The 143,552-nt window shown below is 44.3% G+C and overlaps 2 protein-coding genes across 5 annotated transcripts; one reads left to right on the forward strand and one right to left on the reverse strand.

The window, feature by feature from the left end:
* Positions 1 to 6,250: 6,250 nt before the first annotated feature.
* On the reverse strand, positions 6,251 to 10,721 carry RPL6 (ribosomal protein L6). 3 transcript variants are annotated; one of them, XM_037995869.2, is made up of 7 exons: positions 10,658 to 10,721; positions 9,509 to 9,745; positions 9,327 to 9,425; positions 7,821 to 7,964; positions 7,366 to 7,414; positions 6,922 to 7,106; positions 6,251 to 6,442 (listed from the first exon to the last, which is right to left on the reverse strand). In XM_037995869.2, exons 2-7 carry the CDS (start codon positions 9,743 to 9,745, stop codon positions 6,290 to 6,292), a joined length of 867 nt encoding a protein of 288 aa, XP_037851797.1. In that variant the 5' UTR covers positions 10,658 to 10,721; the 3' UTR covers positions 6,251 to 6,289. The 3 variants fall into 3 exon arrangements, with proteins under 3 accessions (XP_037851797.1, XP_037851802.1, XP_037851799.1); XM_037995874.2 differs by having other exon boundaries at positions 10,483 to 10,685; XM_037995871.2 differs by having other exon boundaries at positions 10,478 to 10,685.
* An 8,928-nt stretch (positions 10,722 to 19,649) lies between these two features.
* On the forward strand, positions 19,650 to 115,993 carry PTPN11 (protein tyrosine phosphatase non-receptor type 11). 2 transcript variants are annotated; one of them, XM_008004784.3, is made up of 16 exons: positions 19,650 to 19,834; positions 48,515 to 48,637; positions 52,455 to 52,649; positions 55,301 to 55,493; positions 57,001 to 57,117; positions 58,997 to 59,110; positions 81,119 to 81,215; positions 85,690 to 85,769; positions 85,896 to 86,054; positions 90,448 to 90,579; positions 95,157 to 95,311; positions 97,097 to 97,164; positions 97,679 to 97,830; positions 111,414 to 111,526; positions 114,263 to 114,364; positions 115,393 to 115,993. In XM_008004784.3, the coding sequence occupies exons 1-15, from the start codon at positions 19,821 to 19,823 to the stop codon at positions 114,330 to 114,332; spliced, it is 1,782 nt and encodes a 593-aa protein (XP_008002975.1). In that variant the 5' UTR covers positions 19,650 to 19,820; the 3' UTR covers positions 114,333 to 114,364; positions 115,393 to 115,993. The 2 variants fall into 2 exon arrangements, with proteins under 2 accessions (XP_008002975.1, XP_008002974.1); XM_008004783.3 differs by having other exon boundaries at positions 95,145 to 95,311; positions 115,393 to 115,511.
* Positions 115,994 to 143,552: the final 27,559 nt, after the last annotated feature.

A 143,552-nucleotide genomic window follows, 5' to 3' on the forward strand; every position in this document is an offset into this window, starting at 1 on the left:
GCATGGTGGCAAGCACCTGTAGTCCCAGCTACTCAGGAGGCTAAAGCTGAAGGATCACATGAGCCAGGGCAGTCAAGGATGCAGCGAGCAGCAGTGATGATGCCACTGCACTCCAGCCTGGGCAACAGAGCCGAGATCCTGCCTGAAAAATTAAAAAATAAATAAAAACTGAAAAATTCACTATTTCTGGCACGTCTTGAATTTAACAGACTGAAACTCATAGTTGCTACTACTCTTCATCTTTTTTTTTTTTTTTTTTTTTTGAGACAGAGTCTTGCTCTGTTGCCCAGGCTGGAGTGCAGTGGCACGATCAGGCCTCACTGCAACCTCTGCCTCCTGGGCTCAAGCGGTTCTCCAACCTCAGCCTCTTGAGTAGCTGGGACCACAGGCGCCCAGCTAATTTCTTTTTTTTTTTTTTTGTATAGACAGGATCTCACCATGTTTCCTGGGCTGGTCTTGAACTCCTGGGTTCAAGTGATCTTCCCGTCTTTGCCTCCCAAAGGTCTGGGATTACAGGCATGAGCCACTGTACCCAGTCAATATTAGCTAATATTATTTGATCCTTTAAGACACCATAACAGGCTGGGCACTGCACTTTGGCCTGGGCAACAGAGTGAGACTCCATCTCAAAAAACAAACAAACAAACAAACAAAAAAACCAGGCCCGGTAGCTCACGCCTGTAATTCCAGCACTTTGGGAGGCCAAGGTGGGTGGATCATGAGGTCAGGAGTTCAAGACCAGCCTTACCAAAATGGTGAAATCCCATCTCTACTAAAAAAACAAAAATTAGCCAGACGCGATGGCAGGTGCCTGTAATCCCACCTACTCAGGAGGCTGAGGCAGGAGAATCACTTGAACCCGGGAGACAGAGGTTTCAGTGACATGGGATCGCACCACTGCACTCCAGTCTGGGTGACAGGTTGAGACTCCGTCTCAAAAAAGGCCGGGCACGGTGGCTCAAGCCTGTAATCCCAGCACTTTGGGAGGCCAAGACGGGCGGATCACAAGGTCAGGAGATTGAGACCATCCTGGCTAATCCGGTGAAACTCCGTCTCTACTAAAAAACACAAAAAACTAGCCGGGTGAGGTGGCGGGCGCCGGTAGTCCCAGCTACTCCGGAGGAGAATGGCATGAACCCGGGAGGCGGAGCTTGCAGTGAGCTGAGATCCAGCCACTGCACTCCAGCCTGGGCGACAGAGCGAGACTCCATCTCAAAAAAAAAAAAAAAGTCAAGTGTGGTGGCTCGTGCCTATAATCCTAGCACTTTGGGAGGCCAAGGCAGGTGGATCACTTGAGGTCAGGAGTTAGAGACCAGCCTAGCCAACATGGTGAAACCCCGTCTCTACTAAAAATACAAAAAAAAAACCCTCCAAAAAAATTAGCCCAGCATGGTGGCGGGCGCCTATAATCCCAGTTACTTGGGAGGCTGACGCAGGAGAATCGCTTGAACCCAGGAGGCAGATGTGGCAATGAGCTGAGATCATGCCACTGCACTCCAGGCTAGTAACAAGAGCAAAACTCCGTTTGGAAAAAAAAAAAAAAAGTATTAAAGTAGGCTGGGCGCAGTGGCTCACACCTGTAATCCCTGCACTTTGGGAGGCTCAGGCAAGAGGATCGCTTGAGCTCAGGAGTTCAAGACCAGCCTAGGCAACCTAGTGAGACTCTGTCTACTGTAAAAAGTAGAAACAATTAGCCAGCTATGGTGGATTGTGCCGATAGTCTTAGCTACATGGGAGGCTGAGGCAGGAGGACTGCTTGAGTTTAGGAAGTTGAAGCTGCAGTGAGCTATGATATCATCACTGTACTCCAACCTGGGCAACAGAGCAAGACCCTGCCTCAAAAAAAAAAAAAAAAAAAAAATTCAAACAGTATATAAGGGTATAGCCTGAAAGTAAAAGTTCTTATTGCTGAGTGTGGTGGTACGCACTTACAGTCCCAGCTACGGGAGAGCTTGATGCAGGCAGATTGCTTAAGCCCAGGAGTTTGAGCCTTTAGTGCAGAATGATTGTCCCTATGAATAGCCCCTGCACTCCAGCCTGGCAACACAGTGAGACCTCTTCTCTTAAAAAAAAAAAAGTTTCTAATTCTCAGTTCAATTTTCCATATGTAATTTCTGTAAAAGTTTTTTTGTGTGTGTGTTCTTCTGGAAATTAGTGCACATATAAGTCTCTACATACACTTAAAAAATAGGCTTTAAATTTTGAGCAGTTTCACGTTTATAGAAAAATCGAGTGAAAAGTACAGACTTCCTATATACCTCTTTCATAATCCCCCATTTTCCCCTATTGTTAATATATTGCGGGCCGGGTGCAGTGGCTCACGCCTGTAATCGTAGTTAGTACTTTGGGAGGCCAAGGCGGGTGGATCATGAGGTCAAGAGATTGAGACTATCCTGGATAACACAGTGAAATCCCGTCTCTACTAAAAATACAAAATATTAGCCAGGAGTGGTGGCGGGCGCCTGTAGTCCCAGCTACTCGGGAGGCTGAGGGAGGAGAATGGCATGAACCCGGGAGGTGGAGCTTGCAGTGAGCAGAGATCACACCACTGCACTCCAGCCTGGGTGACAGAGTGAGACTGTCTCAAAAAATAAAATAAGATAAAATAAAATAAAATAAAATAAAATCTTGCATGAGTATGGTATATTTGTTGTAAGTGATGAGCCAATATTGACATATTATTAACCAAAGTCTATAGTTTACATTCAGGTTCACTTTTTTTTGGTCGTCGTTTTTGTCATGAGCCACTACACCCGGTCAGGGTTCACTCTTTGTGTTGTACACTCTATGGGTTTTGACAAATGGATAATGACAAATATCCACCATTCTAGCACCACACAGAATAGGTTCCTGGTCCTAGAAATCCCCTGTGGTCCACTCATCCATCTCTCCCTCTCCACCCACCACTCACGTGCAACCTTTGATCTCTTTGCTGTCTCCTTAGTCTTGCCTTTTCCACAATGTCATATAGCTGGAATCATAGAGTATATAATATGACACAGTATATGAAAGAAGCCCTTTTCAGATGGGCTTCTTTCCCTTAGCAATATGTATTTAAAGTTCCTCCATGTATGTTGTTGCTTGATAGCTCATTTATTTTTATCACTAAATTATGTCCCATTGTATGGATGTACCACAAGGTTATCCATTCACTCCTTGAAGGACATCTTAATTGCTTCCAGGTTTTGGTAATTATGAATAAAGCTGCTATAAACAATTATGTACAGGTTTTGTGTAGACATGTTTTCAATTCATGTGTAAATCGTATTCCTTTTTAACTTTTTTTTTTTTTTTTTTTTTTGAGACAGAGTCTCGCTCTGTCGCCCGGGCTGGAGTGCAGTGGCCGGATCTCAGCTCACTGCAAGCTCCGCCTCCCGGGTTTACGCCATTCTCCTGCCTCAGCCTCCCGAATAGCTGGGACTACAGGCGCCCGCCACCTCGCCTGGCTAGTTTTTTTTTGTATTTTTTTTTTAGTAGAGACGGGGTTTCACCGTGTTAGCCAGGATGGTCTCGATCTCCTGACCTCGTGATCCGCCCGCCTCGGCCTCCCAGAGTGCTGGGATTACAGGCTTGAGCCACCGCACCCGGCCTCCTTTTTAACTTTTGTATTTATGCACACATTTACATAGTTGTAAAACTAAGCTTATATATTTTCTTCTTTTCTTTATTCCCCCTGGGAGCATAGATTCAAGTTGCCACGAATATACCCTCCCACATATACTTTTTAAAAAGTGGTATTTTACATAATTTTCTGCAATTTGCTTTTTAAAATAACAATAACAATAGTCTTTTGTTATAAAAGCAGTACATGTGCTAACTTTTAGAAAGTTAGCTCATCTGGATAAGCAAAAGAAAATAAAGACACTTGCCAGGCATGGTGGCTCACACCTGTAATCCTAGCACTTTGGGAGGCCGAGGCAGGAGGAACACTTGAGGTCAGGCGTTCCAGACCAGCCTGGCCAGCATGGTGAAACCCTGTCTCTACTGCTGGGCCCAGTGACAGGTGCCTGTAGTCCCAACTATGCAGGAGGCTGAGGCAGAAGAATCACTTGAACCTGGGAGGCAGAGGTTGAGGTTGCAGTGAGCTGAGATGGCACCACTGCCTGGGCAACAGAGCAAGACTCCGTCTCAAAAAAAAAACAAAACAAAAAGCAAAAAACACTGGCTTAAAACAACTATTTTATGTGCTTATAATTCTGTGGGTCAGCATTTTGGGTTGGGCTCTGCAGGGTAGTTCTGCTGGTCCTGCCTGGGGTCATTCATGTGACTGCAGGCATCTGGAGGTTTGACTGTGGCTGGCTGGCCTCACTTGCATAGCTGGTGGTTGGACCCCGCTCTTGGCTGGCTTTCTCTCCATATGGTCTCATCTACCCTCAGGGAGGCTAGCCCTGGCTTCTATGCATGGCTGCAGCAGTATCCCAGGAGGGAAAGAAGGGCAGCTGCACAAGGCCTAGGCCTGGATGATCCACATCACTTATGCCACATTCTATTGGTCAAAACAAAAGGGGTGGAATCTGATTCCAAACCTCTGAAACAATGCAGAGGCTAATGCAATGATTCTCAAAGTAGGATCTAGGGATTCTTAGGTGTTCCTGAGATCCTCAAAAAGGGACCTGTGAAGTTAAAACGATTTGTCATACTACTATTAAGACACTGTCCTTTCAACTCCAGTGTAGAACGGAGTTTTCCCGAGGTGTAATATATAATGTGATACTGCAATAGATTGAATGAAGAAGCAGATATGAAAATCTGCCTCCTATGAAGCCAAACATGAAAAACATTTGCAGAAATGTAAAACCATTGTCCTCATACTTTTTTGCTTTGGAGAATTTTTTATTTTTAGACAGGGTCTTGCTCTGTTGCCCAGGCTGGAGTGCAGTGGTGCGATCATAGCTCACCGAAGACTCGAACTCCCAGGCTCAAGCCATCCTCCCACCTCAGCCTCCCAAGTAGCCAGAACCACAGGTACATGCCACCAGGCTGGGCTTTTTTGTGTTTTTGAGATGGAGTTTTGCTCTTGTTGCCCAGGGTGGAGTGCACACATTACAGGAGTGAGCCACTGTGCCTGGCCCAAGTTGTTAATAAAAATGTTTATATAAACATGACATGTCATTTTAAAATATTCTAGTAACATTAACAGCTTTTTTTTGAGAGTCTTGCTCTGTCACCCAGGCTGGCGTGCAGTGGTGTGATGTCAGCTTACTGCAACCTCTGCCTCCCAAGTAGCTGGGATTATAGACACCTGCCCCCACGTCCTGCTATATTTTTTTTTTTTTTGTATTTTTAGTAGAGACGGGGTTTCACCATGTTGGCCAGGCTGGTCTCAAAATCCTGACCTGTTGATCAGCCCGCTTCAGCTTCCCAAAGTGCTGAGATTACAGGTTAAGCCATGGCACCTGGCCTTTTTTCACTTTTTCTGGACAGTGTCACTGTTGCCCGGGACGCTGCGCAGTGGTGAAATCACAGGTCACCACAGCCTGGACCTCCTAGGCTCAAGTGATCCTCCTGCTCCCACCTCCCAAAATGTGGGGGTTACAGGTGGAAGCCAGCACACCCAGCCCATTTTTCACTTTCCCATGGGCAGAAATCCAAGTTTGATAACCCACCTATGAGAAGACGGGTACTCTTGTACATTATCAGAACAAATAAACTGGTGTAACACTTGGGAGAGTGGAAGAAACTGCCAAAATTAAAATGCACAAACCTGGCAGGGTGCGGTGGCTTACGCCTATAATCCCAATACCTTGAGAGGTCTAGACAGGTGCATAGCTAAAGACCAGGAGTTGAACTAGCCCAGGCAATAGGAATTGGGGCCGTAATATGTGATAAATGTGCCCATGAACTTCCACTGCGCTGGCCTGGGAAACAGAACACGGCCTCATAATTATTGGGGAGGGGTTGTGAATTGAACACACGAGGGAGAAATGGGAGTTTGTTGTCTGAGTAGTCAGCAGTTATTCTCTTCTCTCATCCATGTAGTTTAGCACTGACTTCTTCGGGGCCGAGTGGGAAAATGCCACCACCTTACCTTGGTAGAAGGTGGATGACAAAGTTATTAGCCAGGCACCAAGAATGAATCTGATGCCAAGAACACCAATGCAAAGCCAACAAGCAAGCTCTCCTGTAGACACCACTCCCTTCCAATCCCATTCTCTACAAAGGAAATCCCCAGGTGACCTGGCATGGTCAAACTACACCTTTAGGCAGTAAGAATTTTTTTAAAAAACCAAAAATTTACAAGAGACACAAACAAAATGTACTTAGCTATTTAATGAGGTTCTTAAGACATTTAGAACACCAATTTGTGAGGATAAATTCCATTCGTCAGGGCAAACACAGATCGCAGGTAGCCCTGGAGCTGAGGAACAGCTTTGATTTTTGGTAGAATTTGTGAGTCCACAGCTTTCTGATCAACCTTGCGCTGCTCTGTAATCTCGTATTTCTAAATAAAGAGAAAGTTAAACATTTTAAAACAGGCACATATCAAATTACTTGTAGAGGTCAACTGAGGAGTCCTGTCTCACAAGTACTAATCTCCAAGAATACTTAGAAAACATTAAAGACAATTTTGACAATCCTTTCCTTGGAATGCTGTGAAATACAACCCATTTTTTATGTAATAAAAACAGCTCTTAAGCTTTTGTATATTTTAGTACACATCAAAGATAAGTAAGGGTACATTCCCAACAGCAGTTAATTCCCACACAATTCCACCAGACTTCAGAATTCTAAGTTGAGCTCCCAGACTGCTAAAAGAACTACTCAATTTAGAAGAATCTGGAATACTAAGTATCTCCCGGTATTCCTCATTATTTAACCTTTTGTTTTTCTTCTTTTTGTGCAACAATGCTGAGGCCTGTTTCTTTTCACTCCCAGGAAGAAGGGCCAGTGTTAACACAGGAGAGAGAAGTAGAAACTTACCTCTTTTTCTGTGTCGAAGATCTCACCTTCCTGGTGTCTGGGCTTCCGCAGCTTCTTCTTTTTGAAGTAAGCATCAGTAAGATGTTTTGGGATTTTGACATTGCTGATATCGATTTTGGTTGAGGTGGCAATGACAAATTTCTGGTGTGTTCTTCGTAGAGGAACTCGATTGAGGACCAGAGGTCCTAAGGGGGAAAAATTAATTTAGTAAGGAAAAGGGGGAACAATCATCATCCCGCAATTTAGGTGACCATTACTTGTTATGCTGCTACACAAAAAAGACCACCTGTCTAACCCACATGCACACAAGGCAATGAAATGGGCCTCAGACACTTGTGGCATTAAAAAGTGTCTACGATGTAGGCAGTAGCAAACAAATGTGTACACTGCAAGTATTTAAAAATGGAAGTTTCACAGAACATCACAATCCAAGGATTTTCTTACCAGTCACAAGTAACAAGCCACTGGCCAGCTGCTTCAGGAAAACCACCCTCTGTTAAGTTAAAAAAGAAAATAATTAGTTTTCTGCAATTAAAAACTGACTTCTGAATTCATAAAGTCGCAAGCACCTAAATTTGGGTAAAGGAAATTTCTACATGTATATGTATATAGCTCAGCAGTTCTGGAAGCAACCACAGCAAGCTACTAAGGTAGTACTCCAGGCATAAATACATTTTTGAGCAAATGAACATGTGTAACATAATCAAGAGCAGGAAATGGCTAGTAAATCACCATGGATTAAACTTGTTATCTGCCACAAATAAGTTGTATCTTGCAGATCATTTCCCCTTGCCCCAAACACAGGTAAATAAAGGAAAACTACACCTAGCATGCAAATGCATTGCCACCAGGAACCCCAGGCAGCTGCAGTGAAGCTCCTCAAGCACAGAAACTCTCACCTTGCCCCTGTGGCGTCCAGTGAGGATGATCAGAATGGTCCCAGGGGTAATGCTGGCTCGCAGTTTTCTCACGTGCTGACTGAAGGGTTTTTTGCCGTGGCTCAACAGCTTTCGAGGCACATCTTCAGTAGGATAATATCTAGGCTGGGGAGAGTCCATAGATCTAACTTATTTAAATAAGCCATTCAGATTGGTAGAAGTGAGCTATGTCAGCCAAACTTTTGCTATAGTCTTTTTATTAACATTTACACGATTCCATTTTCATTTCTGCTAAGTAGATTTTAAACTTGGAAAAGGTCAATTATGGTTCTGCATCCTGTGTGCAAAACAGGATAGAAATCATTTAATGAATGAGCTGTGTGTTCAAGCAAATAAAGCATCAAGCAAGTCACCTTTGAATCTTGAGCAAAAACTAAACCCCAGAGATTACACATGTGACATGCCACATTTTGCAGATTAGGGATACACGGCTTGTTTTCCAGTTCAAGTAAAGTGTGTTAATATCCTAGCCACTTCATCTGATCCTCACAGCAACAAGTCTTACTCCCACTTCATGCACAAAGGAAAACAAATTGCATAAAACCAGACAGTAGGACTGGCAGATCATTTGTTGCAAAAATTAAGACACCATCCAAGGGCCATTAAAGACATAACTACAAATAACTCACAATAACCTATTTCTAACTATACCATATCATTAGTGCAGTCTCACTTTCACCACAAACATGATCACCTAATAGGAAAACGAGTTCACAAGACAACTGTCAACTTCCCTCTCATGCGGTAACCTTCAACTGTGAAACTGTATGGTGTAACTTACTTGGGAATGTTCTCATAACGAAAATCACAGAGCAAATCCTGAGACTACATTGGGTCTTGTGTGTGGTAAAGGGGGCCAAGAAACACTGCTCTAGTGGGAAATGTTCTATATAACAGGCTATGTATTATTTCATTTCATCTCCATAATAGCTCTTTGAGGTAAACCCTCATTCCCATCTTTTTTTTTGAGATGGAGTCTCCCTCTGTTGCCCAGGTTGGAGTGCAGTAGTGCAAGTTCTGCCTCCCGGCTCCAGAATAGCTGCCTCCCAGCTACTCTGGAGGCTCCTGCCTCCGCCTCCAGAGTAGCTGGGACTACAGGCATGCAACCAGCTAATTTGTGTATTTTTAGTAGACATGTGGTTTCACCATGTTGGCCATGCTGGTCTTGAACTCCTGACCTCAGGTGATCTGCTGACCTCAGCCTCCCAAAGTGCTCGGATTACAGGCATGAGCCACCATGCCCAGCCTCATTCCCATTTTATATGCGAAGGAACAAAGCACAGAAGACTAACTTAAATTATTTAAGATTAACAGTAAACGTTGAAGCCAAATTGCAAACCCAGAGCCCTTTATTTTCTACCAGAAATTCTCTGGTATGCAGAAACTTATAGTATCAAAGTATTCAAAAACACCTTCAGCATTCAAGCATAGACCGAAAATCCAATTTACAGTGTCCCCATATCTTACCATTTTGCGAAGTTTAACCACCCGGGTACCGCCGTTCTTGTCACCACCAACTGGTTTTGTAAGAGTTGCAAGAACCTTCTCCTTCTTTTTCTTTTCAACCTGCAAGGACACAAATGCATCAACAATAACAGAATGCCAATAAAGGGTAAGACATAATGGTCAGTGGTTCCCTCTTCCCTTACCTTGGATTTAGCGGCTGAGTACTTCCTCTTGTACATGGCCTTTCTGGAATACATGGCAGATCGGGAATACCTGCCAATTCCTCTGACAAGGACAGGGTTGCGGCTGCAATGGGGCTTCCCCTTCTTGGGCTTCTTAGCCTTGAGGTTACCCTTTTTCACCTTGCCACCAGCATCAGCCTTCTTGGTTTCGGGTTTCTTTTCTTTAGTATCTGGCTTCTCAACTTTTTCACCCGCCATCTACAAATATTTTTTGTAGACAAAAAAGGCATTTCATCTCTTAACAAGACAATGACGAACCTGTACATAAATGGGCTGAGCTCCCCAGACGACAATCCCTTCCCCGGTAAGATACAGGCCTTCAACTCTACCCATTCTACTCCAACCTTCACTATGTCTCATTTGGGGGTTGTCTCCCCAACACACTATAAACTATTCTCTTGAGGATTTGAAACTATCTCACACCTATTAGGTTTTTGCCAAATACTGAGCAGTCAGAAGTCCGTACAACCATTATTTTTTTATCACTGTTTTGCGAATTAGAAAACTTAGATGTAAAATGTGCCCACAGGTTGGAAGCACCAGGACCAGAACTTGAAATTCCTTTTAGTACCTTTCGTCTTAACCCTTAAAACCAGTGTCTTTTTTCAAGAAACTCGATTTAGGAATTGCGAACACAAACAGAATCAGTCCAAACTGAGCCCAAACAGAAAAAGATCGCAAAGACCAAGAGGCGACTTCCGGTCGCGGACGCTGAGAGACGCGAAACGTTTTGGCTTCAGTGTGGAACCCCAACGTGGCTGCGACAGGCTCATTGTCATCCTCTAGAACCCAGGACCGGGAACTCAATGCACGCGCCGTCGCCCCGCTTCCTCTAACACCCACCAGTACGCTACAGGTCCCCGAAAGGGCCTCGTTCCCCTAGTCCAAGAGAGTGGCGAACAGCCGGAGGAAGCCACTACGGCATTCTACCTCACCCTCTTCGTGCCCCGCCGCAAACCCAAACGGCAAAAATGAAGCGTCTGGAAGGCCTCTCAGTTAGCCTTGGGCATGTCCGACCCCTGTAGGTGTCGACTGGATGCCCTCCAGGTTCGGATGGCGAAGGATTGAAGTCCTGAACTCGAGTCTTGCAGAGAACCCCACCATTCTTACCTTGCAAGATGGGAAAGAGAACTAAGGTCTCGGCTTCCGGTCTATAAGCAATCATGGGAAGTGCGAGTCTCACTTCCTTCCGGATCTGGGGCATCATGGGGAATGTAGTATTTCGCTAATGAGAAAAAACTAGTAATTCCTACACCGGGTGGGGTGGCTCACGGCTGTAATCCCAGCGCTTTGGGAGGCCTAGGCAGGTGGATCACGTGAGGTTGGCAGTTCGAGACCAGTCTGGCCAATATGGCGAAATCCCGTCTCTACTAAAAATACAAAAGTTAGCCGGGCGTGGTGGTGAGTGCCTGTAATGTCAGCTACTCGAGGCGCGGAGGCAGGAGAATCACTTGAATCTGAAGGTGGAGGTTGTAGTAAGCCGAGATCGCAACACTGCTCTGGGCAACAGAGCAAGATTCCGTCTCAAAAAAGGCGGGGGGGGGGGGGGGGGATGGCGGGGCGCGGTGGCTTACGCCCGTAATCCCAGCACTTTGGGAGGCCGAGGCGGGTAGATCGCTTGAGGTCAGGGGTTTGAGACCAGCCTGGCCAACATGGTGAAACTCCATCTCTACTGAAAATACAAAAATTAGCCGGTCGTGGTGGTGGGCGCCTGTAATCCCAGCTACTCGGGAGGCTGAGGCAGGAGAATCGCTTAAACCCAGGCGGCGGAGGATGCAGTGAGCTGAGATCCTGCCACTGCGTGCCACCGCACTCCAGTCTCAAAGACTCAGTCTCAAAACAATAACAGACTCGGTCTCAAAACAATATCCAGACTCAGTCTCAAAACAATAACAACAACAACAACAAAATTAGCTGAGTGTGGTGGTTAGTGCCTGTAGTCCCAGCTACTTGGGAGGCTAAGGTGGGAGGATCACTTGAGTCCTAGAGGTCTGGGCTGCAGTGCAGTGAGCCCTAATCTTGTCACTTGAGATAAAGTCAGTGGTCCCCTCTCCCTTACCTTGGATTTAGCAGCTGAGTACTTCCTCTTGTACATGGCCTTTCTCATTCCTGTCTGGTGTACAGAATGAGACTCTGTCTCAAAAAAAGTAAAAAAATATAAAGTGAGGATAACAATAGTAACTTACTTCATAAGGTTGTTGGGAACATTAAATAATATACACAACAGTACTGAGAAGCATATTTGATGGATGGTAAATGCTACATAAGTGTTAGCTCTTTTTTTTTTTCTTTTTTTTTTGTTGAGACAGAGTCTCGCTTTGTCACCCAGGCTGGAGTGCAGTGGCCGGATCTCAGCTCACTGCAAGCTCCGCCTCCCGGGTTCACGCCATTCTCCTGCCTCAGCCTCCTGAGTAGCTGGGACTACAGACGCCCGCCACCTCGCCTGGCTAGGTTTTTGTATTTTTTAGTAGAGACGGGGTTTCACCGTGTTAGCTAGGATGGTCTCGATCTCCTGACCTTGTGATCCGCCCGTCTCGGCCTCCCAAAGTGCTGGGATTACAGGCTTGAGCCACCGCGCCCGGCCTCTTTTTTTTTTTTTTCTTTTGAGATGGAGTCTCGCTCTGTCATCCAGGCTGGAGTGCCGTGGCATGATCTTGGCTCACGGCAACCTCTGTCTCCCGGGTTCAAGTGATTCTCCTGCCTCAGCCTCCCGAGTAGCAGGGAGTACAGGCGCACACCACCATGCCCAGCTAATTTTTTGTATTTTTAGTAGAGACAGGGTTTCACCATGATGGCCAAGCTAGTTTTGAACTCCTGACCTCAAGTGATCCACCCACCTCAGCCTCCCAAAGTGCTAGGATTACAGGCGTGAGCCACCATGCCTGGCCAACTGTTAGGTCTTGTTATTGTCACCATCATCACCACTATCATCTGATCATCAGCATCCTAGTTGTTGTTAAGTATTCTGCTAAAGTTTACGCGCCGGATATAACAAGCAATATTGCATGCAATGTGCCTTGCTTTATCTCATTTAATTTTCCCAACAACCTGTGAACGATACTATTATGAGGAAACTAAGGTAAGTCCAGGACATTAAGTAACTTGCTCACAGCATAGATCTGATTCCAAAGATTGCACTCTTGACCATTAGGCTGCAAGATTAAAGAGATGATTAATGAAGATGCATGAGAGTTTTGCTCATGTTAGAATTAAAAATAAGAATACTTGTTATCTTTTACAAAATAACACAGTATATGTGATAGTTCTTTACTGCTTCAAAGCCCTTGAGCCAACATGTACACATTTGTAATACCTTCTATCTTGCGTTTTCCATTTTCCTCCATTTGTTTTTTTCTGGTTGCTAGAGCTTTTCACCTTGATTTTTTTCAGATCGAAACCACCTGCTTCATGGCTGTGTCTCTGGGAATCATTTAGCCTTTTTCTGATTCTGATTGACTGAAGATACAAATACAATGATCAGATGAACACTGCCCTTTTTTTTTGAGAATGGGAATGTCAGCCGCTTTATTTGTTCAGCTTCCTCAGCAAAGCACCTCTTAGAAACTTCAACTGCAGTAAATATACTACAATGAATGAATGAAATGCACAGTTGCTTACATGGGCCCCTCAAAATTTCTGGCAATCTCAGAGAATTTCACCTAGTAAACACCCCAAAATAGTTGTTGAATGACCTGTCAATAAAATAAAAACATAGATGAACCCCCTCTTGTGTTTTGTTGCGGTATTGCAAAATTTACAATTCATTAGTTGGACAAAATAACATGTTAGTTATAAAGTAAATATTTTTATTAAGCTTAGTTTTGCATGTATAAAATTCTCTGAAATTTGTGCAGCACTTTAATCACAAAGCAGACATTTTTGCAGACACTTAATCTTTTTTTTTTTTTTTTTTTTTTCTGAGATGGAGTCTTGTTCTGTTGCCCAGGCTGGAGTGCAGTGGCGTGATCTTGGCTCACCGCAACTTCTGCCTCCTGGGTTCAAGCCATTTTCCTGTCTCAGCCTCCCGAGTAGTTGGGACTACAGGCGCCCACCACCACGCCCGGCTAATTTTTTGTGTTTTTAGTAGAGCCCGGGTTTCACCGTGTTAGCCAAGATGGTCTTGATCTCCTGACCTTGTGATCCACCTGCCTCGGCCTCCCAAAGTGCTGGGATTACAGGCGTGAGCCTGGCAATTTTTTTGCGTTTTTATTAGAGACAGGATTTCACCATGTTGGCCAGGCTGGTTTCAAACTCCTAACCTCAGGTGATCTGTCCACCTCGGCCTCCTAAAGTGCTGGGATTACAGGCCTGAGCCACCTCGCCCAGCCTAATTTTTTTTTTTTTTTTTTTTTTTTTGAGACGAAGTCTCACTCTGTCGCCCAGGCTGGAATGCAAGGTGAGATCATGGCTCACTGCAGCCTTGACCTCTTGGGTTCAAGCAATCCTCCCACCTCAGCCCCCTGAGTAGCTGGGAGTACAGTGCACACCACCATACCTGGCTAATTTTTTTACATTTTTTGTAGACACGGGGTCTCACAATGTTGCCTCAGCTGTATTTTTTGTTTTTTGTTAGACAGTAAATCTTTTAAAACCTGGCAACATGGTGAAACCCTGTCTCTGCTAAAAATACAAAAATTAGCCAGGCTTGGTGGCAGGCGCCTGTAGTCCCAGCTACTCGGGAGGCTGAAGCAGGAGAATGGTGTGAACCCAGGAGATGGAGCTTGCAGTGAGCCGAGATCGTGCCACTGCACTCCTGCCTGGGCGACCAGAGCAAAGACTCCGTCTCAAAAAATAAAATAAAATAAAGTAAAATAAAATTCAGATGGAGTTTTTTTGTTTTTGTTTTTGTTTTTTTTTTTGCTATGTTGCCCAGGTTGGTCTCAAACTCCTGGTCTCAAGAGATCCTCCTGTTAGCTACCATGCCCGGCCATATAAATATGCCAGGCACTACTCCAGGCATATAAAGATGGGAAGACCAGCTGGTGGCTCATGCCTGTAATCCTAGCACTTTGGGAGGCGGAGGCAGGATGATTGTTTGAGCCCAGGGGTTTTAGACCACTCTAGGTAACATGGCAAAACCCTGCCTGTATTTAAAAAAAAAAAAAAAAAAAAAAAAAAAAAGGGAAGACAATGACTTTGTCTTAAAAGGAGCTCATAATCTAGAGGAAGACACAGAACAATGATGACAGAACCCACAATGATTTTGAAATGTGTTAGGTGCTGATAGAGGCATGAAGAGGCAACCTCAGGAGAATAGGAAGGGAGTCTCTCTTTTATTCTCAAAAAGTGAAAGAATGTTTTCTGGAGGAGCTGCTTAAGTTGGAGCTGAACCTTGCATGACTGTTTTCCAGATGGAGAAGGGTTTGAAGAGTATTCCAGGCAGTAGGAACTAAATTTTGGAAGGCAGGGATGCAAGAAACAGCTAGAAGCCTTTAGAAACTGCCAGATTATGTGAGGGTGTTGGCACAGGCCATATCTAGAAGGGACTGATGTACTAAGGGAAGGAGTTCAACTTAATGCTGGAGGGTTTGAACCTCCTTCATACAACAGGGGAGTGACGTGATTAAATTTGTATTTTAGAAAGATCATTCATTCTAGTTGCAGAGTATGCGGAATATAGGAAACACTAGGGAGGTAGTAGTTCCTGCACTCAAAGAGCTAATAGTTTACTTTGGAAAAGAGACAAATGATAGCCAGCTTTTATCGAGTGCTGACTTTGCCAGACACTGTTCTAAGGACTTCACAAACCTACCCTATGGTAGGATTTTGATTCCTATTTTACAGAGAAGGAAACAGACACAGAGGAGTCAAATGACTTGCTTACAGACACCCAGGCTGCCAGATCAAGTGGCTGGGTGCAGTGGCTCACACCTGTAATCCTAGCACTTTGGGAGGCCGAGGCAGGCGAATTATGAGGTCAGGAGATCAAGACCATCCTGGCTAATGCGGTGAAACCCCATCTCTACTAAAAAAATTACAAAACATTAGCCGAGCGTGGTGGCAAGCACCTGTAGTCCCAGCTACTTGGGAGACTGAGGCAGGAGAATGGCGTGAACCCGGGAGGGGGAGCTTGCAGTGAGCCGAGATGGCGCCACTGCACTCCAGCCTGGGAGACAAAGTGAGACTCCGTCTCAAAAAAAAAAAAAAAAAAAAAGAAAGAAAGAACTTAATTGGATGCTTCTTATATGATACAGGCTCTTAGATTTATAGTGTAGTGTGTTAGGTTCTAAGGATAGGTGTCTTGGTGACCAGCTGACCTGGACTAGAGAATCAGGTGAGGCTTGTATTCCAGAGGAAGTGGCTCCTAGTCTGAGATCAGAGGCATAGAGTTGATGTGGAGGAGAGTCAGGAAGAACCCTCTGGGGAAAGAAAGCAGACTGTTAAAAGGCTCTAAGTTGGGAAAGAATATGGCATATTGAGGGGAGCTGAAAGTCATTCAGCATGGCTGGATCATAGAAAATGAAGTGAGTAGTGGGGAGACGGGCTGGTGAAGTGATTGGGGATCAGAGTTAAAAAACTCTGGTGCATTGGCTCACACCTGTAAATCCAAGGCCTTAGGAGGTCAAAGTGGGAGGACTACTTGAGGCCAGGAGTTCAAGGCCAGCCTGGGCAACATAGCAAGACCTTGTGTCTGAAAAATTTTTTTTTTTTTTTTTTTTTTTTTTTGAGACAGAGTCTGGCTCTGTCGCCCAGGCTGGAGTGCAGTGGCCGGATCTCAGCTCACTGCAAGCTCCGCCTCCCGGGTTTACGCCATTCTCCTGCCTCAGCCTCCGGAGTAGCTGGGACTACAGGCGCCCGCCACCTCGCCCGGCTAGTTTTTTGTATTTTTAGTAGAGACGGGGTTTCACCGTGTTCGCCAGGATGGTCTCGATCTCCTGACCTCGTGATCCGCCCGTCTCGGCCTCCCAAAGTGCTGGGATTACAGGCTTGAGCCACCGCGCCCGGCCTGAAAAAATTTTTTTAAACTTTTTTTTGGGCCGGGCATGCTGGCTCACGCCTGTAATCCAGCATTTTGGGAGGCTGAGGTAGGTGGATCACTTCAGGTCAGGAGTTGGAAAGCAGCCTGGGCAGCATGATGAAACCCTGTCTCTACTAAAGATACAAAAAAAAAAAAAAAAAAAATTAGCTGGTAACGGTTGTGCGTGCCTGTAATCCCAGCTACTTGGGAGGCTGAAGCAGGAGAATCACTTGAATCCGGGAGGTAGAGGATGCAGTGAGCCGGGATTGCGCCACTGCACTCCAGCCTGGGTGAAAGAGTGAGAGTCCGCCTCAAACAAAACAAAAAACTTTTTTTTTTGTAGGGACAGGGGTCTTAATCTGTTGCCCAGGCTGTTCTTGAACTCTTCGGGCTCAAGCAATCCTCCTACCTAGGAGTCCCAAAACACTGGGATTACAGACGTGAGCCACCACACCCGGGGGGATAAACCTTTTTTTTTTTTTTGGATTTCATCCTAAAAACAAGGAGAAGCCATTGACGAATTCAATGTAGGGAGTGACTAGTTTTGCAGTTGTTGTTTTTTTTTTGAGATGGAGTCTCGCTCTGTCGCCCAGGCTGGAGTGCAGTGGTGCAATCTTGGCTCACTGTAACCTCCACTTCCTGGGTTCAAGCAATTCTCTCGCTTCAGTCTCCCAAGTAGCTGGGACTACAGGTGCCCACCACTACACCCAGCTAAATTTTGTATTTTTAGTAGAGATTGGGTTTCACCATGCTGGCCAGGCTGGTCTCAAACTCCTGACCTCAGGTGATCCACCTGCCTCGGCCTCCCAAAGTGCTGGGATTACAGGTGTGAGCCACTGTGCCTGGCCACAATTAATTATATTTTTAGTAAAGACGAGGTTTCACCATGTTGGCCAGACTGGCCTCGAACTCCTGACCTCAGGTGAGCCACCTGCCTTGGCCTCTCAAAGTGCTGGGATTACAGGCATGAGCTACGGTGCCCCACCAATTTTGTAGCTTAGATTACTCTGGCTACTATATGGAGATTGGATTAGGAAGTTTAGGCCTGCAGGCCTGAGATCAGTTAAAATGTTGCTTGTCATCTAGGTGGCCAGGTTTAGGGAGAGGGACAAATGCTTGTTGAATGGCTATTATGTGAATTAAATTGACATATATTAAAGGTGATCTCTGTAAGGAGCACATGAGTGCTGAAGCAGTTAGCACACAGTATGAGAGTCATTTGTATATTAATGAAATGGGCAAGCATTAAAACAATGAGGATGCTGGAGCTATACAGATATGGGTTAAACTTATGGCTCTGCCATTCACTAGATCTGTAGCCTTTATTTATTTATTTTGAGAAAGAGTCTTGTCCTGTTGCCCAGGCTGGAGTGCAGTGGTGCAATCTGGGCTCACTGCAACCTCTGCCTGTCTGGTTCAAGCAATTCTCTCACCTCAGCCTCCGGAGTAGCTGGGACTACAGGTATGCGCCACCAACCCCGACTAATCTTTGTATTTTTCACCATATTGGCCAGGCTGGTCTTGAACTCCTGACCTCAAGTGATCTGCTCTCCTTGGCCTCCCAAAGTGCTGGGATTACAGGTGTGAGCCACCACACCCAGCTAGATCTGTAGCCTTCAATGAGTCATATGGGCATCAATCAAGTAAAAAACTCTACTCTTCTCAATCTGGTCTGAGTCACCGTTATTCCCAGACCAGAATACTACAGTATTCCCGTATTTTGACTGGCTTCTCTGTTTCTGGCCTTGCCCTCTTGCTCGAGCTTCACAGTGTCCAAAATAATACTTCCCCACCACCCAGCTTTTTTGTTTATTTGTTTTTTGTTTTAGAGACAGGGTCGTGCCATGTTGCCCAGGCTGATCTTGAACTCCTAGGCTCAAGCAATCCTCCTGCCTCGGCCTCCCAAAGTGCTGGGATGAAGGTGTGAGCCACCATACCTGGCCTGAGTGCAGTGGCCTGATCTCGGCTCACAGCAGCCTCGACCCTTCAGGCTCAAGCAATTCTCTCACCTCATCCTCCGGAGTAGCTGGGACTACAGGCGCGCGCCACCACGCCTGGCTAATTTTTGTATTTTTTGTAGAGATGGGATTTCACTATTTTGCCGGGGCTGGTTCCCAACTCCTGGACTCAAGCGATTCGCCCGCCTCAGCCTCCCAAAGGGAAGTGCTGGGATTTCAGGCCTGTGCCACTGCTCCCACCCCAAAGTAGTATTTGTTATTATTATTATTATTGAGACGGAGTTTCACTCTATTGCAGGCTGGAGTGCAGTGGTGCGACCTCGGCTCACTGCAACCTCTGCCTCCCAGGTTCAAGCGATTCTTCTGCCTCAGCCTCCCAAGTAGCTGGGACTACAGGCGAACGCCACCACGTCCAGCTCATTTTTGAATTTTTAGTGGAGACCATGTTGGCCAGGATGGTCTCGATCTCTTGACCTCGTGATCCGCCCGCCTCGGGCTCCCAAAGTGCTGGGATTACGGGCGTGAGCCACCGCGCCCGGTCTATTACTAGTTTTTTTTTAGGCAGTGTCTTGCCCTATCGCCCAGGCTGGAGGGCAGTGGCGTGATCACGACTCACTGCAGCACCGACTTCCCGGGCTTAAGTTATCCTCCCGCCGCACCCTCCACGCCTGGCTAGGGTTTTGCATTTTTTGTAGAGATGAGGTCTTTTTTGCCCAGGCTGGCCTCTAGCTCCTAGGCTTAAGCGACCCTCTTGCCGCAGCCTCCTAAAGTGTTGGGGTTACGGGCGTGAGCCACCGCGCCCAGCCTAATGGAGGAAACTGAGGCTCGGAGACAGTAGGTAATTTCCCCAAGGTTCCACAGCTAATGAGTAGAGCGGCGATTTGTGGAACGAAATGAATGAAATCGATGTGGCAGTGGGCCCGGACGCGCCCGGTCGGTGGAGTGGCGTAGCCGCCGAGCGCGCAGCTCACACCCGGCAGCCGCGGTTTCCGGGAGGAAGCAAGGATGCTTTGGACGCTGCGCTTAGCGCCTCCGCGGAACCCCCGCGCTGCCATTCCCGGCCGTGGCTCGGTCCTCGGCTGACGGGAAGCAGGAAGTGGCAGCGGGCGTCGCTAGCGGTGACATCACGGGGGCGACGGCGGCGAAGGGCGGGGGCGGAGGAGGAGCGAGCCGGGCCGGGGGGCGGCTGCACAGTCTCCGGGATCCCCAGGCCTGGAGGGGGGTCTGTGCGCGGCCGGCTGGCTCTGCCCCGCGTCCGGTCCCGAGCGGGCCTCCCTCGGGCCAGCCCGATGTGACCGAGCCTAGCGGAGCTTGAGCAAGGAGCGGGTCCGTCGCGGAGCCGGAGGGCGGGAGGAACATGACATCGCGGAGGTGAGGAGCCCCGAGGGGCCCGGCCCGGGCCTCGGCCCGGCCCCCGCCGCGTTCGGTCAGCCCCGTCCGGAAGGGGGCGCCCCGGCCGGGCTTCGGGCTCCCGCCCCGGATCGGGATTGGGGGCCAGTTCCCTCCTCGTCCCCTGTCCCTCCTCGGCCCGGGGGCCGACCCCACCGCGCCCCCACCCCTTGGGTCCCCATTCATTTCCTGCCTCCCTGAGTTCCGGCTGCGGCAGCCCGGGGGATGCCCGTCAGGCCTGGGGCAGGTAGAGCCGCCTAGGGAACCACGGGCGCCAGCGGCCCGGCTCAGCGCCGCATTCCTGACCCATTGCCTCATGAGAATTGCCTCATGGTGATTCCGAAATAACCCTGCTCACTTGGGGAGGCTCCTTGGGACACGAGATGGGAGTTGCGCGGGGCCGGGCCCCCAGTGGTCTAGTCGTTCTGGGTCACTGTGCCACTTGCGTGCATTTGGGGTCTTCACGAAGGACCCCTGACCCTTTTATGTGCCCCTTTGTGTCTTCTTTTACTCCCACCCCTCACGTGCCAGAAATGGAAAAACTGACTGTATCTGCAGCCACTAGAAGTATTTCCTTCCTCTGCGATCTTCGCTTTGGGAGATGGAAAGGAAGGGAGCCGCATCTCGTTATTTAATCCACTGCAACCTTAACAGTCAGGTCACTTTACTGGTACCCGTTTTATGGATGAGGAAACCGAGGCCCAGAAGCAACATTGCGAGTAAATGACAAGATTTGAAACTAAGGAGAATTAGTGAGTTAATGAGATCCTTTGAAAGATCAGGGTAATATTACTACTAATAGCTAACATTTGCTTAGTTCTGACGACAGCCCTATCAGATGGCTACTATTATCCCCATTGTAAAGATGAGTAAACCGAGTTTCGGAGAGGTTAAGTAGATTGCTTAACCTCACAGCTAGTAGGTGGTGGAGACAGAATCCCTACTTTTAATCACTATGTTGCTTCTATTATTTTGTAACTATTGCTAACCACTTGTAAGCCTTAATTTTGTTGTCAAACAGTAGTGTGACTTGTTTTCAGATAATGATCCTGCTATTTTATATAATCACTCTATATACCACTCACACTTAAGACCCATTGTCTATTCTTTTCCATGGTTGTTCAATTATGGTCACTGTCTCAGACATTTAAAAAACGATTCAAGCTATTGAGGCTATTTGAATGAGATTTTTTTTTCTTTCTTTTTTTTTTCTCTTTTTTTGAGACGTAGTCTCACTCTGTTAACAGCCCAGGCTGGAGTGCAGTGGCACGATCTTGGCTCACCACAACCTCCGCCTCCTAGGTTCAAGCGATTCTCCTGCCTCAACCTCCCAAGTAGCTGGGACTACTGGCGTGCCACTATGCCCGGCTAATTTTTTTTTTTTGAAACAGAGTCTCACTCTCTTGCCCAGGCTGGAGTGCCGTGGGGCAATCTTGGCTCACTACAAGCTCCGCCTTCCGGGTTCAAGCCATCCTCCTGCCTCAGCCTTTCAAGTAGCTGGGACTACAGGTGCCCGCCACGACGTCTGGCGAATGTTTTGTATTTTTAGTAGAGACGGGGTTTCACCATGTTAGCCGGGATGGTCTCGATCTCCTGACCTTGTGATCCACCCGCCTCGGCCTCCCAAAGTGCTGGAATTACAAGCATGAGCCACCGTGCCGGGCCAATTTTTGTATTTTTAGTAGAGACGGGGTTTCACTGTGTTGGCCAGGTTGGTCTCAAACTCCTGACCTCGAGATCTGCCTGCCTCGGCCTCCCAAAGTGCTGGAATTACAAGCGTGAGCCACCGCACCTGGCCTGAATGAGATTTTTCAAAATATTAGGAATGTCTCCTCCAAACAGACCTGGCATGTTATTCTTACATGGATCTGGAATTTAAAAAGGGGAGAAAAAAGAAAACAGAACTCGTAGGAAGTGAGTGACTTGGACAGGTCTGTTGGCAAGTGCTTGCGGATCTGGGTAATATATAACTGCATTTCAACGGAACAGTGTATAGCCTCAAATGTTCTGATTCTTTAGGGAGCTTTTAAATAAACAGTTGTCTATTCTTTAATCTGTCTAATAGTCATTGAGCCTTTTGTTCCTGGTGTCTGCTCTTCCAGACAAGTAAGGATCTGCTGCTTTAGGGGGCTGAGGGTTGGGAAAAGATCTGTGTAGTAATAGACCCTACATTGTCCAGTTTGTTAGTTTAGAAGCATGGAAGTGTGGGCATAGTCAAAGCAGCAAGTGGTAAAGATGACAGTTTGAAATGGAGTAGTTCCTTTTCCCCTCCAGCCCTGGTATTGTGTACCACCCAAAAAGCCAGATTGTGAACATAATACACAGAATTTTGAATGATTTATCATTTTTTAGATTATAAGTCTTTTATTAACCAGCCTTAATGAGCTATAAATGACATGCAATTAAATGCATATATTTAAATGTACAATTTGATCAGTTTTGACATACATATACACTTGGGAAACCACCACCACAGTCAAGATAATGAACACATATTGCCCCTCGTAATTTTGCCTCATGTTTTTTGTAATCCCTCGTTTGTTCTTAGACAGCCACTGTTCTGCTTTCTGTCACTATATATTAGTTTATATCTCCTAAAATTTTATTATTTTTTTAAATTTTTAAATTGTTTGAATAGAGATGGGGTCTCACTGTGTTGTCCAGGGCAGTCTCAAACCCCTGGGTTCAAGCGATCCTCTCACCTTGGCCTACTGCAGTGTTGGGATTATAGGCGTGAGACACCCTGCCCAGCCCTAGAATTTTATTATTATTGTTATTATTATGTTTTTTTGAGATAGAGAGAGTCTCGCTTTGTTGCCCAGGCTGGAGTGCAGTGGTGTGATCACTGCAGCCTTGTTTTCCTAGGCTCAATCCATCCTTCCTCCTCAGCTTGCCGATTACTGGGACTACAAGTGTGTACCACCACACCCGGCTAATTTTTGTATTTTTTTGTAGAGACAGAGTTTTGCCAGGTTGGCTAGACTGGTCTCAAACTCCTGGGCTCAAGCGATCTTCCTGCCTTGGCCTCCCAAAGTGCTGGGATTACAGGCATGAGCCACTGTGTCTGGCCTTCAAATTACTTTAACCTAGTATTAATTCATTCAACAGGAAGTTAATGAGCCAGGCAGGATAAAGCAGTAAGATAGGAAAATATTGCTAGTTTCTTTCTTTCTTTCTTTCCCTTTTTTTTTTTTTTTTTTTGAGACGGAGTTTCACTCTTGTTATCCAGGCTGGAGTGCAATGGCACGATTTCGGCTCACCACAGCCTCTGCCTCCCAAATTCAAGCGACTCTCCTGCCTCAGCCTCCCGAGTAGCTGGGATTACAGGCATGCGCCACTACGTCTGGCTAATTTTGTATTTTCAGTAGAGATGGGGTTTCTCCATGTTGGCCACGCTGGTCTCGAACTCCCGACCTCAGGTGATCCACCTGCCTCAGCCTCCCAAAGTGCTGGGATTACAGGCATGAGCCATCACGCCCAGCCAATATTGCTATTTTCATGGCTGAGAGAGAGACAAACACATGACTAAATAGGACAATTTCAGGTAGTAATAAATTCTAGGAGGGAAAAAATTCCTACAGAAATGTGAGGATGGGAGAATGCAGTTAGTTTTGATAGGTAATTTAGAGAAGGTGATCGTATGAGCTGACACCTGAATGACGATTAGTGGTCTGAATTTTGTTTTGCTTAATTATCAAAATAACTCCTTTTGGGTTAGACTTTTATATGCATCCAGTAATTAAAATGTAAGTATACTCAATGTACTGATATCTCTCAGCATCATAGGTAGGGAAACTAAGGCATTGAGCAATTAAGTGACTCCTTCCTTGATCATGTAGCAGTGATAGTACTGGGTTTAGATTTTGAGGTTGCTTCTCTGCCCTTCTCTGCCTTTGTGAAACCAACAAAGCTGCCTGTATTTTCCAACTCTTCCTTCAGCATGTGGTACCTCCTTTACATCTGTTTTTGTTCCTCTGAAATCCATACGCGATGATGAGCTGAGAGGGGCAGAAAATTGAGCTTGTTCTGAGACTGGAGGCTTTTGGTTTATCTCTTGCAGGTCAAGTACATTTTGTCCTGGGCTCTCTCTGGTGGCCACGTTTGTTTATCTCCTGCAGGAGTAAATAAACTTGCCTTGCTGAAAAGTAACAGTTCTGTGTCTTTCCAGTTGAAACTGAGATGTCTTTATTAACGTTAGGTCCCGATGTAAGGCCAAGTTTTTGGTTAGAGTTGCTCAAGTGCAGGGGCCGCTGCTAAGATGACTTATCCCTCATGTCCATGGTCAATGTGGAGACTGTTATGAGTGGCACATGATGCTGGAAAAGCAGAGCCAACTCATGTTTGTAATTGTTCCTAGCAGGCCGTGGTGTACTGTGTTAGGCAGCCACAGAACAATAGAGACACTCAGTTTATTCCCCTTCCCTCTGGGAAACACAGACAGCACTTGCCATTCAACGCCAACGTTTTTAAGGAAGAAAGAGGCAAAAAGTGATGTTGGCAAGGTCTCTGGGTGTTGTGGACCCCAACCAAGGATTGGAGACCCTGAAATGGATTCAGATGCCCTAAAATGCAGCCCAGTTCTTACTGTGAATTTTGGAGGACTTTGTGCCTTGAGCAAATGTGTATATCTGATGCTCTTTGACAACACTGAAATAGGAAAAATACTATCCATGTTCGTGAGGAGCACTGAATTTAGGGAGGGAGACAGACTTTTATGCCAGCATCAAATTAATTTGATAAAGCTAGTACCAAAATGAAATTTGAATTTTTTTTTTTTTAAATAGAGTCTCACTCCATCATCCAGGCTCGAGTGCAGTGATATAATCTTGGCCCACTGCAACCTGCACCTCTTGGGTTCAAACAATTCTTGTGCCTCAGCCTCCCAAGTAGCTGGGATTACAGGTGCATGCCACCAAGTCTGGCTAATTTTTATATTTTTAGTAGAGATGGGGTTTTACCATGTTGGCCAGGCTGGCCTCGAACTCCTGGCCTCAAGTAATCTGCCCACCTTGGCCTTCCAAAGGGCTGGGATTATAGGCATAAGCTACCACACCAGCCTGAAATTGGAAATTTATTGGTATAGATTATACTGTTAAGAATGTATGTGTATATATGTATATTTGTATACTCATATAAACACAAAGACACATTGTATGTGTTTCTGTAATGTGTATATCTGTCTACACATGTATATACACATGCACGATGTCTTTTTTTTTTTTTTTTCCAGACAGGGTCTTACCCTGTTGCCCAGGCTGGAGAGTGCAGTGGCATAATCTTGGTTCACTGCAGCCTCGACCTCCTGGGCTCAAGTGATCCTCCCATCTCAGCCTCCTGAGTAGCTGGGACTGACTACAGTCACGTGGCATCAAACTTGTCCAATTTTTCTATTTCTTTTGTAGAAACAGGGTCTTGCTATGTTGCCCAGGCTGGTCTCAAACTCCTGGGCTCAAGCTATCTGCCTGCCTTGGCCTTCCAGAGTGCTAGCATTACAGATGTTAACCACTGTACCTGGCCTTTACAATGTCTATTTTAAAGATAATGGTTCAAGTTTTTATCATCTCACTGGCCCACTCTAATGGAACATCTATCCATCCATTGAAGAACTATTTATCATGGGGTAACTCTGTACCAGGTACCGTGCTAGGCACTGAGTATTCCAGGTTTTAGGAAACAGCACATGCAAAAGTGCTGAAGTGGGAGAAGATCTTGGAGTGATTGAAGACTGGGAGAGAGCACATGTGGGAACTGTGAGGCTGGGAAGATGGGAGGTAGGTGGGAGCAGACCACACAGGGATTCTTAATGTCTTTAGTGTCATGTGGACCATGGAGAGGAGTGCAGATTGTATTTTTAGAGCAATGCAAAATCATAGAAGGATGTGATCAGGGGAGTGGCATGAGCTGATCTATTTTAAAATATTTTTCTGGCTGCTGTGAAGGAAGGATTGTAGGAGGCAGGAGTAGATTCAGGGAGATGAGACAAGTGATGAGAGAGGCTTTGAACTTGGGTAGAAGTAGTTTGTGGAAAGTCTTTTTTGGAGGTAGTTTTTGTTTATCGTCTTGTCATCAAAGCAGAGATGCTGACCAATGAAACTCCATGAGAAAATAGTGATTTATAAAGACATAGCTATGCACTACCATTAAAAAGCTGCTTTAAAAAAAAAAAAAGATAAAAAGCTGCTTTAACAATTTTTTTTTTGGACGGAGTCTCACTCTGTTACCCAGGCTGGAGTGCAGTGGCCCGATCTTGGCTCACTGCAAGCTCCGCCTCCCAGGTTCATGCCATTCTCCTGTCTCAGCCTCCCAAGTAGCTGGGACTACAGGTGCCTGCCACCACGCCTGGCTAATTTTTTGTATTTTTAGTAGAGACGGGGTTTCACTGTGTTAGCCAGGATGGTCTTGATCTCCTGACCTTGTGATCTACCCACCTCGGCCTCCCAAAGTGCTGGGATTACAGGCGTGAGCCACCGCACCCGGCCTTTTTTTTTTTTTTTTTTTTTTTTGAGATGGGGTCTTACTCTGTCACCCAGGCTCACGACCTCAGCTCACTGCAACCTCTGCCTGCCAGGCTCAAGCGATTCTCCCACCTCAGTCTCCCAAGTGGCTGGGACTGCAGGCACATGCCACCATGTCTGGCTAATTTTGTGTGTGTGTGTGTAGAGGTGGGGTTTTGCCATGTTGCCCAGGCTGGTCTCAAACTCCTGAGCTCAGGCGATCCACCCGCCTCGGCCTCCAAAGTGCTGGAGATTACAGACATGAGCCACTGCGCCCTGCCTAACAACTTCAAAAACATTTTTACATTCAGTAAGATATTTATTGCATTATTGTTGGTGATGGCAAAATGTTGGAGACAGCTGAAATGTTCATCAATGGGGGGCTAGTTAAATGAAATACAGTGTAGCATGCATTAGAACACTTTTCTTTTTTTTTTTGAAACAGAGTCTCGCTCTGTTGCCCAGGCTGGAGTGCAGTGGCCGGATCTCAGCTCACTGCAAGCTCCACCTCCTGGGTTCTCGCCATTCTCCTGCCTCAGCCTCCCGAGTAGCTGGGACTACAGGCGCCCGCCACCACGCCCAGCTAGTTTTTTGTATTTTTTAGTAGAGACAGGGTTTCACCGTGTTAGCCAGGATGGTCTCGATCTCCTGACCTCGTGATCCTCCCGTCTCGGCCTCCCAAAGTGCTGGGATTACAGGCTTGAGCCACCGCGCCCGGCCTAGAACACTTTTCAAGAATTTAACTTTTTTGTAGCCTTTTACTTATACTTGTCCCTATTGACCCCTTTTTTTTTTTCTGCATAACTTACTCTCTTACTATAGGATATTAAAATTTAATTAGATTAGAAATGAGGAATATTCTTGTAATCTGTAGAAAGTAACAAACTATAAACTTACTCCCCAAGAACAAATATAATAATTTTTTTGGAGTAGCAGGTAAGAAAGATATAAATTTATATGCATATAAGAAACTGAAATTAGACTTTATACATTTAAAGGTTACAAATGCAGTTTTGTTACGTGAATCTATTGTCCAGCATTGAAGTCTGGGCTTTTAGTGTACCATCACCTGAATAATGTAAATTATACCCATTAAATAATTTCTCATCACTCAAACCGCTCCCACCCTGAAATTAGACTTTGGATCCCTAGTTTAAATTTCACCCCTCTTTTTTTTGAGACAAGGTCTCACTCTGTCACCCAGGTTAGAGGGTGATGTTGCAATCATAGCTTACTGTAGCTTAACCTCCTGGGCTCAAGGGATACACCCTCCTCAGCCTCCTGAGTAGCTGGAACTGCAGGCGTGCACCACCACATTCGGCTAATTTTTTTGTAGAGATGAGGTCTGAACTCCTGGGCTCAAGCGATTCTCCCCAAGTGCTGGGATTACAGGTGTGGGCCACCGCCCCCCGCCTAAACCTCCTTTCTCAGTATAGCAGCCTTGAGATGAAGTTCCTGAAATTACTGGCCAGCTTGACTGTTTCCCCACATCACTAGGGGAGGGGGATGCATAGATAAAATATTCAGCATCATTGTATTTTCTTTTTGTTTCATCAGCATCTTTTTTAAAAACTCACTTGACATAAGTCCCGAGCCTTTGCAGATCTGCATTCAGATTTCGGGTGTGATTTCCTGGCAAATAGTTCAGGTTTGTAAACTCTTTTTTTTTTTTTTGATACAGAGTTTCACTCTTGTAGGGCAGGCTAGAGTGCAGTGGCACCATCTTGCCTCACTGCAACCTCTGCCCCACTGATTAACGTGATTCTCCTGCTTCAGCCTCCCAAATAGCTGGGATTACAGGCATGTGCCACCACACCTGGGTAATTTTTGTATTTTTAGTAGAGACAGGGTTTCGCCATGTTGGCCAGGCTGGTCTTGAACTCCTGACTTCAGGTGATCTACCTGCCTTGGCCTCCCAAAGTGATAGGATTACAGGCGTGAGCCGCCACACCTGGCCAAAACTTTTTTTTTTTCTCTTTTTGTTGCTGAGAAATGTAAACTCTTACAGACAGGAATTATGTCTTCTATTTTTTAAAACCCACTTAACACAGGGGTTATGTGTAATAGGCCCTGGAGCTTATTTTAGACATTGATTTGAGGCTCTTTTCCCCAATTGCTGGTGTGTGTGTGTGTGTGTGTGTGTGTGTGTGTGTGTGTCTTTCTATGAGATGAGTGGTACCTACCTGGGCTGTATTATGACCTTATTATCTTTTAAAATTTATTTTATTTTATTTTTGTAGATATGAGGTCTCACAATGTTGCTCAGGCTGGGCTTGAACTCTGGGGCTCAACCAATCCTCCCTCCTTGGACTCCCAGAGTGCTGAGATTACAGGTGTGAGCCACTGCACCTGGCCAGTGATCCTTAATAAATATAGACAGTGGTCAGGCGCGGTGGCTCATACCTGTAATACCAGTACTTTGGGGGGCTGAGGCTGGCAGGTCACCTGAGATGAGGAGTTCAAGACCAGCCTGGGCAACATGGGCGAAACCCTGTCTCTACAGAAAATACAAAAATTAGCCAGGCATGGTGGTGCATGCCTGTAGTCCCAGCCACTTGGGAGGTTGAGACAGGAGAATTGCTTGAACCTGGGAGGTAGAGGCTGCAGTGAGCCGAGATCATGTCATTGAACTCCAGCCTGGGTGACAGAGTGAGACCTTGTCTCAAAAAAATATATAGATATATATATAGATAATGCTAGATGATGGCTGGTTAGAAGGGATTGTCGGGAGCTGGCAGGTTTTGCAGGTGTTAGAATGAGCAAGATGAGGAGAAGGATGCTTACTTCCCTCTCCTCGTAACTCTTTCTCTATCCCCTCCCTTCAGTGTTTTTTTATTTTTATATTTATTTATTTATTTTTTTTGAGACAAGGTCTTGCTCGGTCACCCACACTGGATTGCAATGATGCAATCATAGCTCATCAAAGTTCAGACTCCTGGGCTCAAGTGATCCTCTTGCCTCAGCCTCCCGAGTAACTGGGACCACAGGTGCATACAACTATGCCCAGCTAAGTTTTTCATTTTTTATAGAGATGGGGTCTTGCGATGTTGCCCAGGCCGGTCTTGCGCTCCTAGCTCAAGTGATTCTCATGCCTCAGTTTCCCAAAGTGTTGGCATTGTAGGCATAAGCCACTGTGCCTAGCCCATCAGTGTCTTTTCATCCTTTACTCCTATCAAAATTCATTCACTCAGCAGCCACTGATCAAGTGCCTACTATATAAATGGTGAGGACTGAACATTTATTTGTCTCTTCTCATCTTATCTGGACCCTCCGTGTCAATTGTAATTAACTGTAATCATTCTGTATTAATTGTAATAAAGTTGTTGATAAACTCAAATGAGGCCATACTGATTTGCCATTTCCCCTCCTCCCAGGTTATATGGATGTACTTACACTGCAGTTTTCATTTATTGGTTCGGTTTGTAAACTAAATCCTATTGTGTCAAATTATGCTAGGTGTGAGATGGTCAAGATATGTGTTGTCTTTTTTTTTTTTGCCTCACTTACTAATATTACAAGTGCTTATAACGTTTGAGGCTGGCCCTACATAAAGATTTTTATTAATTCCACTGTTCTTTATCTTCCCTTACTAAGTTCTCAGGGTCGAATTAACTCTAACTGCTCCTTACTAGTGATAAGCAAGTTGCAAATCACAAAATTGTCAGTGATTGAATACACGTATTAAACCTGTAACCGGGAAGCATTTTGGTAATTATGAATACTTTTTGGAAAAAAAAAAAAAGCTATGGAAGGAAGTTTAAAATCTACTAAAGCTCAAGTAGATGGTCATGGAATAGCCATTTCAATTTCTAACTATATATTTTTTATTTATTTATTTTTGAGATGGAGTTTTGCTCCTGTTGCCCAAGCTGGAGTGCAATGGTGTGATCTCAGCTCACTGCAACCTCTGCCTCCTGGGTTCAAGCTATTCTCCTGCCTCAGCCTCTCGAGTAGTTGGGATTATAGGCATGTGCCACCACACCAGGCTAATTTTGTATAGAGATGGGGTTTCTCCACGTTGGTCAGGCTGGTCTTGAACTCCTGACCACAGGTGATCTGCCCTCCTTGGCTTCCCAAAGTGCTGGGATTACAAGTGTGAGCCACCGTGTCCAGCCTCTAACTATTGCTTGAAATAATGTAGAGACAGTTCCAGAGCCATGAAGAAGTATATGAAAAAGCAGTGTTAACTTAAATGGTATACATGTCACAATTGCCTATGTGAAACTAACAAAATTATGCATGAGAAGTATCTATCCTGCATAACATCCACTAATAATAATGATAATAATAGTGAAAACTAATGTTTATTAAGTCCTTACTGTCTCCAGCTTCTGTGCTAAATACTGGTTACTAAGTTTCCCTGAAAATACTATTCTCATCTGTTTGTTCTTAATAACAGGATAGCATAATTATAAGTTGTAAATGAAATAATACAGTTTATTTAATAAAAGGGTAAAGGAGAAGACCACCTACCTTATCTTCTGTTGCTGATCTAGCTGATGGATGTAGGTGGTGTTTACCTAGTTTCACCTTTGGCAGTTGAAACTACTTTTTTTTTTTAAGAGACAGGGTGGGCCAGGTGCAGTGGCTCATGCCTCCTGTAATCCCAGCACTTTGGGAGGCCGAGGCGGGCAGATCACTTGAGGTCAGGAGTTTGAGACCATGGCCAACATGGTGAAACCCTGTCTCTACTGAAAATACAGAAAGATTAGCTGGGTGTAGTGGTACATGCCTGTAATTCCAGCTACTTGGGAGGCTGAGGCAGGAGAATCGCTTGAACCCGGGAGTGGAGGTTGCAGTGAGCTGAGATTGTGCTACTGTGCTCCAGCCTGGGTGCCAGAGCAAGACTCCGTCTCAAAAAAAAAAAAAAAAAACCAAAAAAAAAAAACAAAAAAGAAATTTTTAGAAATATGAGATAAGAGCAAGAACAAGGGTATTTAAAAAAAGAAATTTTTAGAAATAAATAGCAGAATGTAGTAGTGAAAAGTTTGATTTCTCAAGTCTGCTTTGCACACAGGCATGTGGCAAACATTCAGTAAGTATAGCTGTAATTTTAACCAGCTGTAATGTATCATAGCCAACATATTACATTTATCTTTTTTGAGACAGAGTCTTGCTGTGTTGCCCGGGCTGGAGTACAGTGGTACCATCTTAGCTCACTGAAACCTCCGTCTCCTGAGTTCAAGTGATTCTTGTGCCTCAGCCTCTCAAGTAGCTGGGATTACAGTTGCATGCCACCACACCCAGCTAATTTTTGCATTTTTAGTAGAGACGGGGTTTCACCATGTTGGTCAGGCTGGTCTTGAATTCCTGACTTCAGGTGATCTGCCTGCCTCAGCCTCCCAAAGTGCTGGGATTAAAGGTGTGAGCCACCATGTCTGGCCATATATTGCTTTTTTCTTATTATCAGAGCCAGTTCATAATTGTGGAAAAATTAGTGTTGATAACAATATAAGTATGGATAAATCATCTTTTTTATTTTGTGATTCATATAGGTTTGTTGTTGTTGTTGTTTTGTTTTTATCTTGAGACAGGGTCTTGGTCTATCACCCAGCCTGGAGTGTAATGGCACAGTCATGGCTCACTGCAGCCTCAGATGCCTGGGCTCAAGCAATCCTTCCATCTCAGCCTCTAAAGTAAATGGGACCACAGATGTGGGCCACCATGCCTGGGTAATTAAAAAACTTTTTTTTTTTTCCTAGAGACGAGGTCTCACTGTTGCCCAGGCTGGTCTCAAACCTTTGGCCTCTGCCTCAGCCTTTAGAGTAGCTATGACTATAGGCATGTGCCATCACCCAGCTAATTAAATTTTTTTCTTTTTTTTCTGGAGATGAGGTCTTACTTTGTTACCCAGACTGCAAGTTAGTTTCAGATATCAACATTTGGTGTTTCCAAATGCATGGGGAGGCTTTGGGGCAAGTTTTTGGCTCATATGCATAGGTGCCCTAGACATTCACTTTGCAAATTCTTATTAAAATGACTACAGTAGCATACAGATAGGGAAAAATATCCTTGTCATCACCACCGATTGGATGAGAAGAGACTGTGTATTAAAAACAATGACCATCTTTTTGCCACATAAAGAGCTGGTGGGACCAGTTTGAAGAGGGCTTTGTCAGCTACCTTCTGCCTCTTCCTCTTGAGTACGTGGAACTTGGAGTCATCCTTGACAGCCTCCTGTTGACACCACCCAGGTCACAGATGTGAAACTGTGTGGATGTAGGAGAGAGTAGTGATGGGGCTCACCCCAAGATTGCTCTTCCTTCCCTTCTGGCCACAAATGTTTAGTAAGGAACTGCTCTGTATTAACCATTTGCTAGGGGCTGCGGTTACGGTGGTGAAGAAATAGACATGTTCCTACTCGGGAGGCTGAGGTGCGAGGATTGCTTGAGCCCAGGAGCTGGAGCTGCAGTGAGCCATGATCACGCCACTGCGCTCCAGCCTGGGGGCAGAACGAGACCTTATCTCTAAAAAACAATAAAAGAAATAGACATGTCCTTTGCCTTCATGGAACTGCCAGCCTAGCCTTCAACCTGGAGGCTGTAGAAATGTGTGATTAGATGCTATGTTGCTATGTTGAGTATCACCCCTCAGAAGCAGGGGGTTTATTGAGAAGGTAGGATGGGGGATCTGACTGTGGGACCACCAGAGGGAAAAGCACATGTAAAAGTCACATGTGGCAATTGGAGGAAATCGGAGACGTGATCAGAGAACCAGAGTCAACCAGGGGCCATGCTGTGCAGGGTCCCATTAAGATCTGTGACTTTATTCTAAATGTTTTCTTCCGGATGACATCTAAATTTCTAGTTCCAAAGGTGAAACTCCAAGGGCGGGTTCTGTGCTAAGCATTTTGCATGTATTAATTAATTTCTACCACACAACACTGCTGTGAATTAAGATAGTTTCTAAGCATGGCAAGAAACCCAGAAATCATAATGGAAAAATCTGATAAATTTAACCATGCCAACATGAACCTCTGTAGGAAAAAAAAATACCACAGACTAAAAAGGGGGGCAAAAAACCAAAAAAAACAGAGACAAATATTTGCAACACATACAGTAAAGGGTAATATTCTAGTTATATCAAGAACTACAAATCAATAAGAAAAAAATCTAATAGGAAATGAGCAACGACAAACTGACAACTCACAGAAAAGGAAAAACAAGTGGTCTGAAAACATGAAAAAGTGCTCAGTCTTACAAAGAAATGCAAACTAACATGGCATCATTTTCCATTGATCAGATAGACAAAGATGAAAGAGTCTGGTAATATATGCAGTATTGGCACAAGTGAGGGAAAACAGCAGATTTCACACTGTATGCCCATCCAGACCAGTACCTTATTTTGAGGGTGGTCTGACAATATTTGTCAAAATAAAAAAATTATATACAGTTATGTGCCACATAATGATGGTTCAGTTGATGATGGATGGCGTACATAATGGTGGTCCCATAAGAATATAATGGGCTGGGCGCAGTGGCTCTCGCCTGTAATCCCAGCACTTTGGGAGGCCGAGGTGGGCGGATTGTCTGAAGTCAGGAGTTTGAGGCCAGTGTGGCCAACATGGTAAAACCCTATCTCAACTAAAAACATACAAAAAAATTAGCCGGGTGTGGTGGCGGGTGCCTGTAATCCCAGCTACTCAGGAGGCTGAGGCAGGAGAATTGCTTGAACCCGGGAGGCGGAGGTTGCAGTGAGGTGAGATCGGGCCACTGCACTCCAGTCTAGACGACAAGGCAAGACTCCATCTCAAAAAAAAAAAAAAAAAAAAAAGGAATATAATGGACCGGGCCATGGTGGCTCACGTCTGTAATCCCAGCACTTTGGTAGGCCAAGGCAGGAGAATCTTTTGAACTTAGGAGTTTGAGACCAGTGGGGACAACATAGCAAAACCCCATCTCAAAAAAAAAAAAGAAAAGATTATAATGGAGCTGTCCTGTATAGACATACCGTTTTTAACCTTTTTTTTTGGAGATGGAATCTTGCTCTGTCACCCAGGCTGGGGTATAGTGGCGTGATCTGGGTTCACTGAAACCTCCATTTCCTGGGTTCAAGCGATTCTCCTACCTCAGCTTCCTGGGTAGCTAGGACTGCAGGTGCATGCCACCAAGCCTGGCTAATTTTTGTATATTTAGTAGAGATGGGGTTTCACCATGTTGGCCAGGCTGGTCTTGAACTCCTGACCTCAAGTGATCCACCTGCCTCAGCCTCCCAAAGTGCTGGGATTACAGGTGTGAGCCACTGCACCTGGCCACCATTTTTAACCTTTTATATTATATTTAAACTGTACCTTTTCTATGTATGGATGTGTTCAGATACACAAATACCATTGTGTTACAGTTAACTACAGTATTCAGTACAGTAGCATGCCGTACAGGTGTGTAGCCTAGGAGCAATAGGTTATACCATATAGCCCAGGTGTGCAGTGGGCTCTGCCATCTAGGTTGTGTAAGTATGCTTCATGATGTTTGCACAATGACGAAATCACCTAATGATGCATTTATCAGAACATATTCCTGATGTTAAGCAATACATGACCGTATCTTGACAAAGGCATTTTATTTCTAAAACTTTAATGTTACAGATTTATTTGTAAAAGTATGTAAAAATGATTGTGAAGGATATGTTCTGCTGTATTATTTGTAATAACAAAAAACCAGAGGATAACATAAATGTCCTATAAGAAGGGTCAGATTATGGATGGCACATTCATACAACGGGGTATTATGTAGCCATTGGAAAAAAGGGTACTGGCTGGGCGCAGTGGCTCATGCCTATAATCTCAACACTTTGCGTGGCCAAAGAAGGAGGATTGCTTGAAGCCAGGAGCTTGGGGCCAGCCTGGGTAACATAGCAAGACCCTGTCTCTACAAAGGAAAAATAAAAAAATTAGCCAGGTTTGGTCTCAGCTACTGAGGAGGCTGAGATCGGAGGGATCGCTTGTGCCTGGCAGGTTGAGGCTATAGTGAGCCATGATTGTGCCACTGCACTCCAGGCTGGGAGATAGAGTGAGACCCTATCTCAAAAAAAAAAAACAAAAAATAACCCCCCGTAAAATGTTAAGAAGTCCTGGATGTGGGCCAGGTATGGTGGCTCACACGTGTAATCCCAACACTTTGGGAGGCATTGCCAGGAGGACTGAGGCCAGGAGTTCGAGACCAGGCAGAGCAAGATAGCAAGACTCCATTTCTACAAAAAATAAAAAAATTAGTTGGGCATAGTGGTGCATTCCTGTAGTCCCAGCTACTCAGGAGGCTGAGGTGGGAGGATTGCTTGAGGCTGGGAGGTTGAGGCAGCAGTGAGCCATGATCACACCTCTGCATTCCAACCTGTGCAACCTGTCTAAAAACAACAACAAAAAAACCCCAACCCAGTAATGATATAGAAAGATCTACAGTTGGGTGCAGTGGCTCACGCCTGTAATCCCAGTACTTTAGGAGGCTGAGGCGGGGCAGATCACAAGATCAAGAGATCAAGACCATCCTGGCCAACATGGTGAAACCTGGTCTCTACTAAAAATACAAAAATTAGCTGGGCATGGTGGCATGCACCTGTAGTGCCAGCTACTCAGGAGGCTGAGGTAGGAGAGTTGCTTGAACCTGGGAGGTAGAGGTTGCAGTGAGCCAGGATCCCACCACTGCATTCCAGCCTGGCAAGAGAGCAAGACTCCATTTCAAAAAAACGAAACAAAAAAAAAAAAAAAAAGAAAGATTTTCAAGTTGTAGTATGTGAAAAAATCAGAGTGTAAAACAAGAGAATCCCATTTCTGTGTGTGTCGAGTGTGTCTCACAGTCAGGCACAGAGGGAGTGTGTATATGCACATGCACATTTATGTCAGTGTATATATGTATACATACAAGGCTGTGGGTTTGTTTGTTTGTTTTTTTTGAGACAGTCTCTGTTGCCCAGGCTGGAGTGCAGTGGCGTGATCTTGGCTCACTGCAACCTTCACCTGCTAGGTTCAAGTGATTCTTGTGCCTCAGCCTCCCAAGTAGCTGGGACTACAGGCACGCACCACCATGCCCAGTTAATTTTTGTATTTTTGGTAGAGATGGGGTTTCATCATGTTGCCCAGGCTGATCTGGAACTCCTGGCCTCAAGTGATCTGCCCGCCTTGGCCTCCTAAAGTGCTGTTGCCCAGGCTGGAGCTCAGTGGCACAGTCACAGCTCATTGCAACCCGACATCCCAGGCTCAGGCAATTCTTCCATCTCAGCTTCCCAAGTAACTGGGACTGCAAGTGTGTGCCATCAATGCCCCACCAATTTTTTAATTTTTTGTAGAGACGGGGTCTCCTTACGTTACCCAGGCTGATCGTGAACTCCTGGCCTCAAGCAATCCTTCCACCTCAGCATCCCAAACTGCTGGGATTACAGGTGTGAGCCACCTTGCCCCGCCCTGTACAAAGATCTTCATAAAAGCAGTTAATAATAGTATGTTTGAGGCTGCCATCACAGGGGTGAGGTCAAAGACAAATATGATAAATTCTTTTAGAATCTATTTTTAAAAAAGAAGAGATGACAGTGGTGACAGTCAGGGAACAGATAATCAGGTAGATTGTGTGGGCGTAGGCTATTTAACTGGTGTTTAAAATGAAGCAACTGCTGAGCCTGCTGTATTTCATTTAATGGGGACTAGTAGAGCAACAGCCAGAAATTCTTCACTTCCCATCCAAGAGAGGCAAAAGTTATTTTCCCTTCAATAATAACCTGGGAACTGTAGGATTAAGGTGTTTTTTAAAAATGCTACAATATAGCTACCAGTATAATTTAAAATAATTGGGATCCTATTAGAATAAGAAACAGGTGTCTGCCTGAAGTAGACAGTCACTGAAGTCACTAAGTGGCAGAAGACAGAAAACAAAAAATTGAAAGTAGGAAACAATCAGCAGATATGATACCAAACATGAGCTGTCAGTGACAATGGATTAAGTCCTTCAATTAATGGCTGACCCAGATGGAATTAAAAGAAAAAATCCAGGCTGGGCATGGTGGCTTACACCCATAATCCCAGCACTTTGGGAGGCTGAGGTGGGAGGATCACTTGAGCCCAGGAGTTCGAGACCAGCCTGGACAACATAGTGGGACCCCATCTCTATTTTATAAAAATATTTTGAAAAAAGAAAAAAAATGTAATTGTGTTCTGCTTTAAAAAGACAAATTGGCCCAGAATGGCAAAGAATAAATAAAACAAACATGGGCAAAAGAGAGTCAGGTGGTACCAATAATATTGGGCTAAGTAGCATTCAAGATAAAGATTATTAAATAATAAGTTATTTAATACTAGAGTAATTGCATATTAATGAAACCTACAATCCATGGTAGAGAAATTATAGTCAATAATAGTTTTATGTATTCATTAAGGTAACAACAAGCAAACAAGCTTTAATAGTTTTATATGCTTTATAATTGTTTTATGTGCATTAATTCTCATTTCTTATGAGGCAAGCACTATTATTATCCACATTTTGTTGATGTAAAAACCGAAGCAGAGAGATTAACTAGCTTGCCCAAGAGATGTGACATTCTGGGATTTGAGACAGTGGTTTGGCTGTGTAGGTTGCTTCAATAACCAAGAGATGCTTCAAATCAAATTTTTAAAATATGTTTTCAGAAGCATTTTCCTGATACTTCTCCCCTTACATGGGTATTAGTCTTTTGGGCTGAAAAACATGAGTAAGTGCTAGAAGAGCAAAATATGCATCCAGCTTTAATAGTATGGCTGTTTTTCTGAGCCTTGGCATGTCATTGCTTTTATAATTGACATGAAGGTTTTTTGTTTTTTTTGGCTGAGAATAGCACTGAACTCAGTGGGAGGGACTGTGGGTTGTAAGTCGTCCGCCTCTGAATGGAGTTGAATTTAAGTTTCTTGGTTTCCAAAGAATGGTTTGTTTAAAGACTCTCAAATTGCAAGTTAGAACTGACTTCAGTCTTTGAGGTTTTACCATTTAGTGAATTTTTCTTAAAAAGCAATTCAATTATCGATGAAAGGTGATGTTAAAATTATCCCAGATTTATTAATCTTTTTTTTATTGCCCCTGGATTTTGAGTCGTGGAAAGCCTTTCCTTATTCTAAGGTTAACAAGAAATTCACCCATGTTTTCCTCTAGTATTGCATTGTTTCATCTTTTATGTTTATTATTTATTTTATTTTATTTTTTTGAGATAGGTTCTCACTGTGTCACTTAGCCTGGAGTGCAGTGGAATGATCTTGGCTCTCTGCAGCCTCTGCCTCCTGACTCCTGGGTTCAAGCGATTCTCCTGCCTTGGCCTCCTGAGTAACTGGTATTACACGCACCTGCTGCCACACCTGGCCAATTTTTGTATTTTTTTTAGTACAGATGGGGTTTTGCTATGTTGGCCAGGCTGGTCTTGAACTACTGATCTCAAGTGATCCACCCGCCTTTGCCTCCCAAAGTGCTGGGATTACAGGTATTAGCCACCGTGTCCAGCCTAAAATTTATTCTGATATGTGGTATGATATCTGGTTCTAACCACTTGGTTATGGTGCATTATTTTCTAAATGTGGTATTGGATTCTTTTTATATTTTGTTTAGAAGTTCTGTATCAATATTCATGAGTACCATTGGTCTCTAGTTGTTGTTTTTCTTTGTGCCGTCTTTATCTGGTATAGGTATCAGTGTTATATTTACTTTGTAAAAGGAAGTTGGAAGTTTTCCTTTCTTTTTAGTACTCAGGAATAATTTTAAGAATTGAGACTATTTGGTCTTTGAAGGTTTGGTAGAATTCTACTGGGAATCCATCTGGACCTGGTGATTTTCTGTGCGGTAGTTCCTTAATTGTTTTCTCTATTTTTTTCTTATTTTTAATCAGGTAGCCTCTGAACCAGAATAGGTTCAGAGAGGCTCCCTCTATTTTTTTTTTAATACAAATTGGTCTGCCTAAGTTTTCTTACTCTAATGGGTTAATTTTTGTAGACTGCATTTCCCCGAAAAATTACGCATTTGTTCTAGGTTTTCTGACTTACTTCCACAACTTTTTAGTCTTTCCCCCTGGAATCATGCCCCTTTCCATAAACAGGGCTCTGATGTACCAGCAGTATTTTCACACTTTGGGTGGACTTTCTGTTTCTGGGGGTGGTTTTAGAGCAATTTTAGGCCTGCCACTAGCTCCCCTGTTCTCTACACCATGCTGTTTTTCTCAGAATGCTCTTCTTTTGCACAAAGGCTTGGAGTAGGAGGATGAGCAGTCACTCACTGACGTTTGGTATATTTTCTTTTTTTGCTTACAGGTAATCTGGAAGTTTGGGCATTCTCTTAAGCTGAGGGTGTGGTTTTCATGTCATTTTATTTGTTTATTGTTTTCTTGTGTGTATTTCTTAGAGACAGGGTCCCCTGCTTGCTCTGGCTGGAGTGCAGTGGCATCTTGATCATAGCTTACTGCATCCTCAAGCTGCTGGGCTTAGGTGTCCCACCTCAGCCTCCTGAGTAGCTGGGACTACAGGAGCACACCACCATCCCTGACTAATTTTTTTTTTTTTTTTTGAGACGAAGTCTTGCTCTGTCCACCAGACTGGAGAGTAGTGGCGCAATCTCGGCTCTCTGCAACTTCTGCCTCCCAGGTTCAAGCAATTCTCTCACCTCAGCCTCCTGAGTAGCTGAGACTGCAGGTGCATGCCACCATACCCGGCTAATTTTTGTAGAAACAAGGTTTCACCATGTTGGCCCCGCTGGTCTTGAACTCTTGACCTCAAGTGATCCACCCGCCTTGGCCTCCCAAAGTGCTGGGATTACAGACTTGAGCCACTGCACCTGGCCCCTGGCTACTTTTTAAATTTTTTGTAGAGATAGGATCTTGCTATGTTGCCCAAGCTGGTCTTGAACACCTGGCCTTAAGCAATCCTCCCACCTCAGCCTCCCAAAACACTGGGATTTACAGGCATGAACCATTGTGCCTGGCTTGTTTTGTTTTTAATTCTATGTTGGTTTTGAAGGATGTGTGGGTAGAGATGGATTTAGGCAATCATCGTTGTCCTTGGCTACCTGAAAGTCCAGGCACTCTTCTAGATACTTTATAAATATTAACTCATTTTATCCTCTCAACAACACTATGACATGGGTACTATTACACCTTCCATTTTATAGGACTTAAGAGAGGACTTAACTCAGCCCAGGGTCACAGAGAGGTGGGCTTCAGACCAAGACAATCTGGCACCAGAGTCTATGTGGCTACCCCTAAGGCTTTGCCACCATGTGTTAGTGATTCTCAGCCCGTCATTTGGGGAAGGGACTGCCTTTTTTAAAAAAAATTTTTTAAATTTATGTTTATTTTATTATATTTTTGAGATGGAGTCTGCCCCTGTTGCCGAGGCTAGAGTGGAGTGGTGTGATTTCAGCTCACTGTAACCTCTGCCTCTGGGGTTCAAGTGATTCTCATGACTCAGCCTTCCAAGTAGCTGGGATTACAGGCGCCAGGCCCCAGCCACCATGCCCAGCTAATTTTTGTATTATTATTATTATTATTATTTTTGAGACGGAGTCTCGCTCTTTCGCTCAGGCTGGAGTGCAGTGCTGTGATCTCGGCTCACTGTAACTTTTGCCTCCCAGGTTCAGGTGATTCGCCTGTCTCAGCCTCCCGAGTAGCTGGGACTACAGGCGTATGCCACCATACCTGGCTGATTTTTTGTATTTTTAGTAGAGACGGGGGTTTCACTGTGTTGGCCAGGCTAGTCTCAAACTCCTGACCACAGGTGATCTACCCGCCTTGGCCTCCCAAAGTGCTGGGATTACAGGCATGAGCCACCGTGCATGGCTGGATTATCTTTTTTTTTTTTTAAACCCAAACCATAAACCCAATATTCTGAAAGATTTGGTTGCCACACCTGTATTATATAATAATTAGTTTTTCCTTTTTTTTTCCTCTTGGTAGAAGGCACATATGCCACTCAGTTTCCAGCTGCCACACCTAATTAGCATAATTGTTTTGCAGCCAAAAGCAAAAGAGAGTTGACATTTTAATTAGCTTATGTAGGTAGACAAACTGAGGCTTAATGTAAGAGTTTCATTATACCTTTTTGAAAAATTATAAATAGCTAGAAGCCAGTTGTCATTACTTTTTGATCCCTTAGAGCTCTGGGCGTCTATGTGGGAACCACATATGAAAGAAGCTGCAAGCAAGGGTTTTTTTTTTCTTAACAGAATAGTTTAACCATTCTGAATGCAAAAATATTGGGTGCTAGAATAATAGGTGTCACATAAATTGAGGTTGACATTTTCCTGGGTGAAATTCTATTCTGTCTCAGTCTTCTTTTTTTTTTTCAGACGGAGTCTCACTCTGTCACCCAGGCTGGAGTGCAGTGGTGCGATCTTGGCTCACTGCAAGCTCCACCTCCTGGGTTCATGCTATTCTCCTGCCTCAGCCTCCCAGGTAGCTAGGACTACAGGCGCCCACCACTGCACCCAACTAATTTTTTTGTATTTTTAGTAGAGATGGGGTTTCACCGTGCTAGCCAGGAGGGTCTCGATCTTCTGACCTCGTCATCTGCCCGCCTTGGCCTCCCCAAAGTGCTGGGATTACAGGCGTGAGCCACCGCGCCCCTGGCCTTTTTTTTTTTTTTTTTTTTAGACAGAGTCTTGCTCTGTCGCTTAGTCTGGAGCACAGTGGCGCGATCTCAGCTCATTGCAACCTTTGCCTCCCGGGTTCAAGTGATTCTTCTGCCTCAGCCTCCCGAGTATCTGGGATTACAGCTGCATGCCACTACTTTCGGCTAATTTTTGTATTTTTAGTACAGATGGGGTTTCACCATGTTGGCCAGGCTGGTCTCAAACTCCTGACTTCAGGTGATTCGCCTGCCTCGGCCTCCCAAAGTGCTGGGATTATAGGTATGAGTCACCGGGCCAAGACTCAATCTGACAAGCTCTCAGAGGGAGTAAAAAGCAAATGAGGGCCGGGCGCGGTGGCTCACGCCTGTAATCCCAGCACTTTGGGAGGCCGAGACGGGTGGATCACGAGGTCAGGAGATCGAGACCATCCTGGCTAACACGGTGAAACTCCGTCTCTACTAAAAATACAAAAAATTAGCCGGGCGTGGTGGCGGGCGCCTATAGTCCCAGCTACTCAGGAGGCTGAGGCAGGAGAATGGCGTGAACCCAGGAGGCGGAGCTTGCAGTGAGCCGAGATCATGCCACTGCACTCCAGCCTGGGCAATAGAGTAAGACTCTGTCTCAAAAAAAAAAAAAAGAAAAAAAAAAAAGCAAATGAGTATTTCATTATTTTGATCTGAGCTTTACGATTTTTCTTTTCTTTTTTTTTTTGAGATGGAGTTTTGTGTTGTTGCCCAGGTTGGAGTGCAGTGGTGGCAATCTCAGTTTACCGCAACCTCTGCTTCCCAGTTTCAAGCAATTCTCCTGCCTCAGCCTCCTGAGTAGCTGGGATTACAGGCATGCACCACCATGCCCGGCTAATTTTGTATTTTTAGTAGGGACAGAATTTCTCCATGTTGGTCAGGCTGGTCTCGAGCTCCCAACCTCAGGTGACCCACCCCCCTCGGCCTCCCAAAGTGCTGGGATTACAGGTGTGAGCCACCTCGCCCAGCCCTTTTTTTTTTTTTTTTTTTAAATCTGAGAGAAGGTCTCGCTCTGTTGCCCAGGCTGGAGTACAGTGGTGTGATCTCTGCTCACTGCAGTTTCTGCCTCCCAGACTCAAGTCATCCTCCCACCTTAGCCTCCTGAGTAACTGGGACTACAGGCATATGGCACCACACCTGGCTAATGTTTGTATTTTTTGTAGAGACAGGGTTTTGCCATTTTGCCCAGGCTGGTCTTGAATTCCTGACCTCAGGTGATCTGCCCACCTTGGCCTCCCAAAGTGCTGGGATTACAGGCGTGAGCCACTGTGCCTGGTCTCTTTCTCTATTGTAAAATACTTGAATTGGGTCAATATTTGTGGAGAAGTCTCTTAAAAGTTCACTTGATTGTCAATACCAGAACTCTGCATTTAGTATTGACTTATATTCCTGGGAGCATTTCAGAGCATTCTGTTAGCCTAGAAAGATCCAGGATAATTTGACTTTAGAAGTTACTGTTGCCATGAATCTCAGTGACTTTTGGAATCTGTGAGGAATATCTTTTTGCTGGAAACTAGAGAGGTCTCCTCTGAAGCAGATGCCATTCATGATGGATTTCATCATTTGTGGGTTTTAAAAAACATTTAGTTTGAAATAATTTCAAATTTAAATAAAAGTTGCAAAATAGTACAAATAATTCATGTTTACTTTTCATCCAGATTTACAAGTCAACTTTATACAGCTTGAGTATCCCTTATCCAAAATGCTTGGGACCAGAAGTGTTTTCGATTTCAGATTTTTTCAAATTTTGGAATATTTTAATTATATACTTAAGCATCTCTAATCCCCAAATCTCAAATCTGAAATACCTGAAATGCTGTGATGAGCATTTCCTTTGAGTGTCATATGGGCACTTTATTTATTTATTTAATTAATTTATTTTTTGAGATGGAGTCTTGCTCCATCACCCAGGCTGGAGTGCAGTGAGCGATCTTGGCTCATTGGAAACTCCACCTTCTGGGTTCAAGTGATTCTCCTGCCTCAGCCCCTGAGTGGTTGGGACTATAGGCGTCTGCCATCATGCCAGCTGATTTTTGTATTTTTAGTAGAGATGGGTTTCACCATGTTGGCCAGGCTGGTCTTGAACTCTTGACCTCAGGTGATCTGCCCGCCTCAGCCTCCCAAAGTGACCAGGCTGAGCCACCAAGCCTGGCCCATTTTTTTTTTTGAGACAGAGTCTCACTTTCTTGCCCAGGCTACAGTGCAAGTGGCACAATCTCGGCTCACTGCAACCTCTGCCTCCCAGGTTCAGGCAATTCTCCCTGCCTCAGCCTCCTGAGTAGCTGGGATTACAGGCACGTGACACCATGCCCAGTTAATTTTTGTATTTTTAGTAGAGACAGAGTTTCACCATGTTGGCTAGGCTGGTCTTGAACTCCTGACCTTAGGTGATCCACCTGCCTTGGCCTCCCAAAGTGCTGGGATTACAGGAGTGAACCACTGCGCCTGGCCGTGGATTTTGGAGCATTTTAGATTTGGGATACTCAACCTGTACCATGTTTGCCTTCTCTCTCTCTTTCTTTCTGTGTAATATATATATATATAAATTGTATATACACTACACATATATATGTATTGCATGTATATGTATGTATTTTATATATAAAATGCATATCTACATATAAAATACACATGTATATATACATGAGTATATATATGTGTCTCTGTATTTAAGTTTTGTTGGAACCACTTGAGGGTAAAATGCAGACATGGCGTCTCATTGCTCCGAAATACTTCAGTGTATATGTCCTAAAAATCAAGGGTACTTGGTTACATAACCACAGTATATCACCAAAATGTATATTATAACAAGACTACTATCAAATCTTTGTACCTCTTTCAAATTGTTTCAGTAATATCCTTATAGCAAAAGACAAAACAACCACAAAAACTCTTCTTCCCTTTTATTTTGTTTGTTTTGGTCCATTATATTTCCAGGTTATGCATTAATGCATTGCATTACTTGCTAAGTCTTGTTACTGGCCTTTAATTTGGATATTTCTTTGCATCCCGCCTGACTCCTCTTCATGGTTATATCTTTTTTTTTTTTTTGGGAGACAGAATTTCGCTTTTGTTGCCCAGGCTGGAGTGCAATGGCGCGATCTTGGCTCACTGCAACCTCCGTCTCCTGGATTCAAGTGATTCTTCTGCTTCGGCCTCTAGAGTAACTGGGATTACAGACCTGCGCCACCTCGCCTGCCTAATTTTGTATTTTTAGTTGAGACAGGATTTTGCCCTGTTGGTCAGACTGGTCTCAAACTCCTGACCTCATGATCTGCCCGCCTCAGCCTCCCAAACTGTTGGGATTACAGGCGTGAGCCACCGTGCCTGGCCTTTTTTTTTTTTTTTTTTTTTTGATCTTTGCTCACTGCAGCCTTGACCTCCTGGGCTCAGGTGATCCTCCCACCTCAGCCTCCTTAGTAGCTGGGACTATAGGCATACACCACCATTCCTGACTAATTTTTATATTTTTTGTAGAGACTGGGTTTCGCCATGTTGCCCAAGCTGGTCTTGAACTCCTGGGCTCGAGTGAACCACCTGCCTTGGCCTCCCAACATGCTAGGATTACAGGTGTGAGCCACTGCACCTGGCCCTAATTTTTGCATTTTTTGTAGAGATGGGGTTTCACTATGTTGCCCGGGCTGGTCTTGAACTCCTGGGCTCAAGCGATCTTCCCATCTCAGCCCCGCAAAGTGTTGGGATTATAGGCATGAACCGCTGTGCCTGGCTGAGGATTAAGTTTCAACCTGAGGGGACAGGCGTTCAAACTATAACATTGTCCTTTAGTCACTGGCTTAGTTCACTTAGAATGTTTATCTATTCTTCCATCTATATACGCTGTAGAATGTTTATCTATTCATCCATCTATATATGCTGTTTCCTTTCACCTTTTGGCTTTTGCAAATAGTGCTGCTATGAATATGAGTTATAGAAATATACCAATTTGAATCCCTGTTTTCAATTACTTTGAGTATATACCTGGAAGTGGAATTTCTGGATCATACGGCACTTCCATTTTTTTTTTTTTCTTGGATCATATGGTACTTCCACTTTTTTTTTTTTCTTTTTTGAGGCAAGGTCTTCACTCTGTCACCCAGGCTGCAGTGTAGTGGCATGATCTCAGCTTACTGCAACTTCAGCTCCCTGGGTTCAAGTGATTCTCCTGCCTCAGCTTCCCCAGTAGGTGGGATTACAGATGTGTGCCACCATGCCCGGCTAAGTTTTGTATTTTTAGTAGAGATGGGGTTTCACCATGTTGGTCAGGCTGGTCTTGAACTCCTGACCTCAAGTGATCTGCCCACCTCGGCCTCCCAAAATTCTGGGATTACAGGCGTGAGACACCGCCCCCAGCCTCCATGTTTCAATTTTTAAGCAAACAATTAGTTAAAAAAATAAGAAACCAAGAGAATGAACTATGTCCTATTTTATTCCATGGGTTATAATCTGTTACTGTCATTGCTTATTTTGAGGTACAAATTGTCCCGACTTTGGCCAGCGGAGGATCCTGCAATTTGTCTCTTGTGTCCTTTTCATAGCTCCTTGTTGGAACTCTTTCTTACTGGCCCACAATAGGATGTTCCAAGTTCATCTTCTTTCTTTTACTGCCCCAACCCTGGGATCAGCCATTTCTTCAAAGAGGCCAGTTCCTTTTATTGGAGAATGAAAAACCCAATATGTAGAAACCAAGATAGAGGTGTTAGGTGTGATTGCTACTGGAGTGTCATTACTTCCAAACCCTTTCAGAAGAGACCTAGGAAATGTGTGTGTGTGTGTGTGTAATCATAAAAACGTGTACACAGGCCGGGCGCGGTGGCTCAAGCCTGTAATCCCAGCACTTTGGGAGGCCGAGACGGGCGGATCACGAGGTCAGGAGATCGAGACCATCCTGGCTAACACGGTGAAACCCCGTCTCTACTAAAAAGTACAAAAACCTAGCCGGGCGAGGTGGCGGGCGCCTGTAGTCCCAGCTACTCCGGAGGCTGAGGCAGGAGAATGGCGTAAACCCGGGAGGCGGAGCTTGCGGTGAGCAGAGATCCGGCCACTGCACTCCAGCCTGGGTGACAGAGCCACACTCCATCTCAAAAAAAAAAAAAAAAAAAAAAAAAAAAGTGTACACATACACCAAAGCATATATTTCTGTTTTTTTTGAGATGGAATCTCTGTCGCCCAGGCTGGAGTGCAGTGGTGCAATCTCGGCTCACTGCAAGCTCCACCTCCCGGATTCACACCATTCTCCTACCTTAGCCTCCCGAGTAGCTGGGACTACAGGCGCCCGCCACCACGCCCAGCTAATTTTTTGTGTTTTTAGTAGAGATGGGGTTTCCCCGTGTTAGCCAGGATGGTCTTGATCTCCTGACCTTGTGATCCACCTGCCTCAGCCTCCCAGAGTGCTGGAATTACTGGAGTGAGCCACCGTGCCCGGACTATATTTCTTTATTATTATTATTATTTTGAGATGGAGTCTTGCTCTGTCACCCAGGCTGGAGTGCAGTGGCACAATCATGGCTCACTGCAACCTCTACCTCCTGGGTTCAAGCAATTCTCCTGTCTCAGCCTCCTGAGTAGCTGGGATTACAGGTGCCCACCACCACGCCCAGCTAATTTTTGTATTTTTAGTAGAGATGGGGTTTCACCATGTTGGCCAGGATGGTCTCCAGCTCCTGACCTCAAGTGATCTGCCCACCTTGGCTTCCCAAAGTGCTGGGATTATAGGCGTGAGCCACTGCTCCCATTCAGAATCATACATATACATATATATTTCTATATCTACATATCTGTCTTTACATATATATATTAAAAATTAGAGTTTGCACTAATACCTCCAATTGCAGTCTAACATCATGGAATTTATTCTGGCTTTCTCCCTTCTCATATATGTGTCTCCCTTCCCAACAGTGAGAAACCTGGCTTGCTATCCTCAACATGGTAACTTATTTATTAAGTAGTTTATTTATTCTTTTTTTTTGAGATGGAGTTTCGCTCTTGTTGTCCAGGCTGGAGTGCAGTGGTGCAATCTTGGCTCACTGCAACCTCCACCTCTCGGGTTCAAGCGATTCTCCTGCCTTAGCCTCTGAAGAAGCTGGGGTTACAGGCATGCACCACCACGCCCAGCTAATTTTGTATTTTTACTAGAGACAGGTTTCTCCATGTTGGTCAGGCTGCTTCCAAACTCCCAACCTCAGGTGATCCACCTGCTTCGGCCTCCCAACATGTTGAGATTACAGGCGTGAGCCACTGTGCCCTGCCTCTAGTTTATTTATATTTATTCCATGTGCTCAGTCTTGCGACCACATGGTCTGTTTTCTTGGGCCTGGCCCCATCAGTGCACAGTCTTAATACCCTAGTCCCAGTCCCTCTGATCATATCCCCAGCCCTGCCTACTGAATCCCAGGTCTCTACCAAGGGAAAGGCAGGGAGGAGGCATTGACTAAGGAGAAGAGGGGGAAGGGACATGGAAGGTCTTGATTTGTATTTTCTAAAACTACTCTGCTCATAATGCATCTTAGCTGTGTTGTTGTGGAAAGTAGTGCTGACAGTGTGTGTGTGTTTTATTATTATTATTATTACTTTCTCTCTCTTTTTAAGATGGTTTCACCCAAATATCACTGGTGTGGAGGCGGAAAACCTACTGTTGACAAGAGGAGTTGATGGCAGTTTTTTGGCAAGGCCTAGTAAAAGTAACCCTGGAGACTTCACACTTTCCGTTAGGTAAGTTGGAATGAAAAGAGAGAATCCTGAGAGTGTTTTCCAGGTAGGAAGTGGTAAAACCATGCTTGGACAGCTTGCTGCCTGCATTTCGAGCTTGAAGGCCTTCCCTGAGCCCTGGGCTGCCTTCAGGGTTTGCGGAGTGGCCTCCTGGACATTTAGCAGAAGGGGAATAAGAAGGGCCCTTCTTCTCCCCCTGAGACCTCATGGAAGATGAGTTGGAGCAGGTCATAGAAGTTCTTAAGCCCTCCAGTGCTTAAGCCTTGTTCCACGCATCTTGAACCTGGTGTCTGCATTTTTCTTTTCCTTCCTGTTGATTTATTTAAAAATTTTATTTCTTTTCAATGTTTTTTTATAGAGGTGGGATCTTCCAATGTTGGCCAGGTTGGCCTTGAACTCCTGGCCTCAAGCAATCCTTCTGCCTCAGCCTCCCAAAGTGTTAGGATTACAGGTGTGAGCCACCATGCCTGGCCTTCTTTTTTTGAGACAAGCTCTTGCTCTCTTGTCCAGGCTGGAGTGCAGTGGTGCGATCACAGCTTACAGCAGCCTTGAACTCCTGGGCTCAAGTGATCCTCCTGCCTCAGCCTCCTGGGTATCTGGGACTCTAGGCTTGTGCCACCATGCTCAGCACTTTTCAAAAATATTTTTTGTAGAGATGAGGTCTCACTGTATTACCAAGGCTGATCTTTAACTCTTAGCCTCAAGTGATCCTCCTACCTCAGCCTCCCAAATGTTGGGATTACAGACATGAGCCACCACACTCAGACTCTGTTGATTTCTTAACAAGAAAAATACTTGTTAAGAGTTTCTTCAGCTCACTTTCCTTTATCAACAAGTAAAACATGACTGAGGAAGTTGTGGTCCCCTTTGTTCCCCTGCCCAGGCTTGTTTCCCTCCCTCTTTCCCCAGAGGAAACCACTAAGAGGTTGGCATATATTCTTCCTGAACATATTTTTATAGTTGTACTGCATTTGTACTGTGTATGAACAATACAAAGTTGGTTTTTGTGTTTTAAAAATTCACATACATGGATTTATAATGTATGTATCATTTTGCAACTTAAAAATTTTTTTTGAGCTCTATGCTGATTGATAAAGATCTGATTTTTTTTTATTTTTTTTATTTTGAGAAGGAGTTTCACTCTTATTGCCCAGGCTGAAGTGCAATGGCATGATCTCAGCTCACTGCAACCTCTGCCTCCTGGGTTCAAGCCATTCTCCTGCCTCAGCCTCCAGAGTAGCTGGGATTACGGGTGTGTTCCACCATGCCCAGCTAATTTTTGTATTTTTAGTAGAGATGGCGTTTCACCGTGTTGACCAGGCTGGTCTCAAACTCCTGACCTCAGGTGATCCACCTGCCTTGGCCTCCCAAAGTGCTGGAATTACAGGCATGAGCTACCATGCCTGACTTTTTTTTTTTTTTTTTGAGACAAAGTCTCGCTCTTTCGCCTAGGCTGGAGTGCAGTGGCCACAATCTTGGGTCACTGCAACCTCAGCCTCCTGGGTTCAAGCAGTTCTCCTGCCTCAGCCTCCTGAGTAGCTGGGATTACAGGCGTGTGCCACCATGCCCGGTTAATTTTTGTATTTTTTTGTAGAGACTAGGTTTTACCATGTTGGCCAGGCTGGTCCTGACCTCCTGACTTAAAGTGATCCACCTGCCTGGCCTCCCAAAGTGCTGGGGTAACAGGCGTGAGCTATTGCGCCTGGCCTGAGAAATCTCATTCTTACTCCTACTCCCTTGTACCACACTATCTCCATCCTGTAGGTAGCCATTTCTATTAATTTCTTGTTTATTCTTATGAGTTTCTTTCATTCTTTTTCTTTCTTTTTTTTTTTTTTTGAGACAATCTTGCTCTGTTGCCCAGACCGGAGTGTAGTGGCACAATCTTAGCTCACTGCAACGTCCGCCTCCTGGCTTCAAGTGATTTTGATGACGCAGCCACCTAAGTAGTTGGGATTACACTACCGCGCCCAGCTAATTTTTGTATTTTTAGTAGTGATGGGGTTTCACCATGTTGTCCAGGCTAATCTCAAACTCTTGACCTCAAGGGATCTGCCTGCCTCGGCCTCCCAAAGTGCTGGGATTATAGGCATGAGCCACCATGCCCAGCCCTATGTTTCTTTTTACAAAAATAAGCAAATTTATATTTTTATTACTATTTTCCTTTTATTTTTACACATCAAGTAGAACATTAAATATATTTCTTTGTAATTTTTTTTCACTTACCTAAATCTTTTAGTGATCTCTCTCATCTTTTTAATCAGCTGGATAGCATTCTATCATGTGAATATTTCATAACTTCTATATACTGTCACTAGCAGGTAGCGATTTAGTTGTGTCCAGTATTTTAAAATGATATATAATGCCTCCATGAATGTAGTAACCTTTTGCATATATTGTTTTGTGCTTTGGGATAACACTACCTCATATTCAAAACTGTGTCATTACATGTGTCTTTAAAATTACATGTGTCTTTTTATTTTTATTTTTATTTTTTTTTTGAGTCAGAGTTTCACTCTTGTTGCCCAGGCTGGAGTGCAGTGGCGTGATCTCGGCTCACCGCAACCTCTGCCTCCCAGGTTAAAGCAATTCTCCTGCCTCAGCCTCCCCAGTAGGTGGGATTATAGGTGCCTGCCACCACGCCTGGATAATTTTTGTATTTTTAGTAGGGACGGGGTTTCACCGTGTTGGCCAGGCTGGTCTCGAACTCCTGACCTCAGGTGATCCTCTCACCTCAGCCTCCCAAAATGCTGGGATTACAGACGTGAGCCACTGTGCCTGGCTATCATTTTTTTTTTTTTAATTGCTGCATAGTAGCCAGGCACGGTGGCTCATGCCTGTAATCCCAGCACTTTGGGAGGCAGAGGTGGGCAGATCACGAGGTCAGGAGACGGATACCATCCTGGCTAACAGGGTGAAACCCTGTCTCTACTAAAAATGCAAAAAAAAATTAGCCTGGCATGGTGGCGGGCACCTGTAGTCCCAGCTACTTGAGAGGCTGAAGCAGGAGAATGGCGTGAACCTGGGACGTGGAGCTTGCAGTGAGCTGAGATTGTGCCACTGTATTCCAGCCTGGGTGACAGAGTGAGACTCTGTCTCAAAAACAAAAAAGCAAACAAACAAACAAACAAATTGCTGCATGGTATCTCATTGCATGAATAGTAACAGCAATTTTTGCAATGCATAGTATTCCATTGTATGAATAGTAATGTAACACAATTTGTTTATACATTTTTATGATTAAAAAGCAAAATGTTTTTTGGTAGCTATTCAGTTATTGTTACTTAATATATGCAATTCGATAGGCCAGTCATTCAAAATAGAAGATATACCAGATAGGTCGGGCGTGGTGGCTCACGCCTGTAATCCCAGCACTTTGGGAGGCTGAGGTGGGTGGATCACCTGAGGTTAGGAGTTTGAAACCAGCCTGACCAAAATGGAGAAGCCCCATCTCTACTAAAAATACAAAATTAGCTGAGTGTGGTGGCACATTCCTGTAATCCCAGCTTCTCAGGAGGCTGAGGCAGGAGAATTGCTGGAACCTGGGAGGCGAAGGTTGCGGTGAGGCAAGATCACGCCATTGCACTCCAGCCTGGGCAACAAGAGCAAATATATGCAAGGTAAACAAAAAGACCTTTGTGTTGAGTTGGTTGACTATGTGGTTATTTCACCCATCATATTTCTTACAGGGAATGGGTAAATTCGTTTCTTGGGTTTCTTTCAACATTTAGATGAAATCTGACGTGGAACATGAGATCTGATTTTACTGGTGTAACTCGTTATTTGTCCCCTTGCCTCCCTTTCCAATGGACTATTTTAGAAGAAATGGAGCTGTCACCCACATCAAGATTCAGAACACTGGCGATTACTATGACCTGTATGGAGGGGAGAAATTTGCCACTTTGGCAGAGTTGGTCCAGTATTACATGGAACATCACGGGCAATTAAAAGAGAAGAATGGAGATGTTATTGAGCTTAAATATCCTCTGAACTGTGCAGATCCTACCTCTGAAAGGTCAGTAACATTTTAGTGACCACAAAGTCTGCTGCTCCCTTGTGCCCTATGTGTCAGAAATGCATGACTGAGGTCTGTGTATGACTTTCTGACTCTAAAGACTTGTGACTGTTTTTTGAGCTGTAATCTTTAAAGAATTATTAAAGTGAGACTAATAGCATCAAATTATTTTCAGAGTACCTTTTTCTTGCAAAAGTTTTAATCAGTGTTACTTACAGTCATCCTATAGGGATTGCATAGCATTCCTGCATATACTTGGTTACTTGTATTAGTTTTAAGATTTATTGAACTTTGGCGGATAATCTTTCAGAGTTATTAGAAGAAAACAAATGATAATGGAGACACCAAAATAGCAGCAGTTTTCTGTGGTGGCTCTCGACCAGTTATTCAGCAGTGCCACCAACAGATGTCAGTTTAAGCTCAGAAGTGGAAAAGCAGAGAGCTCAGAGGGTCAGCTTTTTCATCAATTCCTTTAATGTTATCTCCACAATTATGTGAGAGTGACCTTACTTAGAGAGAATTGTGTTATTTTCAAGATCTGTCCCCCTGTATTGGAACTAGCCTGATGAAAGCATGGGCTTGACTTATTTATTGATTGTATTTGTTTTGTACACTCCCAGTCTCCTCTCTGACTTGGTGCAAATTCAGGATCTCTTAGTTTGTATATTTTGTGTCTTCAGGTATGATTTTATTAGCTTATACCTTTATGTCAGTGCTATTATGTGCTGATAATTTGTTTCTCTAGCTACCACTATAGCTTCAGGCAAAAGGCTGTCAGCCAACTCTGTACAGTTTATTCCTAATTTTACTGTTTTCAGTTGAGTGTGGATGAAAAATAACTCAAAGTTTATTTGTTTGATGATGAGCCATTAACACCACCTGCCATGATAGTGCTTGCTTTCTGACCAAGATCCTGAGGGAAAAAGCCACTTTATTAATAGAACTAGGTTAAAATGCTGCCCATAGTAACATGGAGCAGTATTGTCTCAAAGTCTGTCCTTGGATGGCCTTGGATGCCTGCATTAGGACTGTCTGATGTGCTGGTTTAAATGCAGATTCCTGGGCCTCATTCAGACTTAAGTGTATTGATATTGCTGGCTGTGGAGCCTGGGAATTCATATTTTTAGCAAAATCCCTCATTTTTACTCTAAGTCTTATGTGCGTTACACAATTTGAGATGATCACTCAGGATATAGTCCAAAGACACTGGAGGCTGTTGAATTATAGGTTGTATATATGGAAAAGATTGAAATGTTTGAATTAATTTATAATGAAGATCCTTTTTAATTGAGTGTTTACATGCCAAAGCAAGGACAAACATTCAAAATGATTTTCTGTCTCTATTACAACTTTTTCTTACTTTATTTGAGATGGAGTCTCACTCTGTCACCCAGGCTGGAGTCAAGTGGCATGATCTTGGCTCACTACAACCTCCGCCTCCCAGATTCAAGTAATTCTCTTGCCTCAGCCTCCCAAGTAGCTGGGACTACAGGCATGTGCCACCATGCCCCAGTTAATTTTTGTATTGTTAGTAGAGACAGGGTTTTGTCCTGTTTGCCAGGCTGGTCTCGAACTCCTGACCTCAGGTGATCTGCCCACCTCGGCCTCTCAAAGTGCTGGGATTATAGGCATGAGCCACCGCGCCTGTCTGTATTACAACTTTTTATTACGACTTTATTTTTTAAATTATTTATTTATTTATTTATTTTGAGATAGAGTTTCGCTCTTGTCACCCAGGCTGGAGTGCAGTGGTACGATCTCGACTCACTGCAACCTCCACCGCCTGGGTTCAAGTGATTCTCCTGCCTCAGCCTCCTGAGTAGCTGGGATTACAGGCACTCGCCACCATGCCCGGCTAATTTTTTATTTTTAGCAGAGACAGGGTTTCACCATGTTGGTCAGGCTGGTCTCGAACTCTTGACCTCAGGTGATCCACCTGCTTCAGTCTCCCAAAGTGTTGGGATTACAGGCGTGAGCCACTGTGTCCGGCCAACTTTATTTATTTTTGAGACAGGGTCTTGCTCTGTCACCCAAGCTAGAGTGTGGTGGCATGATCATAGCTCACTGCAGTCTCAACCTCCTGGACTCAAGTGATCCTCCTGCCTCGGCCTCATATTGTAGCTGGAATTACAGGCAGATGCCACCATGCTAATTTTTAATTGTTTTGTAAAGATAGATTTCACTGTGTTTCCCAGACTGGTCTTGAACTCCTGACCTCGAGTGATCTTCCTGCCTTGGCCTTCCAAAGTGTTGGGATTATAGGCATTAGCCACTATACCTGGCCTGTAACTTATTTAAATGGCTATAATTAAATAGTTGGTCCTTTTAAGATTGGGCAGTGGATGAATGGCAAATTGCATTTTTAAAAGAGGAGGGATTAAAAAAAAAACAGGAAAGATTGGGGGCATTTGTCTCTAAAGGACTGTGGGCTCAATTAAGAAGTTTAGTGGTCATTCTTACCATCTTTGAGGTTTTTCCTGCCCGCATGGGATGCAAATTTTCTGTCTCAGGTGGGATTGATCAATCCCTTGGAGGAATGTGTTTGTTTTTTAATTGTGTTTAGGAGCGCTGACTGTATGTAGTAGTTTTGTGAAAGAACAACATGCACCCATAGTAGAGCTAAATTCTTTTTTATTTTTTAAAAACTTTAGGTGGTTTCATGGACACCTCTCTGGGAAAGAAGCAGAGAAATTATTAACTGAAAAAGGAAAACATGGTAGTTTTCTTGTACGAGAGAGCCAGAGCCACCCTGGAGATTTTGTTCTCTCTGTGCGCACTGGTGATGACAAAGGGGAGAGCAATGACGGCAAGTCTAAAGTGACCCATGTTATGATTCGCTGTCAGGTAAATCTCTAGTTGAACTATGGGCCTGGCAAGATGTTGTCTTTGGGTGATTTTTCTGCTGGAAAAAGACAGACACCATTACATTCAAAGTCAGATTGTCTTTTTTTAAAAAATTAATTAATTAATTAATTATTTTATTCTAATTAATTAATTTATGTATGTTTTTTAGACAGAGTCTTGCCCTGTCACCTAGAGATGGAGTTTCACCACATTGGGTCTGGTGACCCAAATCTTTGGGTGATTTTTCTGCTGGAAGAAGACAAACACCGTTACATTCAAAGTCAGATTGTCTTTCTGTTTTTTTTTTTTTTTTTTGGTGAGACAGTTTTGCTCTTTTTGCCCAGACTGGAGTGCAATGGCATGATCTCGGCTCACTGCAACCTCCGCCTCTTGGGTTCAAGTGATTCTTCTGCCTCAGCCTCCCAAGTAGCTGGGATTACAGGCGGCTGCCACCATGCCCGGCTAATTTTTTGTATTTTTTTTAGTAGAGGTGGGGTTTCACCATGTTGGCCAGGATGGTCTCAATCTCTTGACCTCGTGATCCACTCGCCTTGGCCTCCCAAAGTGCTGGGATTACAGGCGTGAGCCACTGTGCCTAGCCTTCTGTTTATTTATTTATTTTTAAATATTTATTTATTTATTCATTTGAGACTGGATCTTGCTCTGTTACGGCTCACTGCAGCCTCAACCTCCCTGGGCTCAGTTGATCTTCCTTCACTCACCCTCTTGAGTAGCTGGGACTACAGGTGTGTGCCACCATGCCCAGCTAGTGTTTGTATTTTTTGTAGAGATGGTGTTTTGCCACATTGCCCAGGGTGTCTTGAACTAGGGCTCAAGAGGCTTGCCTGCTTCAACCTCCCAAAGTGTTAGGATTACAGATGTGAACTACTGTGCCTGATCCAAAGGCAGATTTTCTTTGCTCACTTAGTCAAGGTCATATATGCTTTTATTATACTTAATATATTAGTATGGTTAGTATATTAGTATATTAGCATATTTACTATATTATTATACTTGAGTATATTGAGTATATTTACGCTTTTAGTATATTTGTATACACACACCACATTTTTATTATTTATCTTTTTTTTTGAGACAGAGTCTCCCTCTGTCACCCAGGCTAAAGTGCAGTTGGCTCACTGCAACCTCTGCCTCTTGGACTCAAGTGATTCTCGTGTGTCACCGTCCTGAGCAGCAGGGATTACAGGCGTCCACCACCAAGCCTGGCTAATTTTTGTATTTTTAGTGGGTACAGGATTTCACCATGTTGGCCAGACTGGTCTCGAACTCCTGACTTCAAGTGATCCGCCTGTCTTGGCCTCCCAAAGTGCTGGAATTTAGGCGTGAGCCACTGTACCCAGCCTATTATCTATCTTTTGATGGACATTTAAGTTTTCTCCATATACTAGCTATTGTGAATAATGCTGCAGTGAATATGAGAGTGCTTGAAAACACCAATGTAACATAAAGGTAACAAATAATAAATGTCATCTGTTTATTTTGAAAGGAACTGAAATATGACGTTGGCGGAGGAGAACGGTTTGATTCTTTGACAGATCTTGTGGAACATTACAAGAAGAATCCTATGGTGGAAACATTGGGTACAGTACTACAACTCAAGCAGGTGAGCGGATTGGAAAGCTCAAGCTTTCTCCTTAAAAACTTAAAAAAGCCGAGCGCGGTGGCTCACGCCTGTAATCCCAGCACTTTGGGAGGCCGAGGTGGGTGGATCAACTGAGTTCGGGAGTTCAAGACCAGCCTGACCCACACGGAGAAACCCCATCTCTACTAAAAATACAAAATTAGCCAGGCTTGGTGGTGCATGCCTATGATCCCAGCTACTTGGGAAGGCTGAGGCAGGAGAATCGCTTGAACCTGGGAGGTGGAGGTTGTGGTGAGCTGAGACTGCGCCATTGCACTCCAGCCTGGGCAACAAGAGCAAAACTGTCTCAAAAAAAAAAACTTTAAAAAAGTCCTAATAGAGAATTTTGCAAACATACAGAGGTAGACAGAATAGTGTCATCAGCCTCCGTGTACCCATCCCAGCTTCAACTCATCAAATCTTTTTTTTTTTGAGACAGTCTTACTCTGTCACCCAGTCTGGAGTGCAGTGGTGCAATCTCGGCTCACTGCAACCTCTACTTCCTGGGTTCAAGTGATTCTCCTGTCTCAGGCTCCTGATTAGCTGGGACTACAGGTGCCTGCCACCATGCCCGGCTAATTTTTGTATTTTTAATAGAGACGAGGTTTCACAATGTTGGCCAGGCTGGTCTCGAATTCCCGATCTTAGGTGATCCACCTGCCTCAGCCTCCCAAGGTTTTGGGATTACAGGCGTGAGCCACCACACCCAGCCCTAAATCTTTTCTTATTATTACTCCACTCACTGACTGCCTCCTATAGTACTTGGAAACATATTCCAGATTTATATTATTCCCATATTTATCTGTGAAAGGCCTTACGGAGGTTTTTTGTTTTTTGTTTTGAGACAGAGTTTTGCTCTGTCACCCAGGCTGGAATGTAGTGGCGTGTTCTTGGCTCACTGCAACCTCGGTGTCCCGGCTCCAAGAGCTTCTCCTGCCTCAGTCTCCTGAGTAGCTGGGATTACAGGTGGTGCCACTACACCCAGCTAAGTTTTGTGTTTTTAGTAGAGATGGGGTTTCACCATGTAGCCAGGCTGGTCTTGAACTCCTGACCTCAAGTGATCTGCCCACCTCAGCCTCTCAAACTGCTGGAATTATAGGCGTGAGCCACTGTGCCTGGCCTAAGGCCGTACACAGTTTTAAAGCAAATTTTCGTTATAGATCCACTTCTGGTTACCTTTAGGTAACCTCACTTATTCACTTTGGCATTGTTGCTATTTCAAAGTTCACCTTTATGACAGTGGAAAATGATATAATCTCTCTAAATAATGTTGTAGTCTATTCATAAGGAAAAATAGACTTGGCCGGGCGTGGTGGCTCACGCCTGTAATCCCAGCACTTTGGGAGGCCAAGGCTGGCGGATCACAAGGTCAGGAGATTGAGACCATCCTGGTTAACATGGTGAAACCCCGTCTCTACCGAAAATACAAAAAATTAGCCGGGCGTGGTGGTGGGCTCCTGTAGTCCCAGCTACTCGGGAGGCTGAGGCAGAAGAATGGTGTGAACCTGGGAGGCAGAGTTTGCAGTGAGCCAAGATCGCGCCACTGCACTCCAGCCTGGGCGACAGAGCAATACTCCGTCTCAAAAAAAAAAAAAAAAAAGGAAAAATAGACTTGAATTTATATAAGCTAAATAAAGTGTATGTGGAGACTGAAGAAAGACACATTTTCTGGCTGAACAGAAAAGGTGGTGAAACTATTTGAAAACCTTTATTGTGAATTACAGGGTCCTACGAACCCTCTGTCCATGCCTTTATGAGTATCAACATAGAAGTTTTTTTTTTTTTTTTTTTTTTTTTTTTACATTAACAACCTTTTCTGTAATATTTTCTTTATTTTACATCAACTGCCGTACTCGATCAGCCCCTTAACACGACTCGTATAAATGCTGCTGAAATAGAAAGCAGAGTTCGAGAACTAAGCAAATTAGCTGAGACCACAGATAAAGTCAAACAAGGCTTTTGGGAAGAATTTGAGGTAAGTTATTAAAAAACTGTTTTTTCATGAGTTGTTATATCCTATTTTTAGTGGAGGAGAAGTTGGTCTTGTGTTTGGAATTGGACCTGAGAGAGTTGAAATTGACGTCCTTTTTTAATTCAGCCATTGATTGACGTGGAACAAGTTGCTACGAGGGCTTCTTCGAAATAGAAGAGCATTGTGTTCTGAGGGAAGGGAGTTGGCAGTGAGTAGTCAATGGATGTGCCAGCCGCTCCATTTGGCTCTTTTGGTTTGGACTGGTGGCAAAATCTCAGAGAAACAAAAGGATCTAATTTCTTTGGAAGATTTCCAACATGCACTGGGGTCTTTAGAAAGAATCTATAGCCTTAGTGCAGCAAATGGGAATGAATGAAAGAGAAACACCTTGTGGTGGCTTTTTTTTTTTTTTTTTTTGAGACAGGGTCTTGCTTTGTCACCAAGGCTGGAGTGTAGTGGCATGATCTCGGTTCACTGCAGCCCCGACCTCCCTGGGCTCAAGTGATCCTCCCATCTCAGCCTCCTGAGTAGCTGATACTACAGGCACATGCCACCATGCCCGGCTAATTTTTGTAGTTTTGGTAGAGGTGAGGTTTTGCAATATTGCCCAGGCTGGTCTTGAACTCTTGGGCTCAAGTGATCCTTCTACTTCAGCTTCCTGAGTAGCTGGGACTACAGGCACACGCCACCACGCCCATCTAATTTTTGTATTTTTTTGTAGAGATGGGGTTTTGCAATGTTGCCCAGGCTGGTCTTGAACTCTTGGGCTCAAGTGATCCACCCGCCTTGACATGTGAAATGTGGTGGCTTTAATTTCAGAGTTCAAATTGATGACTCTGGTAAGTTAAGTGAACTGATTTCTTTTCTTTTTTTTTTTTTTAAATTATTTTTGTTTATTATACTTTAAGTTCTGGGATATATGTGCAGAACGTGCAGGTTTGTTACACAGGTATACATGTGCCATGGTGGTTTGCTGCACACAACAACCCATCATCTAGGTTTTAAGCCCTGCATGCATTAGGTATTCGTCCTAATGCTCTCCCTCCCCTTTAATGCATTAGTGAAAAAGTGATGATAGGCTGGGTGTGGTGGCTCACTCCTGTAATCTCAGCACTTTGAGAAGGTGAGGCAGGCGGACCACTTGAATCCAGGAGTTTCCCCCCCATCCCCAGATAGTGTGTGTGATGTTCCCCTCCCTGTGTCCACGTGTTCTCATTGTTTGGTTTTCTGTTCCTGTGTTAGTTTGCTGAGAATGATGGTTTCCTGCTTCATCCATGACCCTGCAAAGACATGAACTCATTCTTTTTTATGGCTGCATAGTATTCCATGGTGTATATGTGCCACATTTTCTTTATCCAGTCTATCATTGATGGGCATTTGGGTTGGTTCCAAGTCTTTGCTATTTTAAATAGTGCTGCAATAAACATACATGTGCATATGTCTTTATAGTAGAATGATTTATAATCCTTTGGGTATATACTCAGTAATGGGATTGCTGGGTCAAATAGTATTTCTGGTTCTAGATCCTTGAGGAATCACCATACTGTCATGCACAATGGTTCAACTAATTTACACTCCCACCAACAATGTAAAAGTGTTCCTATTTCTCTACATCCTCTCCAGCATCTGTTGTTTCCTAACTGTAAGTGAACTGATCTCTTTCCTGAAACTAACTTGGGTTGGAGAATGTCCCTGATGGGAATGTGATGTGTTCCCATTGCACTCTTCTATGTCACTTACCCATTGACAATGTGATCTCTTTCGTTTTCTCCTCATCCGTTTAACAGAAAACTTCAAAAACAAAGATTCTAGCATATTTACCTTCGCAGTTGTCCCCAGCACATAGCACAGTGCCTGGAACATGGCACAAACTCCGTAAATGTTTGTTGAATGAGTATTTACATTTAACTCATGTTTACATCATTTTATTTTCCTGTTCTGTTTTATGGGAATGATTATTCTACGCTTTTTGTAGGACTACAATTTTTAAGTATTTGTGGAATGAATGAATAAGTGAATGACTGGGCAAATAAAGTCCTTTTAGCCACAGTATGTGTGAACAACTTGCTGAGATAGATATGATTTCCCATTTTCCAGCTGAGGGACCTAAGGGAGGTTAAGTAAATTGTTCAGCCTTCATGCCACAGTTTTTTTTTGTTTGTTTGTTTTGTTTTCTTTTTTTCCTTCTGAGACAGGATCTCACTTTGCTGCCCAGACTGGAGTATAGTGGTGCAGTTATAGCTCACTGCAGCTTCCGGCTTCTGGGCTCATGCCATCCTCCCACTTTAGCCTCCTGAGTAGCTGGGACTACAGGTGTGCACCACTATACCCAGCTAATTTTTTATTTTTTGTAGATATGGGGTCTCACTATGTTACTCAGGTTGGTCTTGAACTTCTGAGCTCAAATAATTCTCCTGTCTTGGCCTCTCAAAGTGTTGAAATTACATGCGTGAGCCACTGTGCCTGGCCCGTACCACAGATATTGATTGAATTCCAGCACCGGGGAGGGGTGTAGAATAGAACATTCTCAGTCCTTGCTCAACATTGCTGAACAGAGACTTGAATTTGAGTTTATTCTCTCATCCCAGGCATTGGGTTAGGCTCTGAAGACACTGGTGAACAAGACAGATAGGGTTACTGCCTTTAAAGGGAGCTTCTAGTTGAGAGAAGGAAAACAGTGATGAAAAGCATCAATGAAAAAGTGATGATAGACTGGGCATGGTAGCTCACTCCTGTAATCTCAGCACTTTGAGAGGGAGAGGCAGGCAGATCACTTGATTCCAGGAGTTTGAGACCAGACTGGGCAACATAGTAAAACCCCGTCTCTACAAAAAATACAGAAAGTAGCCGGGTGTGGTGGCACACACCCGCAGTCCCAGCTACTCTGGGGGTTGAGGTGGGAGGATTGCTTGAGCCTGGGAGGTTGAGGCTGCAGTGAGCTGAGATCACGCCGGTGCACTTCAGCCTGAGCAACAGCCAGAACCTGTCCCAAAAGAAAAAAAAAATGATGATAAACATAATGAGTCAGAATTTTGAAGTCTCAGCCTCACTGTTGCCTTCCTTGTCTTCCACCTGCCTAGATAATAAAAGGCAGCATTTCAGCATTCATTTCATTATGTTCACTTCATTTCACCTTTATAAAGCCTCATGAGGTAAGATGGGGAGATACAGAAGTTTTAGAAATCACTCATCAAAATTGAATGGAAAACCGATTTTTCCAAAATTTTTTAGTGTGGAAAATTTCAATTATAATCAAAAGTAGAGAGAACGGGATAGTTATAACAGTATACCTGACACCCAGCATTAACAACTGTTGACATTATGGCCAATCTTTTTTTTTTTTTTTTTTTTTTTTTTTTGAGACGGAGTCTCGCTCTGTCGCCCAGGCTGGAGTGCAGTGGCCGGATCTCAGCTCACTGCAAGCTCCGCCTCCCAGGTTTAGCCATTCTCCTGCCTCAGCCTCCCAAGTAGCTGGGACTACAGGCACCCGCCACCTCGCCCGGCTAGTTTTTTGTATTTTTTTTTTTTTTTAGCAGAGACGGGGTTTCACCGTGTTAGCCAGGATGGTCTCGATCTCCTGACCTCGTGATCCTCCCGTCTCAGCCTCCCAAAGTGCTGGGATTACAGGCTTGAGCCACCGCGCCCGGCCAATTATGGCCAATCTTTTTCGACTATGCCCCACTCACTCCCCCAGCCCTGACTTGTCTTGAAGCAAATAATTCTTTTTTTTTTTTTTTGAGATAGAGTCTCTGTCCCCCAGGCTGGAGTACAGTGGCTTGATCTTGGCTCACCATAACCTCCGCCTCCCGGGTTCAAGCAATTCTTGTGCCCCAGCCTCCTGAGTAAAGTAACTGGGATTACAGGCGAGCACCACCACGCCCAGCTAATTTTTGTATTTTTAGTAGGGACAGCATTTTCACTATGTTGGCCAGGATGGTCTCAAACTCCTGATCTCAGGTGATCCGCCTGCCTTGGCCTCCCAAAGTGCTGAGATTATAGGTGTGAGCCACTGTTCCCGGCCTTGAAGCAAATCTTACACATCTTTCATCTGTAACTATTTTATTTCAAAAAATTATAACCTGAATAGCATTATCATATCTAAAACTATTAGCGGTAATTCCTTAATATTAACATATATCAGTCACTATTCACATATTCCTGATTGCTACACACACACACACACACACACACACACACACTTGCAATTTGTTTTTTTTCCCTTTTTAGACAGTCTCGCTCTGTTGCCCAGGCTGGAGTGCAGTGGTGCGTTCTCAGCTCACTGCAACCTCCACCTCCTGGGCTCAAGTGATTCTCTTGTCTCAGCCTCCCAAGTAGCTGGGACTATGGGTGCCCGCCACCTCGCCTGGCTAGTTTTTGTATTTTTAGTAGAGATGGGGTTTCACCATGTTGGCCAGGCTGGTCTCAAACTTCCGACCTCAGGTAAGCCACCCACCTTGGCTTCCCAAAGTGCTGGGATTATAGGCATGAGCCACTGTGCCCGGCAGCAATTTGTTTGAATTGGGAGTGCTTTCTTCCACCTTGATTATGAAAAAATTTCAAATGTGTATAAAACAGGTTCATATAAAGGATCCTGATATGCCATTATCAGCTCTATCAATTATTCCCGACATATTTTTTATTTATAAATATTTCAATATTTGTGGAATCCTTAAAAATGCACCCCATAACCCAACATTGTTCATATTATACCAGTTGTCTTATAATTAAAAAATATTTTGTTCAATAATTTTTCAGATAAGCTTCACACACTGTGGTTGACTAAGTCTCATAGTATTTCTGTTTTAAAAATCTTAAGGCTGGGCATGGTGGCACCCAGCTGTAATCCCAGCACTTTGGGAGGCCGAGGTGGGTGGATCATGAGGTCAAGAGATCGAGACCATCCTGGCCAACATGGTGAAAACCCGTCACTATTAAAAATACAAAAATTAGTTGGGCGTGGTGGTGCATGCCTGTAGTCCCAGCTACTCGGAAGGCTGAGGCAGGAGAATCGCTTGAACCCGGAAGGCAGCAGTTGCAGTGAGCCGAGATCACACCACTGCACTCCAGCCTGGAGACGGAGTAAGACTCCATCTCAAAAAAGAAAAAAAAATCTTAAGTCCCTTTGAATACTTTGACGCCCCTTCCATCTCTCTTGCTCTGTCTTCCTTCCCCATCTCCCTGTCTTTTCTGCTGTTGAAGAAAGCAGATCCTTAGTCCTGAGAATTACTTATAGTCTGGATTTTGCTGAGTGCCTCTCTGTGGTGGACTTAACCATGTATCCATCCCTTATATTTCTTGGAAGTTGATATATCTAGATACTTTATTGGATATAAGTTTTCTTTGGCAAGACAGCATGTATGGTGGTGTTTCAGGAGGTGCTTATGTCCTGTTGTTTCTTCTCTGATTTTCTTAGCAGCTCCTGATCATTATTACTTAGATCCATTAATTCAAAAGGGACTGTATGGTAGTGATATTGTGATTTTATCATTCCTCTTCATTTGTTAGGTTGGAATATTTCTATAAAAAGCTTTTCATTGCTGAGAAATCATTGTTGATTTCTTTCTTCTTACTAAGCAGTTTCCTTTTTCTTTTTTTTTTTTTTCTGAGGCAGGTCTCGCTGTGTTGCTCAGGCTGGTGCGCAATGGCGCAAATACACAGTCGCGAACTCTTGGGCTCGGGGGATCCTCCTGCCTCAGCTTCCTGTGTAGTTGGGACCACAGGTGCATGCCACCACACCTGGCGATTTTTTTGTAGAGATGATGAGGTCTCACTTTGTTGCCCAGGCTGGTCTTGAGTGTTTGGGCTCAAGCATTCTTTCTACCTCAGCCTCCTGAGTAGCTGGGACTACAGGCACATACCACCATGCCCAGCTAATTGTTTTATTTTTATTTTTAGTAGAGATATGGTCTTATTATGTTGCTGAGGTTGGTCTCGAACTCCAGAGCTCAAGTGATCCTCCTGCCTCAGCCTCCCAGTGTGCTGGGATTATAGGTATACAACAGGCGTGAGCCAACAAGCCTGGCCAGATTTTTTTTCCTGATTTGAAATCTATTATGGGTTCAATTGATACTTCCAAATCAAACTCAGGGCTTCCAGATTTTTACTAACCTCGTTGATCTTACCCATGTATCTCCTTTCTCTAGTGCCAAAAATCCTACTTCTTGAAGCCATAATAAGATTATTCATTTGTTTTATCCCACATTACACACAGCAATGTCAGAATAATGACTTCCCAATAATATGATTACTGAAAACAGTTTATTATTTTTTGCAGTTTTCACAAAAAATCCTTCAGAAATGTGTAGTCAGGTTACTGTATGCTGCTGGGCACAGTGGCTCACACCTATAATCCCAGCACTTTGGGAGGCCAAGAAGGGAGGATCGCTGGAGCTCAGGAGTTTGAGACCAGCTGGGGCAATACAGTGAGAACCTGTCTCTACAAAAGAAAATTAAAAATTAACCAGACAAGGTGGCACGTACCTGTAGTCCCAGGTATCGAGAGGCTGTGGCGAGAGTAGGCTTAAGCCCAGGAGTTTGAAGCTGCAGTGAGATATGATTGTGATACTGTACTCCAGGGTGACAGAGCAGGGACTCGGTTTTTAACAAATATATATATAAAAAAGTCCTGTGCCTTAGACTCATTTGTAATCGTCCTTCTGTCTGTGTGGCTGTATGCTAACTGGGTACATGGTTAGTTTATTTGTTTCATTTAAAAAATCTCTTTCTGTTAAGTTTTATTTATAATTACACAAATACTGGATTTGATAGTCAAATTGAAAAAACAAAGTATATTCAAAGAAGTCTACCTTCTATCCTTGTCCTTTCCTGTCTACATTTTAGCCATAGTATGAAAAGTTATGGTTTATCATTACATTTCAAAAATATAAGAAGATATTCCCATATCCCATTTTTTTCTTAAGCAATAGCATAACTTTACATACTTTTTTCTAACCTTGCTTTTTTAAATGTCCTGGACATCACTCCATAGTAGTGTCTAGAGATAGTCTTCATTCATTCTTTTACTGTATAGTAATCCATTGTGTAGTTGTACCATAGTTTATTCAACCTATTGATGGGCATTTGGGTAGTTTCCAAATATATTCCAAAGAGGATTACAGTGAATAGCCTTGTGTATGCATCCTGTTTTACTTTTGCTGACTACTGGTAATATTAACATTTTTTATGTTTTGTATTATAAAATGGTGGTTATTATTCATCTATAACTTTTATTATACATGACTTTGGTTAGCATGCTTTAACTTTGTAGTATAACATTTGCAAACTACTTGTTTTAATTAAAATTTTGGTTAAATGTAAGAAATAGTGAGCTATTTTGTAATCTGGATTCAATAGACTCTTATACTTCCTTTACAAATGATAACTGAGCTGATCATTTGTGTAAATGACCGTGAACTTAAAAATTACAGCATTTTTCAAAATACATTTTTTAACATTTTAAAATTATTTAAAATAATAGACACACAAAGTAAAAAAAGAAGAAGAAGAAGAAAAGAGGGTCTCGCTATGTTGCCCAGGCTGGTCTCAAACTCCTGGGCTCAAATGATCCTCCTGCTTTGGCCTCCTAAAGTGTGAGCCACCACACCTGGCAAAAATTAATTTCTTTAAAACAAAAACATTACAGGTTATCTGGTACCATGGGAGCTTCTTTAATACTAGGGTCACTTAGAACGAAGCTTAGGAACAAAGTCAGACTTTCACGAAGGGCTTGTGTGGCAATGGGGTATTTTTTGAAAATTCCATCGGTGGGGTCAAGATGTGAGTTTAGAAGGAACTCTTAGCCTGACTCTTCTGGCCATGGAAAAAGATGGTTGGTTCTAAATGCTGACCTGATGATTTCACACTGTCACATCTCAAATTGTGGTCATCTTTTATACATTATTAACAACAAAAGGGAAAAATTGAGTTGACTTTAGGAGGAAGTGGAAAATAACGAGATCATATCTATACTCTACAGGCTCTCCGTAGAGGTCAGACTGAGGTGGTAAAATTGTTGTGCACTAAATTAGGGCATTAACGTTTCATGGAAATTGAAGCTATATCTAAATAGCTGATGGCCTGCTTTCTAGATCTCCTATGTACTTGCTTCTCAAATTCAGTCTGTTTTAAAAAATTGCTCTTTGAGGTTGGAACCAGGGAAATAAGGCTGAGAACAGAATAAGCCATTATCGAAAAAATTAGAAACTTGAAAGCAGATACTCATAATCTAAATCCTCTGAAGCTAAAGTTGATCCACAATAGCAAAGCATTATCATTTTAGTGATTGTACCTTAGTTGTTTCCTGGAAGATGATAAATTTGGAATCACTTTCTTCTTACAGCGTGCTCTGATAGTCTTTAGAACAAACCAGAGCTCTAAATTGCAATGCCATTGGTAATTTAACTCTGATTTGTTTCTATGCCCGGCTCCTGGTGTTCTGTAAAATTCTACATGTCATTTCAGGTATCTTTATCCAGAAGACATTACTTTTGCCTTTGATGCACTTGAAAATGTGAAGTCTCTTGTGAAGCTCTTTGGTTCTTTTTTCCTTTGCTGCTGAAATAAATTCAGGTTGATGATTTTCTTCTAGGATATGTTATATGATCTAAACATTGCAAACCCAAGTCTTTGATTTTTTTTCCCTACAGATTGCCTATTTCTTTTTTATTTTAATTTTTATTAGTTATTATTATTATTATTATTATTATTTTTTGAGACGGAGTCTCGCTGTATCGCCCAGGCTGGAGTGCAGTGGCCGGATCTCAGCTCACTGCAAGCTCTGCCTCCCAGGTTTTTACGCCATTCTCCTGCCTCAGCCTCCCGAGTAGCCGGGACTACAGGCGCCCGCTACCTTGCCCGGCTAGTTTTTTGTATTTTTTAGTAGAGACGGGGTTTCACCGTGTTAGCCAGGATGGTCTCGAACTCCTGACCTCGTGATCCGCCCGTCTCGGCCTCCCAAAGTGCTGGGATTACAGGCTTGAGCCACCGCGCCCGGCCTATTATTATTATTTTTGAGATGGAGTCTCACTCTGTCGCCCGGGCTTGAGTGCAGAGGTATGATCTCAGCTCACTGCAACCTCCACCTCCCAGGTTCAAGTGATTCTTGTGCCTCAGCCACCCAAGTAGCTGGGATTACAGGCACGCACTACCACTCCCAGCCAATTTTTTTATATTTTTAGTAGGGATGGGATTTCTCCATGTTGGCCAGGCTGGTCTTAAACTCCTGATCTCAAGTGATCTGGCTGCCTTGGGCTCCCGAAGTGTTGGAATTACAGGCTTGAGCCACCATGCCTGGCCAATTATTAAGTTTTTTTAAAGAGATGGGGTCTCACTATCCTGCCCAGGCTAGAGTGCAGTGTCTCTTTACAGGCACTGTCATAGTGCACTGCAGCCTTGAACTCCTGGGCTCAAGTGATCCTCGTGAGAGGCTGGAATTACAGACATATGCCACTGTGTCCAACAGATTGTCCATTTGTGATCTGTGTAAATATCTTTCACTTCCTGCAGTATCTCTGCTCAAGAATGTAAAGAGATGGATAATATTTTTAGATTTGTTGAAATAAAGTAAAGTTCTGCTCAAATGAGACTGACACTAACTAAATGAAAAGGCCAGTTATAATTCTGCAATTTTGTGTCTGCAGTGTGTGCGTTATTGTACACTTGAATCGGCCGTGTGCATTGTGGTGAAGTGCATATTTGCATGGTTGTATTGAAAAGGTTTTTGGGCCGGGCATGGTGGCTCACGCCTGTAATCCCAGCAATTTGGGAGGCTGAGGCGGGCGGATTACCTGAGGTCAGGAGTTCAAGACCAGCCTGGCCAGCATGGCGAAACCCCATCTCTACTAAAAAATACAAAAAATTAGCTGGGCATGGTGGCAGGCACCTGTAATACCAGCTACTAGGGAGGCTAAGGCAGGGGGAATTGCTTAAACCTGGGAGGCAGAGGTTGCAGTGAGCTGAGATTGTGCCACTGCACTCCAGCCTGGGTGACAGAGCAAAACTCTGTATCAAAAAAAAAAAAAAAAGAAAAAAAAAAAAAGAAAAGGTTTTTGCCCTTTCTCTGTGCCTACTGCTTCCTGTTGAGTCCTATAGGCCTGAGCTGCCAGGTGGCACTGTGGGCTGAGACTGGACATTGCAACCGACTGCAAGGCACTGCAGGAGCCAGGTTGTGGATGGACAGTCCCTCGGGCTTTCTTCTTTCCATTTGTCTTCCTCCTTTAACCCCACTCTGTATCCAGTATCCCTGCTCTCCATACACCTGCTTCATTCTTTTTCCTTCAGTAGATTTTTCTGCCTCTTGACTTACAAACCCTACTTCTAGCCCCTTTCAGATACTGAAACTAGCAACTTTCAGTCTTTGTACCAAAGTCTCAGAGATTCTCATTGACTCAGATGCCATCCATCTCTAGTCCAAAGAACAATGTCAATGACATGATCATGTAGAACAAAAGTGTCTGCTGTGGACACACTTGGGGAGAAATAGTTTTTAGTGATGAGGGTTGTAGCGAGTTGGGCAGATGTCCCAAAAATATCTACCAAAAACTGTAGACACTGCTGGTGGCAGTGACTTATTCCTTGCTTCATTCAGCAAGTATTGATTGAACACCGACTCTATGTCTGGTTCTATTCTAGGTTTTGGGGATGGAGCAGTGAACAAATCAGTCTTTATGGAGTGTACTGTGAAGTGGGAGAGACAGGCAGTAAACAAAGAAACAGTTCAATGTTCAGTCTGTGAGATGGTGTTAAGTGCTACAGAGAAAACAAAGTAGTGTAAGATTAAAAGGGTGTTTTGATAGGCCTTTACTGTTTAGGTCTCTTTGATAAAGTGGCATTTGAGCAAAGCTCTGAGGGAAATAATGGAGTCAACCATGCATATAACCTCAGGGAGAACATTCCAGGTAGAGGGAACAGCAAGTGCAAAAGCCCTGAAGTGGGGGTTTGTTTACCATGTTGCACAATCTGCACACGGGCCAGTACAATTGGAGTGGATGGGAAATGTACAAGACAGAAATTGAAAAGGCCAGGTGCGGTGGCTCATGCCTACAATCCCAGCATTTTGGGAGGCTGAAGTGGGAGGAGTTTGAAATCAGCCTGGGCAACGGAGCCAGACCTCGGGCTATCTACAAAAAAAAAAAAAAAAAAAGAAAAAAAGAAAAAAAGAGCTGGGCATGGTGGTGCACACCTGTAGGGAGGCTGAGGCAGGAGGATCACTTGAACCCAGGAGTTCGAGGCTGCAGTGAGCCCTGATTATGCCACTGCACTCCACTGTGGGTGACACAGTGAGACCCTCTCTCAAGAGGGAGATAGAGGTAGAGCAATGGTGGATGGGTCCCATCATGAAGGGCATTGTGGGTCACTAGAAGGCCTTTTGCTTTTGGAGGGAGATGGAAAGCTTGTGAAAAGTTTTAAGTACAGAAGCAAGGGGATCACTCTGGCTGCTGCATGGAGGACAGTCTATGAGGGGTAGGTGGAGGTAGGGAGACCAGGAAGGAGGCTGTTGTAATCACCTGAGCAGAAAAGTGATGGTGCTTGGCTCAGGACAGCAGCAGTAGAGGAGGTTGGGTTCTAGAGCTATTTTGAAGGTAGAATTGCCAATATTTGAAGGTGGATTTGATAGATCGTATAGCATGACAGAACTGAGTCAAGAATAAGATGAACACTTTTGACTTGAGCAACTGGGTAGGATGGAGTTGCCATTTTCTTAGGTGTGGAGGACTGGAAGGAATGGTCTTTGGGGGAGGTGATCGGCTTTTATTTTGGATATGTTGAAGTTTCAGTTGCCTGTGAGACATTCAATTGGAAGATGATTCTTCAATGAATTTTATGATATTACAGTTGGGATTGTGCTAGAATGTTCTTCTTGCCTCACTTCTTCATTTGGCTAACATCTCTTCATTCTTCAGTCCCCAGCATCAAAGGCATTTTTGCAAAGAAACCTTCCTTGATTCCCATCCCCATGCTTGGGCATTCTTCCTGTTATATGTGTGTGCATAGCAACACATCCCTTCCTTTATAGTACTTACCATCCTTGAAGTTCATAAATAATTTGTGTGGGTATTGGTTTAATGTGCTATGAGTCCACAGAAGCAAATAATATAGGAAGGTCTGTTGGAATAAAGAGAGGTTTTATGGCTGGGTGTGGTGGCTCATGCCTGTAATCCCAGAATTTGAGAGGTGGATGCAGGCTGATTGCTTGAGGCCAGGAATTCAAGACCAGCCTGGCGGTGAAATGGTTTTACCAACATGGTGAAATCCTGTCTCAACTAAAAATACAAAAATTAGCCAGGCGTGGTGGTGAGCACCTGTAATATCAACTATTTGGGAGGCTGAGGCAGTAGAATCACTTGGACCCAGAGGTGGAGTTTGTAGTGGGTCGAGATTGCACTACTGCATTTCGGCCTGGGCGACAGAGTGAGACTCTGTCCCAAAAAACAAAACAAAACAAAACAAAAATGGGCCGGGTGCAGTGGCTCATGCCTGTAATCCCAGCACTTTGGGAGGCTGAGACGGGCGGATCACGAGGTCAGGAGATCGAGACCATCCTGGCTAGCACGGTGAAACCCCTTCTCTACTAAAAAATACAAAAAACTAGCCAGGCGAAGTGGCAGACGCCTGTAGTCCCAGCTACTCAGGAGGCTGAGGCAGGAGAAGGGTGTAAACCCGGGAGGCAGAGCTTGCAGTGAGCTGAGATCCGGCCACTGCACTCCAGCCTGGGTGACAGAGCGAGACTCCGTCTCAAAAAAAAAAAAAAAATTAAAAAGAGGTTTTTGCTCAGATGAAACTGATAGGGAACAATAAAGAGGTACAGTTTGATCCTACTGTTCTATGTCTGCTATTTGCAAATTTCCTTTTTTAAATTTTAACTTTTTTTAAGAGACGGTGTCTCGCTATGTTGCCCAGGCTGGTCTTTATTTTATTTTAAGTTCCCAGGTACATGTGCAGCCAGGCTAGTCTTGAACTCCTGGCCTCAAGCAATCTTCCTGCCTTAGCCTCCCAAAGTGCTGGGATTTCAGGCACGTGCCACTGTGCCTGGCCTATGTGCATATTTTCTAGGAAAATAACCCAGATCAGTCCACAGACCCCACAAAGACAGGCAGTCCTATTTTGTTCCCTGTAGCCCCAGAATCCAGCTGAAAGCCTGGCACACAGTAGGAACAAAATAAGTATCTGTGGCATGTTGGATCTGAGCTATTTCCTGTATCAAGAGAGTAGTATTGGACTCAGACCCTCTGTATCTGTTCAAAGAATAGCTATCTGATGCTTACAACATATGAAGGAATGTTCTGGGCTTTGCTTTGAGATGTTCTGCTTTGTTATCCAACAATTTGTGTTCGTGTGGAGCCCCTGTTTGAGGTGTGGTGAAACCACAGTTTAAGTTTCATCTCTACCAACTAAGCTAGCCAGGTGGATGGATGTAGGATGTGCATTTTAGTCTTTGAGATCCCTGTACCCACGTGCCCAAGAATTGGTAGTGCTGAATTTCAGAAAGATTTTAGTTTTTAAACCATTTTTAGATTTAAAAAATATTGCAATACCAAAAAACCCCTCAAAAGCCCCAAACAAGAAACCCCCATACAACACCTTATTACCTGGGGTTATTTTTTCCTAGGGCTTTAACACTTGTTTACCTTAGTAATTTATTTATTTCTTGTTTTAAAGCCCAGCCTGCTGTCATGCTAGCCTGTCTTCTCTGTGGTGGTCCAAAGCTGTTTTCAGCTTGCACTAGCATTGTGGTCATTTCGCTGACAGCTGCATAGATGTCCCGGATTCCACCAGCAGCTCTGCTAACTGATGTTCTCCAGGAGAAGCTAGTGTGTCTTCACATCCACAGTCCAGTTTGAGTTCTTTAAAGTGATTACATCCTGCTTAGGGGAGCTATAAATTCTACTTAGAGATGGTTAGGTTTTATGGAAACAGGACTTTAACTGCACCCCAGAGCTGTGTCTAGAATAATAATTCTTGTCGGTGATCTCTAGTGGAAATCTTCCCATTGGTGACTAAGCAACACCGCAGGGAACAAAACCCTCAAGCAGGGCTCCAACCTCATGCTTAAAAATGCTCCAGGGTGGCAGGCTTGCCCTTTAACTAGGGTTTTCTATCTACGCCTGAGTTCCCAGACTTAGTAGAGGAGCTCCTACCTTCCTGTGGTTAGAACATTTCAGTAGTTAGAGGTTTTATTCCATAAGCTAAATGTTATATTCTGGAGAAATTCCTTTCTATCTGTTGGAGTATTTCTTTCTCTTTTGTTCCTTATCTCCCCACGTCCCCCATGGCTTTTTTTGTGTCCTTGTTTTTGTGGTAGAGTCTCACTCTGTTGCAGTGGCATGATCTTGGCTCACAACTTCCTGGGCTCAGGTGACCCTCCCACCTCAGACTCCCAAATAGCTAGGACTACTGGTGCACGCCAACACGCCTGGCTAATTTTTTCTATTTTTAGTAGGGATGGGGTTTCACCATGTTGCCCAGGCTGGTCTTGAACTCCTAGGCTCAAGCAGTCTGCCCACCTTAGTCTCCCAAAGTGCTGAGATTACATGTGTGAGCCTCTACCCCTGGTCACCTATTTTGTTTTGAAGATGAAGAAAGTGACTTCCAGAAGTGAGAAAGTTGCCCCCAGGGATGTGACTGGCAAATGGTTGGCTGAGGTTTGAACCTGAGGACTTCTGACTCCATGTCTACCATGCCATGCTTTCTTTCACTCAGCCATTGAGATTCTCCTGCCCAGTTCTTAAGGCCGCCACTGTTTTTCTCACTCTCGCCATCTCTTCTCCTTTCCCCCTACTTCCTAGTTCACAGCTTCCAGACTTGCCGCCTGGTCTCCTTCACTCTCCCGCGTGCTCACTGGCTTCATGCCACCTTTGCACTCACCCCCCACCCCCAACTTGCCAGGTTGCCTCCCTTTCTTGCCTATATCCATCTAAATTTTTTACCTGTTTTCAGCTTCAGCTCCTCCCAGAAACCTTCTTCAGTTAATTTCACGGATCTCATTCCTTAAATTCCACAGTGCATAATTAAAAATCACACAGTTATAGATTTGTCTTGTACTATTTGCTGCTGTTTCATGTGTCAGACCTGTTTTCCTCCAAGGACCATGCCTTTTTATTTATTTATTCATTTTTGAGATAAGGTCTTGCTCTGTCTCCCAGGCTTGAGTGCAGTAGCACAATCAGCTCACTACAGCCTTGAACTCTTGGGTTCAAGGGATCCTCCTGCATCAGCCTCCAGAGTAGCTGGGACTACAGGCATGTGCCACCATGCCTGGCAAATTTTTCAATTTTTGCAGAGATGGGGGTCTCACTATGTTGCCCAGGCTGGTTTTGAACTCCTGGCCTCAAAGGATTATCCTGCCTCAGCCTCTCAAGTAGCTGGCATTCCAGGTGTGCGCCACCACACCCAGCTAATTTTTGTGTTTTTAGTAGAGATGGGGTTTCACCATGTTGGCCAGGTTGGTCTCAAACTCCTGACCTCAGGTGATCTGCCCGCCTCAGCCTCCCAAAGTGTTAGGATTACAGGCGTGAGCCATGGCCTCTGGCCGTATCTTTGTTTTAAAAAGTAATCTCTCTACTTGGTGGGCCAATAATTAAAAATATAAAATATTTAAGAAAGAAAAAAAGTAAGTAAAGTAACCATACAGGTTGGTCTGGCCGTAATGTGAGTGTCATTATTTTTCTTCCCTAGGTATTTGGCTCTGTTGCTCAGAGCAGTACAGGCGAAATGGTCATTAGGGCATCATCATGGTGCCTGGGGATGCCTGACTCAGCCAGTTTGTTTTCTGTCTGCCTCTCTCCTTGGTCCTTTTCCTCCACTTTCATTCTTGAAATTCTAGTCAAGAGCCAGGTCCAGTGGTTTTCAATCCAAGGGCTTTGGAAGCCTCTGGGCTCTATTTTGGTTATTGCAGTCACTGGGTTGCTGCTCCTGGCATTTAGGTTGGCAGGGGTCTGGGCTGGGGAGCAAGAATATTCAGTGGCCACAAATGTAAGGGATGGTCTTACATTTACATAAGGGAGACAATGAAAACTTACCTCCTCCAGAGTCAGTAGTGCTGTTGGGCACTCACTTGTACAACATGGATTAGGACATTGACTTTCTGTGGATACGTTTTAATAGTTTATTAGGTGTGTTAGGCCGTTTTGCACTGCTCTAAAGGAATATCTGAGGCTAGGTAATTTATAAAGACAAGAAGTTTAATTGGCTCATGGTTCTACAGGCTGTACAAGCATGACTCCAGCATCTGCTTCTGGGGAGGGTCTCAGGAAACTTCCCGTCATAGAGGAAGGCAAAGGGAGAGCAGACGATCACATGGCCGGAGTGGTGGCGAGGGTGGGGTGGGTGTCACACTCTTTTTTTCTTTTTTTTTTTGAGACTGGCTCTGTCGCCCAGGCTGGAGTGCAGTGGCCGGATCTCAACTCACTGCAAGCTCCGCCTCCTGGGTTTACGCCATTCTCCTGCCTCAGCCTCCCGAGTAGCTGAGACTACAGGCATCCGCCACCTCGCCCGGCTAGTTTTTTATATTTTTTAGTAGAGAAGGGGTTTCACCGTGTTAGCCAGGATGGTCTCGATCTCCTGACCTCGTGATCCGCTTGTCTTGGCCTCCCAAAGTGCTGGGATTACAGGCCTGAGCCACCGCGTCCGGCCTTTTTTTTTTTTTCTTTTTTTTTTTGATTTGAGACAGTGTCTCACTCTTTTGCCCAGGTTGGAGTGCAGTGACGTGATCTCAGCTCACTGCAGCCTCTGCCTCCCAGGTTCAAGTAATTCTCCTGCCTCAGCCTCCTGAGTAGCTGGGACTACAGGCGCGCATCACAATGCCCAGCAGATTTTTGTATTTTTAGTACAGACGGGGTTTCACCATGTTGGCCAGGCTGGTCTTGGACTCCTGATATCAAGTAATCCGCCCGCCTCGGCCTCCCAAAGTGCTGGGATTACAGGCGTGAGCCACTGTGCGCGGCCACCACACTCTTTTAAACAACCAGATTGCATGTGAACTTAGAGCAAGAACTCACTCACTGGCACCAAAACATTCATGAAGGATCCACTACCTTCCTTTAGGCCCCATCTCCAACACTGGAGGTCACATTTCAACATGAGATTTGGAGGGGTCAGACATCCAAACCATATCATTAGATTTAATAGTTTTATGCACTTTGGCTCTCGATCTGTTTAGACTCCTGCAGTCAGGTGACTGTAACTAGCCTCTGGTCCTTTTTGAGAGTTCACAGTTTGGTGCAAACCCTTTGGATGTATTATTTGGGAAAATGGGGTGTCTGGCAGCCTGTGTCCCTGGTTTACATTGTCCTTTTTGCTGCCTGCCCTAAGTCTCCTCATTAGCATCCCTGCCAAGGCCAGTGGAGAAGGATGGAGATGCGGTGACATTCAGCTTGACAGGTCATTAGTAGCTTTTGTGCCCTGGGGACTACTGGTGGGAGGGAGCTTGTGGAAGATAAACCCTGACAAGAATGTATTCTCCTGGAGAGCAGGGTTTATTTGATACTCTTCTGGAGCTTAGAGCCATAAGCCTGGTGCTGGGGAGGAAGCACCCTTAGCAGATGGCATTTGGGAGCCTCTGTGAGCAGAGCATGGAAAGTCACAATTTCTGAGTTGTTTGTATTTGCAATCTCTAGATGGATGGCATCTTCTGCTATGGGAAATGAAATATGTTTAGGCAACTTGAGCCCCAGGTGCAGTCGAGGCTGGGCTAATGGGTGCACTAGGGAAGGAGCTGGGAGAGAGATGCACTGTTAGCTACTATCAATCTGTGACAGCTGTCAGCTGCTGGCAATTAGCACCCACCTGTGCCTGGGATGCAGCAGTGCCTGTCCTGTCCTCTGTGGAAGTCTCTGGACCCAGCAGCCATCTTGACTGTGCACTGTTCAAACCCCAAGTCTGCCTGGAAGAGGTGATTGGGAACTTACTGCACGATAAGGAAAGCGCAGGACAGACGCAGTGGCTCACGCCTGTAATCTCAGTGCTTTGGGAGGCTGAGGCCAGAGGAGGGCTGGAGTCCTCGTGTGTAAGACCAGCCTGGGCAACATAGTGAGATCCTGTATTTCCAAAAAGTAAAATAATTAGCCAGGTGTGGTGGTGTGTGCCCGAAGACCCAGCTACTCAAGAGACTGAGGTGTGAGGATCACTTGAACCCAGGAGTATGAGGTTACAGTGAGCTGTGATCGCATCACTGCATTCCAGCCTGGGCGACAGAGCATGACCCTGTCCCAAGGAAAAAAAAGGAATAAGGGAAGCCTCTGGCAGACCTGATGATGGGTGGCCCAGCCAAAATGAATATTGATGAGGATTTCCCTGGTCTGGAACTCTGAGTTTAGTCTGGCAAAGTGTTCCATTTGTGTTGTGAGATGATTCTTGGTGTTACCCTATCACAGTAGGTAAGACGAATTAGCAAACGAGAAAGGCTTTCTCTTTTTCATCCTTATCTGGTCCTTAGATGAAGCCTGAAGAAGGTCTCCATATGGTAGTAGTAAGTCTTTAACATCTACCTCTAACGTTTGCCTGTGTCTTTTTTTTTTCTTTTAACAAAGCCTCAGGAATGCCGCAGTATCTAAGTAGAATTTGGTAATATTTCATTTTTGTTATATTCCCTTTTCTGCTTACCTTCTATATATATAGAGGGAAATTTTAAAAAAATATGTGCAAGTAAGAGCAATTTCTTTTTTCTTTTTTTGTTTTTGGAGACAGGATCTCGCTCTGTCACCTAGGCTAGAGTACAGTGGAACAATCTCGGCTCGCTGCAACCTCTGCTTCCCGGGTTTAAGTGATTCTCCTGCCTCAGCCTCCCAAGTAGCTGAGATTACGGGAGCCCACCCCCACTCCCGGCTAATTTTTGTGTTTTTAGTAGAGACTAGGTTTTGCCATGTTGGCTGGGCTGGTTTCGAACTCCTGACCTCAGGTGATCCGCCTGCCTTGGCCTCCCAAAGTGCTCTGGGATTATAGGTGTGAGCTACTGGGCCTGGCTGAGGCAGTTTCTTTTTGAAATATATTTTGTGAAGGAGAAAAAGCGGAGGTCAGTTAAAGGAAACAAATAACATAAGAGGTGGTATGCAGAGATGCCAAAGCATCTTGAAGACGCTTTTTTTTTTTGGAACAGATTCTTGCTTTGTTGCCTAGGCTGGCCTGCAGTGGTGCAGTCATGGCTCCCTGCAGCCTTGACCTTCTGGGCTCAAGTAATCCTTCTACCTCAGACTCTCGAGTAGCTGGGACTACAGGTGCATGCCACTATGCCTGGCTAATCTTTAAATTTTTTGTACAGGCCAGCTCTCACCATATTGCCCAGGCTGGTCTTGACCTCCTGTCCTCAAGCAAAAATATATATTTTGATTAAGTCTGGGTAGGACCTGGGCCTGGGTTTCTAACTAGCTCCCAGGTGGTGCTAATGCTGCTGGTCTACAGACCACATGTGGAGTAGCCAGTGTAGAGTTCATGTAGCAATATTGATTTCATAGCAGGAGCCAGTATCTATGTACTTGCTTTGTTGTATTTCACACACGGTATAGTGATGTACATGCATCTCATTTGACCCTCACCCCAGCCCTTTGGGGTGGAAAGGATTGCGCTCATTTCACACTGGAGGAAACTGAGGCACAGACAGAAAAAGTAGCTTGGCAAAACAGAAGGGAACTTAAGAGGCAGGCCCTGATTAGCTCAGAGATTAGAAGGCCTCGTGCATCATCCTGAACAGCTTGGACTTGATCTTGAAAGTGGAGGCAGAAGTTGAAGGGTAATTAAACAGGAGCTGGAGGAAATTCACCTTGCATAGTGATTGCTTTGGCCACGTGCACCCTGCCACCCCCCACCTCAGTGAAGTGTCATGTGAAGTTGGGTTCATAAATGAAGACCTGAATGCTTTCCTGCCAAGTTTGTTTTAAATCAAGCTGCTAATTAGTCCCAGTCTCCCTCCCCCGGTATTGTATTTTTTGTTGATGTCGTTTCACTTCATTTAGTTGAAGTGATTGATTCAGTTCAGTGTTTGAATTTCTTTTTGAACCTCACCTTAATAACCTGTCTAAAAATCAAGGTTAAACTTTCTTCCTAACACAGCAGTATTGCTTGGTAAGACTGGCTCATAGTCCAAAGAAATGCTTGCCCAGAGAGGGCAAACTGCTTTGACTCCTTACCCCTGAGCTCATTAAAAAAAAAATCAAATGACTGATTTCTTGTCACAGTTCTGCCTACATTAGGTTTTATTTTTGTCCAGGTTTCAGCTAATTAAACGCTTTTGTGATGAGCTTATGTCCAGGCTGAAGGTTGCATTTTGAAACTGAGAGTCAAATACCAATGTGAAGTCGAGACTTTTATACTTATTTGTGAAATTCAGATAAATGAAATGGAAATAAAACAGGGCTGCTGTGTTGTGAAATATGACTCTGTTTTTCCTTGTAGGACTCTTTGAGGGTAGCCGTTTTGGCATTTTATATATAAATTTTCTTTTCTTAGCCTACCTTTTACTTTCTTGATTTGCCTATTTGTGATTTCCCATTAAACACTAGGCTTTTTGTAAACTGATTAGCCCCTGAAATTGACTTTTTTTTTTGAGACAGGATCTTGTTTTGCCACACAGGCTGGAGTGCAGTGGCTCCATCATACAATAAACAGAAAGAAAGAAAGAAAGAGAGAGAGAGAGAGAGAGAGAACTTATCTTATTTAAAACAAAAAAAGAAGAAAAAAAGAATATAGATCACAGCTGTTATTTGTATATGCTACGCCAATCCTTGCTGGGTTTCATTCTTTATAATTGTTATTTTTAAAGATTTTTCTTCTTATAAATATTCTATTTTTTCATTGTAGAAAATTTAAGGGAGAACGCAGTGGGAAACAAAACAAGAAAAGGACTTCATAATCCTGCTACCTTGGGGGAAAAGAAGTCACCATTACCTATTTGGTTCTTCTCCCACTTTTTTTTTTTTTTCCCCGAGATGGAGTCCCCCTCTGTTACCCAGGCTGGAGTGCAGGGACGTGATCTCGGCTCTCTGCAACCTCTGCCTCCTGGGTTCAAGCGATTCTCATGCCTCAGCCTCTCGAGTACCTGGGATTACAGGGGTGTGCCATCATGCCTGGCTAATTTTTGTATTTTTTAGTAGAGACGGGGTTTTGTCATGTTGGCCAGGCTGGTTTTGAACTCCTGACGTCAGGTGATCCTCCCGCCTTGGCCTCCCAAAGTACTAGGATTACAGGTGTGAGCCACTGCACCTGGCCTTCTGCCTTTTTTTTTAAGGAAAAAAAATTAAAAAATTGTTTTTCTTTTTGAGATAGCATCTGATTTTGTTGCCCAGGCTGGTCTTGAACTTCTGGGCTCAAGTGATCCTCCAGCCTCAGCCTCCCGAGTAGCTGGGACTACAGATGCACATCACGGTGTCCTTATGCCATTTCTTTTGTACATAGGTGAATGCAAGCATATGATTACATCATATACTATTTTGAAGGTTTGACTTTCTTTTCACTTTGATCATCTTTCCAAGGTGTTATTTTCCTAGTACATCTTTTTAAATGGACATAGAACATTCTTTTGTGTGAATGAACAATGGTTTTATTTAGGCGGTTCTCTCTTGTTAGACATTTATATTATTTTCAGCATTTCTCCACTGTTGTTGCAGTGTTAAGATGAACCTTTTTTTTTTTTTGAGATAAGAGTCTTGCTCTGTTGCCCAGGCTGGAGTGCAGTGGCATGATCTCTGCTCAAGTGATTCCTGTGTCACCCTCCCATGTAGCTGGGATTACAGGTGCCCATGCCTGGCTAATTTTTGTATTTTTGGTGGAGATGTGGTTTTTACCATGTGGGCCAGGCTGGTTTCGAACTCCTGGCCTGAAGTGATCTGCCCACCTCAGCCTCCCAAAGTGTGGGGATTACAGGTTCACACCGTGCCCGACTCAGTTGAACATTCTTGTAGCTATTACATACAACTGTGAACATTTCCTAGAATGAATTCCTTAAAGAAGGAATGCTGAGCCAGACTTTTTTCTTTTACTGTGACTCTTTGACATGTGATAATATTGACTTTTCTTTCTTTCCAGACACTACAACAACAGGAGTGCAAACTTCTGTACAGCCGAAAAGAGGGTCAAAGGCAAGAAAACAAAAACAAAAATAGATATAAAAACATCCTGCCCTGTAAGTATCAATATTCCTCTCAGTAATAGTCACTCTTGGAGATTTTGATTCTTAGCACTTCTGTACTTTTCCTCAGGGTCATGTGCTCTTGTTAGCACATCTGAGACCTTAGCTTCTTTAATTGCAAGCAGTCTCCAAAATAATCAACCATGGTGGGGGTTGATGGCTTCATTCACTGAGCTCCTGTGATGCTGATTACTGAGTAAAGTTGCCACTAGGTGGCTTTGTCTGCGATTGGTTCCTTCTGTTAATTAATTTTCTGTCTGCCCAAGATAGATCATCTCAAGGCTTGAGATCTCTCAGTGTCAGGGACCTCAGGGTGCCAGATTTGTGTCTTGACTCCTCCTCACTGGGCCTGTGAGTCCTGGGTAAGGCCTATATCCTTTCTGGGACTCAGTTCCCTTCTGTGGGAAACAGACAAACACCTCCTGAGGGCTCCTAGAACCGTTCTGCTTGCTGATCCCTTGAGCTCAAGTTACTGGAGAAAGGGTATATACCTAAACTTTGCTCAGAAGACTTCGTGGGCCGGGCGTGGTGGCTCACTCCTGTAATCCCAGCACTTTGGGAGGCCAAGGTGGGCAGATCACCTCTGATCAGGAGTTCAAGACCAACCTGGCCAACATGGTGAAACCCCGTCTCTACTAAAAATAGAAAAATTAGCCGGGTGTGGTGGTGGGTGCCTGTAATCCCAGCTACTCGGAAGGCTGAGGTGGGAAATTGGTTGAACCCAGGAGATGGAGGTTGCAGTGAGCCAAGATCGCGCCATTGCACTCCAGCCTGGGCGATAAGAGTAAAACTCTGTCTCAAAAAAAACCTGGCTGATTTTACAATTTTTTTTTGTAGGCCGGGTACAGTGGCTCACGCCTGTAATCCCAGCACTTTGGGAGGCCGAGGTGGGTGGATCACCTGTGTTTAGGAGTTTGAGAGTAGCCTGGCCGACATGGTAAAACCCCATCTCTACTAAAAATTGCAAAAATTAGCCAGCGTGGTGGTGGATGCCTGTAATCCTAGCTACTTGGGAGACTGAGGCTGAGGCAGGAGAATCACTTGAACCTGGGAGGCAGAGGTTGCAGTGAGCTGGAGGTGCAGTGAGCACCACTGCACTCCAGGCTGGGCGACAGAGTGAGACTCTGTCTCAAAACAAAAAACAATTTAAAACAACAATAAATTTTTTTGTAGAGCAGGGTCTCCCTATGTTGCCCAAGCTGGTCTTGAACTCCTGGGTTCAAGTGGTCCTCCTGCCTCAGCCTCCCAAACTGTTGGGATTACCAGTGTAAGCCATTGTGCCTGGCTGTACCTTCTGTAACACCCAAATGCCACCTGGCAAAACCCAAGTTGAATCATGAGGAAAAAAGGCCTGGAAGGATGTAGACCTTCTTTTTTTCCATTTATTTATTATTTATTTTTGAGACAGGGTCTTACTCTGTTGCCCAGGCTGGAGTGCAGTGGTATGATCATGGATCACTGCAGCCTCAACCTCCTGTGCTCAAGTGGTCCTTCCTACTGCAGCCTCCAACGTAGCTGGGATTAGAGGCACGTGCTACCATGCCCAGCTACTGCACTCTACAATATCCATGTAGATATGATATACATATATACCATGTATATGTACATATTTTTTGTAATTTTTTTTTTGTAGAGACAGGGTTTCGTTATGTTGTCCAGGCTGGTCTCGAATTCCTGGGCTCAAACGATCTGCCTTCATTGGCCTCCCAAAGTGTTGGGATTACAGGTGTGAGCCACTGTGCCCGGCTATACCTTCTGTAACACCCAAATGCCACCAGGCAAAGCCCAAGTTGAACCAGGAGGGAAAAAGCCCTGGAAGGATGTAGGCCTTGCATGAGGATCTCAGAAACTGCACTAAACCAGTCACAGTTCCTCTTCTCCTGAGGTCTAACTCTATGCTGAACTTTTGCATTTTTATCTCACTTAATCCATATCACATGCACAGGAAGGAGGCATTCTTAGTATCCTGGTTTCCTAGACCATTTTAGCAGGTTATAAGTGAAGGGGAGTGGGCGGGAGAACTGGCACTAGAGCCCCCAAAGTCACTGTTCTTAGCATCACACTCTAATGCAGGGGGTTCTCCATTGATGTGCTGTGCAAGGCAGTGCACTGAGGAGAAAGGAAGGAACATTTACAACTTCTCTTTATTTATATCCTTTCCCTAAAAAAAAAAATGGAAAAGAAAAATTTATCTGAGGCCTACATTGATTGCAGTGAGTGCATAATGTTTTATTGATTGATTGATTGTATATAGAGATGGGGGTCTCACTGTATTGCCCAGGCTGATCTGGAACTCCTAGGCTCAAGCAATCCTTCTGCTTTGGCTTCCCAAAGTGCTGGGATTACAGGCATGAGTGACTGTACCTGGCTATGCATACTGTATTTATCCAACTTACAAATAAGGCTTGCTTGCATATAGTGCATATGTGTATATATTTCAGCATTGAAAAACTGTGTGATTGGGAGCCATGATCAAATTTGGAGAGCATTGCTCTCATGTCTTATCAGGTCAGAACCATTTTGTCAAATCTTGTAAACCGTCCTTTGTGTGTGTCTATGCATGAAACATAGTTGTTCTCTTTCTGCATGCATATGTACATATACATGGTATATATGTATATCATATCTACATGGATATTGTAATGTGTGTATGTGAGGATGGGAGAAAGTGGAGGCATTCGTAATACTGAGAAAAGGCAGTGAGGAATTTGCACAGAAGCAGTTTGAGCTGCAGCATGGTACTAGTGACCTTGAGGAAGCCTTATCCTTTTTTTTTGGAATTTATTTTTTCAATTTTTAGAAATAGAGTTTCACTATGTTGCCCAGGCTGGTCTTGACCTCCTGGGCCCAAACTATCCTCCTGCCTTGGCCTCTTAAAGTGCCGGGATTACAGGTGTGGACCACCGTGCCTGGCCACCTTGTCCTTTCTATGTCTAAGTTTTGACGTCTGCTCAGGGGTCTAGTGGTATATATATGGTATAAAGTGTATGGGAAAGTAAAGGGACCAATGGTATGCAGTATCTAAATAGAACATCGCTTTGCCCTCCCTTAAAGGTCTTGTTTACATATTTCCTCTGATGAACATCTCATTTCCTTAAAGATGAGGAGTCTGAAGCAGAAAGGACATTCTTCTTTAAAGACACATGACTGTCTTACTAATTCCCATTGCAAAATATGTCGTGTAGGTAGAGCACTCAGATTTTTATACCAATAATGGATTTTTGTACACAATTTGGACAGTTGATACTATCGGAGCCTTGTGATAGTCCACTGCACTATGCTTCACTAAAAGATACCTGGCTGGGTGCGGTGGCCCACACCTGTAATCCCAGCACTTTGGGAGGCCAAGGTGGGCAGATCACCTGAGGTCAGGAGTTCAAGACCAGCCTGGCCAACATGGCGAAGCTCCATCTCTACTAAAAATACAAAAATTAGCCAGGTGTGGTGGCATGCACCTGTAATCCCAGTTACTCAGGAGGCTAAGGCACAAGAATTGCTTGAGCCCAGGAGGCAGAGGTTGCAGAGAGCTGAGATAGTGCTGTTGCACTCCAGCCTGGGTGACAGAGGAAAACCCTGTCTCAAAAAAGAAATTAAGAACAACAACAACAACAAAAACCCTCTTTATTATGGAAGTTTTCAAATATATTCAAGAGCAGATAGAACCCCATGTGCCCATCACCCAGCTTCAACAATTATCAACTCATGCACAGTCTCGGTTTCATCTATACTCTGATCCATATCTTCTCTCTCCTTGAATTATTTTGAAGCACATCTCAGACATCATGTCATATATCTATACTTCAGTCTTCTTTTTTTAAAAACTCCCCCTCCCCTTTTCTTTTTTTTTGAGACCGAGTCTCACTCTGTCGTCCAGGCTGGAGTGCAGTGGTGTGATCTCGACTCACTGCAATGTCCGCCTCTCGGGTTCAAGCGATTTTTGCTCCTCAGACTCCCGAGTAGCTAGGATTACAGATGTGCACCAACATGCCTGGCTAATTTTTTCATTTTTAATAGAGACAGGGTTTCGTCATGTTGGCCAGGCTGGTCTCGAACTCCTGACCTCATATGATCCACCTGCCTTGGCCTCCCAAAATGCTGAAATTACAGGCCTGAGCTACTGTGCCCAGTCCAAAATTTCTTGGTTTGAAACAATTTTGGAACTCATAAGAAGTTACACGAATAGCAGAGTTTTCTTGTACCTTCTCTCAGCTTCCCATATACCCAGTGATAACATCCTATATACCTATAGCATATGATCAAAACTAGGAAATTGTGAAGATAGCATTATGAGAGGCATCAGGCAGTGTTCATGTTACTGTTGTGCTTACCTGGGCTTTAATTTTTCTTTTTTTTTTTTTTAATCATTAAATAGACAAAACTTGGACTAGGCTGGGGATTAACTGATTTGAACTGGTTTTTCCTGAAGCAGTCCGAGGACTTGCATGACTGTGGTCTCTTTTTCTTCTAGTTGATCATACCAGGGTTGTCCTACATGATGGTGATCCCAATGAGCCTGTTTCGGATTACATCAATGCAAATATCATCATGGTAAGCTTTGCTTTTCACAGTGTTTTCTGACCATACATTGCTAGCCTATTTTTGTATTTTAAATCCTTCCTCATGTCCTGAAAGCAACTTCAAGATGTTTGAAGAATTTTCTTCCTAAATTTCTAGCCTGAATTTGAAACCAAGTGCAACAATTCAAAGCCCAAAAAGAGTTACATTGCCACACAAGGCTGCCTGCAGAACACAGTGAACGACTTTTGGCGGATGGTGTTCCAAGAAAACTCCCGAGTGATTGTCATGACAACGAAAGAAGTGGAGAGAGGAAAGGTAAATCACAGAAACTTCTTTTCTGCTAAACTGTTTTTAAAGTATCACATGTGTCAGATTGGCCATGTTTAGGAATTGAATAAATGAAGTAAGCTTACTCTAACTGATTCTCTGAAAAAAAGGGACTAGGAGAAATTTGATTGTTATTCCTTGGTGTAGTTTTCTTTATGTTTCTTCTGCTTGGGGTTTGTTAAGCTTCTTGGCTCCACGGATTTGTAGTTTTCCTTAAATTTGGATAATGTTCAGTCTTAGTTTCTTCAGATACATACCCTGGGCTGGGCATGGTGGCTAATGCCTATAGTCCCAGCACTGTGGGGTGTCGAGGCAGGTGGATCACTTGAGGTCCGGAGTTTGAGAGCAGCCTGGGCAATGTAGTAAGACCGCACCTCTGAAAAAAAAAAAAAAAAAAAGTACCTTGTCCAACCTTGTCCTAGGACACAAGTCATATATGTATTAGGCTACTTGAAGTTTTCTTGTAGCCCACTGACACTTGGTTTATTTTATTCAGTTTCTTCCCCTGATGTTTCATTTTGAATAGCTTCTTTTGCTATGTCTCTAAGTTAATCTTCTGCAGTATGTCATCCGCTCTTAATCCTATCCAGAGTATTTTTCACTGCAGACATTGTATTTTTCATCTCTAGAAGTGTTAATATCATCTATATCTTTCCTGTTAACATGTGTAGCATTTTCCTTACCTTTTGAACGTATGGAGTATTTCTGTTGTTGTTTTTTGTTTTTAGAGAGAGGATCTCGGTCTGTTGCCCAGGCCGGAGTGCAGTGGCACGATCTCAGCTCACTGCAGCCTCTACCTCCCAGTTCAAATGATTCTGGTTGCCTCAGCCTCCCAGGTACCTGGGACTACAGGTGCGTGCCACCAAGCCTGGCTAATTTTTGTATTTTTAGTAGAGACAGGGTTTCGCCATGTTGGCCAGGCTGGTCTCGGAACCCCTGACCTTAGGTGATCCTCCTGCCTCGACCTCCCAAAGTGCTGGGATTACAGGCATGAGCCACTATGCCTGGCCATGTTGTCCATTTTAATTAACTCTGCCTAACTGTCCTCCCAAATGGTTGCCCCGGTGCTCACTCCCACCAACAGCACCTGCCTAGGACGCATTACTCCATACTCTTCAAGACACTTCAGATTAAAAAAATAAATTGTAGCATCCCACACCTACAGAAAAGCAGACAAATCTTATCGAGTGACAGCCCTCTGTGTTATCTCGAAGTGAGCCCACCATGGTGGTTTTTTTTTTTTTAAATATGGAAAAGTTCTGTGTTTTTGTTTGTGTTCTAGTGAAAGTTCTTTTTTAGATATCCTTTAATTGGTTTATTTAAGATTTTGTGTGGAATGTAGCAGTCATACCTATAAATTAAACCTAAGGCAGATGGAGAACTTTGGAGTTGAGCCTTCCTAGGGTAATTTTCATATTGGATGTGAAGGGCAGTGTGATTTTCATAAGACTTTCATTGTTGTACTCCTAGTTGGTATACTTCTGAATACCTTTGAGGCCAGATCTAGCCATCGTGAAACAAAGGTTTCCTTCAGCAACTGCCTGCGGTGTTCTTGAAATAATAGACCGATTAAAACATCTTTGTAGTTTCTGCTTCAGGCAAGTGTTTTTTGCCCTAAATGTGGATAGGAAGAATGAAGCCCGTCATCCTCCTTTTTGCCTGATTATAGCTGTAGGATGCTCACCTGTTCTCAGAAGACATGAAGATTGTGAAGAGAGGGGTCTTGTGTTGCTTCAGAGGAGTCAGTATCAGTCCCTTTCAGAAGCTCTCCTGGATAGACAGGCATTAGGGCCAAATCACCCTGCCCCGCCCCTCACCACCATGTCCTAGTCTCTGCTCCCTGTCTCATTCTTCCTCTTTACTTTGGTGGTGCCAAGAGGATGACATGATGGGTGTTGATTCTCTCCACAGATCTTTCTGACAACCTACTCTCAGTATCCCCCCAGGGCGCAGAAGACAAACCAGACTGTGGACTGTGTTTGATTCCTGGGCTCTATTTTAAAAGACAATGTATTAGTTCTCACATTTTAGAATTTGTTTGCCAAGGTTTCCACAGGAGTTTAGAAACTAGGGGGAGGGCTGCAGCAGTTTGCTGATGTTTAAAGTTAGCTAAAACGTTCTTTTCAGGGTCATGATTTAATTTTATATTCTCTGGTGAGTTCCGTGTAATGACTGGGAGCAGTCCTCAGCCTTGATTGGCCAGTGACAGCATAGAGTACAATTAATATTAGGAGTGTTTATTTGGGGAAACTAAAATTTGCATCAAATTTGTCTGAGGTATTTGAATCTACAGAATACTGGAGGGAAAGCTGAATTGAGAATCGTAATAAAAGACCACATCCTTCTTTTTTTTTTTTTTTTTTTTTTTTTTTTTTTGTCTTGAGACTGTGTCTTGCTCTGTCACTCAGGCTGCAATGCAGTGGCACGATCTTGGATCACTGCAGTCTCCACCTCCTGGATTCAAGTGATTCTCCTGCCTCAGCCTCCTGAGTAGCTGGGATTACAGGCTGTGCCACTACACCTGGCTAATTTTTGTAATTTTAGTAGAGACAGAGTTTCACCATGTTGGCCAGGCTGGTCTGGAACTCCTGGCCTCGAGTGATCCACCCGGCTTCCCAAAGTGCTGGGATTACAGGTGTGAGCCACTGCGCCCGACCAAGACCACATCCTTTTATTGAACGTTCCTCCTACCATGTTTTCTTTTTTTCTTTCAATTAATCATTGACTCTGACTGTTGATGTCTGTAGCTGCTCTCTTATTTCCAGTTTTATGGCTGTAAATTTCTCTGTCTTCCTAAGATACAAGGTAAATTTCTCTTGCTGATATTTGTGTCTTGGTGGTTTTGGAAAGTGAGTGGTGTGGATGACTGCCCAGAAAACAACAGAACACAGAAGCATTCTCTGCCCAGAACATATCACCAAATAGATACAAACTCATCTCACTGAGTGAAGTAGCTTCCTTTTTGGCAGCAAGAATGGTTTTCCTGGTGCCATATTTTTCAATCCGCCTGCTTTTGAAGCCAGCAGCTACTGCAGACTTGGCATTCCCAGGCACCCAGTTAAGGGAAAGTGACGTGTAGAGGAGGTATCAGATGGGTCTGGATATAGAAAAAGCAGCTGGTTCAAAACCCCATGGGCTGCCTTTCTGTGACAGAGTTATTCACACTTGGGTTAGATAAGGCACAGAGTCCTCCTACACTGGTGCGGAAATGAAGCAGACAGTCTGGCTCGTTGGGCAGCCTAGACTCCTCCAGAATCTGTGCTTGCCTTCCCTATGGAGTGACTGGCAGATCTTAGAATTCAGACCTCAGTGGTTGCTAGCCAGCACTCTCACGTTGGTTAGTCCTTCTCTCTGCATCTTTGATTCTTTAGCGATAAATAAGCAAGCATTGACTCTCCTTTGACATGTGCTTGGATCAGACAACTGCACGAGCCGCCTTTCTCCTCCCACTTCTGCCTGGTTCTCCCAGCACCTACTTTTCTTGTTTGAACTCTTCCTTTTTTTTTTTTTTTTTTTGAGACAGAACCGCTCTCTGTCACCCAGGCCGAAGTGCAGTGGCATGATCTCAGCTCACTGCAACCTCCGCCTCCCAGGTTCAGATAATTCTCCTGCCTCAGCCTCCCAAGTAGCTGGGATTACAGGTGCCTCCTACCACGCCTGGCTAATTTTTGTATTTTTAGTAGAGATGGGGTTTCACCATGTTGGCCAGGCTGGTCTCGAACCCCTGGTCTTAAGTGATCTGCCCACCTCAGCCACCCAAAGTGGTAGGATTACAGGCATGAACCACTGCACCTGGCCTGATTCTTTTTTTTTTTTCAGACGGAGTCTCGCTCTGTAGCCCAGGCTGGAGTGCAGTGGCCGGATCTCAGCTCACTGCAAGCTCCGCCTCCCGGGTTCACGCCATTCTCCGGCCTCAGCCTCCCGGGTTCACGCCATTCTCCGGCCTCAGCCTCCCGAGTAGCTGGGACTACAGGCGCCCGGCACCTCGCCCGGCTAGTTTTTTGTATTTCTTAGTAGAGACGGGGTTTCACCGTGTTAGCCAGGATGGTCTCGATCTCCTGACCTCGTGATCCACCTGTCTCGGCCTCCCCCTGGCCTGATTCTTTACAGATAAACAAACATTGACTCTGCTTTGACATGTGCTTGCATCAGGTAACTGCACCAGCTGCCTTTCTCCTCCCACTTCTGCCTGGTCCTCTGAACGCCTGCTTTTCTTATTTGAACTCTTCTTTCCTTTTCCTTGAAAACCTGACAGATGCTAAACAGGCCATTTTCCATGTTGGTGGTTATTAAGCAAGACTTGAACATTTGTTTGTTGCTGGTTTAGGCTTTTATTTCAGAGTTCTCAGAATTAACTTTCCTTTTTTCTGATCCCTTCCAGAGTAAATGTGTCAAATACTGGCCTGATGAGTATGCTCTAAAAGAATATGGCGTCATGCGTGTTAGGAACGTCAAAGAAAGTGCCGCTCATGACTATACGCTAAGAGAACTTAAACTTTCAAAGGTTGGACAAGTAAGTATATTGTCGTATTCTAGAGACTTTGGGAATTATTGATGGTGCGTAGGAATTCAGGGTCTTGCCATTACTCATGTTTGCATACATGCATGCATTCGCTCACTCATTGATTCGCTCACTCATTGCGTAGCCATTTATTGGGTTCCTTCTATGTGCCAGGTACAGTTTAGGCAGTACTGGTACATTGTGAACAAGGCAGTTGGTGTTCCTGCAGTCATCAAGCCTAGGGAGATGGATGATTTAAAAACAAATAACTGGCCAGGCGCCGTGGCTCACGCCTGTAATCCCAGCACTTTGGGAGGCTGAGGCAGGTGGATCGCTTGAGCCCAAGAGTTCGAGACTAGCCCTGGGTGGGAGATTGGGATAGGGTGACCTGAGTGGCTGCAAGGCCTTTTAGGAGTCCTCTGCAGGGGCCTAGGTTGATGGCCTCCTCTCCAAGTATCCACAGACTTCCACAGTTGTTCTTTTTTGTTCCTTCCTTTGGAATGGAATATTATATAAAATGCCAGAATAAACTGGGAGAGAAGCAGTAGATGTGAGAGGTGCTGGGGGGTGAAGTCTGCAGGGCATGGGGATTGTTTGGCTTTTGGATGAGGAAGAGGGATTCAAGACGCATTGTAGAAGTCTGAGTCTGAGTGGACAGTGGTGCTGTGGCAGACACCACAAAAGCTGGAAGGAGGTCTGATGTGGGCAGTGATTTGTTTTCTTCTGGATATATTCAGCTGGGCATCTGAACAGTCATGTGGACATTCATCTATTCATTCAGAGATATTTGTTCAATGACCTCTTGGTTCCTGGCACCATGCTGCTTGCTGGAGATAGAGCTGGGAAACAAAACAGATGGAATCCCTGCACTCCCAAGTGTACGCTGTACTGGCCAGTAATCTACCAGCCCAGTAATCGCACATATAAATATATCATTATCAACCGTAATCAGGGCTACAAAGAAAAAATGCAGGAGTTTAGGGTTCATTTGGAGGGGGAAGAAGGGGAAGGGACTTTTGTTTGTTTTTTTTGAAACGGAATTTTGTTCTGTCACCCAGACTGGAGTGCACTGGTGCATTCACGGCTCACTGCAGCCTGAACCTCCTAAGCTCAGGCGATCCTCTCGCCTCAGCCTCCCATGTAGCTGGAGACCTCAGGCGTGTGCCACCATGCCCACCCAATTGTTAAATTTTTTATAGAGACAGGTGTCTCATTATGTTGCCCAGGGTGGTCTGGAACTCCTGGACTTAAGTGATCCTGCTGCCACATGCAGCCTCCCAAGGTGCTGGGATTACAGGCGTGCGCTAGCGCATCTGGCCAAGGGAAGGGAGGTTCTTAAGACATAGGGAACAATGTGTTTGAGTCAGCAAAGGAGGTTGTGGGGGTTTGTCCTAAGTGTAGTAAGCAGCCAGAGTTGGATTTAAGCTTTTAAGAGAGTCCCTTCCACCCTGTAGAGACTGGAGGGGGCAGGAGTTGTTCTAGGGTTTAGGACCAATTTGGAGGTACTGCAGTTGTCAGAGTAAAAAATAATAGGGCTTGAACTAGGCTAGTGGCCAGGGTGCCTGAAAGAAGAGGACCCAGTAGAGCTGACTGGAGGCAGACGTGCAGGGATTCAGTGGAGGAGTGTACCAAGGGCGAGGGTGCTGTGCAGGGTGACTGGCAGTTTTCTAGCTTGAGAAGGGTCGGCGGGGGGATGGCAGTGGACCTGAGGAAGCTGGGAGGATCAAGGACCTCTTTGTGGACACACAAAGTTTGAGATGCCTTGGACACATTGAAGTGGAGTGGTCAGGGAGGCAAGGGTGGAGGTGGGATGTGGAGGGGAGGTGGGATGCGGAGCATCGTGGATGGATCAGTTTTGCTCAATAGAGGGACATTTTTTTCTGTGGCAACAGGAGGGCAGAAGGAGAAGGTGGCCACAGATGCTGGTAGGTGAACTGAGAGTGATTACTTTCCCCATCCTCTTGGAAGCTTGAGGCAAGGCCATCAACAGACAGTCAGAGGGAATAAGAAGAGAGAGAATATTTGAAGAAAGGGAGAAAAGATGAAATCGTAATTGTGTAGCAGGGCAAGAAGTCTAGAAATGTCTGTGCTGTTCCAAGTGCCCATTTGAGGTGATGAACATGAAAATATACTGATACCCATCGCCTGGTTTTTCTCGAAGGACACTCGGCTCCTAGGGCACAAAACAGAAAGTACATGGTTCATCCAGGCCCGGGGCTTTGCATAGGTGCCGTGGATGGAGAGGAGGTCAAGGAGTGGAGGCACATGGTAGACAGAGACTGTCCCCAGAGCATGGGGACTCCTGGCTGGATGAGGGGGACAAGGGCAGGAGGATGCAATTGTCAAAGTGGAGGGAGGAGTCAGTGGTCTGGAGGCTACTTGAAGTGACGGGGGGACCAGAAGGATCTGGAAGCCAGTGTGGTTGTGGCCCAGGGTGGGATGTTTAGATTTCTCATGTCAGAGAGGGTCTAGTCATTCTGATGATGGGGAGGGATGGAGGTTGAATCTATGGTAGAGATAGTGAGAGGAACTGGAACAATGTAGCTGTCAAGTAGAAATGGGAGAGAGGGCTGGGCACGGTGGCTCACGCCTGTAATCCCAGTACTTTGGGAGGCTGAGGCAAGAGGATTGCATTAGCTCAGGAGTTCAGGGCTGCAGTGAGCTGTGATTATGCCACTACACTCCAGCCTTGGCAACAGAGCGAGACCCTGTCTCTTAAAAATAAATAAAAAAAAAGAAAAGAAGAAGAAGAAAAAAGAGAAAAGTATCTTTTTAAATCCCTTTTGAGGCCGGGCGCGGTGGCTCAAGCCTGTAATCCCAGCACTTTGGGAGGCCGAGACGGGCGGATCACGAGGTCAAGAGATCGAGGCCATCCTGGTTAACACGGTGAAACCCCGTCTCTACTAAAAAATACAAAAAACTAGCCGGGCGAGGTGGCGGGCACCTGTAGTCCCAGCTACTCGGGAGGCTGAGGCCGGAGAATGGCGTGAACCCAGGAGGCGGAGCTTGCAGTGAGCTGAGATCCGGCCACTGCACTCCAGCCTGGGCGACAGAGCTACACTCCGCCTCAAAAAAAAAAAAAAAAAAATAAAAAAAAATAAATAAATAAATAAATAAATCCCTTTTGAAAATGTCACTTAAGGCTGGGCAAAGTGGCTCACACCTATAATCCCTGCCATTTGGGAGGCCGAGGCCAGTGGATTACTTGAGGTCAGAAGTACAAGACCAACCGGGCCAACATGGCGAAACCCTGTCTCTACTAAAAATACTAAAAATTAGCTGGATATGGTGGCACACGCCTGTAGTGCCAGCTACTGAGGAGTCAAGTCTGAGGCACAAGAATTGCTTGAACCCAGGAGGTGGAGGTTCCTGTGAGCTGAGATCAAGCCACTGCACACCAGCCTGGATGACAGAGTGAGACTCTCTCAAAAAAAAAAAAAAGTCACTTAGCTTAGATTGTCTCCACTTATATAGGAAGAAGATGTAGCAAGAAACGTGATATTTTTTGGTCTTCTGTAGCCTTGGTGCCATTGTTGATCTTTATAAATTATCATTATCCTCAAAATAGCCGTAATGTGCTGAGTCTCTTCCTATTTGCTGGGCAGAGACTGAGTGTTTCAGCAAGCTTGTCGAGTCCTTACAATTGCATTATGAGAGAGAGAGATTATTATTCCCACTTTGCAAATGAAGAAATTGAGGTTTAGAGATATCCAAGGGCCACGTGAGTGTGAGTGCCTGGAATTGGAGCCTAAATCTAGTCATCTGATAGCAAAGCCTGTGTTCTTATCTGCTTTGCATTAAATACAAGTTTAAAATAGAAAAGTACTGACCAGGCTGGGTGGCTCACGCCTGTACCAGGCAGATCACCTGAGGTCAGGAGTTTGAAACCAGCCTGGCCAACATGGCGAAACCCTGTCTCTGCTAAAAATACAAAAATTAGCTGGGCATGGTGGTGCATGCCTGTAATCCCAGCTACTTGGGAGGCTGAGGCAGGAGAGTCGCTTGAACCCGGGAGGCAGAGGTTGCAGTGAGCCAAGATCACGCCTCTGCACTCCAGCCTGGGCAACAGAATAAGACTCTGTCTTGCGGGGGCGGGGAAAAAACAATACTATAATAGAAGTCTGTGTTTATATGGTGGGGAAGGTTGGGTATCAAAAAAACAAAGAGGAATGAATGTCATAAGTGAATGCCTGTTTCCTTATCTGCTTCCTCTTCTGCTGGGAGGAGAGACCTGGGTCCCTTGAGGTCTCAGTTGCCTCCAGAGCTGAGTGCCACAGGGATGCAGAGGAACGGGGATGTTACCTGTTGCCGGTAATTCAGAGAGATGATTCAGGGTGTAGTTACCTGAAAGAACAAATTGCCATACCAGACCTCTTGTTTCATATGGCAGAGGCAAAGAGTTGCCTGCAAGATTGCTGAAAAGGAGGCTAGTTCTGGGAACCTCATGAAGAGGACCTCTCAGTGGAACCTGGGGAGATTCTTTTCTTCTCCATTGGCTCACATTGGATTTAGGAAAGCTCGGAACTGGGTGATTCCTCAACCTCTTGATTTATTTAATTCTTTTCTGGTTTTTCTTGGCTCTACTCCAGGGGAATACGGAGAGAACGGTCTGGCAATACCACTTTCGGACCTGGCCGGACCATGGAGTGCCCAGCGACCCCGGGGGCGTGCTGGACTTCCTGGAGGAGGTGCACCATAAGCAGGAGAGCATCATGGATGCAGGGCCGGTCGTGGTGCACTGCAGGTGACAGCTCCTGCTGCCCTTCTAGGCCACAGCCTGTCCCTGTCTCTTAGTGCCCAAGGCTTGCTTTTACCTATCCACCCCTAGCTTTTTAACTGTAGAAAGAATTTAATATCTGTTTGAGGCATAGAGCAACTGCATTAGGGGACATTTTGATCCCAAGGCATATTTCTCCTAGACCCTACAGCACTGCCATTGGCCATGGCCATTGTAACATGCTCAGTTAAAACAGCAAAGACTAAGTCAGCATGCTCTCTGAGTCCACTAGAAGTTGTGCATTAAACAACTTCATCCTCGCTCTGCAGTTTCTCCTTATTCTTTGTGATGTTTGCTTTGTAGCTGTTGACTGCTTTGTAGGTATTGAGGTGATGGGGATGTAGTGGAAATAGACCTGATTCTTGAGGATCCCTTAAGTCATTTTTGCTTGGTTCCCTTTTTTTCTTCTTTTCTTCTATGATTCACCTCCTTGTGGTTCTGTCCTCTCTCTCTCTTTTTTTTTTTTCGTTTTTGAGATAGAGTCTTGCTCTATTGCCCAGGCTGGAGTGCAGTGGCACCATCTTCGCTCACTGCAACTTCCGCCTCCTGGGTTCAGGCCATTCTTCTGCCTCAGTCTCCCAAGTAGCTGAGATTACAGGTGTCTGACACCATGCCTGGCTAATTTTTGTATTTTGATAGAGACAAGGTTTTGTCATGTTGGCCAGACTGGTCTCGAATGCTTGACCTCAAGTGACCCACCTGCCTTGTCCTCCCAAAGTGCTGGGATTGTAAGTGTGAGCCACCACACCTGGCCCATTCTGTTCTCTTCTACCATAAATATATTTCTTCCCCAACACTATATTTGTTTGCCTCACAAGATTCCAGCTGCTTTCTACCAAGGCCTTTGAAGGAAGCTGTGCTGTGACCTTTGTAATGAGTCTGTGGGCTGCTGATTCTCCAGTTTGGGCTTCATGATTATACTGGGGAACATTGGGTCTCCTAAATCTCATTCATTTCTTGGGCAGGTAGATATATGTGAAACTTTTTTATTTGTCCAGTTGTTAAATAAGCTACCATTTATTGAGCCAGCCTCTGAGCACAATGTTTTTTGTTTTTAATTTTTTAAATTATTTATTTCTTCTATTTCAGTAACTTTATTATTATTTTTTTTGAGACAGAGTCTCACTCTGTCACCCAGGCTGGAGTGCAGTGGTGCGATCTCAGCTCACTGCAACCTCTGCTTTCTAGGTTCAAGCAATTCTCATGTCTCAGCCTCCTGAGTAGCTGGGATTACAGGTGCATGACAACACGCCTGGCTAATTTTTGTGTTTTTAGTAGAGACGAGGTATTGCTATGTTGGCCAGGCTGGTCTGGAACTCCTGGTCTTAAGTGGTCCTCTTGCTTTGGCCTCCCAAAGTGCTGGGATTATAGGCGAGAACCACTGTGCCTGGCCCTCTTTCAGTAATTTTGATGTATTTTTTTGTATACAATTCCTGTTTCATTCTGTCCAACCAGCACTCTGTATGGTATGTGCTGTTGTCCCCATTTCACAGATGCGGAAACTGAGGGTCAGAGCGGTTAAGGGACTTACCTCAGGCACGTTGTACTGGAGAAGCTGAACTCCAAGAGCAGGTTTGGGCTGACTCTAAAGCCCTATGCTTTTTGCCAACATATTTTCAAACATAAAGAGACAATTTTATAAATAGCTCCCAAGAGTAGACATTGTTTCTGTTAATACTAATGGCTTGGTTTTGAGTCTGAAACCCCCATGAATGATTCTGTTGTACCTGCTTTTTGTCCTTCTGCCCGCAGTGCTGGAATTGGCCGGACAGGGACATTCATTGTGATTGATATTCTTATTGACATCATCAGAGAGAAAGGTGGGTCATCTGGCGGGCAAGAAGCGACAGTTTCTGTTTTTAGTTTATGGAAGGAAAGTGCTCGTGAAAACAGCCTAGGGAAGAGAGGTTGAATGGGAAAAATTTTTCACAAAAATCTGGGCTGAAGACTTCAGTGTGTCTGCTTGAGAACAGAAGTGACACTATTTGAGCTTTTGGCATAAAATGAAGTCTAGGAGCTGCTGAACCCACTGCCATGGCCTTTTGTTGCATACACAGTGGTGGTCTCTATCCAGCCACCTGAACCTTGTTTACAGTATGGAGTGATTTGTTGGAAAGTGAGGGAATCCTGACCTCTGCCACTTTATTATTTATGTAGTCTTCTGGGATCTTTGGTATTGGTCAGAAGTTCAACACTGTAGCCATTGCAACATGCTCAATTAAAACAACAAAGACTAAATCAGCATTGTCTGTGAGTCCACTAAAAGTTGTGTGTTAAACAACTTCATCCTGGTTCTGCAGTTTCTCTTTATTCTTCTTGATGTTTCCTTCATAGGTGTTGACTGCGACATTGACGTTCCCAAAACCATCCAGATGGTGCGGTCTCAGAGGTCAGGGATGGTCCAGACAGAAGCACAGTACCGATTTATCTATATGGCGGTCCAGCATTATATTGAAACACTACAGCGCAGGATTGAAGAAGAGCAGGTACCAGCCTGAGGGCTGGCATGCAGATTCGCATTCTCTTTCTAGGCCTCTTGCATACGTTCTCCTTTTGAGCAGGAGGAGAGGCTCTGCTAGACAACTGTTTGATTTGGGAATGGGAAACAAACTCCCAACTAAAAGGGCCTCTGGAAACTGTTAATTATTCTCTACTTCTCAGCTCTGATTTTTCACTGCAGAGGAGCTTAGGGAAGGGCACCATCCTATCAGCCTGGCCTGCCAGATTGAAGAACTGCCATGCAGAAAGGTTCTGATGTTCCCAGGCTCACGTGGCAAGCGTAAAACTCAAAGCCTTGAAGTTTCTAGCCTGTTCCAGCCTTGATCCAGGCCATGTTTATCCTGATTCCATCCTTTAAAACGAATGCCTCACTCTTAATAGCGCACGGCAGTTTGAACCACTAATTTGGTCGAGTTGGAAACAGTGAAATTTCAATTTTAATAAGCTGTGCATAATGAAGAGGAATGTGGAATTGGAGCCTTTCCATCTGAAGCTATTCATAACAGGCACAAAGCTGAGTTAATTAGGAATATGCTGAGATGAAGGAAATGAGGAGAACTGCTCTTTTGGGGGCTGTGCTTCTCTCCCCCACCCCTCAACCCCATTGCCATGCTGCAGATGGGGTAGTGTCTAAACATCAGTGACGATTGCCTGCATTACTCTGCTCATTGCCTTCCAGAGAACTCAGCTTCTCCAAATGCTGAGCTCTTTTCAGAATGGGACCTGCCACCAATATTTGAAAGATTTCTAGACTAGCAGAATAGCAGCCACGTTATCAAAGTTTGGTGGGCCAAAGTAAGGTAACTGCTAATTAGTTTAGTAGGTTTTCAGTCCACACAGACATACGGAATTGTTTTATTATACATAGACATCTTCAGAAACTGTATGTATAGAAATGTAAGGTCAAAATTTGAACTTCAGTGCTTTATTTTTAAAAATTTTTTATTTATTATTGTTATTATTTTTTGAGACAGTCTTGCTCTGTTGCCCAGGCTAGAGTGCAGTGGCACGATCTCGGCTCACTGCAAACTCCGCCTCCCAGGTTCACACCATTCTCCTGCCTCAGCCTCCCGAGTAGCTGGGACTACAGGCGCCCACCACCGCACCCGGCTAATTTTTTGTATTTATAGTAGAGATGGGGTTTTACCATATTAGCCAGGATGGTCTTGATCTCCTGACCTCATGATCCACCCGCCTCGGCCTCCCAAAGTGCTGGGATTACAGGCGTGAGCTACTGCACCTGGCCAACTTCAGTGCTTTAAATCTGAATTTGTATTAAGTGATATGAAATATTTAGATGGTTACTATAAGTTATTTTATATATGTCTTCCATTATACTTAATTTGGCCCAAGAATATTTAGGCAAAAAGTTGCCCAAAGAGAAGGATTTCCTAGTAAATACAAAGAGAATGTAGCATAGTTACTACAATTTGGAGCATGTTCAGGAATGTCTTTTTTTTTTTTTTTTTTTTTTTTTTAATGAGAGAGGTCTCTCTCTGTTGACCAGGCTGGAGTGCAGTGGTGTGATCATGGCTCACTGCAGCCTCAGTCTCCCAGGGTTAAGCGATCCTCCCACCTCAGCCTCCCAAGTAGCTGGTACTACAGGCATGTGCCACCACACCCAGCTAATTTTTGCATTTTTTGTAGTGTCATGGTTTCGCCATGTTGCCCAGGCTGGTCTTGAACTTCTAGGCTCAACCAGTGCTCCTGCCTCAGCCTCTCTGAGTAGTTAGAACTACAAGTTTGTGGCACCATGCCCGGCTAATTTTTTTATCTTTATTTTGTAGAGACAAGGTCTCACTGCGTTGCCCAGGCTAGTCTTGAATTCCTGGGCTCAAACAATCCTCCCACTTTGGGTTTCCAAAGTGTTGGGATTACAAGTGTGAGCCACTGAGCTAGTGACCTCTGGGTTTTAAAAATGTGTAGGCTTTGATTATTTATTTTTAAAAATGAAATCCTGCAATGTATAGTTTTCTGCATTGTGTGGTTTGAATTTATTTGGGAACTGGCTGCCTGGCTGATTGTGGTAAAGTAAGAAGTACTTAATTTAGTAGAAAGTTTAAATGACAGACACAACATTAAACCCAACTGATTTATAAATGAAGCAAAAGAACAAAAACTCATTCAGGATAATTGGTTATTCTAAAATACAGTCATTTCTAAAATTATGAAGTGTTCATGACCTTTGGGAGTGAAAGAATTTGCTAAAAAAGGATCAGTGAAAAAAAGGAATGATGGGTAAAGAACTGTGGGGAAGGAAGAGAAGAAACAGCACAAGGAAGGAAGAATATAAAATCAGATGTGGGAATCCAGGGGAAAGTGCAAACGAAGCAAGATTGAGAAAATTCTCAAGTTTTTATAAACAGTTCTCACGCTCTGCCAGTTCCGTGGACGTAGACTTTTTTGTTAACTTCCAGTTACAGTAGTGGAAAAAAAAATCCTCAAATTTGCAAAACTAGTCTGTGGAATTTTCTTTACCTAGCTTTCCTGACTTAACTTTTTAGCATACTTAACTTTATCATTCATTTATTCTCTCTGTTTAAAATTAAAAGTGTGAATTGTGAAAGGTAAAATGTTTGTTGCTTACAAACGTTTATACCGCTTTGTCTCTAAATATCATTTCATTTTAAAAAATAAATAATCTAAGCCTACACATTCTAAAATGTGTATATTTTCTAAAAATAAGGCCTTTCTTTTACATAACCAATGTCACAATTATTTGATACAGTGATCAAAATCAGAAAACAAACACTGATATAATACTATCATCTAACCTACAGACCATCCTCAAATTTTCCCAGTTTGTCCTGAGTTTATGAGTTCAGGGTCACACAGTGCATTTGGTTATAATGTATCTTTTTTCTCTTTTTTGAGACAGGGTCTCACTTTGTTGCCCAGGTTGGAGTGCAGTGTTGAGACTATGGCTCACGGCAGACTTGACCTCCTTGGGCTCAGGGGATCCTCCCACCTCAGCCTCTCGAGTAGCTGGGACCACAGGCATGCACCACTATGCCTGGCTAAGTTTTGTATTTTTTGTAGAGATGGAGCTTCACCGTGTTGCCCCGGTTGACCTTGAACTCCTGGGCTCAAGTGACCCTCCCGCCTTGGCCTCCCAAAGGGAGATTACAGGTGTGAGCTACCACACCTGGACAGTTTAGTCTCTTTAATCTGGAACAGTTTCTCAGTCATTCGTTATTTTTCATGACCTGGATGTTTTTGAAGAGTTTAGGCCAGCTATTCAGTAGAATGCCTCTCGATTTGGTTTTGTCCAGTGTTTTCTCTTGACTATATTCTAGTCATGCATTTTTGGCAGGACTGTCACAGAAATGTTATTGTAGTCTTCTTGGTACATCACATCAGGTACACACTGTTGATCTGATTCATTACTAGTGGTGTTAACTTTGATCACTTCAATAAGGTGGTGTCTGTCAAATTTGTCCACCATAAAGTTACTTGAGCAAAATGTAGCTGGGACTACAGGCATAGCAAAAAATGTAGCAAAAAGTAGTATTTTTGCTACATTTTTTAAGCAAAAAAAGTATTTTTCCCTTTTAAGTTAATCTCTTGACCATAAAGTTATTATTTTTCCCTTTTAAGTTAATATCTTGTTGGTAGATACTGGAGACTGTGTAAATTACCTATTTCTCATAATACTTTTTGCCTACTAATTTTATATTCATTGATTAAACTCTTGCCTAAAAAATTATTACCGTGGTATTTGCCAAGTAGCAATTTTCTGTTTCCACCATTGCCTTTCCCCCAGCTTTTAAAAGTATAAGTGGCAAAGAAAAATTGTATATAAAGTATACACCATGATATTTTGATATATGTATACTTTGTGATTTTCAAAATTGAGTTAAATAATGCAGCCAACATCTCAGTGACTTTTTTTTTTTTTTTTTTGAGATGGAGTCTTGCTCTGTCACCCAGTCTGGAGTGCAGTGCCACAATCTTGGCTCATTACAACCTCCACCTCCCAGGTTCAAGCGATTCTCCTGCATCAGCCTCCCCAATAGCTGGGATTACAGGCGCCCGCCATCACACCTGGCTAATTTTTGTATTTTTAGTAGAGATGGAGTTTCACCTTGTTGGCCAGGCTGGTCTCGAACTCCTGACCTCAAATGATCTGCCTGCCTTGGCTTTCCAAAGTGCTGGGATTACAGGTGTGAGCCACTGCGCCCAGCCACTCTTAGTAAATTTTAAATATACAGTTTTTTTTTTTTTTTTTGAGATGGAGTCTCCCTTTGTCACCCTGGCTGGAGTGCAGTGGCATGATCTTGGCACACTAGAACCTTTGCCTCCTGGGTTCAGGTGCTTCTCCCACCTAAGCCTCCCAAGTAGCTGGGACTGCAGGCACGTGCCACCATGCCTGGCTGATTATTGTATTTTTAGTAGAGACGGGGTTTCACCATGCTAGCCAGGCTGGTCTCGAACTGCTGATCTCAGGTGATCCACCGACCTTGGCTTCCCAAAGTGCTGAGATTACAGGCATGAGCCGCCATGCCCAGCGACATTACATTATTATTAACTATAATCACCATGCTGTACATTAGATCTCCAAAATGTATTCATCTTATGTAACTTCAAGTTTGTACCCTTTGACCAAAGTCTCCTTGTTTTCCCCACCCCCAACCCCTAGTAATCACTGCTTTAATCTCAGTTTTTATGAGTTTGACTGGTTTAGATTCCACATACAAATGAGATCAGGAAGTGATGGTTTATTTCACTTAGCATAATGTCATCCATGTTCTTGCAAATGACAGGATTTTCTTCTTTTTTAAAAATAATATTCCTGCTGGACGTGGTGGCTTGCGCCCATAATCCCAGCACTTTGGGAGGCGGAGGAGGGCGAATCACTTGAGGTCAGGAGTTCGAGACCAGCCTGGCCAACATGGTGAAACCCCATCTCTACCAAAAGCCTAAAAAATTAGCTGGGTGTGGTGGCACACACCTGTGATCCCAGCTACTTGGGAGGCTGAGGCAGGAGGATCTCTTGAACCCGGGAGGTGGAGGTTGCAGTGAGCGAAGATGGTGCCACTGCACTTTAACTTGGATGTTGATGTTGTTCCACTTGTTTATTTTTACTTTTGTTCCCTGTGCTTTTGGTATCAAATCCTAAAAACCATTTCCATGACCACTGTCATGGTGCCTTCCCAATATGCTTTCTTCTAGAACTTTTTAGGTTCATCATTCCCTTTTCTGTTTTTAGTTGCAAGCTTACCATAAGGAAGGGCTTTTCTTTCTCCCTTATTTATTTATTCATGACTATCAGAATGGGCACCTTACTACTATTTTTGTTATTATTGCTTGAATTGACTTGAATTTGGCTAGTGGGAACCTTTTCAGATTGGGTACTCTGTCCTTTTGATCCGTTTCCATTTTCAAGCACTTCTTTAGACTTTAGAAGATGGTCTAGGCTCATCTTCTCCTTTCCCAGCCGTTTTTCAAAGGAACCTGATTCCTTTCAGTGAAGAGTAGTAGTTTGAAACCAAGATCTGGGCACTGGGTCTACTTGTTTGTACTGCTGCAATGTTCTTTGAATTGCTAATTAGCTGATCAATTACTGCTCTGTTTGAGTTCCCTCTCTGTAAAACCTCACACATGTGTACAGACAGTCCCTGACTTAAGATGGTTCGACTTATGATTTTTGATTTTATGATGGTTTGAGAGCAATACAACCATTCTGTTTTTCACTTTTCATTCAACACTTTATTTTAAAATAGGTATTGTGAGATGATATTGCCAACCTATGGGCTAATGTAAGTGTTCTGAGCACGTTTAAAGTAGGCTAGGCTAAGCTGTGGTGTTTGGTAGGTTAGATACCTTAAATGCATTTTTGACTAGTGATATTTTCAACTTACGATGAGTTTATTGGGATGTATCCCCATAAAGTTGAGGAGCGTTATACATATCTCTGTATAGCAGAGTGAGTTCCTTATACATTGCATCCAGTTTCCCCTGAAGTTAACATTTTACCTAACCATGATACATTTATCAAAACTAAAGCATTAACATCAATACATTGCTATTAACTAAATCTAGAGTTTAATTGGATTTTGCCAGTTTTCCAGTGAATATCCTTTTTCCATTCCAGGATCCAATTCACGATCACACATGAGTTTGATCACACTTGTCTCTGTAGTCTTCTCCAATCTGTGACAGCTTCTTAGGCTTTCCTTGTTTTTCATGACCTTGATGATTTCTTTTTTTTTTTTTTTGAGATGGAGTCTCATTCTGTTGCCCAGGCTGGAGTGCAGTGACATGATCTCAGCTCACTACAAGCCCTGCCTCCTGGGTTCACACCGTTCTCCTGCCTCAGCCTCCAGAGTAGCTGGGACTACAGGCGCCCGCCACCACGTCTGGCTAATTTTTTGTATTTTTAGTAGAGGCGGGGTTTCACCATGTTAGTCAGGATGGTCTCGATCTCCTAACCTTGTGATCTGCCCGCCTTGGCTTCCCAAAGTGCTGGGATTACAGGCCTGAGCCACCATGCCCAGCGACCTTGATGATTTTTAAGAGTACTGGTCACATATCTTGTAGGATATCCCTCAACTTGTGTTAATCTTATGTTTTCTCATGATTAGACTTGAGTAGTGGAGTTTTGGGAAGAATACCACAGAGGTATATTGTTAAGTGTTCTCATCACTTGGAGGTAAATGTTATCAACATGGCCTGGTGATGTTGAACTTGTCTGTTGGTTTAGTTAGTATCTGCCAGATTTTTCTCACTGTATAATTACAAATCCTCCTTAACTTATGATGGGATTACAGCCTGATAAGCGCATCATAAATTGAAAATATCATAAGTCAAAAATACATTTAGTGCATCTAACCTACTAAACATCACAGCTTAGCCTAGCCTGCCTTAAATGTACTCAGGACACATTAGCCTACAGTTGGGCAAAATCATCTCATGGAAAGCCTATTTTATAATAAAGTGTTGTGTATCTCATGTAATATGTTGAGTACTGTACTCAGAATGAAAAACAGAAGGGTTGTATTGCTTTTGCACCATCATAAAGTAAAAAAAAAACCGTAAGGCAAACCATCATGAGGTTGGGAACTGCCTGTACTCTTTTCCCCTTTCCCTGTTCAATTCTTTGGAAGAAAGTTGTTTACTTCAGACCATACTCAAGAGAAAGGAAATAAAGCTCCATCTCTTGGAGCTTAATTGAAACTGGAATGACTGGTTTCTACATAACTTATTTAGAGTCCCTTTGTAAGAAAGATTTGTTCCTTCTCTCCATTTGTTTATTCCATTATTTATATTGATAGAGACGCATGTATATTTATTTTATACCTTGGGTTATAGTCTATTTTTCTTGCTCAAATTGTTACAGCTTTGGTCACTGGGAGGTTCTTCAGATTGGCTCCTGTGTCTTTTGACATGTCCCCACTCTCTTGTTTCTGAGTACTTCTCTACTTTGGCATTACAAAAGATGTTCCAGGCTCCTCTTCTTTTGTTCCCTGCCACAGCCCTAGAATCATCCATTTCTATGGAGCCCTGGTTCCTTTTACTTTAGACTCTGGGGTTTAGAAACTAGTCTGGGTGTTGGGTATGCTCATTGCTGCTTCTAGGCCCTCTCAGCAGATAGAGCTAGAAAACATATGGCTGTATATTAATCCATGGATTCACATCTATCTGTCATTGTTTTCTGTATCTGGCCATCTGTATATATATTAAGCTAAACATGAGTTCATACTGATGTTTCAGACTCTAATCCATTGCTGCAGGGCTCATTCTTGCCTTCCTCTTGCTTATTTGTGACTTCTTTCTCTAACAGGGAAAAACCCCAGTCTCATTATCACCAACCTATCTACTCATTTGTTCAACCCTGGTATAGGTGTAAAGTAGTTTCAGAATTACTAACCTATACCCCTGTGAGAATTGTATTTGCCAACTAGGCACTTCTTCTTTGAATGAAATACACACCACACAGGGAGCATCTCTACACTTCAGCATGCAGAGATCTGAACAGTGTTCTCTCTGAGTGAATCATACTGCAGGACACAAATTACTTTTAAAAATTCCGTAATGGGTCAGGCCTATAATCCTGGCATTTTGGGAGGCTGAGGCGGGCAGATCACCTGAGGTCAGGAGTTTGAGACCAGCCTGGCCAACATGGTAAAAACCCCTCTCTACAAAATTACAAAAATTCGCCAGGCGTGGTGGCATATGCCTGTAATCCCAGATACTGTGGAGGCTGAGGCATGAGAATCACTTGAACCTGGGAGGCAGAGGTTGTAGTGAGCTGAGATTGTGCCACTGCACTCCAGCCTGGGCGACAGAGCGAGACTCTCTCTCAAAAAAAAAAAAAAAAAAAAAAAAAAAAAAAAAATCCATGATAGCAGAGCTGGAATAGAAATGGGGTTGCACAGGCTGAATTTCAGTTGTTGCAACATTAAACGAGCAAGATTTAAACTGGCCTTGTGTGGCACTTGGTATTCAGCTGCTCGTATTTTATTAAACACTTTCTTTTTGTTTGGTGTCTGTCATTCCTTTGAGAAATATTTGAGTGCCTTTTCTGTTGCAGACATTGATTAGATGCTGAGGTTGTAACAGTGAAGAAGATAGCCATGGTTGTTGCCTCATGGAACTGAAGTTTTACCAGATGTAAAATTTGAATTAACATGAGACTGTGCCCCCATGTGCCCTATTGTTTCTTCACACAGCTCCCTTCATTTCCTTGTTTTTTTCATACTTGTTCATTCATTCCTGCATTAATTAAAGTAGGTTGTACTGTGCCAGGCACTGGCAATATTTAAGTAGTCGTGTTCCTGAATTGAAATAAATCCAGCATGGTTGGAGTAGAAGGAGTTGGGGTACAATGTGGAGTGTGATGGGGGGATTAGAAAAGTAAGCTGAGACCAGATTTTTTGTTTGGAGGGAGAGGTGGGGCTTATAGGCATATTATAGATTTTAGACTTTATTTGGAGGGAAATGGAAGTCATTGAGGAGTCTGAAGCAAGAGAATGGCATAAAAAGATCCTTATTTTAGGCCAGGTGTGGTGACTCACACCTGTAATCCCAGCACTTTGTGAGGCTGAAGTGGGTGGATCGCTTGAGACCAAGAGTTTGAGACTAGCCTGGGCAACATGGTGAAACCCTGTCTCTACCAAAATTACAAAAATTAGCTGGGCATGGTGGCTCATGCCTGTGGTCCCAGCTACTTGGGAGGCTGAGGCATGAGAATCACTTGAACCCAGGAGGCAGAGACTGCGGTGAGCTGAGATTGTGCCAAGGCATTCCAGCCTGGGTGACAGAGTGAGACTTCGTCTCAAAAAAAAAAAAAAAAAAAAAAAAAAGAGACCCTCATTTTGAAAGAGGACTCTGGCTTGAGGGTGAAGAATGGGTGGGCTCCAGGCTTGAGCAGCTGCAGGGGCCAGGGAGGAGCTGCTGCAGTGCTGCACGTGAGAATCCGTCTTGGTTTGGTCAGAGTGGGTGGGACTGACAGTGAGCACAGAGCGAAGTAAAACCAGCAAGATTTCATGATTGGATAGTGGAAGGAATCGTGGTGTTTGTAGTCTTCAAATGTGAACCCAGAGTGCACTGGATAAGTAGTCTAGGCTGCTCTGTAACCAAGGCAAGTGTTTTCATTTTACCCTCTCTTCCTGCTCTTGGCCTTTGATTTTTTGTAATTTAAGGTTTATGAGTATAATCAGTTACTTCACATGGAAAGATACTTAATACCAGATGATTTTGGAGTCTTGTGATCGATCCCTTCTCTCAATCTTGGTTGTGTGTCAGTTGGCAAGGTCATAGGATTTATTATGAACATTGCAGAAGGCTTGGTTACTGTGCTGTGACATTGAATTTGGGTGGAGATAGATCAATTTCAGATGATTTTCTAGGCCTCAGAAACACATTACCCTCTACTCCACAAACACAAATCAAAACAAAACAATCCCTATTCCCTGAGAATTTCTCTTGATCTATCACACAGCCTGTACTGTCACAGTACTGAGACGAGCCCATCTGATTTGTGAGTCAGTTTTATTTCTTGGTCTTCTATAGAAGCTAAAAAGTTCCAACATTTTTTTTTTTTCTTGTTTTTTTTTGAGACAGAGTCTTGCTCTGTTGCACAGGCTGGAGTACAGTGGCGTAATCTCAGCTCACTGCAAGCTCTGTCTTCCAGGTTCAAGGGATTCTTCTGCCTCAGCCTCCGAGTAGCTGGGACTACAGGCGCGTGCCACCATGCGCCCGGCTAATTTTGTGTATTTTCAGTACAGATGGGGTTTCACCGTATTAGCCCAGATGGTCTCTATCTCCTGACCTCATGATCCGCCCACTTTGGCTTCCCAAAGTGCTGGGATTACAGGCATGAGCCACCATGCCTGGCCCAAGTTCCAACATTTTAATGCTTTTCCTTGGATTCCTTTGAGTCATTGAAGTAATTCCTGTTTCATTTATACGAATTATTCCACACTAGAAAATTCTGTTGTAATCACTTTATGTATTAATGGAAATACTGATTTTTATTTTCAAGGAAGTATTGAGTAGGGAGGGGGAAATAGGGATTAACTGTTAAATGGGTATAGAGTTTCAGTAATATAAAACAAAAAACTTCAGAGATCTTCTATACAGCAGTGGGTATATAGTTAACAATACTGCACATCTAACAGTTTGTTAAGAGGGTAGATCTCATGTCGTGTGTTTTTAAAAGTTACTTTTTAAAAAAATTGAGTAAAAAAGCAGTTTTACTCTTCAGTTCCTATTTATTATAGATTTAAAATTTTTATTTTAAAAAGTGAGTTGAGATTTTTAAACCTCAGGATAAGTTTTATTTATTTTTTAAAAAATATTTTATTATTATTTTTTGAGAGGGAGTCTCACTCTGTCACCCAGGCTGGAGTGCAGTGTTATCTTGGCTCACTGCAATCTCCATCTCCCAGGTTCAAGTGATTCCGGTGCTTCAGCCCCTACGGGTGTGCGCCACCACACCCGGCTAAGTTTTGTATTTTTAGTAGAGATGGAGTGTCACCATGTTGGCCAGGCTTGTCTTGAACTCCTGACCTCAAGTGATCACCTGCCTTGGCCTCTCAAAGTGCTGAGATTACACGTATGAGTCACAGTGCCTGGCAGGTAAGTTTTAAAATAATGATCTCTGCTGGCAGGGCATGATGGCTCATGCCTGTAAACCCAGCACTTTGGGAGGCTGAGGCAGAAATATCACTTGAGGCCAAGAGTTCGAGACCAGTCTGGGCAACATAATGAGACCCCCTCTCCACAAAAAGTAAAAAAAAGATTTGGCTGGATGTGGCATGTTCCTGTAGTACCAGCTATTGGGAGGCTGAGGTGGGAGGATTGCTTGAGCCCAGGAGTTTGAGGCTGCAGTGAGCTATGATTAGACCACTGTGCTCTAGCCTGGGTGACAGAGTGAGACCCTGTCTCTTAAAAAAAAAAAAAAAAAATGGGCCATGTGTGGTGGCTCACGCCTGTAACCCCAGCACTTTGGGAGGCCGAGGCGGGCAGATCACTTGAGGCCAGGAATTTGAGACCAGCCTGGCCAACATGATGAAACCCTATCTCTACTAAAAATACAAAAATAAGCCAGGTGTTGTGGTGCACACCTGTAATCCCAGGTACTTGGGAGGCTGAGGCAAAGAATTGCTTGAACCTGAGAGGCAGAGGCTACAGTGAGCCCAGATCACACCACTGCACTCCAGCCTGGGTGACAGAGCGAGACCATCTCAAAAACAACAACAACAAAAAAACCAAACAAAAGTTCTTGCCAATTCTTCCATTTAATATTTAATTTTGAATTATATTTCATCTTTCTAAGGATTGTTTCTTATATAAGCAAATATTTTTCAGTGCTAAACGTTTACGACTGCTATTCAGAAATGGTTATTTGCAAGTCTTTGTTTTAAGAAAATGGCTGTTCAAAAAATCAAAATAGTATATAAACCAAACAAAACATTTTTGCTTTGGATGTCTGTTTTGCAACTTCTTCCCTGCACTATAAGTTCTTACTGACTGCTTTATCAGTTAATAAATTGGTTTGGCTACTTTAACAGAGGCAAATAGTATTAGGCAAAAAATTATTTTTTATTTTTATTTTTTGAGACAGTCTCACTCCGTCACCCAGGCTGCAGTGCAGTGGCCTGATCTTGGCTCACTGCAACCTCCGCCTCCCAGGTTCAAGTGATTCTCATGCCTCAGCCTCCTGAGTAGCTGGAATTATAGGTGTGCGCCACCACACCCAGCTAATTTTTGTATTTTTAGTAGAGACAGGGTTTTGCCATGTTGACCAGGCTGGTCTCGAACTCTTGACCTCAAGTGATCCTTCTACTTTGGCCTCCCAAAGTGCTGGGATTACAGGCATAAGCCACTGTGCCCAGCCCTATTTTTTATTTTTTAGACATGGGTCTCGCTCTGTTGCCCAGGTGCGATCATAGCTTACTGCAGCCTTCAATTCCTAGGCTCAAGCAATGCTCCTGCCTCAGCCTTCTGAGTAGCTGGGACTACAGGCTTGTGCCACCAGGCCTGGCTTGTACGCTTGTACATTAGTATTTGATACGGCTACCCTAAGGGCAATCCTATAGTGAAGTCAACATTAGATAATGATGCTCATCTGATGGATTAGATTTCCAGAGTTGACTGTTTCCAGGTGCCTATAGCAGTAGAAAAGGGTGATAAACCATCTAACTAGATGTCCTACCAAATATAGTTCACTCCACATCTGAGATGAGACTGCATGACTGCTGGTTTTCTTTGCCTTTTTCCCCCCAGGGTATCATCAGAACCAAAAATGAAGTTTTAAAGGTGGGTCGGGTGTGGTGGTTCATGCCTGTAATCCTAGCACTTTGGGAGGCTGAGGCAGGTGGATCATCTGAGCTCAGGAGTTCAAGACCAGCCTGTCTAACATGGTAAAGCCCTATCTCTACTAAAATACAAAAAGTTAGCCGGGCATGGTGGTGGGCATCTGTAATCCCAGCTACTCAGGAAGCTGAGGCATGAAAATCGCTTGAACCCCAGAGGCAGAGGTTGTGGTGAGCCGAGATCATGCCACTGCACTCTAGCCTGAACAACAGAGCAAGACTCTGCCTCTAAACAAACAAAAAAGGTGCCAGAGTCTTTTCCAGGGGCGAGGGGAGATACAATGAAGTGTGTTACTGTTTCTGATAAGAGTGCTACCATCTTTCATTCTTGTGTGCCATTTCTAGTTGGGGTGATTTTATTTTCGGAGTTCCTTTCCCAGCTGTTTACCTGAAAAACCATGAAATGTGTTTCACATGAACTATGAAATGATTAGACGCTAATGTGGCAAAGAAAGTGTGAATTCTCTCTTAGAAACAGGGACATTTGGTTCGATACAGTAAATTGTTAATGAGTGACTCTGTGCTTTCAAAGTCTGTGGTTCAAAAGTACTTTTCACTCCTACTGTATATTTACCTTGAGAAGGTGAATCCCCTAACAGTTTAGTCAATGTATCAGTATTCTCAACCTGTCTATCAACTTTTTTTTCTTTCTCTCTCTTTTTTCTTTTTTTGGGAAAAATACCTTTTTTGCTTTTTTATCCCCTTAAAACATCCATTGTCCCTCACATGTGCACTCTTCTAAATTTCAGAAAAGCAAGAGGAAAGGGCATGAATATACAAATATTAAGTATTCTCTAGCGGACCAGACGAGTGGAGATCAGAGCCCCCTCCCGCCTTGTACTCCAACGCCACCCTGTGCAGAGTAAGTAGTGCTGAAGGAAATTCTTTTTACCTGGTCATGGCGGTTTAAAAAGGTTTAAAATACAAAAACAACAAGAAAACATAAGTTTGTAGCACATGCCTTTCACTGGTGCACGTTCCTGTTGCCCCACTGTTAGTGTGTCTCTGACTGGTGATATCTATGGATTGTGTTAATGCTATCTCAACCATGTTTTAATTTTCCTAAGCTGGCCAGGTACGGTGGCTTACGCCTGTAATCCCAGCGCTTTGGGAGGCCGAGGTGGGTGGATCACTTTGAAGCCAGGAGTTTGAGACCAGCCTGGCCAACATGGTGAAAGCCTGTCTCTACTAAAAATACAAAAATTAGCTGGGCGTGGTGGCACATGTCTGTAATCCCAGCTACTCGGGAGACCGACGCAGGAGAATCGCTTGAACCCAGGAAACGGATGTTGCAGTGAGCCGAGATCATGCCACTGCACTCCAGCCTGGGCTATAGAGTGAACCTCTGTCTAAAAAAAAAAAAAATTCCTAAACTGAAGGCTGATTGCTATGCTAGCTAGGATTCTATGGGATTTTAAGTATATCAAGTGGTGGTTCTCCAAGAAGAATCTACTTTTTCTTTGGATGGGCTGGGGATTGTTACAAAGGAAAGTCATATGTCTTAACGATGTGTTAAGGCTCTTTGCAAAATAAAAGTAAATAAATTGACCACTAATGTGTCAGCCCAGCCATGATCCACTCATTTGCCACTAGTCAACAGAAATCTACTTTGGATGTTTAAACCAGGAGTCAGCAAACTATAGCTCGCAAGCCCAGATCTGGGCCATGGCCTGTTACAGTATAGTCTGTGAATGGTTTTAAAGGGTTGTAAAATGAAACAACACAAAACAAAGACCCAATAACAAAACAAAGCCCGAAGAATAATATGTGACAGAGACGACTTATGGCACATAGAGCCTAAAATACTGACTCTCAGGTCCTTCACAGAAAAACCTTCCTGACTCCTTACTTAAAACACAGTAGGAAAGCATTTGTTAAATTGATTATATGAATAGCAATTATAAGTTATTATTTTTCTATATATTCAAAAGTCACTTGTTAGTATAACATATACCTTTTATTTTTCCCTAAGAATCTTCTCTCTGTTAGCTTCTGATGTGGATTTTTAAGCCCCTGCAGATTTTAATATTCTATATAAATGTTTTAGGTGGCATAGATGAGGTTTGTGTTAACATTTGCTTTCTATTTAACATTGAAATGGGCCGGGCGCGGTGGCTCAAGCCTATAATCCCAGCACTTTGGGAGGCCGAGGCGGGCGGATCACAAGGTCAGGAGATCGAGACCATCCTGGCTAACACCGTGAAACCCCGTCTCTACTAAAAAATACGAAAAACCAGCCGGGCGAGGTGGCGGCGCCTGTAGTCCCGGCTTCTCGGGAGGCTGAGGCAGGAGAATAGCCTGAACCCGGGGGGCGGAGCTTGCAGTGAGCCGAGATAGCGCCACTGCACTCCAGCCTGGGGCACAGAGCAAGACTCCGTCTCAAAAAAAAAAAAAAAAAAAAAAAACATTGAAATGAAATTATACAGCAGAGGTATTTTCTCCTTCAAGTTGCCAGTTCTTTCTGCCTTTTTTCTTTTCTTCCCCAGTGGACTGCCTGGGAAAATTGATATTTTAAATTGCTCTCTGCAATAATTTTCAATGGAACTGGAATGCCAGGGTTCTGAGTCCTTGCCGGAAAGCTTTTCCCTCCTGTTGGCATGACTGAATCAGCTGTCATGATTCCCTCAGTACCAGTGGCATGCCTGTGACAGACAGCCTGTCTGCCTTTTGTTCCTGTCATCCCCCTTGTAGGGTTCAGATCTAGGATACACTGGCCCCTCTCAGCCTGGCACGCACAGCTGCTGGGTTCCTCACTCTCCTGGACTGCTCTGATGTCACCTCCCTGCTCAGCAGAAAGGAGTCTAGGATCTTGATGCTTTGGTCCTCCGTCCTAGGCCCTAAACCACCCATTGCCCTTCACATAACCTGAGCTGAGGCTAAATAGATCTGTCATCACTGTCTGCCTGCTCCTGTATTTTCCCTTCTTGGATCTTTTGCCTGTTCAGATCCCTCTACTGGAAATTAATAGGATTTGTTCTATGTGTGTGTTTCCAACCATTCTTTACAGTGTGATTCAAATGCCTCATCCTACAGCCCTCCTTAAAACAACCTGCTTTCTGCCAGACACCAGGGAACATCAGGACTCGAGGCTTTTATTATACTTCTGTTGTTTTTTTGAGGTGGAGTCTCACTCTGTCGCCCAGGCTGGAGTGCAGTGGCACGATCTTGGCTCACTGCAACCTCCACCTCCCAAGTTCAAGAGATTCTTCTGCCTCAGCCTCCCAAGCAGCTGGGAGTACAGGTGTGCACCATGACACCCGGATAATTTTTGTATTTTTAGTAGAGACGGGGTTTCACCATATTGGCCAGGCTGGTTTCGAACTCCTGACCTCTTGATCCACCCGCCTTGGCCTCCCAAAGTTCTGGGATTATAGGCGTGAGCCACCGCACCCCACCTTATTTCACTTCTGCTTCTGTAATTATATTGCTGTATGGCTATGTCTTCTCTCCCTGGGAATATCAGGTCCTAGGCACAGGAACTGTGTCTGTACCATATCTGGTGCCCAAAGCATGTAGTATGTGTTTTATAAATATCATGTGAGCTTAAACAGCATGGTCTACATTTTTGTAAATGTCTTTCTTTTTCTTTTCTCTCCAGAATGAGAGAAGACAGTGCTAGAGTCTATGAAAACGTGGGCCTGATGCAACAGCAGAAAAGTTTCAGATGAGAAAACCTGCCAAAACTTCAGCACAGAAATAGGTATTTAAATGCAAGCGCTCTATTGGTTAATTGTTTATATAATTGGCAGTATTTTTAAGCAGGCAAGCAATTTGGGAATGTTTTAGCAAAGTGTACCATAATTGAGTTTTACAAACCAGGCTCCTTTTCCCTCTCCCTGTACTTCTTTTTCCAAGATGGTTTTAGTTTAGAGTTCATTAAACATTAAAATCAAATACAGAATTAATTCTGCATGAGGCAAGGCTAGCACTTATTCCAGAGAAATGGCTGATACTGGTGGTAGAGTGCAGGTATCACTGTTCCTGCAATTTTTATTAGAGTTGGTTAACCCAGGCCGTGCTGGGGGATGATCTGTAGGGATCTGGGAATCACTGGGACTCAGCACTGGGTGGTTGGAAATCAGGAAGCCTGAGTTCTCATTTCAGTCAGCTTCTGACCAGCTGTGTGGCATAGGCTGCTAGACCACCTGGCCTCCGACTGGGTCACCTACATCCCTTCCAGCTCTGCTGCTGGAAATTCATCTCTGCCATACGTCGCCTCCCTATCAATTACCTTTTTTAAGTGTGAGCCAAGTATGTGATGCATGTTTTAATGATACATTAGAAACTTATCTGGGCATGGTGGCTAACGCCTGTAATCCCAGCACTTTGGGAAGCTGAGGTGGGTGGATCACCTGAGGTCAGGAGTTCGAGACCAGCCTGACCAACTAAAATAGTAGAGACAAGCCCGTCTCTACTAAAAATAGAAAATTAGCTGGGCATGGTGGCGCATGCCTGTAATCCCAGCTACTCGGGAGGCTGAAGCAGGAGAGGCGGAGGTTATAGTGAGCCAAGATCGCGCCATTGCACTCCAACCTGGGCCACAAGAGTGAAACTCCATCTCAAAAAAAAAAAAAAAAAAAGTAGAAACTCAGTGTCAGTATTTCATGTTGAAATTCCACTTCAATGGGTAGTGTAGTTAAAAGCTTTAAGTCTACCTTAAAATCACCTAATGCTTTGTTAAGCTTTTAGATATATGTTCCTTAAAAACTAAACTTATTTCTTCCCCAGATGTGGACTTTCACCCTCTCCCTAAAAATATCAAGAACAGATGCAAGAAAGTTTATGTGAAGACAGAATTTGGATTTGGAAGGCTTGCATTGTGGTTGACTACCTTTTGATAAGCAAAATTTGAAACCATTTGAAGACCACTGTATTTTAACTCCACAATACCTGCTTCCCAATTACTCATTTCCTCAGATAAGAAGAAATCATCTCTACAGTGTAGACAACATTATATTTTATAGAATTTGTTTTAAATTGAGGAAGCAGTTAAATTGTATGCTGTATTTTGCAGATTATGGGATTCAAATTCTAGTAATAGGCTTTTTTTTTCCTTTTTATAACCTTAACCAGTTTAATTTTTATTTTTCCTCATTGCGGGGGATGATAAGAAGAAATGATTTGGGAAAATTAAGTAACAACATCCTAGAAAAGGAGAACAATTGCATTTACCATCATGTATCCAGTCGTGGATAATTCATTTTGATGGCTTCTGTTTTTAGCTAAATGAGAATTAAGCCAGTGCCTGAGACTGTCAGAAGCTGACTGGTCTACCTTTGTATTGGCATTAAAGAGTCACAGAAAAAGAATCATGGATATTTATGAATTAAGATAAGAGGTGTGGCTTTCGTTTTTTTTTTTTTTTCAGCCGTTGACCAATTACAGTTCGGCTGTTGACTGAGAAGATTGTGGTGGGAAAACGTTTGCCATATTTTCTTTGCATTTGAGTAATTGTCTTGTACTTAGAAAAAAGGCATCTATGAATGACCAGTGTTTTTGGTTGTCAAATGTTGCTGACAAAGTTACCCAAAACTTTAGTGGCTTAAAAAGCCCCACCCCCAACTGTTGTTCAATCTGAGCTGGGCTCAGCTGGGCTGTTCTTCTGCCAGCCTGCAGGTGGCCACTCATGTGGTCAGCAGGTCAGCAGAGAGACTGGGATGGCTGGGCTTCTCTCTTTGCCTGCAGTCCTGAGTCTCTCCTTCGTGTAGTCTCTTTCGGTGGCCTGGCTGGCAGCGTAGCTCGACCTCTCACATGCAGCTCAGAGCTCTCAAGAGCTCAAAAGCAGAAGTGACCAGGCCTTCTGAAGACTTAAGTCTGGAATTGTCGCAGCGTCCCTTCTACTTCCCCCTGTTGATGATGATGATGATGATGATTTTTGCTAATCAGAAGAGAGCTGGGGTATGCCCTCTACTTACTAAACAAGTCACAACCCCAGCTCAGATTCAAGAAAAGGGTGTGAAGTGGAGGTGCAGTTAATTGGGGGGCCACTAGTCTAGTAGAGGTTCACAACCAGTGCCATGGAAAACCAAGGATATTAGCAAAAGTAGAAGTTGCTAGTGACCTTGGAAAGCCGAAGCTGCTTATAGTAACTGGGACAAGCTGAAAGTGAGACTGAGAAATGAAGAGAGGGCCTTCAGGAAGCTTCCTGAATGATTTCTGCCAGCCCTGAACTTATTTTTGGAACCAGCACTTGGGAAAACTGATCTTGTGAGGATGGATGTGTTTAGAGACACAGGGCTTTTGAAAGCAGCACCACCCCACTGGGCACCCCCAGACTTGGGAAATGTGACTCTTTCTTAATGCCACTGTTTTTTAGTCAGGCCACACTAAGAAGGAACAGCCCTAACAGGCCTCCAGCCAGGCTGAACGAGCTCATTTTTGTTTTAGCCAACCAGTAAGATTTACTAATGTTCTACCTTAAGTGCCTTCTCCAAAGACATCCCTCTTTGCCTCATATGTTGAATCATCATTCAGTGTGGATATTTCAATGAAAATATCATTGGTTGACTTTTGTGATGGTAATAATGTTATGGCATCTTTGCCGTGAAGTTATGGTCTCCTTGGATTCTTCTGACTTTGGCTCCTAAAAGGAAGGCCTAGATCCAGCCCTGGTAGTAGTTCCTTTCTGAGGTCTCTCAGTCCTTTGAGACTCTGAGGTAGTTTGGCTGCCATTCTCACTGACAAAATATATATCAGCCCCCACCCCCGCCCCCCAATATTCATTGAATTTTGAATTGCTTCAGAACACAGGTGTGGCCTGAAGGGATTCCCTTATTAGGGAAAGGTGACTGCTGTTTTCTAGTCAAACTTGTACAGAAAAAGATTCCAGTTCAGTATTTGCAGCAAGACGCTTGAATCCTGTTCTTTTTATTGCATTGTTACATTGACTCATTCTCCATTTTGCTTTGGTTTTGTCTTGACTCGACTTTGGGGGTAAAGTCTTTCACCAGCACACAAGAGTTTGATTGTACAAATGTATCTTCCACATTAACATCTCTGCCTATTGCTTAAGACCAGTTGCTTTTATACTCAGAATGGAAATACCTGATCTTGGCTAGCTTGCTTTGTTATAAGAGATTGATTTCATTTAGATTTCCCTCCACGAAGTCAGCAGACTGTCATGTTCTTATGTGAACTTAGGCCAAGGCCAGAGTGATCATAGTCCCAAGGTTGCTAAGGCTTATGATGTGTTTGGTAAAAGGTGATCGCAGGTTCTCAGACGAGTTTACTTTACATGAGATGGAATGAGGCCGAGAGGCTGGGATGATGGAGAAAGCTCAAGGTGCAGGTTTAAAAAAAAGTTGTGGAAATGAAAGTTCCAAAGAGGTGGTTTCTGAGGAAGTCAGAGAGCCCAGGGCCGGAGCAGTCAGTAATGGGTGAACGAGGTTATTTGGAAAGTCGGTGTGACAGACACATGGATACCATCTACTTCTAGGTTGCTGGTAGGTATCAAATATGCACAATATTCCATAGCTCACTGAGGATTTTAAAATTATAAGCATAGGATTTTATATTTTGGGGTAAAAGAGTTATCTGGCACATGGTATTGGGGTTTTTTAAAAAAGCCGAATTTCACAGTCTTAATAACTTAAAAAAAAAAAAAAAAACCTAAAAGGCGCTTCATGTGTAGTGTGTGGCCCTTCTGAAACTTACGGTCATCTCTCCCACTGAAACCAAGGTCTTTTCAAATGTAGCTACATGGGGAGGAGAAGACGTGGGTAGGACTTTCTTGGTGTGTGTGCATTTTTTAAAGAGCCCAGTTGCTTCGGGGAAACAGCCAGGAAAATGGTCAAGATTATTTTTAGAGGTTATTTTATTGGGGATTTTAAGAACTAATAACATCTTGAGTTATTTTTAATTGAGGGGGCTGTGGAAAGGTTTGCAATTGTGAAGTGTTTTGTTGTAGCTTAGTGTCCATAAGGGAAACTTAGACTGTAGACATAACTACAAAGCCAGTGCAGTTTTTGTTCTCTGTATGTTGTTGGGGGAATCAAGTTTTACATATAGCAAGCACATGGCCTCCCTGATGTCAGGATGCCTTTGTTAGGATCTGTATTTGCCCTTAATTTTGTTGAAATCTTTTTTCCTTCTTCCTCTTGAAAAGTTCCAAAATATAGTTTATTGTATCTTTCATCACTAAAAATTTGTTCCTTTTTCACTATGGGCAGTTCACACAAGGCAAAAACTATTGAACAGTTGGTTTTAGTGTGTTGTATAACTTTGCTGTATATCAAACTAATTTTGACAAGTTTTCATCCTAAGCCTCAAATCATGTAATTAATAATTTGCCTGTTTATTTATGACCTAATTGTGATTCTTTTATTAATAAAAGCTAATGGGAAAAGGATCCCTGATTAAGCTGATGACTAGACCTACAATTAATTTTCCTGCAGTATATGAAGTATTGTACCAGAGTATTAAAAGATATGTAATATTTTATTGATAAATCTATCCTTTAAAAGGAATACGTTTTAGGATGTCATCATTTTGATGTGAATCATGTAAATGTTGATAATATGCTGTTTATTATACATTTAGTGTTTCAAGAGATTCACTTAATTGCCTTTTTGCCCACGTATATTATGTAGTCTATTTGCAACTGTTTTTTAAAGAATGACATTAAAAGAATAGTTTATGTAGAGAAACATTAGTGGATGTTAATTGTCTCCCCACCTATATTTATGGGTGTTAGCGCAACTGCTTTGCTAGTTGCAAAGCTGTATTATCAGAGTAAAAGTGTATTTGTAAACTGTATGGGAACTAAAAATTAGGAATAAAACCATTTTCTTATATGATTGCATTTGTCGTTTGCTTCATCAGAAATGTCCAGGAAAAAAATGGGATTATTGGTCACTCCACCTCTCACACTGGCAAAATACTGACATTTAGCAGCTCTTACCTAGAGTGACTTGGAATACAGAATAAAGGCATGAGTTCCTCAAGAATTCATTGAGAGTTTCCTGTACAAATAGCATTGGGAGATAGGGAGTTCTATTTGGGAGAACTTATGAGTAAATCAAGAGTAAAAAGTGTAGTCTGTGTAAAGTATAGAAGAAATGCTGGGCCGGGCGCGGTGGCTCAAGCCTGTAATCCCAGCACTTTGGGAGGCCGAGACGGGCGGATCACGAGGTCAGGAGATCGAGACCATCCTGGCTAACACGGTGAAACCCCGTCTCTACTAAAAATACAAAAAACTAGCCGGGCGAGGTGGCGGGCGCCTGTAGTCCCAGCTACTCCGGAGGCTGAGGCAGGAGAATGGCGTAAACCCGGGAGGCGGAGCTTGCAGTGAGCTGAGATCCGGCCACTGCAGTCCAGCCCGGGCTACAGAGCAAGACTCCGTCTCAAAAAAAAAAAAAAAAAAAAAAAAGAAATGCTGGGTGTGGTGGTGCCCCTCTGTAATCTCAGCTACTTGGAGGCTGAGATGGGAGGATTCCTTGAACCCAGGAGCCCAGAAGTTTGAGACCAGTCTGGGTAACATAGTGAGACCCTTTCTCACCCATTCTCACTGCATCCCCCCAAAAAATACATATGTGTGCACACACACACACATACACACACACACACACAGAGGAAATTGTTAGAAAACACACAGAACTGAATGTAAGTAGTATTAGGTGGGGATAAGAAGTAAAGGGATGGTAAGGAGACTTGGAGGAGGAGTAAATTATCTGCTATGGCACATCAGCTCTTCCTTTAGAGTAGGTTTAGGTTACATACCAACAGAGCCACTTTCTTCTGACAACAATGTGCACTGACATGGGCAGAAAAAAACCATTTTATAGATAGCAAAACAAGTGGTTATTCTTTATTATAAATATAAGGAATGATTTGGATTACTTATTTATACTGTAAAGTACTATGACTCCCCTCTCAGTCTCATCTGAATTGTTTAATACATCTAATCAGATCTAGCTGGTTTAGTTTGTTAGTCCTGTCACCTGTCCATTCAGAAATACAGAGCATGGTCCAGGCGCAGTGACTCACGCCTGTAATCCCAGCACTTTGGGAAGCCAAGATGGGCGGATCACTTGAGGCCAGGGGTTCGATATCAGCCTGGCTGACATGGTGAAACCCCACCTCTACTAAAGATACTAAAATTAGTTGCTCCTGGTGGCGCATGCCCGTAATCCCAGCTACTTGGGAGGCTGAGGCATGAGAATTGCTTGAGCCCAGGAGGCAGAGGTTGCAGTGAGCCAAAATTGCACCACTGCACTCCAGCCTGGGTGACAGAGTGAGACTCTCTCAAAAGAATAAATAAATAAAAATAACAGAGTGCCTTCAAAATACCAGGCACTACACCTGTGCCCTGGGGAGGAACGCTGCCCGAAACAACCTGATGGGATACCTGTCTACCAGGAAGGTAGACCTTGCACACGTCAGAAGGCAGTTCCTGAAGCTGCCCAGAGCCAAGGCAAAAGACAGAAGTGAGACAACTAGTTCCAAACAAGATGAGAGCCATGAAGAGGGGCTAAGAGTGTGTATCGCACTGGAGGATTACTACGGGGTTTTCAAACCATGGTACTGTTTGGTGATTATTACCCTTGGGTTTCAGAAGAGGTGCCGTATTCCACATAATACTTCTTGAGGTCTTGGATTGCATGTTAGAGGGCAGTGACAATATCTTGTCCTTGGTCATGCCATGAAAGGACCTTCTGTTTGTGTAGTTCCTACTCACAAGAAGAGTTTCCAAGAAAATGAGTACATTAAAGGCAGAGCCGGAATCCCTGCAACAAATCATGCGGAGAGATAAGGGTTTATTCAACGTGATCATCTTGTGAATGAAAAAGCTTCCGGTGTGAGGGTCTACTGTTGGCTCATATGACATGTATACTTTCATCCCTCTCTTCTTTTTGCCTCTATGACGGGGTAGCAAAAAGGGGACTGTGACCTCAAGTGAATGGTTTGATTTTGCAGGTGCTGTTCTTTTTCCCCTAGGAACTAGCTAAGTTTCCAAACACTGAATTTGCAAATGGGATGAGCCAGAAATAGAGATTTGCTATTTTGTCAGTGGTGACAGTTAGCAGTGAGCTGATGATATTCAAGTCACTGGAGGTCAGACCATTTAAATCCTCAAATACCATCATGATATAAAATATAGCTACTGAAATAAGGGTTACAAGAAAGCAATAACTGCAAATCTGTGAGCAGTTTACGGACAAAGGAATTATATGTGATGCGCAGACATGTTGTCATTTCTACCTGGTAAGACCATAGATACACTGAACTAAACAGAGTTTGTTTGGGATCTAAATTTTCCATTTGGCAAAGATTAAATCCCCAATAAGGGTTAGGCACTGGGAAGCAGATGAAGAAAATAGTTCACGCATCCGAGGAGCTCAGTGTAGTCAGGGAGACATGTATATTCAAATATTTGTCATTTGATTAGAAGAGACAATGATAAGATTATTAACTTAAATTGATGGTTGCAAACAGGAGTGAATTATAGTGAGGTTAGAATTCAGAGAACCTGAGCTTACTCTGCCCCTCAGGTTGGAATGCAGTGGCGGAATATCAGCTTGCTGCAACCTCTCCCTCCCAGATTCAAGTAATTCTCTTGCCTCAGCCTCCTCAGTGGCTGGAATTACAGGCATGCACCACTACACCAGGCTAATTTTTGTATTTTTTAGTAGAGACTGAGTTTCACCATGTTGGCCAGGCTGGTCTCAAACTCCTCACCTCAGGTGATCCACCTGCCTCGGCCACCCAAAGTGCTGGGATTACAGGCGTGAACCAGTGAGCCACTGCGCCCGGTGCCCCGCCCCCCCCCCCCCCGGTCCTTCTCTCTCTCTTTTTGACACAGGGTCTTGCTGTGTTGCCCAGGCTGGAGTGCAGTGGCGCTATCTTGGCTCTGCAACCTCTGCCTCCCAGGTTCAAGCAATTTTCATGCCTCAGCCTCCCGAGTAGCTGATATTGCAGGCGCAAACCACCACGTCTGGCTATTTTTGTTTGCATATTTTGTAAAGAAAGGGTTTTCCCATGTTGGACAGGCTGGTCTCAAACTTCTGAGCTCAAGTGATACATCCACCTTGGCCTCCCAAAGTGTTGGGATTATAGGCGTGAGCCACTGCACCCAGCAACATTTCTCTTTAAAGTGAGGCTGAGTGTCTTTCCATGTGGTTTTCACGTGATCTGGGAATTCTTCATGTCTCTTGGCATTTTTGCCTATTGAATTCTGGTTCTGTCTTGTTTTGAGTTTAGGAATAAAGATATTTTATTATTATTATCATTGTTGTTTCAGACAGGGTCTCACTTCGTTGCTTAGGCTGGAGTGCAGTGGTGCAATCTGGGCTCACTGCAACCTCTGCTTGCCAGGCTCAAGTGATCCTCCCACCTCAGCCTCCCGAGTAGCTGGGACTATAGGCATGTGCCACCAAACCCAGCTATTTTTTTTTTAATTTTTTTGTGGAGATGGTGTCCCACTATATTCTCCAGGCTGGTTTTGAACTCCTGGGCTCAAGCAAACCTCCTGTCTTGTAATCCCGCCAAAGTGCTGGGATTACAGGTTTGAGTCACTGTGCCCAACCAAGATATTTAATTCTTTACAACTGACTGCCATGACTGGAGTTATTGATCAGTAGGATCAATTTCAATCAAATGCCCTTCTATAGGTGGATGTGGGATAGCTACCCTTTATGTGTGAGTTGCAGTTTTGGCCTTGCTGTGACTATAATTCTCAGTGGGGATGGGGAGAACAGCCTGGGAAATGCATTCTCAGCACTCCCAGGATGCTGAAACCTTGTCTCAGCCACCATGTGAGACCAGTCTTAATTGTCCTGGTGAGTGAGTTGAGAATTATTTCAGATTTTCTTTCGTATTCAAAACTACCAAGCAGTATGCGTGCATGCACCCATTCAAGCACTTTTTAATGCATACGAGGCAGGCATTGGGCTAGGTGCTCTGAGGAATATAAAATAAATACTTGTCTTAATCCCTGTCTGAATGGACTTTATGGCCCATTTAGGGAGAGGAGACACACACAGGCTGAATATAAGATGAAAAACAAAACAGCTATGGAGGGAGCCTGGACCAAGACCTTAAGATGAAGGATTGAAGGAAATAATTCCTTTAATTTACTGACAATTAGGTGCCAAACACTGTCAGTGGGTTTATAGAGTGATATGGTTTGGCTCTGTGTCCCCACCCAAATCTCATCTTGACTTGTAATCCCTACATGTTGAGAGAAGGACCTGGTAGGAGGTGATTGGATCAAGGAGGCGGTTTCCTTCATGCTGTTCTCATGATAGTGAGTGAGTTCTCCTGAGATCAGATGGTTTAAAAGTGTGGCACTGGCTAGGTGTAGTGGCTCATGCCTGCAATCCCAGCACTTTGGGAGGCCAAGGTGGGTGGATGACCTAAGGTCAGGAGTTTGAGACCAGCCTGACCAATACGGTGAAGCCCCATCTCTACTAAAAATATGAAAATTAGCCGGGCGTGGTGGCGGGCACCTGTAATCCCAGCTACTTGAGAGGCTGAGGCAGGAGGATTGCTTGAACCCGGGAGACAGAGGTTGCAGTGAGCCGAGATTGCACCACTGCACTCTAATCTGGGTGACAAAGCGAGACTCTGTCTCAAAAACAAACAAAACAAAAACAAACAAACAAAAACGCAGAGGTTGGCTTTGACTCCTTCCTTCCCGCTCCCATTCCAGACCCTGCTTTTTCAGCCCCCCAGCCACTTCTGCTCACAGTCCTTCCAAAATATATATCCACAGTTTGTCGCTTCTCCCCAGCCCTGCAACCGCCACCATGGGGAGCCTCTGTTATCTCTGAAGGACAAGAAGGTAGGCACCAGTCTTCCTGGAACATGGTGGGATTTTTTTTCTCCCCCACTAGAGACATGGTCTTGCTCTGTCACCCAGGCTGGAGTGCAGTGGCCCCATCATAGCTCACTGCAGCCTCCTACCCCGGGGTTCAAGGGATTCCCCCCAACCTCAGCCTGTTTAATAGCTGGGGCTACAGGCACAGGCCCCCATACTGGCTAAGTTTTTTATTTTATTTTTTTGAGACAGACTCTCACTCTGTCACCCAGGCTGCAGTGCAGTGGCATGATCTCCACTCACTGCAGTCTGCCCCTCAGGTTTAAGCAATTTTCATGCCTCAGACTCTTGGAGTAGTTGAGAATACAGGTATGCGCCACCATGCCCAGCTAATTTTTTTATATTTTTAGCAGAGACAGGGTTTTACAGTGTTGGCCAGGCTGGTCTCAAACTCCTGGCCGCTAGTGACCTTCCTGCCTTGGCCTCCTGCGTCGCTGGGATTACAGGTGTAAGCCACCGCACCCAGCTCTGATCTGCTAAAATCTTATGTGGCCTCCCCATCTCCACTCAGACCCCACTTCTGCCATTCTCCCCGCAGAGCTGTCTGTTAAACATGCACATGGGATTCTGCTGCCCTCCTGTTACCTGGTGGCCTCCCATCACATTCAGAATAAAAGCCAAATTCTTTACTGGCCTTTTGGAGTGGGCAGAACTTTACTGCATCAGACTCTCTGGTATATTTTAGGATTTTTTGCTTCCTGGGCCTCCGCCCAGTAAATGTCAATAGTCACTGTGACAACCACACACGTCCCACACATTACCAAATTCCCCTGGAGGCCCTTAGTGTTTCCCCTGATTGAGGAGCATTGGGTGATTCTGTGATCTCTTCCAAGCCTCCTGCCTCACGATGCTGTCATTCACCCAACAATATATTCAAACACTTTTCTTGTTTTTTTTTTTGTGAGACAGAGTCTCACTCTGTAGCCCAAGCTGGAGTGCAGTGGCGGGATCTCAGCTCACTGCAGCCTCTGCCTCCTGGGTTCAAGTGATTCTCGTGCCTCAGCCTCCCGAGTAGCTGAGACCACAGGCACATGCCACCATGCCTGGCTAATTTTTGTATTTTTAGTAGAGATGGGGTTTTGCCAATAGCAGGGCTGGTCTCGAAATCCTGACCTCAAGAGATCCAGCTGCCTTGGCCTCTCCGCGTGCTGGGATTACAGGCATGAGCCACCATGCCCGGCCTATTCTGCTCTTTTTATTTGTTGATGAGTTGTCTGTCTTCTCCATGAGGATGCCAGCTCCAAGAGGACAGGGACTTGGCCTTGTTTATTGCAGTATCTCCAGTGCCTAGAACAGTGCCTGGCCCAAGGTAGGTATGAATGGGTGAGTGAATGAGTGAATGACATCATTCTAGAGAAGGCAGCCACATGAGGATCTGGAGGGAGAGCATTTCAGGAAAGAGGATGTGTACGTGCAAATGGCCTGCTGCAGGAATCGGCTTGGGCACGTTTGAGGACTAGACAGCCAAAAGGAAGAGCAGATTTGGGGAAAAAATGATGGGTTCAGTCTTGAACATTTTAAAGTTGTATCTGAGGTGCCAGATATCTGCCAGGATCTGGGAAGAAAACAAAGTTCACTCACAAGGGTTGAACCGAAGGGAATTTTAAGAAGGGACTGTTTGTGTAAGTCAGCAGAGTTCAGGGTTGCAACATGGCCTCCCATGAAACACCAGGGACCTGCATCAGGAAGGAGTTCAGTACACCTGCATTAGCAGGGTGTTTTTCTTCTGGGGGCTCTAGGGGAGAATCTGCTCTCTTGCCTTTTCCAGCTTCTCAAGGCTGCCCACATTCCTTAGCTCGTGACGCCTTCGTCCATCTTCAAAGCCGGCGATGGCCAGTCAAGCCTTTCTCACATTACATTTCTCATTTTAGACATTCCTGCCTCGTCTCCCACTTATTAACACCCTGATGATGATATCAGGTCCTCCGGATAATCCAGAATAATCTCCCCACCTCAAGATCCTTGACCTAATCCTATCTGCAAACTCCCTTTTGCCATGTAAAGTAACATATTCACAGGTTCCAGGGATGAGGATGAGGACATCTTTGGGGGCCCATTATTCTGCTTATCGCAGTACCCTTGGGCCTTAAGGATATAAGGATGGTAGGCCAGGCATAGTGGCTCATGTCTATAATCCCAGCACTTTGGGAGGCTGAGGTGGGAGGATCACCTGAGGTCGGAAGTTTGATATCAGCCTGACCAACTGGTGTAACCCTATCTCTACTAAAAATACAGAAATTAGCTGGGCGTGGTGGCACATGCCTGTAATCCTAGCTACTTGGGAGGCTGAGGCAGGAGAATCGCTTGAACCCAGGAGGTGGAGGTTGCAGTGAACTGAGATAGCACTACTGCACTCCAGCCTGGATGGTAGAGTGAGACTACATCTCAAAAAAAAAAAAAAAAAAAAAAAAAAAAATGTATACAGGGATGGAAGAACAGTGTTCCTGGAATCTGGAAAGACCTGGAGCCATGAAGAAGGACTCCCCTGCTGGAGCTGCAGCCCCAGAAGGACTGAGCAGGGAAGGGCCAAATGCACTGACCTCTCTCTCCTGCCTCCTTTTGATCTCCAGGGCTGTCTCTCATTGTCCCAGCCCATCTGCAGGCCAGGTGGCCAAGCTGTGCAGGTGCTGCAGCCTGCAGGGCTTAGCCTCCCTGGCACAGAGCAGGGCAGATAATGGATCTGGGGTGGAGATGGGGGGCAAATGGAGAGTAACATTGAAGGTATGGCCTGTGCATCAGCAGCCTCAGCCTGGCCTGGAACTGTTGGAAATGTAGAGTCTTGGACCCCACCCAAGCCCCACTGGATCAGAATCTGCATTTTATCCACGAGATCTTCAGGGGATTCACAAGTGCATTTGCAGTTTGAGACAAGCTGCACTGGAGGATTATTGATTTATTCTTAGAGATGGGACCTTGCTCTGTCTTCCAGGCTGGAGTGCAGCAGTGTGATCACAGCTCACTACAACCTTGAACTCCTGGGCTCGGGTGATCCCCCTGCCTCGGCCTCCTGAGTAGCTGGGACCACAGGTGCACATCACCACACCCAGCTAATTAATTTTTTTTTTTTTTTTTTTTAATGTAGAGACATGATTTCACTATGTTGCCCACACTGGTCTTGAACTCATGGACTTAAGCGATCCTCCCGCTTCGGTCTCCCAAAGTGCTGGGATTATAGATATGAGCCACCATGTGCCACTGCACTGGAGGATTTCCATGTGGAGATAAAGGCTGTTGGAAATTATGCCCATGCCTGGGTCAGCTCATCTCTTGAGAATCATTTGATATCACAAGAGAAGCCACGAAGTCTAAGCTATGGAGTAAGAAGAAATCCAAAGACTAGATTTCAAAGAACAAGACAAGCATTATCACAAAATGTCTTGAAAATAGCTTCAGATATTCTTAGACATTGCACCTACCAAAACTGAATTTGTGAAATCCTAAGCATATGTTACATCCATCTAACCATAGGAAGAGAAAAGAAAAAAAAAATGTAAAGGAAGCAAACTCTAAAATTAAAATCTGTTCAGGAGGTGACGGATGTCTGAGTCTTGACGGATTTCTAGACTTGTAAAAAGTAGTTGTTTTTTTTCATCTTCATTCATCCATGTTTGATTGTTGCTTTCTCATGACCATTATTTTTTTTCTCATAGGAAAATCAATTTCTTTCTTTCTTTCTAAAGTGTTGATTCTCCCAAGTGTTGCTTTGTATGAAGGCTTTAGAAAATGTCTAACAATGGTTTGAGTGATAGACGGAAGAAGCTCCCAGCGCCTCAGCTACACAAATTACTCTCTAGCGATGTCCTATTGTGCATTGATTTATTGTGTTGAATACCTTTTCCACATTTGCAAATGCACTAAAACCCTTATTTAGGACCATCTAATTCCTATCTTTAGAGTTGACAATCAACCATCAGGTTTCTGCTTAGGGTAAGTTAAAACAGGCGTTTTGGTTGAGGACGATAAATACGTCTGCATTTTAGGCTGCAGGTGCAGATGGAGCATTCTGTTCTAGGCATGTTGATTTAGGAGGAAAATCAGAGTTTTGGAACTTTGCAGGCTTGGGTTACTGTCCTGGTTTTGCCATTTACCAGCTGTGCAACCTTGGGCACGTCAGTAAAGGCCTTCGGTCCGCCCATCCTCTTTAGAAAAATGGAGCTACTTTGCCTACTTTGTTGGGACGGGTTGTTGAGAAGTTTAATGTTAATGGATGGCCTGGCGCTTAGTGGGTGCTCAGTAAACAGCTGTGTTCTTCCTATGGGGCTAGGGAATGTCTTTCAGGCCTTTGACATAGCCTGTTCCTGGGTCGTATGAATTTACCAGTTGGTAACGCATAGCAGGGAGAATCAGTGCACAATATTCACAGATTGCATTAGGGTTTAGATAGCTCTTCCAAGAGGTAATTGTTAAGCAAAACCCTTTTACTTTTATTACAGTCTATTATTAGTATTGGAAGTCTTCAGTTAGATTTTCTCCCTGGTATGGAATGAAATTTAATTCAAACACACACAGGAGATGCAAACATGTTATTATTTGCTAATGGCTTTTAATCTTGGGAACAGAGATAGGTAGATCATCACCTCGGCCTTGGATAATTGGGGGAAGTGCTTCCATTTTGGAAAGGGTGATTTTAAAGAGTTGAGAGTGGGGGAAGGCTGGGAGTCAAGAGTTGGCTAGGAGTCGTGCCTGTGTGATTTTGGTAAGTAACTTAAGCTTCCAGAGCCTCAGTTTCCTCACTGAAGAATGTGGCTGACAATTGTACCATACTGCCCGGTGCCACTGTGAAGATTACATAAGCTAATAGACATCATAAGAACAATTGTTGGTTTGTTTTTTTTGTTTTGTTTTGAGGCTGAGATTAGCTCTATCGCCCAGACTGGAGTGCAGTGGCACAATCTCAACTCACTGCAACCCTTGCCTCCCGGGTTCAAGTGATTCTCGTGCCTCAGCCTTCCAAGTAGCTGGGATTTCAGGCACTTGCCACCATGCTCGGCCAATTTTTATATTTTTAGTAGAGACGGGTTTCACCATGTTGGCCAGGCTGGTCTCGAACTCCTGACCTCAGGTGATCTGCCCACCTTGGCCTCCCAAAGTATTGAGATTATAGGCATGAGTCATCACGCATGGCCTGTTTTTGAGGCAGGGTCTTGCTCTGTTGCTTAGGCTGGAGTACAGTGGTGGGATATTGGCTTGCTGCAATCTCTGCCTCTCCAGCTCAAGCGATCCTCCCATCTCAGCCTCCTGAGTAGCTGGAACTACAAGCACGCACTACCACGCCTGGCTAACTTTTGAATTTTTTGTAGAGATGAGGGTCTTGCTATGTTGCCAGGCTGGTCTTGAACTCCTGAGCTCAAGCAATCCACCTGCCTCGGCCTCCCAGAGTGCTGGGATTACAGGTGTGAGCCACTGTGCTGGCACGAATGATTGTTTATTTGTAGGAGCCCACAACAGAAGACCACCCCCTGCAAATGTCCCTTTAAAGAAAAATGGTTATGGTGTCAGTGTTATTTTCCATACACTGAAGTCTGATGCATCAGTGGAAAGGAGTAGATCACATCAACACAGACAAATCATACAAAGAGTTGAGGGGGACAAGCCACACAGAATGAGACCATTTATTTTGCACGTTCGGCAACATGCAAAAGCAAATAATACAATGTTTGCAGAAAAAGAATTACAACTGGGCATGGGGGCTTACGCCTGTAATCCCAGCACTTCGGGTGGCCAAGGCAGGTGGATCACTTGAAGTCAGGAGATTGAGACCAGCCTGGCCAACATGGTGAAACCCCATCTGTACTGAAAATACAGAAATTAGCTGTGCATGATGGCAGGTGCCTGTAGTCTCAGCTACTTGGAAGGCTGAGGCACAAGAATCACTTGAACCCAGGAGGCGGAAGTTGCAGTGAGCCAAGACGGCACCATTATACTCCAGCCTGAGCAACAAAGAAAGACTCCGTCTCAAACAAACAAACAAACAAACGAACAACTGTGTTTGGATCTCCAAGGTTTTTTTGCACCAAAATACACTCATACTAACTTGTTACAACACGTCTTAACAGGGTCTAGTTTGAGGCACTAAGAAGGATAAGACATCAGTTTGAAAAGAACTCCTGTCAGAGCAACATGAATTCTGCTAAAACTGAAGCAAGAACAAACATCAGGTTTATGGTGAAGCTCGGGTGGTAGGATGCTGAAATCACTAATGCTTTATGAAAAGCATGTGGGGACAATGCCCTAGATAAATCAGCAGTTTACAAGATATCTCATTTTAAGAATGGACAAGACAATATTGACTAGCCAGGCATGGTGGCACACGCCTGACATTCCAGCTACTCGGGAGGCTGAGGTGGGAGACTTGCTTGAACCCGGGAGGTAGAGGTTGCACTGAGCCAAGATTGCGCCACTACACTCCAGCCTGGGCGACAGAGTGAGACTCCATCTCAAAAAAACAAAACAAAACAAAAAACAAACAAACAAAAACCCACAATGTCAAAATTGAGGGGCACAGGGGCAGATCATCCACATCAATTTTCGAGGAGAAAATTAATCTTATTTGTGCCCTAACTGAAGAGGACTGATGATTAACAGCAGAAACAATAGCCAGCATCATAGACATCTCCGTTGCTTCTGCTGACACCATTCTGAGTGAAAAATTACAGTTGAGCAATGCCACTCGATGAGTGTAAAATTATTGCACCCAGATCAGCTGCAGACAAAAGCAGAGTTTTCAATGGAAATTTAAACAAGTGAGATCAAGATCCTGAACATTTATTCGAAGAACTGTAACACAAGATGGAACATGGCTTTACTATTATGATCCTGAAAACTAAGCCCAGGCGAAGCCATGGTTACCAAGAGGTAGAGGTGGTCCAGGCAAAGCAAAAGCAGACCGGTCAAGAGCAAGGTCACGGCAACAGTTTTCTGGTATGCTCCAGGCATTTTGCTTGTTGACTTTCTGGAGGGCCAAACAATGATAACATCTGCTGATTATGAGAGTATTTTGAGAGAGCTAGCTAAAGCTTTAACCAGAAAAACACTTGGGAAATCTTCACCAGAAAGTCCTCCTCCACTATGACAACAACACTCCTGCTCATTCCTCTCATCAAACAGGGGCGATTTTGTGAGAGTTTTGATGGGAAATTATCAGGCGTCCACTTTACAGTTCTGATTTTGCACCTTCTGACTTCTTTTTGTTTCTTAATCTTAAAAAAATCTTCAAAGGACCCATTTTTCTTCAGTTAATAATGTAAAAAAGACTGCATTGACATGGTTCAATTCCCAGGATGCTCAGTTCTTCAGGGATGGACTAAATGACTGGTATCATGACTTACAAAAGCATCATGATATTTGCTGGGCACAGTGGCTCATGCCTATAATTCCAACACTTTGGGAGGCTGAGGCAGAAAGATCACCTGAAGTCAGGAGTTCAAGACCAGCCTGGGCAACATAGTAAGACTCTGTCCCTACAATTTTTTTTTTTTTTTTAAGTAGACAGGCATGGTGGCACGTTACTGTAATACCAGCTATTCTAGGGGCTAAGGTGAGAGGATTGTTTGAACCTAGGAGATTGAGGCTGCAGTGAGCCATGATCGTGGCACTGCACTCCAGACTGGGTGACAGAGCGACACCCTGTCTCAAAAAAAAAAAAAAAAAGAAAGAAAAAAAAAAGTCATGATCTTGATGGAGCTTACGTTGAGAAATAAAATTTATATTTTATATTTTTATCTTTTACTTCAATATCCATGAATTTTTTGAAGTCCCCTTATATATACAGGCACTGTGCTAAGGTGCCTGACATGCATTCTCTTACTAAATCCACAAAACAACCACACTGGGTAGTGCTATGGTTATCTTCATTTTACAGATGTGTAAATTGAGGCCTGATATGGTTTGGTTTTGCACTCCACCCAAATCTCATAATCTAAATTTGTAATCCCCATGTGTCAGAGGAAGGGCCTGGCGGTAGGGGGTGATTGGATCATGGGGGTGGATTTCCCCCTTGCTGTTCTTGCCATAGTGAGTGAGTTCTCATGAGATCTTATGGTTTAAAGTGTGGCACTCCCCCTTCGCTGTCTCGCCTGCTGCCATGTAAGACGTGCCTTGCTTCTCCTTCACCTGCTGCCATGATTGTAAGTTTCCTGAGGCCTTCCCACCCATGTGAGTCAATTAAACTTCTTTTCTTTATAAATCACCCACTCTAAGGTATGTCTTTATAGCACTGTGGGAACAGACTAACACAAGGCCATTAGCTGCCATCTGTTGGTTGAGCATTTATTAAGTGCTATGCACCATCTTACTGAAGTAAGATGCATGATCTTACTTCACTTCCTGAAACCTTAGAAACTATACTGAAAATACAACTTTAGACCAGGGTTGGCAAACTTTTCCTATAAAGGTCCAGATAGTAAATATTTGATGCTTTTGGGAGTCATACAATGATCTCTGTCGAGACTGTTCAACTCTGCTGCTGTGGTGCAAAAGCAGCCAGAGATGATTCATAAATGAATGAGCACGACTGTGTTCCAATAAAACTTTATTGAGGAACATTGAAGTTTAAATTTTATTTAATTTTGACGTAAAAACAATCACAAACTATCATTTTTCCTTCCTTCCTTTTTTTTTTTTTTTTTTTGAGAGAGGGTCTCACTCTGTCACCCAGGCTGGAGTACAGTGGGAGGCTCATAGCTTACTGTAGCCTTGACCTCCTGGGCTCAAGGGATCTTCCCACCTTAACTTCCTGAGTAGCTGGGACTACAGGCACACACCACCATGCCCAGCTAATTTTTCTTTTAATGTTTTCCAACTATTTAAAAATGTAAAATGGCTCCTAATTCACAGGTCATATGAAAACAAGCAGTGGGGCTGGAACTGGCCTGTGGGCTGGGCTGTGGTTTACCAAGCCTGGCTTTAGACCATCAGTTTCCTGAGGGCTAGAACCTTGCTGACCCTGCTCAGTGTGGTATGCCCAGTTTCTGACTCACCACCAGGTGGTCAGAACAAGTTTGTTGAATGAATGAGTAAATGTAGGCTGATATCTCAGAAGGTGAAGGTGATGTTTCTTTCTACTTTGGACAACAACTCTGACATACCTAGCATTTTTTTTTTTTGGTGCAATATTAATAATCATGTCAGATTACAGGTGTACACTGGGGCTGTCTCAGGCAAACCAGGATGCATGGCTATGCCAATGTTCTTCACCAGGAAGATGATTCTTTGCCATAATGACAGTAGGACACCAATCCCTGTGTGTGTGTGTGTGTGTGTGTGTGTGTGTGTGTGTTTGCACACATGCCTGAGAGTGCTGAACAAAATTATGAATTTTTCTTTTCTTTTTTTTTTTTTTAAACCAAGGTCTTGCAATCTTGCCCAGGTTGGAGAGCAGTGGCTATTTATAAGTGTGATCATAGCATACTGCAGTCTCTAATTCCTAATCTCAAGCAATGCTCTTGCTTCAGCCTCCCGAGTAGCTGGAACTATAGGTGAGTGCCATCACACCCAGCCTCCCACAATGTATTAAATTTGAAAAATTTCAAGTCTGCAGAAGAGCTGCAAAAATAATATACTGATTCGATGAACACCCACACCCATCACCCTAATGTGGCCATCTTTAATATTGTGCCACATGTGTGCTATCAATCATCTATCTATCATCATTAGCTATCAATCCAACTATCTGTTCTATCTATCTATCTATCTATCCATCTATCTATCTATCTGATCTATCTGTATTCATCTATCTGTATCTATCATCTATTTTGTATCTATATCTCTGTATCTCTGTATCTCTATATCTATCTATCTATCTATCTATCTATCTATCTATCTATCTACCTATCTATCTACCTATCATATCTCTCTCTCTCTCTCTCTCTCTCTCTCTCTCCCTCTCTCTCTCTCTCTCTCTCTCTATCTTATTATTTTTTCCTGGGTAAGAAGTGCAGACATCATGGCATTTCACCCCTTCCATACTGCAATGTGCATCTCCTAAGAACACAGACATCCTTTTTCATAACAACATACTGTTCATATTTAGAAATTTTAACATTGATACAGTACTATCACATGAGATACAGTCAGTATTTGAGTTTTCCCAGTAACGTATTTTACAGCTAAAAAAGCCCAGGACCCAATTAAGAATCATGCTGGCATTTATTAGTCACTTTTATTCAGTCTGTTGGAATCCAAAACAGTCCCTTGCTTCTTTTTGTCTTTCATGGCATGGGTACTTGAAGAGCATGGATCAGGTATTTCTTACAGTCTCTCAGTGTGGATTTGTTTGATTGCTTCCTGGTGATTGCATTGGAGTTAAATATTTCTGGTAAAAATATGATATGGGTGATGCTGTGTTCTTAGTGCATTCCATCACCAGGCACGTAATGCCATTTGTCCCATTATCAATGATGTTAGCCTTGATTACCTGGTTAAAGTGATATTGTCAGATTTCTCCCCTGTAAAGGAATCTTTTCCATTCATAATTAACATCTGCCATTTTGTAACTCAGGAGAAATATCATTCAGGTGAAGAAATCATTGAAGAGTGTAAGCAGGAAAAGACAAAACAGGTGTAAGAGGCTCTGTCTGGCAGACACGGTTGGCCCACCTTCCAGGTTCTTAGAGCTTAAGGGCGACTGCATGCAACCAGTGAAATAGCTGATGGCTTTTTGCTCCATGGCTGTATGTATGCAAAACAGCACTCTTGCCCAGCAAATGTAGATTTATTGATTGTGTTAACTCTTCATGATTCGGTAATTCGGATGACTGCTGGGGTGCAGCAAATCTTTCTTGAGAAGTTGCATTAGTTTTCACATCACGTAGCTGCCAAAGTAGAGGACATGGCCAGCTTCCCCTCCTCTCTACAGTCTTTCCAAGGGCAGCAGCTCAGACATATGCTGTTCCAGACCACCCTATCTCTCACCTGATGATTATAATTGTCCCCCAGGTAGTCCCCCACAACATCCACTCTGCTCGCCTCCTCACCCCGGTGCATTCTCCTTGAAGCAGCCTCAGTGAACTTTGCAAAAACTTAAATCAGTCTGGGCACGGTGGCTCACGCCTGTAATCCCAACACTTTGGGAGGCTGAGGCGGGTGGATCACCTGAGGTCAGGAGTTCGAGACCAGCCTGGCCAACGTGGTGAAACCCCATCTCTACTAAAAATACAAAAATTAGCTGGGTGTGGTGGTGCGTGCCTGTAGTCTCGCCTATTTGGGAGGCTGAGGCAGGAGAATGGCTTAACCAAGGAGGCAGAGGTTGCAGTGAGCCAAGATTGTGCCACTGCACTCCAGCTTGGATGACAGAGCAACACCGTGTCTTAAAACAAAACAAAACAAAAACAACCAGAAAACAAACCCCCCTGCTCAAATCAGACGATTAACCCTCTCCTTGAAACTTCTCCCATTGCCCTTAGAATAAAGATCTAAATCCTTACTGTGACCTACCCTGGATGGCCTGGCCCTTGCCATTCTCTCAGATCTCATTTTCTTCTTCTCTTGCCTGTGGCTGCTTTCTGAACCCAGCCACAATGCCTTGCTTTCTGTTTCACAAAAATGCTTCTGCCTCAGGGCCTTTGCATATGCTTACAGTGCTTCTGCCAGAGACATGCCTCTTTTATTCTCCCACTAAGATAACAGTTTGCTTTTTGTTGTGTGCTCACTAGGGAGTGGTCCAGTTTCAGGTATGACTGGATCCCAAGGCTCCAATAAAGCTGGAGGGAATTTATCTCTTGACTCAATGTTGGCTTTGTGGAGGCCATTTCTCTTCTCATGGTGGCAAGACGGCTGCCAGTATCTCCAGGCTTACATCCTACCTTCTCTGTAGCTCCTATGAAAAGAGAGCCCCTCTTTCCTGATAGTTCTTATAGAGACTATAGGATTGGCTTGAATTGGATCACCACAGGTCCCATGTCTACTCCTGAAACAATCCCTATGGGCAGGAGGAGGGAATGCACTCATTGATCAGGCCTGGGTCCTGTGACGACCCCAAGGAAGAGAGCGTGGATTGGCCTTTCCTACACCTCATGGACTAAAAGTGGGGGAGGGGAATTCTCCTAAAGAAAACAGGGGTGCTGTTACCAGATGAGGGGGAGTGCATACTGGGCAGCAAAATAAAACAGGCCCATTATGGGATATAGCAAGGATTTAAGGAGGCAAAGCTTGAGGCACCTTTCTCTGGAAGATACTAACCTTTTTTTTTTTTTTGAGATGGAGTCTTTCTGTCGCTCAGGCTGGAGTGCGGTGGCGCAACTTCGGCTCACTGCAAGCTCCGCCTCCCGGGTTCACGCCATTCTCCTGCCTCAGCCTCCCGAGTAGCTGGGACTACAGGCCCCCGCCACGTCCCCCGGCTAATTTTTTGTATTTGTGGTAGAGACGGGGCTACACCTTGTTAGCCAGGATGGTCTTGATCTCCTGACCTCGTGATCCACCCGCCTTGGCCTCCCAAAGTGCTGGGATTACAGGCGTGAGCCACCGCGCCCGGCCATATTTATTTATTTATTTATTGAGACAGAGTCTCGCTCTGTCACCCAGGCTGGAGTGCAGTGGTGCAATCTCAGCACACTGCAGCCTCTGCCTCCTGGGTTCAAGCGATTCTTCTGCCTCAGCCTCCCGAGCAGCTGGGATTACAGGCATGCGCCACCATGCCCAGGTAAATTTTGTATTTTTATTAGAGACAGGGTTTCACCATGTTGGCCAGGCTTGTCTGAAACTACTGGCCTCAGGTGATCCGCCCATCTCATCCTCCCAAAGTGTCGGTATTATAGATGTGAGCCATCGTGCCTGGCCTAGGCTGTCTCTTAAATTGTGCCTGGCTTTTATTTACCCTTACTGTTTTCTCAACAGGTCAAGGACAGAAGTGACACCCCCTTACAATAAATCTCCACACCTTGGCCACTTTAAGTAATTGGTATTTTATTTTAATTTTTTAAGAGACAGGGGTCTCAATCTGTCATCCTGGCTGAGGGCAGTGGAATGATCATGGCTCACTGCAGCCTCAAACTCCTTGGTTCAGTTGATCTTCTTGCCTATTTTTTAAATTAATTAATTAATTAATTTGACACAGTGTCTCACTCTGTTGTCCAGGCTGGAGTGCAATGGTACGATCTCGGCTCACTGCAACCTCTGCCTCCCAGATTCAAGCGATTCTCCTGCCTTAGTCTCCTGAGTAGCTGGGATTACATGCGTGCACCACCACACCTGGCTAATTTTTTTGTATTTTAAGTAGAGATAGGGTTTCACCATGTTGGCCAGGCTAGTCTTGAACTCCTGACCTCAGGTGATCTGCCCACCTCGACCTCCTAAAGGGCTGGGATTACAGGTGTGAGCCACCATGCCTGGCCTATTTTTTATGTTTTTGAGATGGAGTCTTTCTCTGTTGCCCAGACTGGAGTGCAGTGGCGTAATTTTGGCTCACTGCAACCTTAGCCTCTGGGGTTCAAGCGATTCTCCTGCCTCAGCCTCCCATGTAGCTGTGATTACAGGCATGTGCCACCATACCCAGCTAATTTTTGTATTTTTAGTAGAGATGGGGTTTTGCCATGTTGGCCAGGCTAGTCTCGAATTCCTGACCTCAAGTGATCCACCTGCCTCAGCCTCCCAAAGTGCTGGGATTACAGACGTGAGCCACTGTGCCTGGCCAAGGTATCTAGAATTCTATACATTACAAACATGCCTGCACTGGACACAGGAGGAAGCCAGATGGAAGCACCTGAGTATATGCTAAACAACAGTACTGGGTAGTTAAAAAAAAACACTGCTTCTCTGGCTGGGTGTGATGTTTCACACCTGTGGTGGGAGGATCACTTAGACCAGAAGTTTGAGGCTGCAATGAGCTATGATTGTGCCACTGCACTCCAGTCTGGGTGACAAAGCAAGACCTTGTCTCTAAGATAAAATGAGATAAAATCGCTTATCTGAAGGGAGAAATGTCTTCCTTTCATAGCCACAGAGCCTGGTGCCTTCATTTAAGGGGACGGGGAGAGCTAGACTCCTTGCATCTGACCTTGCTCAAGGCTGGGGTCTGATGTCCTTTAGTCATGATGCCCGTGCCTCATGAAGGGCCATCATTGGGCGGGTGGTTAAAATGTACTGTCTGTGGAGTGAGTGTGGGTGTGGGAGCTGACCTCCAGCCAGGGTAATTAATGGGCTTTTTGCATCGGACAGGCACCTCCCATTCTACAGGCAGCAGAGACGGATGGAGGAGTCTTAACGCTACATCAGGGACAGCTGTGGGCAGCTCACCTGGATTTTTTTTTTTTTCTTTTTTTTCAAGAGACGGGCTCTTGCTCTGTCACCCAGGCTGGAGTGCAGGGGTGCAATCTCGGCTCACTGTGCCCTGGGTCTCCTGGGTTCAAGTCATCCTCCAGCCTCAGCCGCCTATGTAACTGGGACTATAGGCGTGCACCACCACACCTGGCTCATTTTTTAAAACTTGTTTGTAGAGATGGGGGGAGGGGTGTCTCACTATGTTGCCCAACTGGTCTGGAACTCCTGGTCTCAAGCAATCCTCCTACCTCGGCCTCCCAAAGTGTTGAGATTACAGGTGTGAGCCACTGTGCCCACCCTCACCTGGACTTCTGTGTCGTCCAGTCTCCCTCTGCTTTGTAAACAGATCCAAATTCTAGTTTTTACCTTAATCCTACCCTAACCCTAACCCCATCCCAACACCTACCCTCACTTTAACCTGTATCCTAACCCTTATCTATATCCTAATCCTAATCTTACCTGTCCCCTCGTCCTAAGCTTTGCCGTAAACTTAACCCTTATTCCTAACTTTTATCTTAACTGTAACCCTTATCGGTCCCTAACACTGAACCCTAATCCTTCCCCTAATCCTCCATTTCTCCTCTGTCGCCACACATTTATTTGTCTGCTCATTCATTTTTTTTTTCACCCATATTTATTGAGCATCTGCTCTGTCAGTCAGGGTTCCACCAGGAAAGAGAAGGCACAGTTTAACTGCGTCTCAATTGAGGTGAATCTGATAAAAGGACTGTTTATCATGAGGTGGGTGAGGTCAAGGGAACTGAAGCGTATATTGAGGCACTGAGCTGGGGGCTAGCATGGTGAGGAGCAGTTACCACCTGTTGGGTGAAGGGAGTGTTGGGGGAACCCAGGGACAGCCAGTGCTCTAGAGGAGGGGCTGCTGGCAGGCACTGTTGTTAGGGAGGTGCATTGTCGCAGTTTTTGCCATAAAACAGCCCAGATCAGGAAGCTGGTGGGAAGGGAGCACCTGGACCTCCTCCTCCTCTTGCCCTCCTGGCCTCTGTGAGTACTAGTTTCTATTGGCTGGACCTGCCTGGAACCAGGGCGTAGAAGTCCTTGAGGGTCAGCTCCTGGTCCAGGACATAGGCAGGGTGGAGGATGGCTCCAAGGGGGGAGTGGACAGGAATGAGGGTAACCAGCATGTATACTGCGTGCCAGGCACTGTTCTGGGCCTAGGGTAACCGCAAGTGAACAAGGCACACTAAAATCCCTACACTCTGGCTGGGCATGGAGACTCACGCCTGTAATCCCAGCACTTTGGGTGGCCGAGGCGGGTGAATCATCTGAGGTCAGGAGTTTGAGACCAGCCTGGCCAACATGGTGAAACCCCGTCTCTACTAAAAATGCAAAAATTAGCTGGGAATGGTGGTGGGTGCCTGTAATCCCAGCTACTTGGGAGGCTGAGGCAGAACCTGGGAAGCGGAGGCTGCAGTGAGCCGAGATCACACCATTGCCCTCCAGGCTGGGTGACAGAGCAAGACTCTGTCTCAAAAAAAAAAAAAAAAAAAAAAAAAAAAATCCCATCCTCATGAGGTTTGCCTTGTAGTGAGAGCAGACAGCCCAAGTAGCAAGTTAACAAATAACAAGACAATTTCAAACAGTGAGAAATGTCATGAAAAAAAAGAAGGATAATGGACCGAGCAGAGTCAGCGCATTTTTTTCTGTAAAGGGTTGAGTGTTAGATATTTTGGTTTCATGAGCCCTAGGATCTCTGTCACAACTGTTCAACTCTGTCATTGTAGCACAAAAGCAGCCACAGATGATCTGCAAATGGATGGGCATGGCTGTGTTCAAATAAAACTTTATTTACAAAAACAGACTGGTACAGTGTAATCTCAGCACACTGGGAAGCTAAGGCAGGAGGAATCATTTGAGCCCAGTGATCTTGAGTTTGAGACCAACTTGGGCCACATAGCAAGACCCCATCTCTCCAAGATAAAAAAATTAGCTGATGTGGTGGTGTGTGCCTACAATCCTGGCTACTTGGGAGGCTGAGGTGGGAGGATTGCTTAAGCACAAGAATCCGAGGCTGCAGTGAGCTATGATGGTGCCACAGAACTGCAGCCTGGGCAACAGAGCGAGACCCTGTCTCAAAACACAAAAACAAACAAAAAAGCAAGCAGTGGGCAGGATTTGACTTGCTGATCTCTAGGCTAGAGAATGACTTGGTGGTGGAGGTGGAGGGGCGGGGGTAGGCAGTGGTTAGATAGGGTGGTCAAGGAAGGCCTCTCTGAGGAGGTGACATTGACCTGAGGCCTGAATGACAAGAGGGCTCGTCATGAACCAGGCAGGCAAAGACCTGGATCTGAGTCTTCCAGAGGGAACAGCATTCATCCAGCAGCAGAGATTCACCAAGCCGGGTAAACACTCTCTGGGCTAGGTATTACTGTAGGCCCTGGGGCCCTCAGCAGCAAACAAAGCAGACAAAACGCCTGTCCTGGTGGAAGTGACAGTCCAGACAAAGGCCATGAGGGTGCAGTGGTGGGCTGGGGCATGGTGTGGCAAGAGTGGAGCATCTTCCAGGATTTAAGGATCTTAAAGGATTTAATAGAACCTCAGAGACCAGAAGACATGGGGTGGGAGGGAGGAATGGGCAAGGACACAGGACTTGTGGAGAGCAGTTTGCAGGAAAAAGCTTCTGTTCACAGATGATCTTTTTCACCCTGCTCCTCAGTGCGTGGTGCATCCAGGCGCGAGAAATGCCAAGTGCTGGAGGCAGAGGCTGGGTGAGGCCAAGCCACCAGTGCTGGTTGGAATTGGCAGGACAACTCAGGGAGGGTGGCCCCGGCTATCTCTGGCATGGCTTTCGGGGGAATGAAACACACCTCATATGCCCTCTTTTAGGGACCACAAATGGCATTCTTTATGTACCTGTCTCCCATGGGATGCTGTACTGGAGTGCCCAGGCTGTGGTCCATTCATGGAGCCAGAGCTGGGAGGCTTGGTCCAGGGATCCCATTCAACAACCCTCAGGTGGCATGTGACCCATAGATCCATAGATGCATCTTTTTTTTCTTTTTCTTTTTTGAGACAGGGTCTTACACTGGACTGTAGGGGCATGATAATAGCTCACTGCAGCCTCCATTCCCCAGGCTCAAGCAATTCTCCCACCTCAACCTCTGGAGCTGCTGGGACCACACATACCCACCACCATGCCTGGCTAATTTTTGAATTTTTTGTAGAGACGCAGTCTCCTTATGTTGCCCAGGCTGGTCTCAAACTTCTGGGCTCCAGCAATCCTCCCACTTTGGCCTCCCAAGGTGCTGGAATTACAGATGCATCTGCCTACATGCATCTTATTTGATCCCAGACAGGATTTTTTGTTTTTGTTTCTTTTAAATTGAGGTGAAATTCACATAACATAAAATTAAGAATTTTAACGAGTACCATTCAATGGCATTTAGTACATTCACATTGTGGTGCAACCATAGCCCCTATTTAGTTCCAAAACATTTTCATCACCCCAAAAGAAAATCCTGTATTTATCATACAGTCACTTCCCATTTTCTCCTCCCAGACAGGGTTTTAAAAATATGCAAATTAGGCCGGGCGCGGTGGCTCAAGCCTGTAATCCCAGCACTTTGGGAGGCTGAGACGAGCGGATCACAAGGTCAGGAAATCGAGACCATCCTGGCTAACATGCTGAAACCCCATCTCTACTAAAAAATACAAAAAACTAGCCAGGCGCGGTGGCGGGTGCCTGTAGTCCCAGCTACCCGGGAGGCTGAGGCAGGAGAATGGCGTAAACCCGGGAGGCGGAGCTTGCAGTGAGCCGAGATTGTGCCACTGCACTCCAGCCTGGGCGACAGAGCAAGACTCCGCCTCAAAAAAAAAAAAAAAAAAAAAAAGCAAATTAGTTAACATGAAGAGGAAAAGGAGATTTTTCACTCAAATTAGATTTCAGCTTTCTTTTTCTCCTTCCTTCCTTCCTTCCTTCCTTTCTTTCCTTTCTTTCTCTCTTTCTTCCTTCCTTTCCTTCTTCCTTTCTTTCTTTTCTTCTCTTCCTTCCTTCCTCTCTCTCTCTTTCTTTCTTTCCTTTTCTTTTCTTTCTTTCTCTTCCTTCCTTCCTTCCTTCTCTTTCTTCTCTTCTTTCCTCTTTCCCTCCCTCTCTTCCTTCCTTCCTTCCTTTCTTTCTCTTTCTTTCTTTCTTTCTTTCTTTCTTTCTTTCTTTCTTTCTTTCTTTTCTTTCTTTCTTTCTTTCTCTCTCTTTCTTTCCTTCCTTCCTTTCTTTCCTTCTTTCCTTCTTTCTTTCTTTCTCTCCCTTCCTTCCTTCTTTTCCTTCTTTCCCTTTCTTTCTTTCTTTTTTTTCTTTCTTTCTTTCTTTCTTTCTTTCTTTCTTTCTTTCTTTCTTTCTTTCTTTCTTTCTTTCTTTCTTTCTTTCTCTCTCTCTCTCTCTTCTCTTTCTTTCTTTCTTTCTCTCTTTCCCTCCCTCCCTCCCTTCCTCTCTCCCTCCCTCTCTCTCTCTCTCTTTCTTTCTTTTTTCTTTCTCTTTCCCTCCCTCCCTCCCTTCCTCCCTCCCTCCCTCCCTCCCCCCTCTCTTTCTTTCTTTCCCTCCCTCCCTCCCTCCCTCCCTCCCTCCTTCCTTCCTTCCTTCCTTCCTTCCTTCCTTCCTTCCTTCCTTCCTTTCCTTTCCTTTCTGACAGAGTCTCACTTTGTTGTCCAGGCTAGAGTGCAATGGTGTGATCATAGCTCACTTCAGCCTCGACCTCCATGGCTCAAGCAATTCTCCTGTCTCAGACTCCCAAGTACCTGGGACTACATGCACATGTTACCACATACAGCCCAGATTTCAGCTTTTTCTTGAAAAACAGGACTGCCT

The sequence above is a fragment of the Chlorocebus sabaeus genome, chromosome 11, assembly GCF_047675955.1.
Source record: "Chlorocebus sabaeus isolate Y175 chromosome 11, mChlSab1.0.hap1, whole genome shotgun sequence".
Classification (NCBI taxonomy): Eukaryota; Metazoa; Chordata; class Mammalia; order Primates; family Cercopithecidae; genus Chlorocebus; species Chlorocebus sabaeus.

What these genes read in the sequence shown, in the direction of transcription:
- RPL6 (XM_037995869.2), bottom strand. Translation starts at nt 9,745, where the DNA reads ATGGCGGGTGAAAAAGTTGAGAAGCCAGATACTAAAGAAAAGAAACCC. An exon ending in TGGTTAAACTTCGCAAAATG is followed by an intron (nt 7,965 to 9,326) that starts GTAAGATATGGG and finishes GACTCTCCCCAG; the next exon opens with CCTAGATATTATCCTACTGA. An exon ending in TCTTCGACACAGAAAAAGAG is followed by an intron (nt 6,443 to 6,921) that starts GTAAGTTTCTAC and finishes CTCTTTATTTAG; the next exon opens with AAATACGAGATTACAGAGCA.
- PTPN11 (XM_008004783.3), top strand. An exon ending in GACTTCACACTTTCCGTTAG is followed by an intron (nt 48,638 to 52,454) that starts GTAAGTTGGAAT and finishes GGACTATTTTAG; the next exon opens with AAGAAATGGAGCTGTCACCC. An exon ending in CAGTACTACAACTCAAGCAG is followed by an intron (nt 57,118 to 58,996) that starts GTGAGCGGATTG and finishes GTACTCGATCAG; the next exon opens with CCCCTTAACACGACTCGTAT.